We start from the raw sequence: 123,157 nt of genomic DNA, 5'->3' as shown, positions 1-123,157 counted from the left end.
TCAAGGAGTGTCATGATTTTATTCTTGCATTTTGTTGATTATATGTTGAATGAAACAAATTACTTTTTAATATGTTCCCAATGCAATTCCTGTTGGCAGCAGGTGGAAAAAAGTGAATGCAGGTCTCGATACCCTAGGATTGTATCAGACATTGTAACATTACCCTACCAACCACACTGCTAAGCAATGATATCCTTCTTATGTCATAATTAAAAGCATGACATTAAAGAAAAAGTTCAATTAAATGGGGGTGAGAGGGTATGATCAGGGAATAAGGAACGCGGTAGATAAAGTAACTAAACAGAAGACTCAATGAATAGATAGGGTCTATGACCCTATCAATGATAGGGACCCCATCTCTCTTCCTTGTTCCCTGTCTAATCCGTTCCCTTCTTATGACACCAGTTCTGTCTCCAGATAACCCCCAAACTCCCTCTTCCTCCACTTGTCCTCTGGGAGGAGTGGGTGTCTTCTACCGGATACCGTGATCCAAAGTCACCCCTTCATTTTTATTCTACATTAAGTTTCTTCTTCCTTTTATGCTCTCCTTTCAAGTAATAGTGAAAAAAAAAAAAAAAGAAAGAAAGGAATTTTTCTAATATTGTCAAATTAGGGTGAGATTGGCATCAGCATAATGTGTTACCTTTCCCAGGGTGTGCTTACCTTTTAATAAAGTATGACTGCAGAGGGCAAATTTTACCCAAAGTAGGAGACTCGGGTGTGGTGGGATTACCACGCCAGCCGATGGGAGAGGGAACGAAAGTGGAGACAGAAAGGACCTCCTGAGGATCTTCAGGTCAAACCTTACTAGTGAATTCTAGACCCCTCCACTCCACAAGGCAGTCCTAGCTATGCTGGGTCACAAATGCACTTCTAAATTGAATTCGATGATACCTTTCCACATAGGTCGTGTTCAGGCTCCAGTGGTGTTCACCCTGAGAGGAAAGCTCACAAAGTTAGTCATCAGTTTTCCCATAAAAATGTCCATTCTTCATGAAGGGCAGCTTAAGACTGTCCAGGGTCATGCTCATTGTGCTTTTATCAAATATTTCTTCCAAGACTATTAAGCTCTTCTCTGAGAGTACTTTCAGCAAAGTCAAGCATAGAGTTCAACTTTGTTATGTGCCCTCCCCACACACACACAAAAAAAGGTCTATGAAATAAATATCATCATCTATCAGATAACTAATAGGTTGTTGGAAAAACTGGGCAAGGGAGGCTGTACATTTATTGAATAAAGATTTTTTTAATCTTTTTATGTTATCTAAATGTCATAGTGTGTCGGTTGAATCTTCTGATTCTGAAGGTCAAATTACTAAATACAAATATGCCAGTTCAAGGAATCTGAGCTGCCATATATTTTAGGTTGGCATACATTTCTTAATCTAGAACTCTGCTTTGTCTTTTCATCTTTCATTGGTAGTCACTAAATTAGACACGTTTTAAAATAATCCCTCTCTGGGCGCCTGGGTGGCGCAGTCGGTTAAGCGTCCGACTTCAGCCAGGTCACGATCTCGCGGTCTGTGAGTTCGAGCCCCGCGTCAGGCTCTGGGCTGATGGCTCAGAGCCTGGAGCCCGTTTCCGATTCTGTGTCTCCCTCTCTCTCTGCCCCTCCCCCGTTCATACTCTGTCTCTCTCTGTCCCAAAAATAAATAAACGTTGAAAAAAATTTTTTTTAAATAATCCCTCTCTAAAGCCATCCACCCAAGAAAAGTTTAAAAAACAAATAAAATGTAAATAAAAAGGGTTTGTTTTTATAGGAATTTGCATTTATGCTGCTGGTGTGTATAACAAAGTATATAGTACTATATACAGCAATGCATTGCTGAAATGTTAAAAACATTTTTTCAGCTCTAAGGATTACAGAATTATAAAGGCATTATTGAATGCATCCATCACAGTATTAGGCACATAACTGGAGCTCGTGGGATAGAACTGGTTAGCTAATTGCCTATGAGCCATTAAAGATCTGTTAAATTAGCAAAACTCAATTTATGGTCACAAGGAAAGCCTACTAGCTAATTTAAAAGGTTCACTAGAGATGTATGTCCTCTCAAGGTCACCGAGAAGTAGATATATATTAAAGGTAATAGCGTACAGAATATATTTACAGAGGATATACCTTTTCTTGTGGCCATTAGTGCACACATAATGATTGAGTAAAATAATGAAAAGATGAAATGGGACTTGAGGTCGTTCAGCAGCCTGATGCTTGTCATGCTATAGACACAAACCTTAGGATTCCCTTCCCCAGGGTTGTGTTTTAAGATGAGCAATGCTGAGTTTGAACCAACTTTTTGACTTAGAACCTGAGGGTTTCATCTGTCCATAGCAAAAAATAAACAAAAGTGTCATGCTTCTTTAAGTGAAAAGTATATTATAACATTTATCCCACTATCTTTGTGATCTACCACGGACGTTCAGGCTCACTGCCCCCAAAAACAATATACTTTGGGTGATGCCAACATCAGTGGAGTTGGCTTAGATATAAGCTGTGCCCAAGCCAAGATTATAGGCAGTTAACAGGCACCTCCATCATTCTCTACTTAGAGAGTTAATTTTTCTGAAGGAAATCCCAGTTCTTCTTTCTTTATTAAAGCCATACAAAAGAAGCAAAAAGAGGAATTTTGTGACCTTGGGAAAAGATAGGTACATAAATGGTCTTCGCAAGTGAATATAAGGTTCAGTAAACCTGTGATAATTTATTGACAGAAAGACTTTTTCCCCCCACATTCTTTTATTTGTGAAAATAAAGATATATTGGTGAAACTTTCAAAGACCAAACTCTTCTTGAATTTTCCTTCTACTGATGTTCATACCACTAATTTCACTACCATAAAAGCTTGGGCATTTCAGCCAGGATAATGGTATGCAATATTAAGGAAAAAAAAAAAAAAGACAATCGAGGAAGTCCATGTTTTTCCTCAGTAGTGGAGGATACAGTCAAAATAAGCATATTTAAGGTTCTTTTTTGCAAGGTTCAGTACATCAAGAAATGCACCTTGAATTCTCTGATGGATAAAGAAAGGTAGAGGTAGACTGTCATCACCTCTCCACAATATGTTAGTTTCTGGGAGCAAGGAAATGCTGTTAACCCCATATGACAATAATTCTGATTACAGCCTGGTCCAAAAATGCTGTTCTGTGGTTTGGCCTTCCAATTCGAGTTTCGCTTTTGGAATCTGTTCAGGGCTTTCATAGCCACGGTTGATGTAGAATCCATTTTCACCATCGCCTGAATAATCCGTTCTGTTTGTGGGAGGCCAGGTGGAATCTTCTGCCAGCGTTTTTTGCCAGTGCCTATATTGACTTTTAGAATAGAATCCAAATTCTTTTTTGATCCATAGCCAGAGCTTTCGATTTTGAAGGATGAAATCCTGAGAAATCAGGTGGAGAAAACAATCAAACCATCTTTCCACATTCCCCTGCAGCCAGGGTGCTCACCGCCCGCCCGGGGCCTGTCTCTCAGATGTACTTATTTAAAGCTGCTTCTGCGGCAACTTTACTCCCTGCTGTCCCCACCAAGTCTAGCAGCTCCCTGGTTCTCTCCCTTGAGAAGGCAGTGTGCTTGTGTTCACACCAAAAGCTTACAGACTTTCATTTCTACAGATTTCCTAGTTAAATCCTGGCTGGTGATTCACTTAGAATTACTTTACTGCCAGACTGAAATGATAACAAAATAACATACTCAAAATCGAGAAAAGAAAAAAAAAAATCACTGCTACCTGCCACAGGCCACTTACAAGGTGCCACCTGATGGTTTGTTGAATGAATGGCGGAACTCTAGAAATCAAATGGGTTTTGCTTTCCGTTTGGGGAGGGTTCTCTTTTTATCTATGTTCACATGCACTCACAATATTTACACATTTATAATAGGAATGGTCAAATTTTGCATTCCACTTCTGGTTATGCTAGACTTTCTGTCACATGTAGCCATAGTCTTCTCAATAATCACTTTTAATGATCCTATACCATTTTTTCAAATTGGTGTATAACGATTGATTTAAACAAACAGCATCTCTACTTCTGAACATATAGGTTGAATCTAGAATTTTACCACCATAGGGGTGCCTGGGTGGCTCAGTTGGTTAAGCGTCCAACTTTGGCTCAGGTCACAATCTCATGGTTCATGAGTTCGAGCCCACATCAGCCTCTGTACTGACAGCTCAGAGCCTGGAGCCTGTTTCCGTTTCTGTGTCTCTTTCCCTCTCTGCCCCTCCCCTGCTCACACTCTGTCTCTCTCTCTCAAAAATAAATAAACATTAAAATGTTTTATAATTAAGATAAAATAAAATTTTACCACCATAGATAATACTACGATGAATACCTTCATACATGTAGGCTTTTTCTCCCCTTTTGGATTATTTAAAAATCTATATAGTCTCAGGCACCTGGGCTACTCAGTTGGTTAAGCATCTGACTCTTGATTTTTGGCTCAGGTAGTGATCTCACAGTTTGTGAGATCGAGCCCTACACTGGGCTCTGTGCTGTCAGCAGAGAGCCTTCTTGGGATTTTCTCTCTCTCCCCATCTCTCTCTGCCTTTCCTCCACTCATGTTCTATCAAAATAAATGAATAAAAACTTTAAAAAAAATAAATACATATAAATATATATAGTCTCAAATGGAATTCCTTAGAGTATGAGAAATTTTACACTCATTGTATACAATGATGTGTGTGTCACACACACACATATATTTATATAGATTTGTTTGAACCCTTTTCCGAAGAGATTTACAATACATGAATCTTTTTTTTTTAAACTGTCCCTTAAAAAAAAATAATACCCAGGACTTTCATTGAGTAGGTAAAGTCATTTAATGACAGTGAATAGAAGAAAAATACTATAGGGGAAGACTTTCAAGAGTAAGAATTGACTAGATGAGCAATGGTTTCCTTCCACTCTTAATTAAGGAAGCCCTTCTGAAGACAGCTCTTCACGCTGAAAGGTCTCATTGAATTTTAGAGCTTGTAAGTCACCTGGTCTAGTCTCTACTAGCTTATTGATAATACTAGAAAAATACACTACGATGCCTTCATGGGAGACAAAAATTAGAGTTAATTTGATGTTTTGCCGTCCATGCTAAACATGGATCCTGAGAACATTTCTATGCAGCCTTTAGAGAAGTTTAAATCACTCTCCAAGAGTTTCCCCCAAAGAGAACATGCACAGTTCTTACAAACCGTTAATAACTATCACTTTGGGAGACAAAAACGGTCCATCTAAAAAACAGGTACCTGTTGAGAATGAGACCCTTTATTTGTTTATTTTCCCGGAAAGAGTGTAAGAGATGTACAGAAATTTACCTCTACGAGAAAGGCCACACAGAATTGGGTGAGGGCTGCCACCAAAATCGAAACCCTCCATGATGTCAGTGTTGGGATGAACTGTTAAAAAAAGAATCTTACCTTTATACCATGCAGACCTTAAATTTTGAAAACACACACACATAAACATTAATTATCTTATTTAATTTATGTATTTGTAACAGCTCTCTGAGCTTGGAGGGTAGGCATTGCTTTCTCCACTTCACAGATGAGGTCAGTGCGTTGCCTAAGGTTGTAAAGCCAATCAATATATAGAGCCAGAATTCAAATGAGAACTGACTGCCTCTTGGCCTGTGTTTCCTCCACTGCCTGAGAGTAAACATTCGGTAAAATGTGCCATGGGTCACAGACATGAGACAAAACACTTTGGAACCTGTGTGTCTCTCTTCATTTTTATCTTTTCAAATGGAGGTAAGAGGATGCAGGATTAAGTCATTCATCTAATAATGCTATCACTTCTAATCCTCCCAAAGTTAAAATCTATTTGGAGTTCATTCATTCAGTGAAATTGGCGTATGAGTAAAACATAAAGGGCACAGAGGTTACCAGTTACTTTTGATACTAGGTGGAAACTTTCCGAACCAAGGTTCCCAGCCTTCAGTCTAATGGCTTGATCAACGTTGAACGCAGACAACCCACCCTCTTTTAAGGATTCAAGGGTACCTATTGGCCACCAATTATGATTAAATGATAGGTATTAACACTACAACTTCCCATGCTGGCATCAGTGGCAAAAGACTACTCCCACAACCCCCTTTCTGATCGCAAAGTCAAACATGGGGGCTGAGCTGTTAGGACTAAAACCACAGATCCTCCACAGCATCTGATGGCCCCCTTGCAATTCTCATCCCCAGTCAATTCGCATCCCCAGCGCGTTATTGTGCTTTATTTTCTCCCCTCATGTAGAGACAGCCTTTCTCAGGGTTGTGAGACAGAGCACCTGGGTGCAGAGCTGTCTGGAGACCGTTGTGAGATCTGGCAGTGGGTCAGAGCGTAGTGGAGAACCTGGTCCTTCCCCTCCCTGCTGCTCCTGCCCTGGTCTGAAAGGACTCCTCTCCATCCCTTGGCCTGGAAAACACTTGTCACACTGCTTTGGAATTATCTGCCCACAGGATTGTCTTCCGTCCTAGCCTCTGAACTACTTGAGAGCTGTGCCCACGCCTTACACATCTTGGGCTCGCTAGTGCCAAGCATGCTCTGGAGCTTCATAATGTCTTATAAGTGACTAAATGGTCTAGGTTCTCATTTCCTAACTGCATCTCCTTCCATAGACTCTCTGCTCAAGCATATAGCATCACGTAATTAGGCTGCCATCACGTAATTAGGCTGTCCTAAAAGCCCTGCTGGAAAGCCTGCTCAGATATCTTCATTGACTCTCTGTTGCTCTCAGGAGAAAGCCCAAACTCCCCTGGCCACCTTTGTCCAGCCACACCACGCCTTCCTCACATTCCGCAGCATGTTGCCTCAGGCTTTGCCAATCTTCCAAGCACTCTGTGAAATAAGTCTTGCTTTCGATTTTTATTTCGGCCACCTTACATTCTTTTGCATTTCCAAGGCAAAAGAGATTCTTGCAGCCCTCTCTGTTTGTGCTCAGGCTGTTGTCCTGGTTTGAAATACCCTTACCTCCTACCTAGCAAAATCCAGCCTATCCTGTGGACCCAGATCAAGTTGAGCCTCCTCCATGAGGCCCTCCATGATGGTACAGCGTACAGGCCCCGTGAGAGCTCCTCCTTCCTGTGTTCTTCCCACTTCTCTCTACACCCTCTACAAGCACAGGTGGTCCCAGGTGGCCATGTCATTTCACTCGCATAGGACACAATGTCCTCAACAAAACTATAGACTGCAAGTCAAGAGTCAATCCCTCTCATTTCTCCCACATGCTGGCTCTAAGAATGGGTTCAATGATGTCTTCTTAAATTTTATTTTAACCCACCACCCCTTGGGTTAAGTGATGCCCACTGAAATAAAACTCCCCATAGTCAATGTCTGACAGAACCTGATTGGCCTACAAGTCTACTTTTTCTTACTCCTTACAACTACATTATAAAGGATTTCTACTATATGTTTAAAAAACGACACTTGAAGAATTACTGAATTAGCACATCAATTTATCATATTAGCATAACATGGATGAATAAAGTATCCAAATAGCATTTTTAGGTGTGAATAGGATAAATGTTCTAGATTGATGATACAGATGATATGGGAACAAGCAGAGGTTAGCATATGTGTGATGAGTTATTTGTTCCTCTAGGAAGTCAGAATAGCCTCGACAACGTGAAATGGTTGGAGAGAATACGGTAATACCTGACTTGCAAATTACAGTGCAAATATGGTCCCATTGCACATATGAGTCACTCCAGAGGTGGAAATGAATACCACTTACCTCCATTCCACGATATATATCTTGAAAGTCAGAAAACAGAATGAAAACTGTGAGGCCCAAGGCAGATATCAGCAGAAATGAGAATATATCTGAAGAAACACCAAACGTTATTTTTAGATGCTAAACGAATGTTTCATATAATTTGGCACACACTGCAGAATCAATTATCTCTGTTGGGCAAATATCGGCTATATCTTCAGATGTTTTGATAGATCCTCATATGTTTTAAAATATGTTCTAATGCTTACCAGACAAAGGTGACAGCTTCACATCTTTCCTTTGAAAGGCGTGCTATGGAAAACTGCTGATCTAATACAGGACACTCCATAAAGGAGTCATGTCAGCTGAGAAGTCCAGGAGGGCCAGGACGCCCTGCAGTGACCAGCCTACGTGAAGGGTCACCAGAGAAGCCCCAATGCTTTATCACTGCGTGTCTGGTGAATTGTGCATGAATGGATGAACGGTCAGTCCTCTTAGTATCATTTCATTCTTTGTTGCCTGGAGAATAAAGTCCAAGGGTCTTCAACTGACATTCAAGGCCTTCCTTGAATGGAATCCAATTTCCATCTGCCTTTCTGTTCTAGTCTCTTATTGCTCTTTCTTATGTGTTGGAGGGGGGTTAAATCACAAACCTGCTACCTCCACGGAGGACTTTGTTCACGAAGTACCCTGTGTAGCGGATATTCTTTATGTCTTGGCAGTTTTTCTTAAATTTTTCTTAAAAAGCCCAATTCAGATACCACGTTCTTTTTAAGGACTACCCAGGCCTCTCTCACAAAGTTTTCTTTCATATGGTTATGTAACGCTCTGCTTTGCAAGATCTTCCTTTATGCATCTACTAGACTGTAACCACTTAAAAGTGACTTTGTATGCCCTTCTGTAGGACTCTGAATTGAAAGAATGAGGAGCTATCATGTACATCTGCTGGGTTCTTTCTCTCCAACCTGCCCGAATGGCTTTGCTTTAGGAAGCTTAAACTTCCCAGGATGCACTGTGCCAACACCACTGTTTTTATCCCTCCGGCCCTACCCACGTCTGCATCCACAGAGCTTTTACACACTTTGTAGATGGGCCTTACAAATGTTTTCTGATGAGATTAGCACCTTCGGGCCCAAACAATTGGATTTCATCAGTGTTGCCATGATATAAAGGATCCTAACACGCTCTAAAATTTATAAACAAACAAACAAACTGGATGTTCTCTTGTATTCTCTCTACCTCGTTTATTCCAAGATTTATGGCCTGCCAGCCCCCAACTCTATACAGGTCTATACCAACCAAAAATCGGAGATGACAGTGCCTCTGCAGCTGGCCCTATTTTTGTGAAGACATCAAACTGTTTCACCCCTGTGCACCTACACACCCCCTCACATTCATCCAAGCTTCACTTGATATATACAGCTAGATGCCACACCTCCCAGAAGAAGAGCCAGGCTTGCTTGGGAAGGGTGTGAAGCAGAGAGAAGAAAAAGCAGGGGCACCAGGATCACTTATTTCCCAAAATAATGTGTGCAGCTGGGTAAGAAGAGCCCAGGAGATGGCTGTGTGGATTTTTCATTTATGTCATTGTTTCCAGGTCCCAGGGACCCAGATGTTGGGAAGAAGATGATGCCCCAAGTGTCCATCCTGACGAAGGCCTGGTAGTCACAGCAACTGAGTGGAGTGCTGGACACATCACACCGTCCTTAGACTAATGATCTGAAAAGCAGGCCAGGTGGGCACACGAATGACCAGTGTGGAAGGAAAATTATAAGGCCTTCATGTAATTCAGCTTTGATTGGAGAACATAATGATGAACGGAAGTGAATGTTGCCTCCCTAGATCAGTTGCTGTTGATGAGGAAGCTTGAAAGAATGGTACTCTTTTTGCACACGTCATTTGGGAAGATATGTCCTGGGCAAGACACTACAGATTGTTTGCAAGGAAGGGAAGGTTTGCAAATAGTCACATCTGTTTCCATAAAGATTAAGTTTGTATTCTTTCTAGATCGTCTCATTATAAAGTTGATCTGCCAAAGGCTATCAAGAAAGATACAGAGTTGAAAATAAAATTGCTTGATATTGTAATAGAAAGTTCCAAGGACTGTTGAGACTAAATGACTTATTAGGAGATTCTGTTGTTAGAATATTTGTTTATAAAACTTGTTTTTAACTTAAGATTTTCAGTTATTTTCCATGTGGACTTGAGTTTACCCACAAGCTTTAAGTCGCTATGATGTAACTAATTCGGTTCTCACTTAATTCAATGTATGTAAAAAGCTTTGTAGTTACTGTTCAAACTAAAGTACTTGCCAATGTAATATATCATATCCTCCTTGTAAAATACATTCACAATCAAAAAAAGGACTATAAGTGATTTACCTTAAAACATAAAGCAGAATCTTGATTTGTTGTGACAAGAGCCAAGGGCATTATCAAACACTGAATCAAAACTAAAAAATACCATAAGAAAATCAGGAAGAAGTTTATAGAAAATATAAAATGAAAGGAAGGTCTTAGCATGCTCTCAAAACCTTTGAAAAAACAGCTGTACCAAAAAAAAAGGGGGTGTGGTAGTGACAATAGAATGGTAAATAATTACTAAAACTAACATAGTAAAGGTATGTTTCTAATTTAAGAATAGGAATGAGGCTTACTTTTCTAATATCTATGACTTATTTAGAAAATTACAGATTACAGGTTATGCCATAGATGGCAAAACTATAGTAAATTCCCCACAGCAGAAATTTTACAGGCCAGGTTCTCTGATCAGGACAATAAAACTAGAAATTATTAACTAAATTTAATGAAAAATCCCTTCTAACATACAGATTTAACACAAAATTCAAAACATCAGCTGGGACAAAAAAAAGCAAATCAAGTCCATTTGCAGACTGTTGAATAAAGAGGACTAGAGGAATGAAAACGAAATCCCTTTCCACTTGAAAAGGAAACCTCTCTATTCTGAAAACTAGGTGGGTCAGAGAAGAAATCAAGTCATAATTAGAGATGTGAAAATGTAAAGAACGTGGCCCAAACTTTAATTGTTGATCTTGAATGATTTTTTTGTTTCACAAGAATCAAAAGAAAATACTTACATTATAAAGTCAATTCAAACATTACAATGTTTTCAGAGAAAGTAAGAAGGAAGAAAAAAAATGAAAAAAGCAAAAATTAATAAGTTAGAAAAGAGAAAGCATACAGAATTTATTAAATCTGAGAACCGGTCTTTTAAAGAAAACCAGCAAAAATATAGTTCTTGTAAGAATATATGAAAGGTAACACATACAGGATGAGAATATTAGAAGAGTTATAAAAGGCAATAAAATTATGAGAACATACGACTCAAAATCTTATGCTGAGACTCAATAATCTCAATGAACTAGAAATATCTGGGGGGAAATTTGTTATGTGAAAACACAGTTTAAAAAGAGGATAATTTGGGGCACCTGGGTGGGTCAATCAGCTAAGTGTCCGACTTTAACTCAGGTCATGATCTCGCAGTCCCTGAGTTTGAGCTCCCTGTCAGGCTCTGGGCAGACAGCTCAGAGCCTGGAGCCTGCTTTGCATTCTGTGTCTCCCTCTCTGTTCCTCCCCCACTCACACTTTGTCTCTCTCTCTCTCTCTAAAGTAAATAAACATTAAAACATAAAATAAAATAAAATAAAATAAAATAATAGAAAGAGGGTAACAAATCAGTCCTTTAAAAAAAAAAAACAATTCTTTCAAAGGAAGGATTTAGAGCCAGATTATTTTACTGGGTTCTTGCAAATTGTCAAGAATAGACCATTTACATCTATAAAGGTTTTTTTTTTCCCCAGGAAAGAAAAAGCCAGAGTTTTCAAGCCTAATAATAAACCTAACAAAACACTACCCACACACACAAAATCAATCCAACAGGAAATGCAGATATCAAAAAGCTATAAAATTTGGGGGGCCTGGGTGGCTCAGTTGGTTGAGTGTCTGACTTCAGCTCAGGTCATGATCTCACAGTTCCTGAGTTCAAGCCCCATCTAGGGGTTTGTGCTGACAGCACAGAGCCTGGAGCCTGCTTTGGCTTTCTCTTTGCCCTGCCCCCTTCTCTCTCAAGAACAAACATTAAAAAAATTTTTTTTAAATAAAGAATGAACAAATGGAGAAGCATAATATAGTATGTCTTTAAAACTGAGGACTTAATTGTGTAAACATTACAATTTCCCCAAAGTATCAAAATTCAAAAAAGGAATTTTAAAAAAGCCTTACAATTTATTCTAGAGTTTATCTAGAAAGATGAACAAGAAAGAGAAGTAAAAAATGTTTGAAAACTGAAGAGTAATGAAGATACATCCATCTAACTGCTTATTAAAACTTATTATAAAACTATAGCTAAATAAATGAAACTATAATTTTTAAAGTATAGTGACAGACCAAGAATAAGCTGGCATGTTAATGAGACAGAAAAGGTAGTCTAGGAACTAATTAATTGTATATAAATTAATATGTAAGTATATAACAAATATAAAACTCACATAATATAAATTATGTATATAATGAAGCCATAAATATACATGAATATGTAGGTATGATAAAGGTGGCATATAATCAGTTGAGAAATAAATGATGAAAAGAAATATTAAGTAATAAAATCTGCTGGGAAAACGAGCGACTAGTTAGATAAAGTAGTTTGATCTCTACTTCAAACTGTATGATGAAATTAACATTAGATTAAAAAACATTAAAAGAAATTTAAAAAACAAGAGAAATGCTAATCTACCTGATTTTGCAATGGGAAAAACCTCTCTGTGCCTAAAGGCAATGGGAAGAAAATCGCAAAGGAATAAACAACTCATACAAATAAATAAGAAATAGAAGAGTGACCCTGTTGGAAAAGGATAGATAAAAATGTACGTAGGCAATTCAGAGAAGAAGAGATGGCTAAAATCATGAAAATGTGTTCATCCTCAGTGGTGATTCAAGAAATGCACAGAATAAAGTAACTTGCCCAATGTTGTGAAGCTACAAAGAGGTCAAGTTGTATCTGAATTGGTTAGAAAAGTCTTTTACAAAGTATCTGGATATATATATATATATATACTCAAAATCATTCTTGATGACTCACAACAGGACAGGACTCGTAACTATTTAATAATGCATGTGTGTATCTGCACATAAGGAGTTTCCTGCCCAGGTTTCTACCACTCATGAAAATTATCCTTCAATACTCCATTAGAAAAAAAACATTTTAAATGGAATTACATTTAAAAAAATTTTTTTAACGTGTATTTATTTTTGGGAGAGAGAGAGTGCAAGTGGGGAGGGGCAGAAAGAAAGGGAGACACAGAATCTGAAACAGACGCCAGGCACAGAGCCTGATGTGGGGCTCAAACTCAGGACCTGCAAGATGATGACCTGAGCCGAAGTCACACGCTTAACCTACTGAGCCATCCAGGTGCCCCTCTTTTTTAATTGCAAGATAAAGCTGAGAAAATACAGAAAGTGAAAGAAAATAACAAAAAAAAAAAAATGGTGGATAACTAGAGGGAGAGCTTGTAAGAATGAGAGCAAGTCACAAAAGCATTATACAACCATTTGTAGATACTTCATTCCAGAGTTCAGCCATCACTTTACCACTGAACTGCAACTCTGGGGAGGGTGGGGAAATGGAAGGAAAATTAAACTTCATATACTCACAGTTTGTGTAGATGGGTTTTCGAAATGGCTTTCCCTTAGAGAAGATAAACGCTGCTGTGATACAGTTGATGGTGGTGAGGGGCCACAGTGTGGTACTCTCAAAACTTAAAACTGAACCAGGAATCAGCGTTGCATTTTCAGTCCCATTTCTCTCCAAACTCATATTCATTGAGAAATTACTTTGGTTGTCCAGAAAGCACTTACTACAAGAGAATCGCCAACATTTATGGGATTTTCTATTCTATTTTTAACCAGGTGGCCGGAAAACAAAAAAAGTTTATCACTGCCATGGGGTCTCAGCTTTCAGATTGTCCCAGCCAGTAACTACCAAGACATATTTTGTTCACCTCTTGCAATGACAAAGCAGAAATAATATTTAGAACAAGTCAAAATTATTCTTTGTCTATCATTCCATTTAGAACAAGTGATTTGTGTTGAAAGGGCTTGGATGATAATTTTCTATGAAATTCCTTTCAGTTCAGAACAAATGAACCATGGCTGCCCATGTGTGTGCATTCGTGCATGTTGGGGGAGGGTTGTGGTGGGCACATGTGTGTGTGTGTGTGTGTGAGAGAGAGAGAGAGAGAGAGAGAGAGAGAGAGAGAGAGAGTATGTGTGTGTTGTTTTCTCTTCTGAGGACTAATATAAGCCTACTACCTTAGGTCCTGAGTATGAATCTGCCTGCTCCATATCACTCTCTTCCTGAGGATCCAAGAATGACCCTCTCCTGTTTCTGAGTGTCAGTGGCTCTATTTTGCTAATAAATTAATGCCAACTTCTCAGGCAAGCCCAGAAATCTTCGAATCCGGCTTCCTGCCCTTATCTTTTGCCAGCCCTCCTCTGCTCCTTATACTCCAAACACACAGGAAAATTTTCTGTTCCCCAAGTACTACAGTTTGCACATGCCTGGGTCGAATACTCTATTCCGTCTCCATCCCTCTGTTGTCTTTAGTTCACTGGAAAGTTTGCCTACTGCTCTCTGTTCTTGCTTCTAGTGCTGTATTTAGCTCATTGTTCTGCAATTATTCATTCACATGTTTTTATTTTCCACCCCTGGGATGAGAGTTCCTTGAATATGGAATTTCTCTTTTGGGTTTACTTTGTTGTGATTTTAACCAAATCTACAATGCCTTAACACCTAGCACAGAAATGCCACAGAATAGTTGCTCAGAAAAACATTTGTTTAAAAGATGAGCCTTCCCAGTCCAGATTGATCTATTTGCAATGTTTATTTTTTTTAATCTCCAAACTCGCAAATTAGTTTGTATCAGCTTTCTTGTTCAGCTTGAAACTTTTTACTCTTGTAACTGTTTATAGATGAAATTAGTTCCCAATAAATAGACTTAAGTCTTAATATCTTTGGTTCCCTAGGGTCCCGCAATGTGTTTGGCATATGGTAGATGTTCAATTAATGTTTGCTGAGTACATTAATGAAACAAATAATCAGTAGTCACAAAATGTTTTTGCACAAAGGGGACAGATAGACCAGAAGGCCTGAATTATAGAGTTTAACACAAAAATATATTTAATCTGTTATACTTACATTGCAGATAAGAGAGTTAAGGTCTAGTGTTACATGGTTAGTGATAAAGGCAGGACTACCTAGCCATCATCCATTTAGCTATCCCTGCTTGTCTCCCAGATTCAGAATTTTACTTATCTGAATATATGCCTTCCAAGGAGGAGAAAAATCTGGTTTTGAGACAAAAATGAATTCTCTACTCCAAGCAATAATACTTGAATTGCTGAATTTAGGGTATAAATGGCAATCTTAGACATCATTCAGTAGTTTTCAATCTTTCACTGGTTGCTGGGGCTCCGGTGCCTCAGGAGCATCATGGAGTCTGTGAAGGGGAGTTTGTCCAAGCCTTACCTCAAAAAGAGCAGCCCCTTTTCTGCCTTTCCTTTTGGAGGTCAGGCAGGCCTTTTCAGAAGAAAATAGTTTGAATACTTATGGTATAGTTCCCCACATTTTACCCTTAATTTATCCTTACAGAAATTAAAACCCGGGGTGGTAAAGATTTGCCCCGAGTCTAGTGTTCAAAGCAATGAGAACAATGATACCATCAACAAACATTTTAATTTTAACATTCTTTTGAAAAACTCAAGCTAATTTAAGCCAATCTCTCTTGTAAATCAGGGGCCAGCTGACTAAGTCCATAGGCCAAATCCAACTCAACACCTCTTTTTGTAAATAAAGTTTTATTGGAACATAGTCACACCTACTTTTTATTGTCTATGTCTGCTTTTCACTACAACAGTAGTACTGAGTAATTGCAACAGACACTGTCTAGTCCACAGAGCCTAAAGTATTTATTGTCTAACCCTATGTAAGAAACGTTTGCTGACCTCTGGTCTATATGATATCCAAACCACCAGGGAATGAATGCATTCATTTAGTAAACACATTTAGTCTACACATTAACAACCAATGTGACGATCTCCCCCCCCCCCAATGACATGGCTCACCCCAGGACTCCACCTATTAACTGTGTTTGGTGTTCTATCCTGACACTGGTAGCATAGAACCCCGGAGACCCAACTGTTGTTAATTAAAAATTTAGGGTGTATGTTCAACCAAGTTGTACAGTGACATTGGGCACTCGTTGTATCACCTTCAGAAAGGAAAACTAAAAAAACTGAACTTTACCTGTATCTGTAGACCTCACAATACCAGGGCTGCTGCTTCACATAGAGAAATGCACAGATTTGCACAATGCAGGTGAAACAGGTGTTCAAAAAGACTGAGAGCAGCAAAGGGGGAGAGAGGAGCTGTCCTGCCGGTCGGTAAGGAGCCAGTTTGGGGTAGGCATGAGTTGAACTCACTGAAAGACAAATGCATTTTCCCCTATTACAGTTTCATTATTGACAATAGAAGATTGAGATGCCTGTTATATTGAGACTTCCGTTAGGATTCAGATTCAGCAAACATGAACTCAGGGTTTACATCTAGGGAAGCACATGTATATAAGCATTGGTGTATATCCAATGCTACCAGCCTTTGCCTCTTCCATGCTTTTGTTTCACCTTCAGAAACAAAAAGTAATGGGTTTAAAAGCTCTATAAATAATACATTTACCATATTTCATGGTGCATATATTTTCTTCACAAGACGACCAGGAAAGGTATGTAAAATAGAAAAGTGGCCTTCCACATGGATAAGCAGTACTATGATCTCTCAGTGCTGGTAGGAAGGCAGAGAGTTTAAGATAAGGACAGTAAGAAGCATCAGACTAGATTAATCTTCATATGCTGGAGATTATTTTTTAAGTACTGATTTTATTATTCATTCATCCAACATTCTCTGAGCACTTCAGTGTACCAGGATAGATGCTAGAGGTGTGTTCTGTTCCCTGCTGGATAAGTGTGTAAAATGGAGAACTGCTAGAGTGTATTAAGCTTGGTTAGGAAAAATAATTCAAAACAGTCTTGCTTCCAGATGAGGGTATTAAATGTATTATAGCTTTGATCCTAGAGTTTATGTATTTTTTTTTTAATTTAAAGGATAGGTGATAGGCAGAGATTAAACAGAACAACAAAAACAACAGACTGCATCCTTCTTAGGAGCCATATGTTCTAACAAGCTATTGAAAATGGAATGTACTTTACTTCTTAGGGCAGTGCAGGGAAGAAGCATGGAAAAGTCAGGAATTAGATACATTACATCAAAGGTTTACACAAGAGTCGTGTTTCACTTCTTGTCTTCATAGCTGATACCTTTCCCTTTTTCATAGCAAATCATTGGTTTCTTTGATATAAGGAAGAAAGTAGAGTGTGTATGCTGAGGTTTGTGTTCATGAATGAAGGGGTAGGGTGGTAGGAGCAGGTGTCCAGTCTGGGATGATAAAACTCTAAAGTAGGTCTTCAGTTTGCTCGGTGGGTTCTTGGGTAATCACCTGAACCCTCTGGTACTTCATTTTTCTCATGTGTAAAATGAATGTGTTGGAATATCTAAATGATCTCCAAAGTCTCTTCCAACTCTTTTACTCTAAAGCTCTATGACTATCTAAGGATTTACCTTTTTTTTTTTTTGCTTAAGTTTATTTATTTATTTATTTATTTATTTATTTATTCATTTGGAGGCAGAGAGAGTGAGCAGGGAAGGGGCAGAGAGAGAGGGGGAGAGAGAATCCCAAGCAAGTTCTGCACTGTCAGCATGAAGACTGATGCAGGTCTTGAACTCACAAACTGCGAGACCACGACCTGAGCTGAAACCAAGAGTCAGAGGTTTAACTGAATGAGCCACCCAGGTGCACCTAAGGCTTTACCTTTACCAATTTAATCAATATTTCCCTGGGACAGTGCTAGGCTGCAAGCTGTGAAGTATGCACAGATGAGGAGGTCATCTCATCTGCCCCAAAGAACTTGAAGTCTAATGGAAGACAAAGACGGGTTGTAATAAAGAATTTGGTTGGCTTTTATTCCCAGTTCCTGGGATGTATCCTCTAAGTTGTTGGGATTTCCTAAGTTGATAGGAGTGTCTTTATTCATGATAGCAATGATGGTTTATGCAAATAAGATGACAGATGGCAGGCATAAAGAGAGTTGGTGATAAAATGATAATCCAGCATATAGATGCCATGACACCAAAGGTTGAGATCAACTTGGGGCACCGGGATGGCTCAGCTGGTTTAAGCATCCGACTCTTGACTTTAGCTCGGGTCATGATCTCGTGGTTCATGAGTTCAAGCCCCACATCAGGCTCTGTGCGGGCAGTGCAGAGCCTGCTTGGGATTCTCTCTCCCTCTCTCTCTGTCCTTCCCCTGCTTGCCCTCTCTCTCTCTCTCAAAAGTAAAACTCAAAAAAAAGAAATTTGAAAAATAAAAAGATTGAGATCAACTTCATGGCAAATGATTCCACCAATCATGTCTAAACAATGAAACCCCAATAAAAACTCTAGACACCAAAGTTCAGGTGGATTTCCTTGTATGGCAGTCCTCTGCATATTGTCACACATTGATATGCCAGGAGGATAAGGCAAACTGACACCCCAGGAAGAGGAAAATGGATGTGTGGGGATCCTCCCACCAGACCTCACTCTTCCTTTGGCTGGTTCTGATTTGTATCCCTTTGCTATAATAAAACTGGAATCATATGTATAGCACTTCCCTGAATTCTTTGACTTGTTGATATGAATCACTGAACCTATGGGGAGAAGAACCCCCCAATTTTGCAGCCAGCTAATCAGACTTGTGGGTGTCATGGGCCCCCCAAACTTATGGCTGAGGTCTAAAGTAAGGGCAGTCTTGTGGAGGCTGTGCCCTTAAGTTGTAAAGTCTGGGCGGCTCACTCTGGATGGTTGGTGTGAGAAGTCATTGCATGGCACGCAAGGAAGGGGCGCCATGTGGACTGTGGTCAATGCAAGGAGACTGTGCCCTGGGGCCACAGAAGGCAGAGAGGCTACAGTGTTTCTAGTTCTTCCCACCTTCCTGCACTCAAGGAAGAAGATGGCCACCAAATGACTAGGCTGTGGATAATGGAGAGAAGTCTAATTGCATCTCTGTGTATTCTGCTCTCCGGTACTCTCTTTCTCAGATGCTCGCTGAGCTTCTGACTTTTCTTTTACACAGAGACAGTGCTAGATTGAATTATTGGCCTCATTGTGGTAGAGTGCACTTTACTACCCTTTAATTTTGGTTTTGCTTTGTGATTTTCTCTGACCGAAGAGATGTTAGCAGAGGTTTGAGGCCTGCTTGCATGGCAATGCTCACTCTCTGTGATCATGCTCAGGTCTGTTAGGCCAGCCTGGCTCCAGAATTAAAACTGTGGAGCTGACTTGAGTGAAACCCCTAACCTGGGGCAAGACCAACTGATCTACCTCCTAAAACAGATCAGATTCAGCTGACCTAGACCAGCTGACTGACAGTCTATCTACAGAGCAATGGTATTGTAAGCCACCGGGTTTTGGGGAGAAGTTTGTTATACAGTAGTAATGTGGTAATAGCTGATTGATAGAGTCCTAACATAAAGAATATTTTAACTTTTCCCATATTAGAAATCCTAATACTTTCTGATAGAGAATGTGTATATCTGACTATAAAATTAACGACTAGCGTTTAAGGGCCCCTACTATGTTCCAGAGGCTATGCTATGTGTCTTATACACATCATTTCTTTTTTTTTCTTAATGTTTATTTATTTTCAGAGAGGGGGACAGAGACCCAATGGAGGGGGCAGGCAGAGAGAGAGGGAGACTGAAAATCCCAAGCAGGCTCTGCACTGTCAGCGAGGAGCCCGATGCTGGGCTCGAACCCACAAACTGTGACATCATGACATGAACTGAAATTGAGAGTCAGACACTCAACTGACTGAGCCACCCAGGCGCCTCTAAACGTTATTTCTTTAAAAATCAATGCAAAATAGGTATTTCATCTCTATTTTACAGGTGAAGAAACTGAGCTTCAGAGAAGTAGGGCCCCTTATGTAAAGACCCATAGTTTGTGAGCAATAGGGTGGTAAAATAAACTTAAGTCTGTAAAGCCTCCCATTCTCTGCTCTATAGCATATTACAGTAGTGTGGATTTCATGAATCAAAAAGGATAAAAAACTTTTCTGAATTGCCCAGGTTTCTTCAAAATGATGTTGATATATGCAATCATGTTGCATGGAGAGAAATGTAAGCTTGTGAAGTGTTATATTTTATTCAGAATTAATCACCTTCTCCTCTGAGAGTCCACAGCACATTACTCATTTTGCTGCCCCGTAGTGAGGATGTCTCAGATTAAATCTAGTCATTGACACATGCACTCAGCAGACTGTGAGCTCGTTGAGGGAGGAAATCTAGTCTCATACCATTTCCTGTCCCTTAATGAAATTAGTATAGGGCCTGCTATGTGGGAGGACCTAGCAGTTTCAAATTTTTATTTTCAAAGGATACTCATAATTTTTCAGCATTATTTGGATATAATGTGGGTGTGATTCTCCTAAATAGTTGGCTTGCTTTATATTTTTTTTTCAACGGTTGTTTATTTTTTTGGGACAGAGAGAGACAGAGCATGAACGGGGGAGGGGCAGAGAGAGAGGGAGACACAGAATCAGAAACAGGCTCCAGGCTCTGAGCCATCAGCCCATAGCCTGACGCGGGGCTGGAACTCACGGACCGCGAGATCGTGACCTGGCTGAAGTCGGACACTTAACTGACTGCGCCACCCAGGCGCCCCTTGGCTTGCTTTATATTGTGGACATTTCAAGTCATGTAACTCAAATTTCCAGAGCCTCCTGAACCCACCTGAACCACATGCAAGATTTTGAATGTGCCTCATGAGGCTTTTAAGGTGAGAAGATCTCTGTCTTCCATGATATTCTCCAAAGGGACCAAGAACCAAAAAAAAAAAAAAAAAAAAAAAAAAAAAAAAATTTAGGATTCTTTGAAGCAATGTTGGAATTTATGTAAGAGGTGCATTTACATAATGGATGGAGTCCCTCCTATAGCCTTTTTCTCTGGACAGTACCTCCTTCCACATGCTGAAATGGTTGGCCTAAATGGAGCCAAATTACATGACCTCATTTTCATTCACAGAAATGACTGGCTTAAGGTAGACATCTTACTCAAGTTAGGTCAATGAATTTTCTCTCCAAAATATTTGCAAATGAGACACCGAGAGGCTGAGCTAATTAGCTGTGCAAAGACAAACAGAAAGGTTATGGAGATTCAATAATAGAGACACTAGGGTCATTTGCAAGGTGAATGAGTTTAAGTCAGATAAAAACAGAGTGGAAAGGAGAAGAAAGAGACAAAATGGTTTCTTGGAAATAAAAAAAGTGGCCTCTGTTTTTCACTCTTTGGTGTTCTAGTCCTTCTCTGGACTGGGTGCTTCTGAGTTTCTATTCTCAGATTTTTTTTTTTTGAGAATTATATTCATAAACATCCCCCTATCTCTATTTTCTTGATCTAATTTGAGTGGGTTTTGTTGAAGAGGATAGAGATGCAGCTAGAACAAATTCCTTTCAAAATGGCTCCTATACCTACTAGGGTCAAATTGAGCTTTAAGACATACATTTTCTTAATTGACTTCTCTGACTTCATTTTACTATTCTGCTTAATTTCCCCTTTAATATAGCTTGTCTTATTAGCTACCTTTGTGTTACCTTAAAATCTTGTAAGAACAAGGCAGTATAGGAAAGCAGGTGCATAAAAATTAAATATGCAATGGTATTGTCATTGTGCCATACTAATTCAGGCTTGAGGTTAAACACCCTAACCTGGGAACCTGGAAAGAAAAGAGCCTTGGTGAGAGTGATTTTATATTAATCATCCAATTGTCAATGACTACTAACATCTGCAGATGAATGTCCACAGTTCTCAACCTGGTAGTCAAGTTCTATGATCTGACCCAACTCATCTTTTCAAATTGTATCTCCTGCTGTTCCTTTTCACATATGCTACAGTGTGGTCAAATTGAAAAACTCATGCCCCAGCTCTCTCTTGCTCATGCTGCCTCATTCTACTTGAAAAGCTCTTCTTTTTGGAAAAGATTTTTGAAATCTGTCCATCCTTTCTATTTTGGTGCAAATGTTACTTCTTCCATGAAGCCATCCTTAGTATTTCTCTCTTTTCTCCATTGCCATCTCTGCCTTAACCCCAGATTATCAGAAATAACCTCTCGTTTCTCTGAACTCCCAAAGCACCTGCTGTGTTCTGGCACTCACTACTTTTGACTTTCATTTCCTTCATACGTTTGTGTGAAGCCCCCTCCCCAACTAACTCTATACTTTAGTGATCAGTCTTTTCATGCCCCAGACACCTATGTACCTAACATGTAGTAGGAGATGAACACATCTAAGAGGATATTGAATGGGGCTTTTCCTCTGAGGAATTTTACTGAATCTCATATTTGATAATGATAAATCCCAACTGAATATAAAGAGAGATCATGCCATATCTCTGTTGTACTCACTCAGAGGTATCCATACTGGTCCTTCAAGTGTAGCCATGCCCCTACCCCCAAGCAATTACCTATGTGCCAAATACATAAGAGAAAACCATGCTTTAAAGGAAATTGTTAAGAGCTGCAAGAATTATGGTTATCTTCCTAGCATCACTCCAATCCAAAATTAGGGGAGGTCATAAGAACTACTCTAGGAGAGACCTGAAGTGTCTTGAGGGGGAAGATTGGCTTGCCACCTTCAGTTGCAATGTCAGAGGAGAAGGACAGGGGGCAGCAGTGAGAGAAAGCTATATATCTATCCATTAGGTGAAGTGGAAGCTATGGAAATTAGCCAGGCTGGGGCTGTGTTGGAAGGAATCTGCCCAGTGGGGGCAGTCTGCGGGGGCTAGGGAGCCAAGCTGTAGAAAAAGTCTTCGTGGTGTTTACCACCAGCAGGCAATTGCTGAAAGGAATCCTGGGGAGTCAGAGGGAGAGAATACCATCCATGTCAGGAAGGAGTCTAGTCCAGAGCAATTCACAGGAATCTGAAAAACCCCCAAACTCACCAGTGATCCCATACCAATTGCCTGAAGTTTAGATGCCTGCCACATTAGAGGGTACTTGACAGGACAAAACTACAATACCCCCAAGTGTATAAAGGGCCATTTGCTCTTGTTCCAAGGTTCCCTGAGCAAGGGGCCCAAGGAAAGTAGAGAGTATGGCCTTCTCTCCCACTGCTTGCTTCAAGGTCAGGTTTGATCTAGAGGAAGAAAAAGTTTGAACTGGATGCAAACACGAAATGTTAATTTACAATACCTAGACTTTTGATGTCTGAAGATGAAATCATTTTAATACCTGATATTGACCAGGAAGTGATGTGCCCGTGGGATGATTGGGCTTGCAGTGATGGAAAAACAATAGCGTTTGAAGGCAGAGGAGAAAAACACAAACACTACTACTCATGTTTTTGGATTTTGAATCAATCAGCCTAGCTGTACGCATTCTAACTCTGTTCAAGGTCTCACTGAGTTAGCCAGTTTTCAAAAGAAGTAAAAGAGATTAGGTGCAGGGTGGTATTATTCATCTTGCTGTGAGTGCTTACAGTGTGTGACACACTGTCTTGTACCCTTCACATGCATTGTTTTGTCTGATCCTCACAACCGTATGAGAACATTTCATGTCAGAAAATTATTTCGTAAATAATTTGCCAAAGTTCTCAGAGATAGGGAGTGGTGAATAGCCATAGCCTTCACCTTTGTGCTACTGCTGCTAGCTTAGCTCCTGGAAGTTCCTGGTGGTTTTTTCTTCTTCTTCTTCTTCTTTTCTTCTTCTTTTAGCATCATCGACCATGTTCACAAGTAAATCATACAAAGTGCTTAAAAATAGCCAACATTGTAAAGGCAATATCATTGACTCAAAATGTTCCAGTCATGTGACTATTAATAATGCACAGAAAAATAGGCTAATGGACTACAAATACACATTTCCACCCTAAGAATCGAAATTGATGTCACTTATGTTTCTGACACTGGTAAATTTTGCCACAGGGTTGATGTATCCGTTTCATGTTTTAAGATGCTACATGAAATTCTTAAGGTTATTAATATCCTGCATTGTCTGATTTTTTTTATCTGTTTTCATAACAGTCCCATTGTTGAACAAGGAAAAAGAGATGACTATGTCATTCTTTTTCTTTGCTCTCTGTTGAGGCAGTCTCCTTTCTCCCTTATTAACAGTATGAAACCCTGAGTTCTTGGATAAGAAATACTTTATCGCAGTGTCATCGCAAAGGAAGGAAATGAGCACTAGCTGCTGTGAGTCACACCTTGCTTTTGAGAGAATTTCTAGAGTTAAATGCTCGCATTTGTTCTCAACATGTCAAAGACCTAGCAAAAATCTGGTTTCATGTCAATGTGAAACATAGCTGAATAATGGAAAGTGACCTTTGGGTTTTAAACATTTCCCTTTCTAGGTTTCTTGTACAATTTTCTATGTACAAGACACAAACCTACAAGGAACTCAGAATACATTGACCATTTTATGAAGCTAAGACTTATTTGCTATCAGGATGTTTTAGTGCCAAATCTCAGGACTTCAAGCCTCCGCTTACTGCCAACACCTCTTTCAAAAAAATCACAAGTAGAGTGGTTTCAGTAGTAAAGGTGTATCTTTCTCAAAAGCTTTTATTTGTATGAGCATTTCTAGAATGTCATGGGTAAATAAATACAAATAATGCTGTTTACTTTGCTGAAGTACTTACTTGTTAAACAGACCATCAAGGTAATGGCTACGTCTTGCATGAGATACTGGTAATTCCCAAAGAGCTGTAGCTGCTGGAAAGGAAATAAAAGTAAATATAAATGTTGCTTCTGCCATTATAGCATTTTTATTATTGCCAACTCTCTTTCTGAACGTAATCAGGAAGCAACTGTTATTTTTCTCTCCTCTTTAAAAAGAAAGTAACTTACCTATGATCTTTAGCATCTCAGTGTAGATAATGAAGCCAGATCACTATTTTCCCAGTGTTTAACTTAATTCCATGTTAGCAACAAGAGTCAGTCTGTTGGGAAACACCCGGGCTTTGGCCACAGTAATCTGACAGCTGTAGTCTCAGCCTGGACATTTGAATTCTCGACATAAGATACCCGCTGGGAACTTTAAGCTTAAACATTTGAAATCCAAGCCTCAAATCATTCAACAGGTGTTCCTCTCCATCCTATCCATGGATTGAGTTCACAAATAGTTCTCTTGGGGTCCATTCACTTTTACAAACTGAACAACTGCCACTATTCCCAAGGAAGCCCATTACAGACTTCAGTCTGGTATGCTTGACTTTCTAAGGTCTGTGTAGACATAGAAGTTGTTTGAAGTTTACATTTATGGAGTCATATATAAAAGTCAGCATATAACCTCCAGAAATTTGCCTTGCAATACCTTTTGCAACCAGGTCTGTTTATGTGCTTCATAGCTGCTGACTGAGCACTAACTTATAACCTGGTCTGAGCCATTATAGACCAGATTTATGCAAATGAGAAATACTTCTGGATTTTTAGAGTGTGAACCCAAGGCCCTGAAGTTTCTAATTTAAGGTCTCTGGGGGACACTCTTTTCTGGGTCTAAACCATCAGAATGAATGGCTTCAGGCTAGACTATCATTCCAATTCTGTGTGTGAAGACTTTGAACTGAGAAATATTTCAGATTTTTAAGAAGATACAAATGATTCCTCATCCTCCATAAAGGGTTCCCAATGGTTCTCATCCTCTAATTCTCTGTCCTCTTTACATTTCTTTCCCACATCCTTCCTCTTCTTTCCCCCTCAGAATGGTGCAGTTATATATAGGCAGGGTGACATGAAACAGGGAGGAATTTTCACAGGCAGCTTCAGTATTTGTTCCGGAAGCAGTTTTCATAGAACTATGGGGATCTGCCAGCCTGACCTCCCAGAGGCATATAAAGGCTTGGCCAAGGGCAAGATCTAGTATGTTCTTAGTGATAAAGGCAGAATTTGAATCTAGGTTTTCTGACTCCCAGTCCAGTTTCTGTTTCTACCCACCTGGTTGCCCCTTAGCCCTCTGTGTCTGATTCTTGAGCATGATAGCCCACCAGATGCTAGAGACCTGTGGTCTTCATTCATGTCTCAAATGTCCCAGGAAAGCAGTATAGTAATAAGTGCCCTCTGAAGCGCTCCCGGAGTCTGTTGGATCATTTTACTCTAGAGCAAGTTATGACTGAAATAATGAAGATTTTCAACTTATACATATCTCTTCCATATAGCTATTTAATTTGTAAGTGATTATTTTTATCATTTAATTGCAAAAGTCTTTTTTTTTTAATTTTTAAATGCTAATCCTTTACTAATGACATGTCTATGTGTCTAACTTCTGGGCGAGTTCAGAAGTAAAGCTCCAATATGTGAGTTTTTCTAGTTTTTGAGCCCTTTAAGGTCAAATTCCAGAACTTCTCTTTCTTTTTATCTCTTCTTAGTCTTTTGCCCATAGTTGGAGACCGACTTCTTGTTGAGTTGTATTTACGCTGTTCTGAAGTTCTCTTCATACTCCAGGTGGAGAACTAAATGCTTGAAGAGGTCAAGTATCTTAGGTTAACTAGAAGAAAACAGCACTGCTAGAAAACTGATCTCTAGCTACTTATTTCTAGCTCCATGCTGTGTGTGCAGTTATGCCAAGTTCCCAAGTTTGCAGACATCTGTTTTGAGAAATGTCATTTATTTACAAAACATTAAATCCTGTGTAGGAGCCACAGCCCCAAGAACAAACCAAGTATGTAAATGCAATTAAAACTGGGAAGAAATTATTTTGGTTCATACCCAATAGAGCAGTGATGCACCAATAAGTTGGATTATGCCATACATGGTCAAGTATTTAAATACCCCAAAGGATGAAACCAGAGCAGCTCGGCCTTCTCTGTTTAAGAAAAGATAAAAATAACTGGTTATGCATGATATCCCAGTCTTTTACATTTCAAAGGGAGTTCAAATTTAATAGCTTGTTGATATACAATCACTTAATCAATGATTCATCGTCTCAATTATTTGTTGAAACACTCTGTTCATTCATTTTCAGCTTCTATCATGACCTCACTCATTCACTCACTTTTATTTAGGGCTTATAAGGTACCAGCATTGTGCTAAGAGTCATGGAGGATATAAATGAATCAGGCACAGTCTTTATTTTCAGTGAATTAAAGAGATTAACACATATGTTAGAAACACATAACATTATGATGAGATACAAAATGTCAAGCATTGACTCAGCTGTGACTCTTCACATCCTAACAGGCTTCTGAGAACTGAAGTGTGTATGTTTTGGAGTCCGGTGGAGACATTAAGCTAAAGGACAGGTGCTTTTGCATGTTAGGAAGTGTGGGTGTGACTCCAATATGTGAGATGAATTGGGTTTTGTTGGTTTCCATACTCCAGGGAGAACCCATGGTAATAATCTGAGCTGGTGTGCTCTTCAAAAGACAAAAAGACAACAGTAAAAACTGCAGGTTAAAAAGTAAATATCCACCCTGCCTTGAAAAATCCTGTTTGGCTGCTATTCCCTTAACTGAGGCTTGGTGTGGTGGTGGGTTATGACAGGCCAAAGAAGACAACAACACGAGGCAGGAACACGTGATAGAGGGATGGTGAATTTGGCAAACAACCCCTCCTGCAGCCTGCTCTCATCAAAGCAGAAGCGAATTCACATGGGGAGCAACCCATATCACCACCACCACCACCCCACATTGACATGGGCATTAGTGCTACTTGAAGCCTTTGTCAATGAAATGGGGACTCGAGAAGGAAAACCTTAAGAGACAAACTAATAACCACCTGGGCTCAGGCAGAATGAGAATGGGAGGGATGGGCCAAGATGCGTTGGGCAGATGTTCTCCACCAGGCTGTGAGGCACTAACATTTGTTTTCAGCACAGAGGGTGCAGCAGCAGACAAGCTGAGAGTGGGGCTGGCATGTGAAGCCTAGACCGTTTTCTGACATAAACTTGGTGGTTTCATCCTTTTTCTCCTTTTGTGAAAGGCTCAAGAAGCCATTCTAAATAAAGTATGGGTCTCCAAAATTACTCCTATAATTATGAATTTTATCCAGTGCTCTGTTGTGTCCAGGTTAGTGCTGGGCACAATACAGAAATGAATAAGGTGCAGTCCTTATCCTAAAAGGCTTCCACTCTAGCAGCAAGTCAGTCATGTTTCAAAAGATACAAATGAAAACCTGTGGACCTATGCATTTAAAACTGTACCTCGCTGCCCCTCTGGAGGATGTTTTCTCAGAAATAAGCATACATCAAGGATAGCAAGGGTAAAATGAGCCTAACAGAGCTGAACCGTATCTAATTTTTATGAATCTAGGAAATAAAAAAGCAAAGAGCTTCTGCCTTGAGTCTTACTAAACCATCTGCCACTAGAGAAATTTTACACCATGATGTGGATCTTAAAACACTGCATTCCATTCACAAATGAATTGGGCCATGTGTGTGAGACAGCATCTGAAGTTCAAATTGCACTGCCTCTCAGATGGATCAAATAGGCACTTGTGCAACCATCCAAGAGTTTAAACTCCCTCCACACCTGTTGCTCCAGCTTACCCTCCATAACTCCCACCTGAGAAGCCTCCCAACAGGAGGTTTAAGGAGGCTGAGAAGCCTGGGCTATTGGGCTCTACACTCTCCAGTTAAAATCCCATTTCTAAATGTGGCTCTCCACTTCTCCCACTTGGAATGTTCTCCCACCTCCTTCCCGTGTACGTACTTCCTATCCATCCTTCAAGTCCCAATTCCCCTCCTGAAACCTTCCTTCTTGGCTTGAGTTACCAATCGGAACTACTGGAACAATTACCATATTGTTTGAGCATTAATTTTTTTTAAACTAATTTGTTGAGCACTTCTCACTGATCAGGCAGATGATTCTCTGTTTTGTGATTATATTTCTATCTCTCTGTACCTTTACTGGAACATGAGTCTTCCAGGACAAAATCTGTCTCATCCTTTATCCACATTTCCAAGCACAATATTTTAAAAAGCTCCATGAGTTGTATTGACATAGGGACAGGGTCCTGGGCACTCTCATTTCGTAGTCACTGGCTAGGAACCAAATTTAAGGCAGTAGAGAGTAAGGAGAGGACTTGGAGACAGTCTCCCAAAGACAATCCAGTAAACCATAATGCCTGCTTGGCTATGGATGAAGGAAGGAGAGAGTTCAGATTGCTCTGAAGTTCTGAGGGCTCTAAGGATCAGATAGTTCTCAGAAACAGAGAACATGGGAGTTAGGAAGAGGAGTCTCCTGCTCTGGAGGCAGGAGAGCTGCTGATGTTTGAGGGTGTGGAAGGACACAGGGGCAGGCACCCCGAGTTCAGAGAGATGTGTCAAGCTATTTGCTATGCAACCAGACACGGGCATAGAATTTCAAGCCTAGCACCTTTAGGTGAGTAACTCCTGCTAGTAGGTGCCCATTCAGATGCACAGATGCACCAGGGGACATGCTGGAGAACTTCATGTTCATCCCTTTGGAATAAACTTCAAGTTTCAGGGATGTCTTCACTGGCTGTGAAGATGGCCTAAAGTTACCCCGTGGTGTTATAGGGAGCAACAGAAGAGTACGATTTGTGAACAAAATATAAAACCTAACGTTTTATTCTTAACTACATTTAAACTATGAGTAGAGACAAAAATCAGTAATGAGAGCAGAATGGAGGTGAGGGAGCTATCTTGACAAAAAAATGGTCTTTAATTCCTTCCCCTTCCCTCAATTGTAAAAGTCGCTGATTGGTATCTTGGAGAGATAACATTATCTGGGGAGGCTATGTGATGGAGTGTTTTCCTTGTGCTGCCTCACCCTTCCCAATCCCCAGGAGGAAGGTTCCAGTAAGCACCCAACATACAAGATAAGGGAGAGAAGTAAGAGATGCAATCAGTTTTTAAATATCAACTCTACCTTTCAACAGCCTCAGCAAAGGTCACTTTTTGTGGTTTTTACCAGCATTTCCAAGCAGCACAAATGGCCCCTTAACTGGTGCTCGGATAGCACTGTACCCATACCTCTGTGTGACATTTATCACTTTAAATTGTGGTTGAATTCTGTACAGAGCCAGACAATGAGCCCATCGGTCATGAGGGTGGAAGGGAACTAGTGGCTTACCTGATGAGATGAGGCACACACGCGATGTTGGCTATTTTCGAGGTGAAAGGGGAGGCCACAGATGCCTCCTGCTCTGACAGTGAAATGCCCGCATGAGCCATTTTCAAAGCCTAGAAGGATAAATCCACGTTACACCCATAACTCCTCGGGCCATGTTCTAACTATTTGAACACCATGAGCTATTCTTCACATTATTGAGTTTATAACCCTGTAACCTTCCAGCCCTGGGTGTCTGTTTATGCTGTCCCTCCACATGGAGTACTATCCCCCTCCAGATCCAGAAAGTCATCAACCAAAGAGGCGCCAGCTAAACGATGCTCCTGGGGCAAAAGAGTGGTGCGTGCGTTCACATGCATGTGTGTGCATTGCTTGTGCGGATGTAGATGTGATAAGCAAAAGGAAGGAATCATTCAAGAAGTCAACTGAAAAGGTGATAGCATTTGGATGGGTATGTGTGGGGGTCTTCCTCATCACAGTTCTTACACTCAGCAGACCATCTTCACAAACGATAGGAAAAGATATCAAATCCCCACCTATTCCTGGGCTGCTTGATATAGCCAACCAGTTAACTGTTGGGACGAAGTACGGGGCTCACAGCATCTTCACTGGAGACAGGGACCGAATCGTACTTATCACACATCCTTCCAGGACCTGTGTTGCCTCACTAAAATAAAGGCTAACTCATTGTCGCAAGACTCGAAACGGCCCAGAGAGAGCATAGAGCAGACAGTGGCCAATAAGCAGGCCAGAGTCAATTTTTTTAATCCCATAAGAATTGTATGAGCATAAAATGAGATTTCGTAGTTCTGTAGTTCTGTAGAACCGCAAAGCATCTGTTTACCGTGGCTGGCACATGCTAAATTCATGTTCAATATACATTAGAATATTTCCTTCTCCCTCTATTCTCTCTTAGTATTTTGTATCTCTATTACATATTTTAAGATCATCTGTTTTATGCTTGGCTTAATATATAGTTTTTAATGTTTATTTATTTTTGAAGGAGACAGAGCATGAGCGGGAGAAAGGCAGAGAGAGAGGGAGACACAGAATCCAAAGCAGGCTCCAGGCTCTGAGCTGTTAGTACAGAGCCTGACACAGGGCTCGAACTCACGAGCTGCAAGAGCATGACCTGAGCCGAAGTCGGATGCTTAACCAACCGAGCCACCCAGGGGCCCCTGTTTGGGTTAATATTATGCATGATTCTTTCCACCACTAGATAATGAATATTAGGGGGCAGAGACTATGTCCTTTTTTAGCACTTATTATTTGTTTTGTTCTAATTTCTACACAATTATGGGAATGGGTTTTCATTTTAGGTTTTGAAGCATAGACTAACAACGAGCGTCTTCTCGTGACGCATAAGGTAGAAAAATTCATAATAGATCTCTAAGCGTGAACACAATTTTTCACAGAACTTAGACGAAAATATTTAAAAAGAGAGGAACACAATTACCCAGATCCTAATGATCTAGTAGGCTTTGGAAATACAAAGCAATCCCGTTCCGTTTTGTGCTGAAGATTTTGTACTGAAAATATTTGCTTATGCACATAAATCTTCAAGGTGGGCTATTATTTCAACCATATCTTCAACACTCAGAGTCTAAAACACGTACTGCTTTCTCTTGTGTATGGGAAGGCATCTGCTGAGAATTATTTAATTTAGGCCTCTCTATAGTTTGTCATAGCCACATAGTTTGGTCTGCGATTTCACTGATATGTTATGCATACATGATTTTATACATAATTCAACACTGTAAACCATCAGTTTCAAACGTTTCCTTCACTCGGCCTTTACTACTCATGTGTTCTACTCACCCCACAGTCATTAGCTCCATCTCCGCACATGCCCACGTAGTAACTGCAGGGGACGGATAAAAAACATTAATGCCTTATCGCCTCTCTTGGGTAAATTTCATCACAACCAACTCACACATGATGTATGTGTGTGTGTTGAACACACGTGGCATCAGGCTCGTGGCAAATGACTTGGAGAGAAATATCCCCAGAGGAATAAGGCTGTTGTATTTAAGTTGTTTCCACCATGTGGAAATGACAGTGATTTTGCCAAGGACGGCCACCAAGAAGATTACACATTTCAAAACAAGTCCTGGGTGATTGTATCCATCAGGGCTCTAAGTGTGCAGCCATAATCACAGCACTTCCCACACCTGATGCACCGAATAACCTGATCCATCTGTGTTTTTTGGTGGCTGATGCCACTGCAAGTTTAGACATTAGGATGAGAAACCTTTGGGAAATGGTTGAACAGGTAGAACCAAAAGCGTATACACATAATCTTGAGGCATTCTGGAGTGATATGAGAGCGTATGCTCCTAATCGCTACCAGTTTGGTGTGCAAACACCACAGCATGAATAGAAGAGTAATAACAAAACCAATACAGGCAAAAAATAAAGTTCTTGGACAGTTTCCTTATGATTAGCTGACACATAAGAGATGGTCATTTTTATAAGTCAAAAATGGTCAAAAACAAACTCATAAGATTCAACTCAATATTTGGCAGGTATATACGAAAATATTCTTATAAACACTTCATGGGCTCTCACGCATGTCATTGCTGTGTACATTTGCTGAAGTGGGTCCTTTTCTTCAGGCTCAAATCACATATTTAGTCTTTATATCACACAAAGAATCTTACATCTTCAAGTGCTCCCTGAATTCAGAAGACAACTCAGACAACCTGTGTGCATTGTCAGTGATAAAGTCAGGAGGAATAAGATGGGGAAATCGAGAAGACAGTTCATTCCGAGACAGCATATTTTCCTGAATTGATTTTTCTTTAAGGGACTATAGCTTTTCAAAAGTAAGCATATAAATTGGCAAAATTTCTTAGGCATTGAGATGGGTAAAATTACTTTCTTCGGCTATTATCGTATAATGACCATGTAAGTAAAATAGTCACTTAAACACTGGCTACTAACCCAGCCTCAAGGCATTATGGGAGTTGACAGGCATTCTTTTTAAAACTTCCCTAAGAATGTTTTGGCAACACAAAATAATAGTGAAAGGCAGTCTCCTGATTTTAGCTACTACTTGTCAGTAATTACCTGAAGTTTCACTACTCTCTTTCCTTTTCGCTTTCTGGAAATATGTAGCTCAGAAATTATAACATTCCCAGAAAATTATAGGTAGGTCTGGTCTCAAGAAGAACCATTTCACTCTGATGTACATGGTTATCTATATTTTTGAAGGAGATAAAAAAAGGGACTTTTTTTTTTTTTTTTTTTTTTTACTTTGGCCTCCATACCCAAACCATTGCCAGGGCCACATACAGTGAGACTATCATTCCACCTCTTTCCTACTGGTCCTGGAATCATTCACATATCTTCTAATGGACCAACCTCAAATAATTCCAGGGGATGACCCACACACTTCCTCATTTTTCTCATTCTGAGATATATAAGCCCCTATTTTTTCTATTCCCCACATCCAAGCAGAGGATCTTCCTTTAAGTTATGCTGTACGGGCCACAGAAGGAATGCTGTATGGGGTAGGCAGCTTCCAAAATGGCTCTATGATTGCCATCTCCTGGTGTTCAAGACGTTATATAAAGCCCTTCCCTGGGTGTGGGCTAGACTCAGTGACGTGCCTCTAATAAAGAGAATACAGCAAAAGTGATGGGATGTCTCTTCTGAGATGAGGATATAAAAAATGGTGATCTCTTTCCATCTCTTTTGCTCACTCTTGTGGATGCTAGCTACCACACTATGAGCTGCCTTATGAAATGATCCATGTAGCAAGGAGCAGAGGGTGGCTTCTGTCCAACAGCTACAGGGAACTAAAAAATCCTGCCAACAGCACGTGAGGGAGGCCAGTGGCGGGTCCCTCCTCCTCCAGCACTGAGGTAGCTGCAGTCCTGCCTAACACCCAACTGCAGCCTTGTGAGAGGCCTGAGCCAGAAGACTCAGCTCGGCACACCTGGCTTTCTGACCCGTTGGAATGTAAAATAATAAGTGGTGTTATTCTAAGCCACTAAATGTGGGGTTAATTTGTTACGCAGCAATAGATAATGAATACACTCTCCTTTCGTGCAATAATACCTACTTTAATTTCTGAAATTCTTCAATAAGACTAGATTTCTGCCCAGGAGACATTCTTGCAAAAATGGTTCCATTCACCAGGATCTAAAGAGAAAAACAACTACTGCAATAAGATTAGGATGAAGAACACTTTTTTTTAATTTTTAAAGTTTGTTTATTTCTTTAGAGAGAAAGGGACAGAGCAGGGGAGGGGCAGAAAGGGAAGAGAGAGAGAGAGAGAGAGAGAGAGAGAGAGAGAGAATCCCAAACAGGCTCTCTGCTGTGAGCACGGACCCACCATGGCACTCGATCTTATGAACCACGAGATCATGACCTGAACCAAAATCAAGAGTTGGACACTTAACCACCTGAGCCACCCAGGAGCCCCCGAGGATACTTTTTAAAAAAAAAGAACAGCCCTGAAAGTCATTCCCAGCCACTGTTTGAATATAGCAATAGGTGGTGTGTCGTTAGCCCAAATGTCAGGACAGGGAGAAAGGGGACTCAATGCTTTAACTTTCACTTTCATCTCCCATCACAACTTTATGACTTTTTTCCTGGCCATTTTTCTGAGATTGGATAAGCTCTAGTTAATAATAGCTGAAAAGCAGCAGAGTATATGGGACAAAAATGCTTAAGGAAATACAGTTCTTTCTACTAAACACTATCACCACAATTGCAGCATAGATAGAGGAAAAGTGATAGGTGAGGAGTGGAGACCAACGTTCCATTCTCAGCTCTGGTCCCACTAGCTGGGCAAAGCTTAGACAAGGGACATAAACTCTCTGAGTCTCAGCTTCCCCATCTCCTCAATTAGGTACTGCACTAAGTACTTCTAGGTACTTTCTAGAAGCCTCTGGGGTCTAGATTCAATGGTCTTGTCTGTTAAGGTGACAGAATTTTCAAGAAACTGCTAACAGGTGGTTGCTTGCCCTCAGCTTGTGCTCCACTTATCTCCTTCACACTGACAGTGCAACCCTGCACAGCACTATTTTTAAATAGACACACAGAGGACAAGGTAACAAATGATTTTGAAAATAAACCACGGGGTCTTTGTTTCCTGCTGCTGTAATTTAAGAATCCAGACAGGAAGGGGAATAGAGCTCAACCTGACATGAGTTGGTGGCTTTCAGAGAGAGGCTGACCCACAAAACAGGCAGCACATTTGGAACTATTTGGAGGTCCTCCCTGCTGGGGAGGGAAAGGAGGAGGGAGACTGGGATTGGGCTGGCCATGGGGGGGGGGTGAAGAGCTGTACCAGAGCTCAGACTCTGAAGAGGGGGTTATGTGCATGTGCAGGATCAGGTAGGGCTGGGGAACTTCTGAAGGAGCACCTTTGGGGGTGTTTATTCCCCAAATCTGAGACAACCTCACTGATCATCACCTTCACTATTCTCTTTTTTTTTTTTTTTTTTTTTTGCCTCACTAATTTGGGAGCAAAACAAAACACTTCATTTCACCAGTACTTACTTTTGGAAGCAAGCTGTTGAAATGCTGAAATATCACTTGGTAGGATTTCCCACTCATTGCAAAATGGTAACAGCTCCCTCTTGCTCCATCAGGCACCGAACTGTTCCCAATGTTAACGCAGGCTTCCTAAATTCAAAAGGGCATTGTTTCCACATGGGCTTTTAAAGAATGTCTCTGCTTTCCTATGTTTTATGGAAGTGTATTCAAGTTATGCAATAGTGTGAGGGCCAGCAAATACATAATGTGCAATTTGTCCATGGAACCTAGACTCCGATGAAGAAGACACTCAAAATGTCCTTCCCAAATTATATGAACATATGAGACATTGCCAACACAATGCTCAGGATCATGTCCTAGGAGTTCATACATGTATGTCAGTCTGCTGAGGAAATCCTTCCGAGGTACCCGTTAGTGATTCCAAGGAAGAGTAGAAAACATTCTTCCCTCTTCTTTCCTCTCCTCTTCATGCTGACTTTTATTTCCTAAGATCTTTTACCAGTCATTCACTCACCAATCATTCCCCAATTTCTTCCTTGTGAAATAGGCAGACTCTTTCTTCAGAGCCTAGCTCCTTATAGCACCTGCCTTCTCCCCACCTCAACAGGCAACACATTCCTTCATGGTGTTCCACTCCTCTTCCATGCCCTATGTTCCATTGCACTGGCTCTTTCTCTCCTGCCCTCCACTTGTCAATGTGCTCCCATCACTGCAATCTAGCTCTACCTGGCTTAGCCCCAAGAGAGAGCACCCGATGAATGCACATGCACTCACAGTGTTGACAGCTCATCATGCTTTTCCATGCAACATTTCTCAGGGGTCCTTACATTAGTGTAGAACTCTGAGTTCAAATAGCATAGAAGGTGAGAACATTCTTTTCACTAGAGGGATTCATCTTAAAATTCTGAATTGGGAGGCAAGGAGATACAGCCCTCTCTTTCCACGCCCCTTCTCCCAACTGCAAAATAGCCAACAAAAATATGCTTAAAGCATTCCACATGAGGCAAGGAAAGAATTCCTTCTGCTTTCAATAGAAAGTTGGATACGGAAAGTGTGGTGGGAGGGAGCCAGACTACCCAGCGATGGCCAAAACTTCAGTAAAGGTATTAAATTAGTGAGTGGGTAGTGTGAGTGGACTGTTTGTTAAAAATTAGTGAAGACCTGATTTTTATCACACAGTGAAATGGAGGCAACATGCATTGACACAGAAGCAAGTGAGTTTGCAAGGATATAAGCACCAGAAATCTGCTGAAAGCACAGATAGAGCTGTCATCTTTTACAGCCAATATGATGGGGTTTGAGCCAAGTAGGGGTAGGGTCACTGTACAGTTGTGCAGCTTGTATACTGTACAAGGCCTACTCTACATTTAACAATCCAAAGGGCTGGTCAGCCTGAAGGAAGGGAGCATTTTTGTAATTTATCACCTGGAGGACCATCTGGAATTCAGACAGGCAGAGGTGCCACATTTAATGATGGATGTCAGGCTGCAGCCCATTTTTTTCACAAAAGCACAGGAACCTTGCTATCTCGAAAAGCTTGACACTTGCTAACTTAATGTCACAAACACAGCACAATCTAAATGGCCATGGATCTGGGGGCTCCTGGGTGGCTCAGTGGGTTAAGCGTCCAACTTCAGCTCAGGTCATGATCTCACAGTCAGTGAGTTTGAGCCCCACGTCGGACTCTGTGCTGACAGCTCAGAGCCTGGAGCCTGCTTCAGATTCTGTCTTCCTCTCTCTCCGCCCTTCCTCAGCTTGCAATCTGTTTCTCTCTCTCTCTCACAAAATAAACATTAAATTTTTTTTAACTTAAAGAAAAAGTATTTCTGAAAAGTCTTTAAAAAAATAAACAAGTAAATGCCCATGGATCTGGGTGCTATCAGACAGACCTAAATTTGATTTCCTGCTCTGCAACTTGCCAGTGGTGTGTCTTGGGCAAGTTTACCTTGTTGGACCTCAGTTTTCACATTTGTGAGTTGAACAGTTTGTCAACTGTATAGGCCAACTATGAGATTCCAATGGGAAATATGGACATAAGTTCCCAGCCACATTGGAATCATGGGCTGATGCCAGCTCCCAACCCAGAGATTTGGATTTAACCAGTAAAACCTTGGCACTGGAAGCTTTAAAACTCTTCCAGGTGATTTCTTCATGCAGCCAAGGCGAGAAGTGCTAGTGGAAATGCTAAATGCTTTGCAAACTTCAGAACCTCCAGCTGTGAAGGGTTTTGACTTTGGTGACTTCTAACGCCCAGAGAAGGCTGCCCAGGCCAGGGCTGTATGCCATCAGCCCAGGCCACCAAGGGGCCTTCTAACTTTGCTCACATTCTTCTCCGGTCCATTCTCCTGGTTCTCAACCAGCTGCCAAGTCACAGAGGCAGGAACAAAATCTTCTGGTTCATTGGCTTCAACAAGGATCACTTGGCTTCCTCCAGGAATCATTTCAGAATTCTTTGCCACAGTAATCGCTGTTTGAAGGTTGTCACCTAGATGACAAAGAGAGTCAGCTTGCTTTCTGTGTAAATCTCTCAGCAGCTCAAATTGAGCTCTGCCTCCTCTGAGTGGGCATACCCCAATATTGGTGCTCTTTGGGGGGCATTTCCCACTTTTGGCCTTATTTGATAAGCATTTGTCTGTCCCTCTTGCCCAAGCCTGTCTGTCTCTAGTGGTCAAAAACAATGTCTGCATCTCCCTGCCACAATGGCAGCATGTCTTCAACACTGAATATTTCCAAAACATGCAAGGATGAATAAGGAAATGGTTACGTGCTTTTTGATGAACCCTCAGAAGACTGAGAGCCCCAAGTGGTGAAGATAACACGGGCCCACTCCGATTGCATGGAACCATTTTGGGGATCTGGATTGCAGTCAAACAGAGACTAGAACACTGAGGGCTGGGCCATGCATGGACTGAATCAGCATATGCTATGCCTGCCCCACAGCCCTGAAGGACAGCTCAGTAGAGTCTTACACCCTTTACACAGAAGTCTCACTGGGGTTCTTGAGCACATATACGTTCTTGTGTTTAAACATTTACTGTGAGCCTATTAACTCTGGACCAAGCCCAAGTAGGGAGAAGGGGCATTAGACAAAGAGAATGAAGTATGGTCTCTGCTACCAAATCTCGCAGTCATCTTGGGGCTGCTGCACTTGTGCCGCAAGAACAGGAGTCAAAGAACAGTAACACATGACAGCTAAGTATTTTTCCTTCTGCCTCAGCCACATGAACCCACTTAGCTCACATGGTCTTTTTCTGATGCCTGGGATACATTGAATGTGTCAGGCCTCCAGAAGTACACACCAGTAATCATCACGGTCCTGATGCAGGCTTCATGCAGTTCCTTCAAGACTGGCTTGCTTTCTTTTTTCAAGCGATTCTCCATTATGAGAAGTCCCAGAAATGTCAAGTCTGACTCCACCTTCTCTCTTGGGATTCAGGAGAAAATATTAAAGCTTATTTATGGAGTCTTGACGGTTGAATTTATTTCTTCCTTAAAAAACTTTTTCTAAATTTTATCAATGTAATGCATGCATATGTTTTAAAAAGAAAAAAGGAAAAAAAAAAGGAAGAAAAGGGGCGCCTGGGTGGCGCAGTCGGTTAAGCGTCCGACTTCAGCCGGGTCACGATCTCGCGGTCCGTGAGTTCGAGCCCCGTGTCAGGCTCTGGGCTGACGGCTCAGAGCCTGGAGCCTGTTTCCGATTCTGTGTCTCCCTCTCTCTCTGCCCCTCCCCCGTTCATGCTCTGTCTCTCTCTGTCCCAAAAATAAATAAATAAAACGTTGGAAAAATAAAAAATAAAAAAAAATAATAATAAAAAAATAAATAAATAAAAATAAAAAAGAACCCAAAAGCTTATGATGAAAACCAATAGTCCCTGTCTCCACCCCTATTCACCCCCTCTCCTTCCCAGAGGCAACCACTTTTATATCTTTTAGCAACTTCTTCCATTTTTCAACTCCATTTTTTAAAAGAATGTGTTTATCTACCAACTCTTCTGTTGATTTTTAAAATTTTTGTTAATCACACATATTTTGTTTTTAATTTCAAAGACATTTTTTGTGACCTGGTAATCAGTTTAGTTAAGCATTTAGTAAGTCTACAGGATATTACGGTAACAGTTGAATATGGAATAATTCCTTTCAACCTCCATCTGTAACCTCCAGAAAATATATGATATCAGCTAAGCCTTCAAAAAGTTATCAGAATTTGAAATTGGAAGCTTGGAGTCTAACTGGGTTACACTCATTTTATAGGAACTCACCTCAGGAATGGAATAAATCTCAGGTGACTTTTTAAAAAGTCAACGTGGGGGGCCAAGATCTCTTTCTTATCTCGCATTGTTCCTTTTTCTGCCTAGGGAGGAGTTAAGATTGCAGGAGGAGCTGGAGACCTAGGGACCTAACCTTGTTGGGTACAATCTCCCATGTTCAGTCCTGTCCCACGTCTACCTTCCACAGTACGTGATAGAGCTGAGTCTCTGCCTGTCAGGTTCTACAGGGTGGAGCAACTTCCCTCTCACCATCTCTCTCTCTGGCATGGCGTAGACCACACTTCTTCCATCCCTACTGATTCAGACTCCAATCACCGCCCCCCACCTACTTTTCATCTTACAGAAATGATAGAAATCTGTCTGCACTTAATCACCTCTCTAGTTTTCTTTGATGTTATTTATTTTCTATCATGCTGGTAGGACTTGGGAGATAGAAGAAATAAACACACAGTCAGTAAACCTTCTTCAAGAGAAAGAGCAGAGTTGGATTTCTTGATGAAAAATATTACTCAAACTTAGATGGGAACACAGTGAGGAAACTTCTCTCTGGAGTACAGAACAAGGTACTCCATCTTTCATTCAAAAGTCCACTCACCAAATAATCACTCTGTTTTAGACCTTGTATTGGGCACTTGCTGAGTACTCAGATTATCAGATAGGAATCCTGCCTCAGTGATCTCAGAGAATATTATGAAAGACCTATCTTAATACAGAATGTGTTAAATTTCTATCATTTAACTTCATAGCTGTCTATTATACATTGGATTCATATTTTCCCATTAGCTAGAACTAAAACAAAGAATCGTCCCACCAGTTTCTTCCAGTTTTGGTCTCTATTTGAGGACTCTTCCCTTTTTCACCAATTCAGGCACTTGGGCCTCTTGCTACCTTGCAACATTCCCGGCAAATCCCTGTGTCAGTGAATCCCTTGCACTCACTCTTCTGACTCCCTGCAATACTCTTCTTCTGGATATCCTCATGCCATATCTCTGTTCAAATGGCACCTCTTCAGAGGACTTTCCCTGATCATTCCATGTAAAATGGTATCATGATCTATCTTTCCCAATTAGGATATAAGCTTCTGAGGGCAAAGATTGTCTCACTTCAGAATCTTCAGTGCCTTAAAGAGTATCTCGTGCACCCTCAAACTCAATAGAAATTTGCTAAACCAACGAAAGGGAGAATTTTGACAAAGTATTTCTTCTGTTTGTTAGTGTGGGGTGTTTTATTTTTTCCAAAAAAAAAAAAAAAAAAGAGAGAGAGAGAGAGACAGAAACTCTTCTACTTCCCTTTTATGACACACCAGTTTTTAAAGAAGTTTTTGATCTTTCTGATTCGAAAACTTTGCAAAATATAATTTGATTCTAAAAAAAAAAAACCTGAAAACACTTTTCCCTTACTCTGTTTGAAAATAGTAGTGAAATTTTAAGAAGCATAATAGGATCCTGATATTCTCTGGGAAAATCTGAGATGATTGGAAATCTAGCACATTTGATCATCACTTTCTTATTCTGTTATATTTATAATAATGTCTACTCATCAGTGACTTTTAAATGAGAACATCACAGCTACATTAGTGTGTGGCAGCTGGGTGGTGGCAATATTCCTTGTCAAACTACATGAATTTTTTCTTCACACATAACCTTAGCTTTTGTTATTAAAATTTTTGCCTTGAGAAATTACAAAATCCTGTGTGTTATGGGTCTTCATGCTTGCTCAAGAATAGCTAACACCTTTAATGTTAAATCTGAGAGTGCCATAATTTATTTCATTGATTTCAAAATGAGCTTTGTGATTCTATTTAGAAGATTAAAATGTCATGGCTGAAAGTCTCCTTAAAGATCATCCAATCCTACACTTGAGAGACGAGGGAAATAGACACAGTGCAAGGAAGGGACAAAGATTCTATTAGAACACATGGACATAGCTTGTAAACAGTAACATTGAACCAAGGATATCCACATCTTATGTGAAGGTGCTAATTGTACATAAGTGAGGGTTTCTCTATCAGCAACACTACATCGAAGATAATGCATAGTTTGTTATTCAATGTTCTGCTGTATTTCACTACTCCTTTGTCTTAGACAATTCAAAAATAACCTTTAAAAACTGAGAAACATTAAAAGAGAAAAGAATTTGCAGATTATACTCTAATGAGGACATCTTATCCATTAATGTAATTAAGAATACTGAATCCTATTTCATATAACTCAACTTAGACTCACTACATCTCCAGGTCTGAAACCAGGTTTAAAGCATACTGGAGGTCAGTGTGTCACAGCGCCCACTCTCTCCTTCTCAACCCGTTTGTACGTGGGACCCCCAAGCCAGTCAGCCACATAATGTTCCAAGATTGAAGAAGTGTTGGTTATTTTTGATTGGATGATGGACTGCCGGGCAGAGATAGCTCACTGACAGCTGGGAGTCAAGAGATCTGGACTACTATCTTTGTTCTACCTCCAACCAGTCTTCCCCAGTGTGGCTTACGGTTGCCCGGCTCCAAGTTAGGAGATTGGATGAGACGACTTTCCATCTCCAGGAGGCTTCCTCGTGATTGGAGCTGTCCTTCTGTCCATCTCCAGCATTCATTTACTTCACACACACAGAGCCTGCTCTAGTGTCGATATCTGACTTCCTTACCTGGCTAAATTCTCTACTTCTGAAAGCTTCTTCATCTTCAAGCCTTTATGGGCAAAAGCAATGACACGGAAGCCTTGTATTGTGTATTTCCTGAGTTCCTGTGGGAAATTCTTGGGTACTGTCAGGTGAGAGGAAAGAGGTAAAGGTAAGGTCACACTGAAGGCTGCCCACCTCCTAAGCAAGACTCTGGGATCCAGTCACTGTACCTTGTTTTAAAATTCCAAAAAAAAAAAAAAAATACTTTAATAGAAAAACTACAGCTCTGGCTAAAAGCCACAACTTCATTAGGGTGCTCTTATTATTCTGACAGAAATGAATGCCAAGGATGCACCGGTCATCCCCTGGGTGTCAACTCCACTGGCTGGCTTTAATAAGGATAGACCTCACGACTATGTCTACAAGGATAAAATGAAAACAGCTGATCCTCTGGATCAGGGGTCAGCAAACTAAAGGCCAAATTTGGTCCATTTCTTGTTTTTGTAAACAGTTTTATTGAAATGCAACCATGTCCATTTGTTTATCATCTATGTCGGGTTTGGGGTCACAATGGCGGGGTTGAGCAGTTGAGACAGACACCATGTGGCCTGCAAAACCAAAGTTATTTTCCACCTAGCTCTTTGCAAAAAAGTTCGCAATCCCTGCTATAGAGGACAGATGACACAATGCCAACGTTTGTGTATTTTGGCATGGTAGTCATTACCAATATTACAATATTTGTGAAATCTTTATGGCTCGTAGGATGCCTCGAAGAGCATTAAAAAGAACAGTGTAATGGAAGTGTAGTGGCTTAGGTAGCAAAACACTTGATTTCTAGTATCCACTCTACTGCCAACTAACTCTCTGACCTTGGGCTTGGTAGGTCTCTCTTCTGGCTCCTCAATTTTCCCATCCATAGAATGAGAGGGTGTGGACCTCAATGTCCCCATTCAGCTCAAGCTTCCTGTAATTCTAAAATGATCCAGAAGGTGGGGATCAAGGCATCTCCTAGCTCTCTATTTCCTAAATACAGGGGGAGAAATCACTGAAGTTATTAGCATATGTCAAAGATCTGAGGTCGGGACAAATAAGAATTGGAAGGGCTACCAGAAGGATGAGAGGTGAGAAGTGACTGGCCCAAACCCTTACCAGGGAGCAAGGGCAATAATCACCAGTTAAAATTTCAAAAAGATACTCACTTGCATCTGTGAGACTGAAAAAAAAAATGTACAGCAAAATATAGGCCATCAGTCTGTGAGGAATAGAGGGATAGAGGGATAGAGTGTTAGAGGTCATGGGAGTTCTGAGGAAGATCAAGGTTGGAAAAAGGGGCTGCTTCTAAGGTAAAAAAGGCTCTAAGTAGAGGGAGAAGTTAAAGCAATCATTTGCCAAATCTAAAATTGTGTGCACAAGTTGATGGCTAGCAGCAATCATAGGGAGAATGTAGATGAAAATCAGGAGAAAAAGGCCAATTTTATCCAAATGAACTCATTTGAATGCAACAATATCCTTACAAATCTGGGCTGCCGCTTAGAGGGTGCATATGTTTGTAAGACAAAGAGACAATACAAATCAGCTCAAAATCTGGCCCAGAAAGATGAAATTGCTGTGAAAATGATCAATTGCATTGCTCTAATACCGTCTAATTTGCTCTAATCACTTTGTGTGTGTGTGAAAGATTTATCTTGTCTGTATTCTCCTTCCATTGACCGGCACGAGGCCCTTACATGGTGCCAGCCCCCAGAGGTGTCAGGCGGAGCGCCCGAGTTGCAGGCTGAGTGCAGGGCCCAGACCTGTCCCATTATTCCCTTCACACGTTCCTGGTTCGCTCACCCTGATGTAGCTTCCTGTTCTGGCTCCTGATATTTGCTTCACATCTCCTTCCCTGATACCCCATTGTGGTTGGACTTTTCTGGATCGATCAAAGCCAGATATTTACTCTCTGCCTCACGGCCTTGAAATGGTCACGTCTGTCTTATCAGATCTCCTGGGCCCACTTCTCACTCACTGAGAAAACAATCACTTCTACATTCATTTAGTCTTGTGTGCTTTGTGTGTTTGGGCTTCTAAAACATTTTTACCTCCTGAAAGAGAGAACAGGGTCAATTAGTACCTGTTTCAGACTTGCAGAACTTGGCCAGCATCTCCGGGGCACCCTTCATATACACATGGAAGTGATCCTCCCCTGCCACCTGAGCGACCACAGACATCCTCTGCAGGCTTGAGGAAAATGGAAACTGGCGCAAAATGGCTATGGCTTCCACGGGACTCTGAGACAGCACCAACAAAGGGGAGCTTAAGATGCTTGTGAAATTTCACAGACACATACCAACAAATAGGACTTGCTCTGCAATGAACCCAGGGATGTCATGAAGTGGTATGTTTGTCACAACATTGATACTTTTCTGTCTGCCTCGACGGCGATTCCCTCATCAAGTTGTCTGGTTCTGCAAGGCCTTTCCCTTTGACTGCCTGGAGAAATCCTAATCATCTTCCAGGCCAAGTTCACAGGTCTCGTCCTCTGTGGCACTTCTCTCTCATAAATAGTATTCACTCTCACCTCTGAACGCCTGCAGCTCTTTCTTCAGCCTTTATTATAGCAGTCGGCCCAGGGTATTGCACTGATTTGCACCTATATGGATTTTTCTACCAGCCTCTGTACTCCTCCAACACAGAGCCCCACACATCTAGCTCTGAAATCACTCTATCCCTTAGCACCTAGCGCAGTGCTCTAGCATAAGACAGGTTCATGAATAAATTTAAAAATAGATTCAGGAATGAAGGGACGAGCAAACCAACTGTGGACACTGTTAGTTTCAAGGAGAAAGAGCTGTCTGATTTGAAAAAGCAAGTCATACCCAACTGGCTTTCGGTCCTGGCTTTATTATGTTTGAACCTGGCATCCCAAATGTGCGGTAGTCTGCATCACAATCTTCCATTATCTGTTTCAAAATGAAAACATTCATGATTCCTTACAGCAAAATAGTAAGAAAGAAATACCTCTCATTTGCATAGCACTTGAACCTTTTCAAAGCCCCTTCCACATATTTTCTCTTGTAGGCCAATTATCTGAATACCATCACTGTCAAATTTCTGTTGCGTTATTAAGGACCTTGTTGGAGAATGTCAAAAAGCCAGAAATATTGTGACTACAGTTTAAGTGGTAATTGATGGAAGAAATGCCGGCTACAGGCCAATGACTCTTCCTGAATGGTATGACTAGTAATTGGATGAGAATTTAATATAGCTGAGCACATTAGCCCTCAGTTGAGTTAGGATCGGGTCTTGAGATAAACCTGGGATTAATTCTTATTCTGTATCTACGTTACTAGCCTAATTGGTTAGCTAAAGAGTTAGCAAGTTAGCTGCTGGCAAATTAGAAAGCATATTTGAAAACAGTTTGCATTCTTTGGAGGTTGCAACAGTATAAGTTACACCATTTGAGAAACCAATATTAACCTAAAATATAGGACAGGCAGTCAGATCTACAAATCAGAAAATAGGAGACAACATTTGGCCTCTGCTCCATCACTTACCTGTTTAACGTTGGGGACAATGCCTCCATTTCTCCAGATCTCAAATTTCTTCTGAAAAATATTCTGACATCCCTTGTAGCACTAAAATTATTAGAGTCTACAAGGATATTTCCCCTCCTCCTTATGTTTCATGACAGGTTCCTATCCACCAAAGGATATTTAATTCGAGACTGTTTCTCACCTAGCTTTAAATTCTGCAAATCACCTTGCACTTCCATACTTTGGGGTGGATACCACTGCTCTTAAAGACAGTTCTTACAGAGCTAATCCTAGCAATTTATGTTCCTGCACAAGACCCCGAATTGTATGTCATTTGTACACATAGACCAACTCCCCTCGATGGAGAAGAGCCACCGTCAGAACCAGGATCAAAGTCACATATAGTAAGAATGACCCTAAGCAGCTCATCATTGTGTCTATGCGAAGGATGCCGGTGAGGACAATGTGTAATAATTACACTGATTCCTCTCCATTAAGATCCAGGAAAGTGATTATCCCTTTGTGTTTAAGTAGAAGATTTCTCCACAGCAAATGCTTAAATTTTAACTTGCTGATATCAAAAATTTCCATGTTTACCAGGTTTCCTCTTTTATTATTTTGGCTTCTAGAAAGCTACAATTTTGCCAGTACACACTTTTTAAAAATTTTTTTATAAGTTTATTTATTTTAGATAGAAACAGTGTGGGGGGGGGGGAGGGACGGAGAGAGAGAGGGAGAGGGAATCCCAAGCAGGCTCCACACTGCCAGTGGAGAGCCCAAGTCGGGGCTTGAACTCATGAACCCGTGAGTTCATGACCTGAGTCAAAACCAAGAATTGGACACGTAACCCACTGAGCCACTCAGGTGCCCCTCCCCCCACTATAAATCTATACATCTATAAATTTGCCTTCTTGTGAGGTGTTATTTCATGTCCCTGCAGTCATGTGTTTTCATTCCTTTAACATTCTGTTTAAATGCTGCCCTGTAGTTAAGATATCATTGTCAGTAGCTTGAAAACGTGTTTTGTTTTGGTTTGGCTTTTTGGAGAGCAGAGTAATGTAATTAACTAAATAGTGACTGACTGAATGAATGAATGAATGCTTTTCACTTGGTGGGCACTTTACAATGCAAGCAGCCCCTGTAGGCTCATAGGATCAGTGCTTACCACAAGTCGGTGAGTGAGGCGTTATTATCACCAATGCACACCTGAGGTAACAGACTCAGAATCTTGGTTCTGGATTTGGGGTCACACAGCTAGAAAGTGACGGGGTCGAGAGGTCTGCTCACCATGTCATGACAGCCACGAGAATGGGTTTATACCTTTCAACTGTTCATACTCAGCTCAAAAAATTGATCCAGTTGGACTGGGAAACCTTCAGGCTAGTATCTAGACCTATACTGTCTAATACAGTAGCTACCAGCCACCTGTGGCCATTTATATTTAAATTGATTAAAGTGAATTAAAATGGAAAATTCAGTCCTTGGTTGCATAGCCCAATTTTAAGTACTCGATAACCACATGTCGCCGGCTAGTGGCTACTCTACTGAATAGCACTGCTTTAGACCACTGTTTCTCTGTGTTACAGAGAATGTACCATGTTTTGGCCTGTCAAGGTTTTGTGGTCAAGAAGGTTTGGTAAATGCTGCTTATCCTATTCCTTCTTGAATATTCACAATGCACCACAGTATACTAAAGAAATCTGGTAGCCAAGAAATCAATTTTACTTTCTTAAAACAGCAGGTTCCCAATTTGATCACGGAACCTTATTTCAAGCTGCACTCATTAACAGAGTTCTTGGGAGCAGATACTGGGAAATTCAGGTAGAGTCGAACCTTCCTTCAACGTTGTTACAAATCTTCTCTGAGCTTCAATCAAAGTTAGAAAACTTTTCCACTTTCAGTAAGGATTTCTTCAAGTTTTTCTCATTTAGCCAAAACAAGAAACTATCATCTTACCCAGGCAGTGCCTTCAAACATTTTGAGGTCCAGTGGGTCTCCTTGGATGGTCCCATTGAGAAGGATCAGAGAGTGGCAGCTGGCCATGGCAGCACACAGCGGGCCCCATGGCAAAGCCTTGCCTGAGGCAAAGCTATTCACTTCCTGAAAACTGGGAGAGAAGATGATTAAGAAATGAAAGTCTTCAACAAAATCATTTTACACACTCTGCCCCTTAAATCTTGCCAACACAGAGTTTCAATAATGCTTAACCTTTATGTTCAAATCCTTCCAGAGCTCCTCATGCCCCGTATGATAAAGTCTAAGTGCCTGGATATAATCACAGAGACTTCTGTCAGGTCACTTGAGGTCAGTGCCTAGGGTGGCAGTAAGCTCAGAGCCTGCAGCCTGCTTCAGAATCTCCCTCTCTCTCCACTCCTCCCCCACTCATGCGCTCTCTCTCTCTCTCAAAAATAAACATTAAAAAATTTTAAAATAGAAAAGCACACCTGGACTCAAATATTTCTCATGACTCAGTCCTTTGCCCTATTTCTAGAAACTCCTGGCATAGATATCCAGCGTCTCATTTTCCTTTATGATGGTAGACTGGTACAGTTTACCATTCTCATTTCCCATCTAATAGCCAAATGATAATTGTAGACAGTGGTTTCTACACCCCGAAAACCTGAGCATTTGGGGAAAGGAAAAGAGAGGAGGGGTGAAAACTCTAAGCATCCTATTCCCCTTTCACTGGTCTGGCAAATAGAAGACAAAGCAGTGCTTGTCCGGACAAAAGCTTGGCCCGGCCATCTGAGCAACCAGGAGCTGAACCACATGAGTAGGGTTGAACCCAAGTATTTTCTGCAACATCGCACTGCCTGTCTGCTGTTATCTCGTGCCAGAGCTGTGCTTGGCCCCATCACTGTGCTGGAGAGCCCCTGCATGACTCAAAGACAGAGGCTCAACCACTGTTTACAGCCAAGGGGGGATATCTAGAGCTGAAGAGTCAAGGCATCTTGTACTTAGACCGAGAGGGCAGATCTCAGCCCTGTGGGGAAGGGGAGCGAGGGCCCTCTCCTCACTATCCATTCTGGGGTAGCATCTCTGTGATTGTTCTCCCCTCTCCTGTGGCCAGCTTTTCACCTGTGTCTGTAAAAATGGTAGCCATATACCCTTTAACGTTCTATCTCAAGTGCTATCTTTGTCAGGTGTTTTTCCTCATTCTGTTCATTTCCAAAATTAATTTCGACCTTTTATCCACTATGTTATTCCAAAATCCAAGACTGTGTATTATATCAAACAATCATTATTATTTTTTCTTCTCTCTTCTGATATGCGTGCCTTAATCATAGCTCTTTCCATGGGCTGTATTATGCGTAGAAGATGAACGCATTTGTGCCTTCCAATCCCATGAGATGTGAGCTACATGAGGGAAGGGAGGGAACTCTTCCTTTCTGGACTCCCCCCCCCCCACCCCGCCCAGTCCAATAACCACCAGCAAATCTTTGTGGTTTTTAATTAAGTACAGTTATGATTTCACCCTTTGCTCCTCTTTTTTATTCACTCAGCCTCTTACTCATCTAGTTCGTTCTATTTTTTCATGTGGAGTTTGAAGGCCTATTTTCCACATCTGATTCTGAACTTAGAACCCATTTAAGTTAGAATAATTGGGACACCAGAAGGAAGGACTTGAATAGCACCAAGGTAGCTATACCAATCCCACATCCCATCTTCACTGACGTGCTTACCAGTTGTCAGCAGTAGGGAGAGTCCCCCAGAGGTCCAGCCCATCTTCCGTAAGAGTGCCAGTCTGGAAGAAGTTAGAATTGGTATTAGCATAAGATTTAGAACTTTTGATTACATCATGATTTAAACAAAACCCAACCTCCCAAAACATTAAAGTAGATCTAGTTGTCCAAAGTCCTTGTTTGTAAGCATTAAATTTTGTTTTCTTATTATTTTTAAAAATATGTTTTTAATGTTTATTTTTGACAGAGAGAGCGAGCATGTGTGCATGCCTTGAGGGGGGGGCGGGGCAGAGAGGGAAACAGAGGATCCAAAGCAGACTCCATGCTGACAGCAGTGAGCTTGATGCTGGGCTCAAACTGTGAGATCATGACATGAGCCAGTCAGACGCTTAACCAACTGAGCCACTCAGGCACTCTTGCAAGCATTGAATTTTAAATCAGAGAAGGGTACCTGAAGGAAGAATTCAGCAGGTGACAAATGATTCCTGAAAAGACTGTGTCGATAATGAAATGATTCTAGATACTAATCATTACAATCAAATGTTAGTGTTTTGCTTTTGTGTGTTTATTTTTGCACTTGCTGTTGTTAAACGAGAAGCATTTAGTGAATGGAAATCCAATAAGGACCAGTACGAGTTTGACTTTATAGTTGGCACCTGCTATCTTTCTAAAGCAGAGTTCAGAATTTTTCTTTCTTTTTAAGACTGATTAGTTCATAGTCTGCCATCTGGCTCACAGCAATTTTCTAAAATATGGGTGACATGATGAATGTCCAGATTGATAATGAAATGTTGATAAAGGGCTTTGAGAATTTAGAGAGAAATGAAGTGCTAATAATAAATACTTATTAATGCCCATGAATGGGTTTTATTGTTAGATCAAGAGGAAAATGGTTGGGAGATTTGATTTGCTATATTATGGGAGAGTATTTATCACATAATGTAACAAAGAAAGCAACATGGAACTAAGTACTATGACAGCACTTTGAATTTGCTTATTGCTTCATAGCCCACCATTAATTACAGACCCCAGTGTCTTTATGCAAGAGGCCAACACCCAGTCAGAGTAACCATGTGGCTCCCACTACTTCAGCACTGTCAAGGCTGAGCAGAACATTCCCAAGTGCTGGGGTGTATCCCTTTTCAATACTGACACCCAGGTCTCTGTCATCATTCTTTTTACAGTCATTTCTGTATAAGACACTGAATTTTCTAGCTTCCTATCAAATGACATTTCTTTCATTACAGCACATTAAATTGGCATAACGCTTTATGATGAAGTGCTTACGATGCTTCTAATTCTTACAATCGACTAAATAGGGAAAGGACATTCTCAGATTAGAAGTTAAAGGAGCAGCCTCAAGGTCCAGTGGCTTGCAGGTTGGAGAGAAAGAACCAGAATCTGGCCCATCTAGAATCTCCCTCTAGATGACAAATGTTAAATAAAATTTGCAAAGCATGCAGAAAGACAGAACCCATACTGGACTTCCAATTAAGGAATGAAGGATTCTTTGTTTCAATTTATTTGGGCTTCACAGAAAGCTAACATGCTTTGTGTGAGTTACTCCTTGAAGAACAATAGAAAAAAACCTATTTGCTTCATTTCCCTCCTGCATTTTATGAGGGTTCCAACCTGTGTGTTTAGATTCCAAATCCTCTTGAGTTATTCCATTTCAAAAAGAGTTAGCAGCTTAATTCAAACTGAAATGTTTCCCTGATGATCAGATTATATTTTTACACATCAATATTTTGAACATGAAAACAGAGATTATATGGCAGCAAACAGAAATGGGACCGTGTCATTTCTCTATGTGAAAATGATTCTTATACTATAAAACTAGCCATGAACAGAAAGAAAACTAAATTATAGTTACAGTTGTAAAGGGAATAAGACAGAAAAAGCCAACTTCTTAGCATAAATACTAGCCCAGGCTTGGGCTGAGCTGAATAGATAAGAGAGAACTGTTTCAGAGAACTTATAACAGACCAACATAAACTAGAAATATATGGTAATAAGAAGCACATGGTGAATGTCTTCTAAGTGGAAATAAAAGTAGATGGGGACCTCGATTAATTGTGGGGTGCTTCATTCCAACACCATATTGGTAGAGTTTTACAATGTACAAGCTATAAAGGCACCGAGAGATCACTGGAGTTCAAATTTCTCTTGATTTCTCATTTTGCCGAATCCCAACCCAGTGTTTTTTGCACGATGACATGTTGTCATGCCACCGAGGGTTTGGCCAAGCGTGCCGAGGAACAGTTCCTCAGTTGGTCTAGCAAAGGAGCACATGAGGACGTGGAGGGGAAAAGCTTTGTATGAGACATAAAATGAACAACTGGAAAAATTAGTTTTAGAAAAAGACAAATATGTAATGAACCTAACTTTATAATCTCCCTCTTATATTACAGGCACCAGTGAGGCTGCTGGGTAAATAATGGGAATCCTTACCAGAAAACTTCCAAGGCCGTGGAACTAAAAGAAGCTACTGTTAACCCTAGTGGTTAACTTGAGGAGTGGTGATTGAGGGTTTTCTTTGCCAGAGGAAACTCAGCCAGAATAGAATGGAACTAATTTTAGGGCTGAGCTGCTTCCAGTGTGGAGCCAAGACTTATCAAGTCTACTCATGGTGTCTCTTCAGTTTGTCCTATACTCTCCATTCTTGCCCTCCTTGCTTAGGACAATGACCCATCTCTTCAGTCTTCCCTAGATAGCTTCCTGTCTCAGTCCTACCTCCCTTTTGTTCCTTCTCACCAATTACCCTCGATGGAATAAACAAAACACACCTATATAAATGTCTTTGATCGTCTTTAAAAAAAAATGGTAAGGCTCCCATTCTCCTTCACAAGGCCCCACTTCTTAGCTTGACACATCAGGCCCTGAGCAATTGGGCTCTTCCTCTCCAGCTACATTCCCTACCACACAGCCCCTGTTGTAGCCACACCCACATGCCACAGGCCATGACATCCCTGTGCTTCTGAACTGCTCATCTCTGAGCCCATTCTGTCTAACAAGCAAAGCCACAGCTCAGCGGTGACCTCCCATCCATGGCAGGTAACTTAACTTCGATGCTTTTCCATGCCTCTTTGAGCATGCATTTCACTGCATTATCATGGTTTACACTTCCATTGTACCTGCTTCCTCAGCTAAGTCATGAGCTTCTCCAGAGCAAGGACCCTCTTATTAATGGGACTCTTGGCCAAGGTAGGTTAATTAAAAAGTGTCAAAGCCTTAATTAATTATTCTAATACAAAGTGAAGACATGGAGGGACCGGCCAGGCCCACTGTGTTACAACAATTAAATTGGCCTGCCCAAGCAGAGGGCAGGATCTGAACAGCAGGTGGATGAGGCTGAGGTCCCTCCAGAGGGACACAGGACCCCCACAGGAGAGTCACAGAAAGAGGTTTTAGACCTGTCCCAGAGCAGCAATCCTTCCCATTTGGACATACTTCTCCCCTGCTACCTCCAGAACCCCAAGCAGTTACAGGACAACATTCTTCTAGTCCTGAGTCCTGATAACCTGGGGGTCAAAGGAGAAAGGAGGGACTGAGTGCATTAACACAGGCACTGTCCCCTCCCTCCCTTTCCTTAAAAGAAGCAGAGGAGAAAAATGGAATATTTTCAATTAAGCACAGGACAAAGTATTTCAGGGAACAGAAATGTTCCTCACAATTCTTTTTGCCTGAAAAAGCCAGTCAGTCATAGAAGTTATTACAATAAGAGATTGTTTTGAAACCCAATACAGGCACAAAAATATTAAATTTCATAGGGAAGAAATTTATGATGTGATATAGCTAAACCACTTCCTTAGGACTCTGCACAGTGGGCTTGTAGAGCATGGTCTCACACTAGCCCACTGTGTGACCTTCTCTGGCCTCAGTGTTCCTATATGTAAAATGAAAGCAGTGAACCAGGCATTCTTGGAGGCCTTTCCCAGCTCTGCTCTGCCTTGAAATCAACCTCCAACCAGGAAAGTTTAGATCATACTTTGTCAAAGCACACGAGGTTTATTTGTCCACACATATTGATTCTCTGTGGGGAAATACAGAAGATTTTCTTTTTCTTCAGCCTCTTTTGTGCATACACGATTCCTGTGGTCAGGGCAGCTGGTAGCACAGGAGGGACAGTCACGGTGAGGAGAAGCAGGGCCATGGTTGCCGTGTCTCTTGGAGAAACCTAGGGAGGGAGGGACATAGAGGTTAGCCTAGCAGCACAGGGCGGCACCCTTTCTAGCACCGTCTCCTGCAGCACTCCAAGAGTTTTAGAAGCTCAAAATATTTAAAGAGAGCTGCTCTCTCCGTGGGGCAGAGAGATCTCTTGGGTGTGCTTAAGGAACAGACAAGTTGTCTCCCATTGTGCACAAAAGAAACTCTGATCCCTTTTCTATGTCCACCCTGCCCTTTTTGACTCTGTTTCTCTTCGCTTGGCATTCCCTCCACCCAGAGTACCATCCTTCCTCTGCTCATCATAACACACCCTCTTAGACTCCCCAGGCACTGAGACCATTTTTGAGTTGTAACATTTCACGCACGGGCTTGACAGTTGGGTTATAAATCTCCCCCAGTCGCTTCCAAACCGCTTGGGTGCAGCAGCTGTGGCTTATACATCTTTGAAGTCCTTTGCAAGTTCATCTTATTCATCTCTAGATATAGAGCCTAGCACAGTTTCTGACACAGGAACTATTAAATGAAAGGTAACCTGATAAAAATGATGACCAAGAGTCTGCTAAAGTCCATAGTAAAAACAGCTTGTTCTCACTGCACACATTCTGGGGTGAGAGCTGGATTAGGCTACATAAATGATTTAGTTACTTCTCACAACAACCTTAGGAGGTAAACACTGTTATTTTCTCCATTTAACAGATAAAGAAACCAAGGTTTAAAAAATTAAAATAACTTCCCCAAGCCATCTGCTAGTTAAATGGTGAGGATCTGAACCCTAGGCTGTCCCACTCGGGGGGCACAAATATGTGACCAGTGTCTTATAGTATCCAGTCAATTCTCATAGAGTCAAGATCCCAGGCGGGTCCACAGAAATTCACATGGCTGATAAGAATGGGGCCAAGATCAAATCACAGCATGGCTTGTTTTATTTTTCACCTTCTCTAGATATTAATGGCCTTACCCTAGATTTTTATGAAATTAACCGTAATTTTAGCCACTAAAGTCCTCTTCTGAGCACTGGAAATACAGATTCAAGTTCAATATCAAAGGCTGCTAGATACATCATTGGTCCAATCTCAGATTGTCATAAAATCCAGCGTTCTCTGTTTTTCCCAACCACGGCCACAAAGTGTTGACCCCGAGGACTCAGCTCTATCTATTCCTGAGACAGTACAGATGGAGGAAGCCAGCAGGGTCACAGGTTATGACCCACAAGAAGGTGGGGTCTACAATTAGTATCGCTGCTTTGGTGTGTATTAGATGTTGAGTCCTACCCGGGAAACCTTCATTCCTAATCACTGTGGGTGCTTCCTGGTCCACAGAAGAGGGCCTTTTGTTTGTTTTCCTGCTCCCCAGATGAAACTGGCACAGTGCCTCAAGTTCCAGTCCCACTTGCTTTAACAGTCTGCCCAGCTCTTTCCAGGGTCCATTCTAGGGGTGCCAATATGCCCTGGCCTCCTTTGCCTTTTCCTGACCTAGAAATGTTGCCTGAAGGCTTATATCAGACTGGAATGACTACCCAGAGCTCAAGTACGAGCGTGAACATTGCTTGGAAATTCTCGTCACTCTGTCCATCAATATTTACCCCTCTCCCTGACAACACACACATAGAATGCACTAAATTTGGGCATTGTAATTAAGTCACCCATACCCAGTTTCATACCTATGTTTGGACCCTTTTATTTACATTTTTTTTTCTTCTTCCCAATGAGCCCACATTGCTAACATCCCAGTATGTCTTAAAGAAGAGATTACACAGTTCACAAAAGAATCACACTCTCAGGACCAGAAAGGACCTCAGAGGTCATTTGTGAGAACCCTTCCTTCAGCCGTCACAACCATTAAGAGAAATGTTCAAACAAACCAAAACCAGACCACTATGAAGTTTAAAAGGAAGTGGGGATCCGTGCAGCATACAGTTCTGTAAAAGTGGAGAGTCAGTTCTATTTTAGAACCTAACAGAACATAGAAAAACTCACTGGGTACATGGTATGTTGGGTATGCCTTAGACAATGTACACACTCAAATATCTCAGCATTCTCAAATAATCCAAATTTCTAGGCACGGCATTCAAGAACCCTTTCAATGTGACCCATTTTACCTTGCTAGATTTAATCTCTCAGTTGCTTGCTGGTTCCAGAAGACCCATCTGCATTTCTTCCTTTGTCCTTTTCTCACTCCAACTAGCATGCTCTTTCTCCTCCCTGATCTGATTGACTAAATCCTCTCCATTCTATCAGACTTGAGAAACACCTATTTCCTCTGAGGATGTCTGGGCTTCGGTATTACCAATGCCACACATGAAGTAACCTCTTATTCGCATCCAAGTGGTGAAAGAAGTCATGAACTTTTCAACTTTTCATAGCTGTGCCATCCAATACAATTTTCACTAGCTACATATGGTGACTTGAATTTAAATTAACTAAATAATCAAATCACTAAATTACTTAAATTAATTAAAAATAATTAAAATGAAGTAAAACTGAAAATTCATTTCCTTGGTCACACTAGCCACAGTTCAAGTGTTCAATAAGCACATGTGGTTAAGGGCTACCAAATTGGACCATGTAGGTATACAATAGTTCCATCATCTAAGAAAGTTCTATTGGACAGAACTGATCCACGGAATGATGGGGCTAAAAGATGACCTTATCCAACCCTTTTGAGTTAGGTGAGGATCCTTGAAAAAGCTATGTCATTAAAAAGCCTTACCCCCAGTACTTACTCCATGGTACATATATACACCAAGGGCATAGAAGAAACCCACAATGCCAAGGAAGGCCAGGAACACTATAAACTTGAAGGCATCATTGTATAGCTTGAAGTTCAGAGGTCGGGGATAGAGGATGGATCTCACCAAGTCCCCTTTGGCAGTATTGTAACCTGCATGAAGGTAATCACAGGTGGAGTAAGTTCCCTTAATACAGTTTACCACGAAACCCAAAATGATTTGCATTGAATTAAGGATTGGTTAATAGTGTCATTTGAATATGGAATGAAGACATCACTGCAAACAGTATATTTACATTTATTATCCCTACAAGTCACTAGGAACAATAAGTGATATTCACTTAACCTTGTTCAATTTCTCTTGCTCTGGAAGTCAGTGCTACAACGGCTCACACAGTGAAGCTCCTCACTCATGCATAAGATTGAGGAAAAGAAGACTGAGGACTGACAGACACAGTCACCAGAGAAGACGAGCTGCTAAGAGAAGACAATAAAGCTCAAGTATGTGTTGAAAATAATAGAAAATGAAGACAAAAGGAAAGCACAAAACAAGTAATTTCTTAAACACATATACCTCTGATCATGTCGTTCTTATGCCCAAACACCTTCCAGAACCCCTGATTTTTTGCAATAAAGTTAAAATTTCTAGACACGGCATTCTAGATCCTGTCAACCTCAGTATACTCCTATGTTGCTAGACTTATCTCTTTACTGCTCACTGCTCTCAGAAAACCCCAAGGCAGTCCTTCTTTTGTGTTTTGCAGAAATAGATTAGCATGTTTTGTTAGCCTTCTGCTAGGACTGGCTAAAGCTTTCCCATCCAATCAGGCTTGGCTCAAAATGCCGCCTCATCAAATAAATATTTCCAGAGTTCTACTCCCACACTTCTTATCAAAAATAATTTCTCCCCCTCTCTGGGGGTCCCTGTAACACTTAATCATGTGACATCTATCATTGCTCTGTGTTTAGTTAGCTCTAACTCCACACTGTTTCCTGCACCAGACCATAATCTTCTTTAAGGGCAAGGAATGTCTCCTAATTTTTTTCTTTAGCCCTCAAGGCATGGCACTTAGTAGATCTTCATTAAAATCTAAGTTATTGGCAACAAAAGGGGGGCTACTAGATATGAACCACTGTTGTATGAAACACGCCTTAATCCCACTGCTTGGTAAATGTATAGTCTCCTCAAACATGGCTTTGTAGGCTTTGGAGAAAAAGAGCAGAGTTTTCTCTAGCTTGTTGCCTCAGCATTTTACAAGCTCAGATAAGGTGGTTCCCATGATTTCCATTCATTAGCTCATGCCCACTGACCCCTTTGAAGCAAAACTTGATGTTTTTAATTTTAAAAAATTGGGTAGAACAACTGAATCATAGGCTAACACATAGAGACAACAAAGTGCAAGGTGGGTTTTGGATCTGTGCATATGTGGGCTGGCAGAAACACAGGTCAGGGGTAGTGTTGGCTGTGTGATGTCCTGTGAAAGACCGGGAGTAAGATTAGTAGTCTTGAAAACTTTTTGAGCATGGTGTGTGTAAACTGCTTCAAAATCTGCTTTAGAAATATGACTTGGTGGCAGATCCAGGGGGAGGTGGAACAAAAGACAAGGCAAAGTATTTGAGGCAAAAGCTGAAAGGGAACAGTCAAGAGAATATTTCTGTTGCAATGGTTAGACAGGAGATGATGAAAGGCCTGGACAAAACACCAACTGTGGAGATGAAGGAAAGGGAGACAAGACTCAGGAGGTATTTGTAGAATTGACAGGATGTGGTGTTCTACTTGGTACGGGAGAAAGTGGGAAGCTAAAGGTGATGTGGACAGACCGGCTAGATGGTGATGCTGTCAACAGAAAGAGGAGGATAAGTCCTTTCGATGCCTTGACTTTGAAGTGTCTGTAGGGAACCCAGAGGGAGGCATCCAGCGGGGACCTGGAAATAGCCCAGCAAGCAGCAGTTTGAAAGGAGAAAGTCCTCAAGTGATAATGGTTGGAACTTTTTTCTTGGGAATCACTTAGAGTTGGTATAGAGGGAAAAGGAAAGAAGCCTGGGGACATAAAACACAAACAAACAAGAACACAGTCTTGCCTTTGAGGCAATGTATTTCATCTCTGTATCATCAATGTATTTCATCTTAGACAAGGGTTTTAACAATGAACCAGTGAGGTTGGAAATGGTGGCAACTTAGAATAAATAAATAAGGATCTGACTAGAAACAAGTATGACTATTACCAGAAGGTGGCAAACTCCATAAATCCTAAGCCAAATTTCCCCAATCCAACTCCCCCACCTCTAAGCAGGGACTACATTTACAAAAGTGGAATCTACTAACCTGTTTGCAAAACAACTGCTCTCACTGGCCCCTGCCCAGACGGCTTGACCTGGATAACTTCTGTCCCGCAGAAAAGGACATGTTTCCGATAGTCCTCCAAGCTGTGGGATTTCCAGGCCACGGTGTTCTCCGTATGCGGCAGTGGCGTCTTTGTGACAGGTATGCTTTCTCCTAAAGAAGATTGTATTTTGTTGATTCTGTGTGAACTCAGGTAGTTATTCAGAGCTGGTGCTTGACAGTTTTGAGAAAGTATACAAACCGTAGCTATTCAGGTCTTAATGCCCATTTCCTGGGTCAGATGATTTCTCAAGGATGCTGGCGATGCAAGCAGTGGTATACTTGGTTATATTTTACATATTTATTTAAGGTCCACCTATATTTTCCATACCTGGTCTGCATGGTTTGCTGTTGTAATTTAAAAAGCAGGCCATTTTAACAAAGATAGTTGTCACCTAATTGTCCCCTCAAGTGTTCTTTAAGCCCAAATTTATGCTAGGTAATTAAGGAGCTATAAAGCAAGTATATAGCTATTGTTATTTGCCTTTCATTTTACTTGTTTATCAACCCATTCATCCATTCACTTGACAAATATTTTTAAGTGCTTATTTTGTGCCAGGCACTGTTCTAGGTGCTTAAAATAATGAACAAGACAGAAATCCTGCCCTCAGAAAGCCCAGGGAGTCAAGCCAGTAAATAGCAGTAAATAAATGATTAAAGTACAATAAAGTAAGGATTTTGGTAGTATTACTGGGTGATCTGAAGATCTAACCCAAACAGAGGACCAGGAAACATTTCCAGAACAACTAATAAATGACAACTCAAAAGGAAATGAGGCCAACTAGATCAAGGAGGAAAGGAAATTGTTCTTGGAAGAAGTGAGAGAAAGATCATGCTGTGCCCTGGGCACTAAAAATGGTTGAGGATGTTTGGGACATTGAGTGTAAGGGTAGAGGTAAGCAGTCCTAGAAGTACAGAGATGAATGAGAAATTATGCCTTCATAAAACCTCTTAAATGTTCTTCATGATCTTTGTGGACCTTGCAGTGAAAGATAAAAACCAATATAACAAGACAGGGCCTCTCTTTTTTCTTTCTGGATGATCTCAGCTCCATTCTCATTAATACATAATTAATTAATTAACAATTAAAGTGTTAATTAACAATTAATTAAATAGCTAGATCGATAATGTCTAATCTTCATTTCCTCTCTCCTGTGCTTTTGTTCTATGTTTCCAAATGGTGGGCTGTTCATCCCAACCTGGATATCCCACTAGCATCCCTAAGTCTACATACCTAAAATCCATACTAATATTTTGTCCAATTTTTATTTTACTTATTTTTGAGAGACAGAGTGGGGGAGGGTCAGAGAGAGAAGGAGAGAGAGAATCCCAAACAGGCTCTGCGCTGAAAGCCCAATGCGGGCCTTGAACTCACAAACCGGGAGATCATGACCTGAGCCACAATCAATAGTCGGATGCTTAACTGACTGAGCCATCCAGGCACCTCCGTACTAATATTTTTACCACTAAACATCCTCCTGACTTTTTCTTTGTGGTATCATCCTTTTGCTGAGGGACAGGTTTACAGTCTCGGAATCACCTTTGATTCCTCCTCTTCCCGTGCTCTGCCCTCTCATGGTCTGATTCCCCAATTCCTACTGCTTTTCTCCATGAGTATGTCTCACCAAGTAACCCTTGGACTCTTGCGTTTGGGTCCCAAGGGCTTCACTAGCAATCACTATCTAGTGGTGGCTGCCTTACCAATGGATTACCTATAATTGTTTAGCTCCTTGACATGAAAACCATTTCAATAATAATAATTTGAGTCTACGGTAGAACTAATATTTCTTTTTTATGAAAAAGTATCTCACCCACAATATGCCTTGACCTCTTGAGTTGGAAAAGACCTCCAGTCCTTCCTCCTATGTGTCTCCTTTGCTATGAGGCTACTACTGCACTCACACACTCTTGATGCCGTATGGGTGGGGTTTTTCCCACAACGAGCAATTCCGTGACACTAGCTGGGTGTCCTACAATTCAATTCAATTCAACTCAATTCAATTCAATTCTGACAGTGTCTACCTAGATATAGCATCAGATCCCACAGGTTAAGGACTCAGTCCCACAGGACTGCTCCCATGCCACCTCAGATGCTAATTGCAAATCCACATTGTCAACTGTGCTTCTGACTAATAAATCTGAGGTTCCCATAATCCCCTTCTTGGGTTCAATTAATTTGCTAGAGCAGCTTATAGAACTCAGGGAAATACTTACATTTACCGGTTTGTTAAAAGATCTGGTAAAGAATATAGGTAAATAGCCGGATGAAGAGATAGAGTAAGTTTTGGAGGGGTCTCAAGTGCAAACTCTTTTGGTAGATTTTCAAAGCCACCACAATCTGAGCATCACTGGCTCTTTTTCCTACACACTCCAGCTAATCTAAGCCACTTGCATATCCTGTTATACATATATATATATGTATTCTTTGATGGTACCATTCCTCTACTTCCCCTGATGGTGGGAAGACAAGGTATTTAAGATACAAAGAAAATTAGCTCAGAGTTCAAAAGGATACATTTCAGAGATAAAAATAAAAGTGCTAATAACTTCCTCACTCCCAGATTTAAAAAGCATTAGAATGAATTTAACATTCCATCAGTCTTTTGCTAAATGTTCAATTAGCAAAATAACATGTCATATTTCTAATTTGGAAATAGTATTCTATTGATTATAGTTACAAAATCTAGGTTCTATCTCTCCTAGGTAATAACTGGTGGCAAGGACTTTGACATATATAACTTTTTATATTCCTCATTTTCCTTGCTGGTATGCGATAGGTTGAAAAGACATTTTTGCTGAATGCCTGGATGAACTGAATAAAAACAATTGCCCAGGTTTTCCTATGATTGGTTTTTCAAAACTAGTTTTCTACATGGTGCATTTTTTATATCCTAAGGTGCAAGAAGCCATACAATTTTTATTAGTGATCTTGAATAATCTCAGGAAATTCCTTTAGCCAGGCATTGTCCCTAACTCATTGTCTTTAAAAATTATGATATTTAGCCTTTGTTTGATATTTATCCTTTGTTTGGATTTACCACTTGTGTTCTAAGTGGCTTTGGAAAAGGGATAGGACATTTTGACAAATCATCATACCACATTGTTTTGAAATCTACCTTTGTGAAAGCAGATACTTAGAGATAATTTCTAATGTTTTTCTGCCTATGAATCACTGAATATTAATCCATTATATATTCATAGACTAATATTAGTGGATAGTTTCTGCACACACAACCAATGACATTCGTGGCAGGCAGACATTCAATCAACCAGGGATGGAAGCCATTTGGAGATAATGTTCCAAAGATAACATTCAAATCAGATATGATTTTACACAGAAATGACTTTCAAGTCTCTTTTACACTACTCACATATTAATAAGGAGCCTCATGCTTGGCCTTTCTTGGAATCTCAAGAAAGGGTAATTTGCCTACAAATCTATGGAGTTCTAAGTAGCCCGGAGAGTGTTTCACAAGGAAAAACATTCATCATCCACTTCACCTGCCTTCTAGGACCCGGAAGTCCTGGTGCTGTGAAGCGGGATTCTCTCCCTTGTCCCCAGTGAGCCAATGCCTCTGCATGGAAGCAGTGTTTGAAATGCCATGCCCTTCTTTGTTTCTACTTCTGAGGCCATTAGACTGTGAGCTGTGTAAGGGCAGCGGCCATCTCTCATTTGTCTTGGTGACTCCAACACACAACACAGTGCCTGGCGCAGAGGAGGCATTTCTGAACCTTTACTGAATAAGTGGATGGGCAAATGAATAACTGAAAGAAAAGGAGAAGTGAGAGACTGGAGAAAAGGAAAAAGGAAGAGGGAAAAGACTTATTAACTCATTATAAGCTTGTCGGACAGGATGTAAATGGGAAATCACCACTTCGGAAAATTTCCGTGTACCCAACTGGGATCTCTGCATACTTCCCCCCACCGCACACACACGTTTCAAATACATCGCTGATTCTATGAGTAGAGGGAGAAGGAGGGGATTTTGTGGCAGAGTGAATGAATCCTGCCACTCTCCGCCATAATCACCTCTAAGAGAATGAGGGAGCAGTAGTTTCAAGCATAGGCTCCCAGGTCAAAAGGCCTGGGTTTGAGTGTTTTAGCTTCTTCATAGAATTTATAAGCATTGGAAATTCATGTCATTTACCTACTTTCATGTTTTCTTTGTCCCCACTAGAACATCACCTCTATGAGGACAGAATATTATCTGCCTTGTTCACTGTTGTATCCCTAGCACATAGTAGAGCATTCTGGAATAGGAGCTAATATACATTTGTGGAATGAATGAATGAATAAACAAATGAATCCAAATAGCAACTCTACCACTTTTAAGCTGTGTGACTTTAGGCCAATTACTTATCCTTTCTGGCCTTCAGATTCTCCCACCTTATAGAGTCATAGGTTGAATGAAATAATATATGTAAAATATTAGCACAGTGCCTAATACATATAAGAAATAAGAAAAATGTAGCTTTTGTGCCAAAAGAAAGTTTCCAAGCATTAACATAATTTCCCCCACAGTATTCCCTTTTGCCTCTTGACCACTTTGTGAGGAGCTAGATCTTGAAGGAGCCCATTGCCTCCAGAAGCAAAAAGGATAGAGAAGTTGATAGCTGGCTTCTGGGTTTTACACATCATTCGTAAGTTTGACCATGAATTTTAGAGACTACATGAGAATAAGAACAAAGCTTTCCCATTCACCTGCCTTCCCTCCACTACTTTTCTAGCTACATAAAAATCCCTAGATTGGGAGTTGGAAGAAAATCCAAAGGAAGCTTAGATGTTGTGTGTACTTGAGAGAAGGGGCCAGCACAAAAGTAAGGTAAGACCCTAGAAGTTTGTGAAAACAGAGCAAGAGGCATCAGTAGGCCTCCTCTTACAGGGAGATAAGCTTGGGACATTTCTCAAGCCCAGAGCAGAGTGGAAGCAACAGAAAGGAGGGCTGCCCTAGACCAGACCCACCTCCCCAGTGCCTTGCACAACTTCAGGTAGCCAGACTTGAGTCAGGAGACCTGCCAACTGGTGGGAACAACTGTCTGACTTGGACCAGATACTTTGCAACACTGCTTACTTTCAAGGATGGCAAGATTTGGAGCAAAAATTAAAAATTAAGTGTAGTTACACGATTACGTTTCTTGCATAGTTGAGCTTAAGGCAGTAGGACGAGGCTAAGGAGAGGAGGATGAAGAAGACCCTACAATGGATGTGTGTTATAGGCAAGACTACCCAGTGGAGAGAAAAAGATGAGGAGGCACAAGGAATGTCAGCTCTACCCCTCTTAGAATCTGCTTCCTCCTCACTCTGGTGGCCCCTCACGTCTCGGAGCAAAAAATACCACCTCCAGCCCTGATACTGGAGGTATCAGACTGCTAGCTGGGCAGTCTGGTCCCTTCTCACCTGCATTTCCTCATTTGTAAATTGGGCATTATAATAATTCCTAATTTGTTTATCCTATGATGAAGTGAGATACAAAAATTATTTATAAAACATTCATTGCTCTAAAGATGTTTGGAGTATTTGCTATTTCTCTTCTAAATAAAGACTTCTATATATACGAAAGACTGGTTTGCACATGGGACAAAAAAAAAAAAAAAAAACCGAAAAAACAAACAAAAAACCTGAGTCACATTCTTGGACAAATGCTCGAGGAAGACATATGCAGTTTCAGGAATCTAAGCATAATCTTATTGTTCAATCAGGATCCTTTTTACAAATGTATGCGTGAGTGGGCAGATCTATGTAGACTATGTAATAAAGTATTTAGAGTATGATGGTCTTAGATCTTTCCAAAGAAAACAATGAGAAAGAAATATATTTCTGTTTTATGTGTCTGTCTCTAAAACGGATTTTTACCAGTACATAGTTTACACAGATATTAATGCTGGTGACCTTCTTTTTCTAGAAGTAGACCTAAGAAAAGCCACTCACTACTTAAGATCATTTTAGGTCAGTTTTGCACATTGAAAGGCAGCTTTGTTTGCCATCTCTACCATTTCTTTCTCTGAGTTTTCCTCAGAAGTAAGGCAAGCACCAAGCACCCCAGTCAGTAGACCCAGCGGAGTAAACACTGCGATCTCTCCTTCCCTTTTTTCTCACAGCCATGCTCTGTCACCAATGAGAGAAGCCATTCTTCACTGGCAGGCTGCTGGGAAATGTGAGACAGTTGCTGTCTTTGGTTTAGGAGGCCAGTTTTTCTTGGGCTTGAGGTTTGCACGTTGGGTGCTATGGCAACATTCCGGATGAAAAATATCATCAGTATGCAAATCCTCATCACTATCATTATAAGGCAGTTAGATTTCAACACACTAAAGGGGCATTTTGTAATTATACCGAGCATAGTTATGTTTACTACATTTCCTTGTCTCAATTTTAAATTAAGCAGACCCATTTTTAATGTGAAATCTGCTTGTGTTGAACAATTTAGGAATCGATGATTCTCTTTACATTTAGGTGATATTAGAAAGGTGTGTGTGTGTGTTTTCCTGTCTTTAGCAACTTGGGAACAGAAAAATACAACAATTTGTAAGCACGAAAGACACATACTTTCTATTTTTGTGTTATTGTATAGTTTCTTCTCTCATCATGATGTCCCATGTGTTTTGGTTTTTGCCTAAAGAATATTTTATAAATAGTGCCTTACTAATTACACAAATTCAAGTGAACTTTACAAAGAGCAAATGAGAGCAAGGACGACAGTTCAAACCGTTGTTACAAGAAAACTGGCTTTCTGCTTGGTCGGATCAACTGGAAACACAATTCTGAAGAACAGAATGTTACACCGACTTTCCTGAGGGTTCAACTCAATACTCTTCCAGCAAAAACTGGGGCTCTGTTTTCCATCTACAGAGAGCAGGGCTGTATAAAATCTCTGCATCCTGCCAATTATAAGAGTTGGTGGTTTCCGGTTGTGTTCTGTTTGGATAGGTGTGTAAACCATGCTCATGTTTATGAAGACATCGTGCATCAAGTAGTCTAACTCTCTCACCGTCCTCTGAACCAAAGGATCTTATTCACCCCACGCATCAGGAAATTAGCCAATCACATATATTAGACTTTTCTTCTAATTTTGTATTTATTATCATTTGATTCTTATATTACGGGTATACATTATATAAACGGGATACATTTTATCCCGTTTGCATTTATGGAGTCTTCACCTGCATGAATAGCCTAGCCATGTCTACCTCACCTATCTTTCAATATCTTAATATCAGGCAGGTAAGGATATGTTGATCTGCTTTGCTCTTGGCCGAGATGTTGGACAGGAAAGAAGCAGCTCCATGGCAACAGCCTACCTGTGAGCATGCCTTCAGTCACCACACAGCTTCCATCAATCAGGATAGCATCACATGGCAATGAAGTTTTTCCTGGAAGAATAAGAGTATCCCCAGGAACCAAGAGATGGGATTCCAGCTTCTGCAAACCTACACAACAAAGTTCCCGTGACTGGCTGACCTTTTCCTGTTTTTACTTAAGAATGGGGGAAGGGGAAAAAAATAAAAAAGTTACAGAAAGGGAGGGAGGCAAACCACAAGAGACTCTTAAATACTGAGAACAAACTGAGGGTTGATGGGGGTTGCAGGGGAGGGGAAAGTGGGTGATGGGCATTGAGGAGGGCACTTGTTGGGATGAGCACTGGGATGAGAACTGGGAGGAGGGCACTTGTTGGGATGAACCACCCAGCCAGTTTCTGCTACTCTGGGCTGCAGCTCCCTGCTCCTTACAGAGAGCCATGGCCACCCCAACCCAGGGTAAGTCAGAGCAAATACTGAGTCCAGTCAGCCATTTACAAGCATTCTTTGGGCCTGGATTCTGGATAACAGATTGAAGTGTTAGAATTCAAGGTCTGTTTGGGATCATTAGTTGGGGAAATCAAAACGCCTCAAGAAAGCTTACCCAGTAACATTCCAGTGAGTGAAATATGGGAAGCAGAGGGAGTTGGAAGCAACTCAGACACTGGGTCAAAAGGGTTCAATCAGGAGGAGGCATGCAAGGTACTCAGGGTACAAAATTCAGTGAGGTGCTCCCTGTCTGGGTCCTGGAAAAGCAGGTCAGTGTTTGCCTGACCTTTCCTCCTTAAGTTTGTCATCTTGAAAGTCTTATTTACCTTACTTTAGCCTCCGTCCTGGGTTTCATCAGAAAAGGTTTTCCCCTCAACTAATAATCAATAACAAATGGGACTGATTCCACTCTGAAATATCAGGATGCTGAAGATGGCAGGAACATATCACGTACCTTTGTCCTTTACCATGACTGTAACCTGGACTTTGTTGTGATCCTCCACAAGGTTGTGCAGCTTCACTGATTGCTACCAATTCAAAGTCAACGTTTAAGTATCAGATAGTCCATAACCGGAAAACCACATGATCTTAATACTGTAAATACCAAGCGTGTCACACAGCAAAACCTCCTTGGGCAAAGGCTCAAGCTCTACTTTAGCGTTTCTGCTTTCCTGCCCCAATCCCTACCGCAGCCAACCCCCGACTTATAGCAACAAATATGGTAATTAGTTTAGTGTTATTTCAATTCCAGGAAACATAATGCACAACCACTGTCCCCAAGGACCAACGCTAAGTCCCCGAGGTTGTACTTCTTAAGGGCGCACGGTGACACAAGGGAAGAACAAGACCATGAACAGATTAGGTTCCCTCTCGGTACCCATTTCCCTGTCTATAAAACAACAAAAATGAATTTGATCTTTCCATTGTAAAAGCCTGGGAATATTCGAGTTATGTTTTGATTTTACGTGGAATTTTATCCCCTCCTTTACAAACTGGTGGATTTTCCTATTGGGTCAGTCTGGAGACTGAAGCCATGATGTTCCAGAACCCTAGTGCTTCCCCTTAGGCATTATTCAGCTTAGTTAACTCCCTTTTCCTCATCTGAAAGTGGAGATATTAACAGCATCTCTTCTAGAGGGTTTTCAAAATTTAAGTAATGCTTCTCTTAGTTACCCCTTTGGATATTACTCATTACGATGGTAAGAGCTCAGCAAGGGTTAATGATTAATAAGAAAGTTGCTGTTGGAAAAACAGCATTGTTTTGTCTAATGCATCCCCTGGGAAGATTTGCTTAGGGTGGAATTCACTGAGATACCACCCTGTGCTAAGTGGAGGAAATGGAAGCAGCCTGGAGAAGCGAAGGCAGCATCTACTGGGATAACTCAGGAGACACGAAGGCAGAGGAGTGAGGGCAAATTGTCCACACAGTTGCATACACTGTAGGCGACGCCATTGGCAGAGGCATCCCTGGAAGGCACTGCCTCTTTCTGTATGGACGTCACTTACTTGGATACGTCTAAGTAGAAGAGATCTGAATACCGTCAACATACTTTAAACATAGCTTAACCTAATTCAAGTATAAAACTTTCCCTTTTAGATGATAGGGTAAATTATTTTTATCTGCTCTCTTGATGATTTTTAAGGCAGCCAATGTCACTAGATAAACATTACACACAATTACACAATTTTCCTCTTGAGAGAAATTAATAAATTTGGTGTTTCTATTTATACAGAACAATTTCTTATTTACTCCATTTTTTTTAGGAAAGGCAACACCTCAATCATTTGGACCAACTGAGTGGAAGAAATAGTACTGCTGTTTGTTAGGTACATAGTCATTGCCCTAACTTGACTTTCTGAGGCTTGCCTATTGGGGCATCCATTTTACTGATGGGTAATAGCGAGAAAGTCAGCCGTGGTTCTGGGACAAGAACACTGGATTCATTCAGGACTCCTGAGTCGTGGGTCAAGTTTACCCACTAACCAGCCATGTACCTGTATATAAGAAATTTCACTTTATGTTACTTGTTCTTTCTGTAAACAAATGACGTTGAATTGAATCATTTTCAAGCTCCTTCAAAACTCAACATGTCTGATACGGATATGTTTTGCATATCAGAGATTTAGCCAAAGCCCCTAAGACTTCATAGAAGAAATAACCTGGGGTTTATAAATGGCTCACAGTATTATTATTATTAGACAGTTTAAAACAGTAAGCAACTACTACGTGCCAGGCACTGTTGTAAGCACTTGAAATGTATTGCTTGATTTTTTTTTTCTCCTCAAAATAATCCTATGATGATGTTATTGTCTCCAATGTACATATAACAAAATAAAACGACCAAAAAGAAACAAAAAACAAAAAAAAAAACAAAAACAAACCAGGGTCTTGGAAATGTTAAAGTAAGTTGTCTTCAATCATTTACTTACTAAGTATTAAGATTGACAGTAAAACCTGGGTTTACCTGACTCTAAAGCCTTTTCTGTTGATGAATATGTTCCCCTAAAGTGCTTGAAAATAGCTTTTTTCCTTTAAGATAAATAACCTTCCTTTGTTATAAATTTCTTTAAGTTACTTTCTTGCTTAGCAAACTTTTCTAGTCACTGCCATGAGAATTTCACCCTAGCTTAAGAGGATGATAATCAACACATTTGGAAGTGGTGAAGTATAAGTTCAAAATGCTCTAACTCTCAAAAATCATTATGGCATCAAGCTGGATTTATTCATCAGGCTTAGCATTCTGCGAAACCTGCCATGCTTCCATGCCTTCGTTCAAGCTATTACCTGGAATGCTCACCCAGGTTTTCTACCAGCAAACTCCTAATCCTTCACATAAAGTCTGGCTCAAACGTCACCTCCACTCCATAAGTCTCTAACATCTCAGAAAGAATTCATTGTTCTGCTCCCTGTGTTTCCGCCTGTATTAGTATATGACCAATTCCATTACAGCCGTTTTCTTGTCAGGTCTCCTGTGTGAGGCAGGTGGTTCAAAGAGCCAAACAGTCATCTATGTACCCCTGGAGTCTGTCACATAGTAGGCCCTCAGCAAACATTTACTTAATAGAACTGAATTATTCCACGTCTCCCAACAACACTGGAGAAGGATAATATAAGCCTCCTCTCTGAGCTAATGTACCCAGAAACTCTACAAACACAGGTTTCTATGACAACCAACCAGCTAGGAGAAAGCAGATGCTATCATGCTTGCCGTGATTTGGAAGCTCGCTGCCTGATTTTCATTAAGCCCCCTCTGGTTTCTCCAGTCCCGGTTTAGTGGGACCAGTATCAGTTTCCAAGACTAATCTGCATATTGTTATTATTCCGGCATCTGTTGCTGTGTGTCTTTGTGTTTGCTGTGGCTGGATTTCCTCCAGAGATGAGTAATGAGGGCACTAACTCAGGTGTCTTTTGAGCCCAGCTCAGTCATGGCTAAAGGCAAGGCACCCATGGGTCAGATACTCTCAGTGCTATTTCTAGCGGCCGCCTGTGGAGCCAGCAATAGAGTATGCAACACGGCTCAGTGTAAATACAGTTGAGTGCCAGCTCAATTTACACTCATACCTGCACCAAACTTGTTTAAAGGGGCTGCCGAGGGTGTTTCTTGGCATAGGCAAGGTGCCTCTCTCTTTGCTGCATGATTTGGAGCCACAGTAGATGCAGAAAGTTTGTTCCACTCCTGCAAACACCTCCCCTCTTGCAATTTTCAAAAGCTGTTATTTCTTTAGCATGATTTGTAAATGACGGTAGATGCTCCTTCCATTTCTAGCAGCCCCTTTCCCAAATATTTTCGTAATAAAATTATCGTTTACTGCTGCAAGGAAACTCATAGGTCTCTTTGAGATTTTGCTCTGTAGGACAGTGTGAAGTACTTGATGTAGAATCAGGAAACCCGGGGCTGGGATCTATAGCCACGATTACCGAGCAAGTCACTTCACCTCCCTGATTGTCCCCATCCTTCCGTCTCAGGTGGTGGGAGGACACCACAACCACATGCGTATCATTTTAGAGGCTGCCATGCCCCACACAAGCACATCTGTCACAGATGGGGGAGCCCGTTACAAATTGTGCTAAAGAAATATTGATTGGTGAGCATTTGTGATTTAAACTGCAAAAATAGTTTCAGGAAACTGGCCCATTTTGTATAATGTTACAAGATCCCTTAGAGCTTGGGTCTGATAAGCTTTTGTTAACAAATATTAACTGCAAGGGCACCTGGGTGGCTCAGTCAGTTAACAGTCCGACTCTTGGTTTCGGCTCAGGTTATGATGTCATGGTTTTGTGGGTTCAAGTGCCCCATCAAGCTCTGTGCTGACAGCTTAGACTCTGCTTGGGATTCTCTGTATTTCTCTCTCTCTGTCCCTCCCCCCTCGCACTGTCTCTCTCTCAAAATAAATCAATAAAACTTAAAAAAAAAACCCAAATATTAACTGCTAATGGAATTAATGTCTCCTTGTTAAAGCTTTTGCAGTTCTGCCATCAAGTGAAGTTCCCAGGTCAGTTACTATTTTAAACAAAGACATGTAGGGATTTTAAGATGTAGAACCTGAATACTTAAGATTCATTAAAGATTTTAAAATAAATATTGAGAATATTACAAATAGAACAGAGCATGCCTACTTTTAGAAGAGAACTTGAGAAGCAAAACAAGAAACGCAGAAACCCAGAAAAAGAGAAACATATTTGACTGCACACATTTTAAAATATCTGACAAAAGTCAAGTCAGAGGAAAAATGATAGACTAAGAAATAAAACTTTTCCACATAGATGATGGATATAAAGAGACAATAAGTAGAAAACAAAAATGCATATATCTATCGGAGGAAAATGTATCTAATCTCACTAATAATTAGTGGAATATAAATGAAAACATCATTGGGACACAATTTTTTAAAAATACATTAGAATGAAAAAAAATTTTAACATCAATATATAACACTGGTGAGGATCTGGAGAAATGGATACTCTCATATGTTGCCGTTATTTTATTTAAGAAAATAAATATCGCAGGATTTATTAACATCCAAAATATACATATCTTTTGATTCAGCAACCTGGCTTTTGATTATTAAAAACAAATGCAAACACTCATATGTAAGGACACATCTATATTGTAGTTGTGTGTAATTCAGCATATTTGTGGTGGCAAAAATTGTAAAGGAAGCCCCCTATCTTCTAGAAATAAATGAATGGCTGAACAAATTATGATATACCATGGAATTTCACACCGTTATTTTTAAACGTGATTTAGAATTATTTATTTACTTGGTAGATGGCCGTTATATTTATTGTAAAACGACAAATGCAAGTTCCAGATTAATGTACAAAGTATGTTCCTGTTTTGTTAAATTAATAAATACATAAGTAAACCTCCACATAAACTTGTATTTCTCTGCATCTTATAGAGGAGAAAAAATGAAATATACATTTAGCTAATGATGACATAAATAAATAACTAAAATATATTGGGGATCTTAGTGCTTGAATTTGTCTTTTGCTGGTCCTCTGGAACAACAGCTCTTAAGCTTTCAGAATGCATGACAAGCACCTGTTATGAAACTGTGAAAAAGCAGATTCCTCTTGTTACCTTGGATATTTTGACTTAATGGGTCAGGAGCTTAGGAATCTTGACTAATTCACTGAGAACATTGCCCTCTAGAGTATTGAATCAAACCTGTTTTCTCTGTAACCCTTCCCAACTCCCACACAAGAATCTCCATATTTCTTTTCCGTTTCCTTAAAGACAGTTATACCTACGTTCCAAATGAAAAGAAATAGTGTAAAGGAACTTGAGGAGAGACTGAAATTTGTCATAAACATGTAGATGGGAGGTATATATTTAAGTCAGGGGAAATATGTGGAAACTTTGTAAGGGGTGTAACAAGTGGTAACACCACATTTACTTGGGACCCATTGATTACAGGCAACAGAAATTGGTTAAACTGGTTTAAGCAGATGAGAAATTGTGAAGATGCAGGGACATCTCACTAACCTAAGGTGGGAAGTGAAGCCAGAGCTCCCAAGGGCTCCAAACAGGAGCAGGAAATGCTATGAATTCGCTCTCTGTCTCTCTGCCCTCTCCCTTTCTGCTGGGCTCCATATGGCTCACCTCTGTGCCTCACTGTGTATTTGGTTCATTCTTTGTGCAAGTTTTTTTCTCTGCTTGTCCACACACAAGGATCAAGGGTTGCCACCCTGGTCCTAGCATCACTTTTCAGATCACATTCCTGACAGAGCATGACAGACAGCTTCAAGTCCTTAGGCTTGGATCCCAGGCTAAAAGATATATGGGCATCATTCCTGCTGATGGACTGGCTTCTGCTGGGTCAGCTATCCCCTGTTCCAACTATGTGTGCCAGTGGAAAGAGAGAGCCACCTAGAGCAAACTAGTTGCAGGTTGCCAGAGTTCTAAGAGGAAGGGGGTTGCAGTGCTTGCCCCAAAATATGTGTACTTACTTTCATGCTTGTCAGGGAATAAGAGGCTGGAGAGAGTAACCCAAGTTCATGGGTACAGGCTCCATTAAAGTCCACTGTACTTCATGTCTTTGGGTCCTATGAGCTACTGGTACATATTTATAATACATATCCCTTTGATGATTAGGGTAATTTAGACAGGTTTCTATTCTTCATACACATCCTGACTTGAGTAGTTTAGGACTAAAGTCCAACTGAACACTATTAGGGTCCAATAGGAATTAACTCCAGTTTGCAGCACATGCTCTCAGATTTCCAGTGGCCAGAAAATTTCTTACTAGCGTTCTAAAGTTTTCAAGGGCTTTTTTTCATTCCTTGTCAGTGGCCCTGGCAAAATGATAGAATCCTAAAATGGTGAGACCTAAAAAAGTAGGGTATAACCTCCACCATGTATATAGCTGAGGAAAGTGAGCCCAAGGAAGACAGAGTCCTCGGGCTCATATGAGTGAACCAGCGGTTGTTACCAGCCCTGTCCCGATGGTCCCATGCTGCCTCCTGTTCTCTTCAATCTCTGTATCCCCTCCCCCTCCCATCTGTCCCTTGCCAACTTTCCCTAACTTTTAATAATAAAAATAGCAACAGCAATATCAAGGATAACAAGAACTAACATCTTACTAAGTGCCTACTATGTACCAGAAATATAAGTATTCAAAGTGATTGTTTCATTTAATTCGCTGAACTCTAACACCAACACACGCTCACGTGCCCACACACATACACACCTTCTACAGATGAGGAAACTGATTATAACAGCACCAAGTAACACAAACAGGAGAGGTAAGGGGGAGGTTTTCAATCTGACTAGATAAGATCTCCCTCCCAAAAGGCCTCAGAGAGTTCTGTGTTATTCCTGAGAACACTTGGATGGTTTATGACGATATATCCGGGTGACTGTGCGTAGATGTCGCCCCAGTGGAAGGAACGACATGCGAGAAGGGCTGTATTCACTGATGTGTGACTTAAGCCAGAAAGTGTATGAATGGCTTGCATGTATCAAATCATATATTCTATTAAGGAAAGATTTCTCAAAACCCAGAAACTAGAAATTCTATCTGCTGGCTTCACATTACATACCTTTATCAAATGACTAAAGTAAAAGCTTAGGACACTCTACTTTTCTATTGAGACTCAGCAGAATAGTCAGATCTTTATTGTCGTGGTGTCTATGGTCATGCTTTTGCTCAAAGGCCCAGAGTTCACCAGAAAGACAGTTACTCTCCCCCAGGCCTCGGCAGCCAGGCAAGTTGCTGGTCACTCTTAACATCTTTGTGATATAAATTAGTTTGTGAAAAAACACACCTAGGTACTCACTTTTTAAAAAGGCAGAAAACCAGAAACAAAACAAAGTCCTAGTAGCCTGCTCTCCAGCTCAAAGTATCTCCATTCATCTAACTTTTCATTGTTAGATCCTGTTTCCTAACTCTTTACATATCTATTGTCTTTCATTTCTCATCAAAGACTTCATAACTCAAAATTTGTAGGATCTAAAACCAGATAACGAGCCGATATTAGATTTAATATTGTTGAGCCACTGAAATGGAATAGGAATGAAAGCTTCCTTTCAGTTAGGCTTATGTAAAGGCCCCACGTCTGCCTTTCTGACGTGCCCAGAGCTCACTGTGTGGACATAGAGAACTCATCTCCTTTCTCAACACTTGTGTTTGACTTTCATTCCCAGCTGTGACACTACTTTGGAAAGTGCCTTATGCTAAGGAAATATTGCACATGTGGCAGAATTTCATTTTATGAGGGCCAGAAGCTCTGACTCTGTCACAAAACCACACTCTGATTTGGAACAAGCTCCCTGGATCTTAGTTTTTTTCCCTGGAGATGAAGGATGAAACTTGAGACTAGGCGGTTTCAACAGTGCAGTAGAGTTGACAGGCTGACACAGTGTACCATAACAATGCCCAGCCCCCAGCCCCATCTCTACAAAGCTAATTCCATAGTCAAGTTTTCAAAAACATACAAAAAATAGAGTGAGACATCGTTTTGGGGGTTGCCTCCTGATTTTCAGGCTGATGATTCTTAAGCAAAGTAACCAAACGTTTTCTAGAAAAATACTGTGGGGAGCTGAGACTTGCAGGGACTGTGGAGTTATAAGTAATATTCAGCAAAATTCTATTTCAGAATGCACTGCTATCTCATTTAGAAGACTGATTATTTTGGGGCACCTGGATGGCTCAGTCAGCTGCGTCTGAATCTTGATTTCAACTCAGGTCATGATCTAGCATTTCATGAGATCAAGACCCATTGGAATTCTCTCTCTCCCCCTCTCTCTTCCCCTTCCCTGCTCATGCTCACTTGCTCTCTCTCAAAATAAATAAACTTAAAAAAGAAGACTATTTTTAAAAAGGAAGACTTTAAATAGCTATAAGATGGGGCGCCTGGGTGGCTCAGTCGGTTAAGCATCTGACTTCAGCTCAGGTCATGATCTCACAGTCTGTGAGTTCAAGCCCCATGTCGGGCTCTGTGCTGACGGCTCGGAGCCTGGAGTCTGCTTCAGATTCTGTGTCTCCCTCTCTTTCTGACCTTCCCCTGTTCATGCTCTGTCTCTGTCTCAAAAATAAGTTAAAACATTTAAAAAAAATTTAAATAGCTATAAGATGAACAATGATGGAAAGGTATGCTGTCATCATTAATCCATCAAAGCATTCTTTCCCACCATACTCAGATACAGCCTCGGAGTCCTTCTGAACACTGTATGCGGGTCAGCCTTCAGTCGATAAATCCGGGTTTGCAAAGACATTTACATCTACCTGCTATTTCTGAAGATCTCCTCCTGAGTTCTCACATTTAGTAAGCCCTTGTTTTTTGCTTTATGACTTAAGTTTCACAAAGCTACTCCTTGCTGTCAGTGGAAAACCCATAGGCTTTGCTTCTTGTGCACCATAAGCTAAATAGAACCCAACTGTGATTTTAGCTCTTACCTGTCGCAAATCATACACACTTAAGACAATGGAGATAATAGACAAGATGATGATGGCCACAGAGTATTCTATGTAGCCTTGAGACAGCCACAAAGTTAGGGTAAAGGCTTGGAACACGTAGAATGGATTTAAAACCTGCAAGTACAAAAACAGCATGTGAGTCACTTGCATGGATCACATCATTTCAAAGAAATTGAAGAAGAAACAAAGAAATGGAGAAAACTTCCATGCTTATGGATTAAAAGAGCAAATCTTGTTAAAATGTCTAAACTACCCAAAGCAATCTGTACATCCAATGCAATCCCTATCAACATACCACCAGCATTTTGTCACAAAGCAAGAACAAACAATTCTAAAATTTGTGTGGAACCACAAAAACCCTGAGTACCAAAAAGTCATGTTGAAAAAGAAAAGTAAAACAATTCCAGACTTCAAGCTATATTACAAAGCTGTAATCATCAAGACAGTATGGTACTGGCACAAAAACAGACACATACATCAATGGATCAGAAGAGAACCCAGAAATGGACCCACAGCTATAGGTCAGCTAATCTTCAACAAATCAGGAAAGACTATCCAATGGAAAGAAGACAAGCTCTCCAACAAATGGTGTTGGGAAAATTGGATGGCAATAAGCAAAAGAATGAAACTTGACCACTTTCTTACACCACACACAAAAATATTCAAAATGGATGAAAGGCCTAACTGTGAGACAGGAAACCATCAAAATTCTAGAGGAGAACATAGGCAGCAACTTCTGTGATCTTGGCTGCGGCAACTTGTTACCAGATACATCTCCAGAGGCAAGGGACGTGAAAGCAAAAAAGAACTATTGGCACTTCATCAAGAAAAAAAGCTTCTGTACACCAAGGGATATAATCAACAAAACTAAAAGGCAACCTACAGAATGGGAGAAGATATTTGCAAATGACATATAAGACAAAGGGCTAGTATCCAAAGTCTATAAATAACTTATCAAACTCAACCTCCCAAAAATAATCCAGTGAAGAAATGGGCAGAAGACATGAACAGACATTTCTCCAAAGAAGGCATTCAAATGGCTAACAGACACATGAAAAAAATGCTCAACATCACTCATCATCAGGGAAATACAAATCAAAACCACTGCCAGATACCAGGTACCACCTCACACCTGTCAGAATGGCTAAAATTAACAACTCAGGAAACAATGGATGCTAGCAAGGATACCGAGAAGGGGGAACACTCTTACACTGTTGATGGGAATGCAAACTGGTACAGACACTCTATAAAACAGCATAGAAGCTCCTCAAAAAGTTAAAAATAGAACTATCCTATGATCCAGCAATTGTACTACCAGGTATTCATTCAAAGGATACAAAAAAAAAATACTGATTTGAAGGGGCACATGCACCCCAATATTTACAGCAGCACTATTAACAATAGCCAAATTATATAAATAACCCAAATGTCCATTGACTGATGAATGGATAAAGAACATGGGAGGTGTATGTATATAATGGAACATTACTCAGCCACCAAAAAAGAATGAAATCTTGTCATTTGCAACAACGTGGATGGAACTAGAGTGTATTATACTAAGCAAATAACTATATGCTTAGAAAGACAAATACCATATGATTTTACTCATATGTGGAATTTAAGAAAGAAAACAGATGAACACAGGGGAAGGGAAGGAAAAATAAAATAAAAACAGAGAGGGAGGCAAACCATGAGAGACTTAATTATAGAGAACAAATAGAGGGTTGCTGAAGGGAGGTATATGGGGGGTTGGGTCGAATGGGTGAAGGGCATCAAGGAGGGCATTTGTGACGAGCGCTGGGTGTTGTATGTAAATGATAAATCGCTATATTCTGCTTCTGAAACCAATAATGCAGGACATGTTAACTAACTTGAACTTAAATAAAATCTTGGAAGACAAAACAGATGATGTCATTTTATCGATTTTTTTTTATCATTTTTTACAACTCACAATGATCTCTAATATTGATGAATTCACTTAGAACTCAGTTTCAGTGGAGTCAGTGTCAAGCACATAGCATGTGCTATGGTGGAAGCAAAATTATTTTAAGCACTCAGAGCCTGTCAAAAATTGATTATTCTTATTTTGAATTTTGAAAAATGTTTTATCAATATCAAAATCTAACGATTTACCTTTCTAAACATTATTTACCTACAATGGAGAATTCAGTCTCTTAAAACACACTTCATCTCTGACCGTTTTTATTGCAGTTTCTTCTTCCCATACTCACATGCTGCAGATTTAGTCAAGTTGTGTGATGAAAATAGAAGACTGCATTTTTATCCAGATTGTTGAAAAATAACATATTCGTCACATCACAGGTTTTTAGCAAGATGCTCTGAGCATCAGGCATGTCAGCATGGGCCCCTCCCTTGAACGGGATGGGGGGGTGGGAGTCATCTTACCCAAAACTGCAGTGAAATTCATGGGAAGAATGTATCACGAGCCCAAAGCTGGCCATCCATGCACATATATTTTGGTCTCTTTATTATACCTTTCACTTTTTTTATTCCCTCAATTGTCCCCATTTTGGTCCTGCTGGCCCCACTGCTAATAATGATAGCAGAGAGGGCAAACAACAGACATAGTGTGAATGAAAAAACCCATCTGACCAAAACAAGGATTATGTTCTTGGTGAAGTGCTCTTTACGATGATTACGAATTAGATGAAATATTTCCTAAAACTAGTGCCGCTCTGTTACCTCTACTTTCTATAATTCTCTAATATATTAAACTTCTACTTTACTCCTCACAATGAACTGACATCCAGTTAGTAAGTTAATAGGCTGCATTTTAAGAGTTTCTTAAACCCTTGGATATATTTTGTGCATTAACAAAGCTTTTGTTCTTTAATGTTTCTTATTTCCATTGCAACATGCTTTTCTTACAAATTATAGCTCTTCTCTTTGCTTGGCACAAAATGCTCTAATTGCAGATGATACACTAATGATACGATTTTGAGTTTATAGAAACTCAGTAGAAAATGTGGTTAAGTACTTCTTGTATAAGAAACAACACCATCATAATTAATTTAACTCCCTTATTCAATATTCTTTTGAAACCAAAATACAAAGTAGTATTACTTGCTTTTTTCCTACTGAAGGCTTAGTAAATAGATGGAGAACATACTACCACTCCTTTCAAAATAACCAAATTGATACCTGGGAGAATCTTTGACAACCTGAAAATGTATTTGAACAGGAAGTTTAAACAGCAGCTGGCTTTTTGATAGTGGAGGAAACTGCATATGTGGGGGACATGGGGTATGTGGGAAATCTCAGTTCCTGCCAATCAATTTTTCTGTGAACTGAAGACTGCTCTAAATAAAAGTCTAATTATTTTTTAACATGTGACCATGATAAGCAAAGTGACCACTGTTGTGGATTAGAAATAGACTAGAAATGTGCAGTATGGAGTGGATGTTAGCACAATCAGCTCACTGGGCTCCACCTAAGGCCTGGAGAGTGGTGGGCTAGGGGCTCATGCTACAGGGAATATGATTGACAGTGTGCCACAGCGGCAGGGGACAAAACCAGCCTTGTTCTCTGACCCAGGAACAGAGGGCAAGGAAAGTCACAACCAGCAGCTGTTCACTGGCAGAGGGTAAAATGGAAAAGAACAAAGTTCATGGTGCCACTGTGATCTTGGCCAAACCCCAGCTGGCTCAAGGCCTGAATCTGCTTGATCATGGGGAGTAGAGCCCCACCCTACAGGAGTTGGTTCTGAACTGAGGGCCATGGGGACTACCAAGAGGCAAACTCAGAGCCATCCTACAGGGACAGTGGACACAGAGAAAAAGAGAGAAATGTAGACAGGTAAGTACCACTTAAGGGCAGCTCACCAGAGCTGTCTCCATCACTACCAGAGCTTCCATCACCATCACTAATAACTTCAATATTTTCAAATGACATATCAGATAAAGGGTTAGTATCCAAAATATGCAAAGAACTTATCAAACTCAACCCCAAAAAAACAAATAATCCAGTGAAGAAATGGGCAAAAGACATGAATAGACACCTCTCCAAAGAAGACATCCAGATGGCCAACCGACACATGAAAAAATTCTCCACATCACTCATCATCAGGGAAATACAAATCAAAACCACAATGAGATACTGCCTTACACCTGTCAGAATGGCTAACATTAACAACTCAGGCAACAACAGAGGTTGGCGAGGAGAAGAAGGATCTCTTTTGCCTTATTGGGGGGAATGCAAGCTGGTGCAGCCACTCTGGAAAACAGTATGGAGGTTCCCCAAAAAACTAAAAATAGAACTACTCTATGATGCAGCAATTGCACTATTAAGCATTTATCCAAAGGATACAGGTGTGCTGTTTATCCAAGGGATACAGGTGTGCTGTTTTGAAGGGACACATGCACCCCCATGTTGATAGCACTATCAACAATAGTCAAAGTACGGAAAGAGCCAATGCCCATTAATGGATGGATAAAGAAGAAGTGGTATATATATACAATGGAGTATTACTCAGCAATCAAAAAGAATGAAATCTTGCCATTTGCATCCATGTGGATGGAATTATGCTAAATGAAATTAGTCAGAGAAAGACAAAAATCATATGGCTTCACTCATTTGATGACTTTAAGAGAAAAAACAGATGCACATAAAAGAAGGGAAACAAAAATAATATAAAAACACGGAGGGGGACAAAACAAATAGGGGGACTCATAAATATGGAGAACAAACTGAGCGTTGCTGGAGGGGTTGTGGGAAGAGGGTGGGCTAAATGAGTAAGTTGCATTAAGGAATCTACTGAAATCTTTGCTTCACCATATACTAATTTGGATATAAATTTAGAAAAATAAAAAATGTTAAATCAAAAAAAGAAGGAAAAAATTAACTTCAAAGCACACAAAGAAAATATTCTAAAAAATAAAATAAATCCACTAACAAAGAAAGAAGTCATTCCCAAGAAAATTGACATAATAAAGCAACCAGAGAAAGACTAAACTAATATGTTTAAAATCATCAAAAAGAGAATAGGGGCAGGAGATTCTCCAGAAGATGGCGTCATAGGAAGACGCTGGGCTCACTGTGTCCTGCTGATCACTTAGATTCCACCCAAACCTGCCTAAATAACCTAGAAAACCACCAGACTAGCAGAATGGATTCTCCCGAGCCAAGCGTAGACGAGAGGCTCACGGAAGAGGGTAGGAAGGATGCAGAGGTGGTGCGCGCTACACGGACTGGCGGGAGGAGCCCGGCAGAGGGGCAGCCCGCCGGCAAAACAGAGCTCCTGAGTCTGGCCTGCAAAAGTGGAGGGGCCAGATGGAGTGTGTTCTGAGAGCAAAGGGGACTTATCTGGAAGGTTATAAGTTAACAGCTCTGCTCGGAGAGCGGGAAGGCTGAAGGACAACGGGAGGGAGAGTGAGCCTCGGACGACAGAACTCAGCTTGGCGGGAAACAAAGGTGCTCACCAGAACCATATTCCTCGCCCATCCCCCAGCCAAAATCCCAAAGGGAATCATTTCCTGACAGGGAATTTCTTGCACTGCGCAAAAACTCAACACTGTGCTTCTGTGGATCCATCCCCTCCGGCAGAGGGTCTGACTTCCTCCCGGTGCTGCAGGGCCCCTCCCGAAGCAGATCACTGAAGGAAAAGTGAGCTGAGCCTGCCCTTCCCACCCCTGTGCACCTTGCTGATCCACCCTAGCTAATACGCCAGATCCCCAGCACCACAAGCCTGGCAGTGTGCAAGTAGCCCAGACAGGCCACCCCACTCCATGGTGAATCCCCCCCCCCCAGGTGAGGGGAAGAGAAGGTACACACTGGTCTGACTGTGGCCCCAGCGGTTGGCTGGGAGCAGACATCAGGTCTGACTGCAGCCCCACCCACCAATGCAAGTTATTCAAAACAGCACAGAGGAAGTGCCCTGCAGTTCCCCACCACTGCAGAGATTATCCAGAATGACGAAACGGAAGAATTCCCTTCAAAAGAAACTCCGGGAAATAGCGACAGCTAACAAACTGATCAAAAACGATTTAAACAATATAACAGAAAGTGAATTTAGAGTAATAGTCATAAAATTAATCGCTGGGCTTGAAAACAGTATAGAGGACAGCAGAGAATCTATTGCTACAGAGATCAAGGGACTAAGGAACAGCCAGGAAGAGCTAAAAAAGGCTATTAATGAGCTGCAAAATAAAAGAGGTGACCACAGCTCGGATTGAAGGGACAGAGGAGAGAATAGGGGAACTAGAAGATAAAATTATGGAAAAAGAAGAAGCTGAGAAAAAGAGAGATAAAAAAATCCAGGAGTATGAGGGGGAAATTAGAGAACTAAATGATGCACTGAAGAGAAATCATCTACATATAATTGGTATTCCAGAGGAGGAAGAGAGAGGGAAAGGTGCTGAAGGTGTACTTGAAGAAATCATAGCTGAGAAGTTCCCTGATCTAGGGAAGGAAAAAGGCATTGAAATCCAAGACGCACAGAGAACTCCCTTCAGATGTAACTTGAATCGATCTGCACGACATATCATAGTGAAACTGGCAAAATACAAGGATAAAGAGAAAATTTTGAAAGCAGCTAGGGATAAACGTGATCTAACATATAAAAGGAGACTGATAAGACTCGTGACGGATCTCTCTACTGAAACTTGGCAGGCCAGAAAGGAATGGCAGGAAATCTTCAATGTGATGAACAGAAAAAATATGAAGCCAAGGATCCTTTATCCAGCAAGTCTGTCATTTAGAATAGAAGGAGAGATAAAGGTCTTTCCAAACAAAAACTGAGGGAATTCAACACCACTGAACCAGCCCTACAAGAGATCCTAAGGGGGATCCTGTGAGGCAATGTCCAGAGGCATCGCTACAAGCATGAAACCTACAGACATTGCAATGACTCTAAACCCATATCTTTCTATAATAACACTGAATGTAAATAGACTAAATGCACCAACCAAAAGACATAGGGTATTAGAATGGATAAAAAAACAAGACCCATCTATTTGCTGTCTACAAGAGACTCATTTTAGACCTGAGGACACCTTCAGATTGAAAGTGAGGGGATGGTGAACTATCATGCTACCGCAAGTCAGAAGAAAGCTGGAGTAGCCATATTTATATCAAACTAGACTTTAAATTAAAGGTTGTAACAAGAGATGAAGAAGGACATTATATAATAATTACAGGGTCTATCCATCAGGAAGAACTAACAATTATAAATGTCTATGTGCTGAATATGGGAGCCCCAAATATATAAAACAATTACTCACAAACATAAGCAAACTTATTGACAAGAATGTGGTCATTGCAGGGGACTTTAATACCCCACTTACAACAATGGATAGATCATCTAGACACATGGTCAATAAAGAAACAAGGGCCCTGAATGATACATTGGATCAGATGGACTTGACAGATATATTTAAAACTCTGCATCCCAAAGCAACAGAATATACTTTCTTCTCGAGTGCACATGGAACATTCTCCAGCATAGATCACATACTGGGTCACAAAACAGCCCTTCATAAGTATAAAAGAATTGAGATCATACCATACATATTTTCAGACCACAATGCTATGAAGCTTGAAATCACCACAGGAAAAAGTCTGGAAAACCTCCAAAAGCATGGAGGTTAAAGAACATCTTACTAAAGAATGAATGGGTCAACCAGTCAATTAGAGAAAAAATTAAAAAAATATATGGAAACAAACGAAAATGAAAATACAGTCCAAATTCTTTGGAATGCAGGGAAGGCAGTCCTGAGAGGAAAATACATTGCAATCCAGGCCTACCTCCAGAAATAAGAAAAATCCCAAATACAAAAATCTAACAGCACACTTAAAGGAAATAGAAGCAGGACAGCAAAGACACTCTAAATCCAGCAAAAGAAGAGAAATAATAAAGATCAGAGCAGAAATAAACAATACAGAATCTAAAAAAACTGTAGAGCAGATCAACGAAACCAAGAGTTGGTTTTTTGAAAAAAATAAACAAAATTGATAAACCTCTAGCCAGGCTTCTCAAAAAGAAAAGGGAGATGACCCAAGTAGATAAAATCATGAATGAAGATGGAACGATTACAACCAATCGCTCAGGAACACAAGCAATTATCAAGGAATACTATGAAAAATTATATGGCAACAAACTCGACAACCTGGAAGAAATGGACAAATTCCTAAACACCCACACACTTTCAAATCTCAATCAGGAGGAAATAGAAAGCTTGAACAGACCCATAACCAGTGAAGAAATTTAATCAATTATCAATAATCTCCAAACAAATAAGAGTCCAGGACCAGATGGCTTCCCAGGGGAGTTCTACCAGACGTTTAAAGAAGAGATAATACCTATACTTAAGCTATTCCAAGAAATAGAAAGGGAAGGAAAACTTCCAGACTCATTCTATTAAGCCAGTATTACTTTGATTCCTAAACCAGACAGAGACCCAGTAAAAAAAGAGAACTACAGGCCAATATCCCTAATGAATATGGATGCAAAAATTCTCAATAAGATACTAGCAAATCCAATTCAACAGCATATAAAAAGAATTATTCACCATGATCAAGTGGGATTCATTCCTGGGCTGCAGGGCTGGTTCAACATTCACAAATCAATCAACGTGATACATCACATTAATAAAAGGAAAGATAAGAACAATACGATCCTGTCAATTGATGCAGAAAAAGCATTTGACAAAATTCAGCATCCTTTCTTTTTTTTATACATTTTTTTTAACGTTTATTTTTGAGAGAGACAAAGCATGAACGGGGGAGGGTCAGAGAGAGGGAGACACAGAATCTGAGACAGGCTCCAGGCTCTGAGCTGTCAGCACAGAGCCTGACGCGGGGCTTGAACTCACGGACCTCGAGATCATGACCTGAGCCGAAGTCAGCCACTTAACCGACGGAGCCACCCAGGTGCCCCTCAGCATCCTTTCTTAATAAAAAACCTCGAGAAAGTCGGGATAGAAGGATTATACTTAAACATCATAAAAGCCATTTATGAAGAGCCCACATCTAACATCATCCTCAATGGGGAAAAACTGAGAGCTTTTTCCCTGAGATCAGGAACACGACAGGGATGTCCACTCTCACCACTGTTGTTTTAACATAGTGTTGGAAATGCTAGCATCAGCAATCAGACGACAAAAGGAAATCAAAGGCATCATAACTGGCAAAGATGAAGTTAAGCTTTCACTTTTTGCAAAGGACATGATATTATACATGGAAAATCCGATAGACTCCACCAAAAGTCTGTTAGAACTGATACATGAATTCAGCAAAGTCGCAGGATACAAAATCAATGTACAGAAATCAGTTGCATTCTTATACACGAATAATGAAGCAACAGAAAGACAAAGAAACTGATCCCATTCACAACTGCACCAAGAAGCATAAAATACCTAGGAATAAATCTAACCAAAGATGTAAAAGATATGTATGCTGAAAACTACAGAAAGCTTATGAAGGAAATTGAAGATATAAAGAAACAGAAAAACATTCCATGCTCCTGGGTTGAAGAATAAATATTGTCAAAATGTCAATACTACCCAAAGCTATCTACACATTCAATGCAATTCCAATCAAAATTGCACCAGCATTCTTCTCGAAGCTAGAACAAGCCATCCTAAAATTCATATGGAAACACAAAAGGCCCCGAATAGCCTAAGTAATTTTGAAGAAGAAGACCAAAGCAGGAGGTATCACAATCCGACTTTAGCCTCTACTACAAAGCTGTCATCATCAAGACAGCATGGTATTGGCACAAAACAGACACATAGACCAATGGAATAGAATAGAAACCCCAGAACTAGACCCACAAACGTATGGCCAACTCATCTTTGACAAAGCAGGAAAGAACATCCAATGGAAAAAAGACAGCCTCTTTAACAAATGGTGCTGGGAGAACTGGACAGCAACATGCAGAAGGTTGAAACTAGACCACTTTCTCACATCATTCACAAAAATAAACTCAAATGGATAAAGGACCTGAATGTGAGACAGGAAACCATCAAAACCCTAGAGGAGAAAGCAGGAAAAGCCCTCTCTGACCTCAGCCATAGCAATTTCTTACTTGACACATCCCCAAAGTCAAGGGAATTAAAAGCAAAAGTGAACTACTGGGACCTTATGAAGATAAAAACTTCTGCACAGCAAAGGAAACAATCAACAAAACTAAAAGGCAACCAGCAGAATGGGAAAAGATATTTGCAAATGACATATGGGACCAAGGGCTAGTATCCAAAATCTGTAAAGAGCTCACCAAACTCCACACCCAAAATAAAATTTCCCAGTGAAGAACTGGGCAGAAAACATGAATAGACACTTCTCTAAAGAAGACATCCGGATGGCCAACAGGCTCATGAAAAGATGCTCAACGTCGCTCCTCATCAGGGAAATACAAATCAAAACCACACTCAGATATCACCTCACGCCAGAGTGGCCAAAATGAACAAATCAGGAGACTATAGATGCTGGAGAGGATGCAGAGAAATGGGAACCCTCTTGCACTGTTGGTGGGAATGCAAACTGGTGCAGCCGCTCTGGAGAACAGTGTGGAGGTTCTTCAAAAAATTAAAAATAGACCTACCCTATGACCCAGCAGTAGCATTGCTAGGAATTTACCCAAGGGATACAGGAGTACTGATGCATAGGGGCACTTGTACCCCAATGTTTCTAGCAGCACTCTCAACAATAGCCAAATTGTGGAAAGAGCCTAAATATCCATCAACTGATGAATGGATAAAGAAATTGTGGTTTATATACACAATGGAGTACTACGTGGCAATGAGAAAGAATGAAACATGGCCCTTTGTAGCAACATGGATGGAACTGGAGAGTGTGATGCTAAGTGGAATAAGCCATACAGAGAAAGACAGATACCATATGTTTTCACTCTTATGTGGATCCTGAGAAACTTAACAGAAACCCATGAAGGAGGGGAAGGGAAAAAAAAAAGACAGAGTGGAAGAGAGCCAAAGCATAAGAGACTGTTAAAAACTGAGAACAAACTGAGGGTTGATGGGGGGTGGGAGGGAGGGGAGGGTGGGTGATGGTATTGAAGAGGGCATTTTTTGGGATGAGCACTGGGTGATGTATGGAAACAAATTTGACAATAAATCTCATATATTAAATAATAAATAAATAAATAAATAAACTTGATACAAAAAATACTAAAGTCATCAAAAGGATCACAGAATTAATAATACCCTACCACCACCATTACAACCCCCATCAAAAACTTAAAATGAAAAAAACAGAAAATAATGAAACACGAATCTGTCTCTCATGGGTAGAGATTTTTTTTAATGGATTTTAATTTAAAACAAGTGGTTATTTAAAAAGGACCAGTTAGAAATCTTGGAATAAAAATATATTTATTGAAATATCAAAAAAATAAATAAATGGAAAAAACTTTCACAGACAGGAAAAGCATAAAGACAGAAGGGAAGAACAAAAAGAAGTTATATGAACTATAGATTTTGTTCATATCCAAGTATCCGTGTGTTGCCTAAAATTTCCTGAATACCAGGAAATAAAAATAAAGAACAAAAATTGTTTTTTTTCAAAGATAGATGAAACAGTTACCTGTTTAATAAGCAGCTTCCATAGGGGCTGGATTTCTACCTCAATGGCATTGGGCCCACACACTAATCTTCTGTAAGAAAGTGATCACCAATTAAGTGCCAAATCTAAAACCTCATTGAAAGGGTGGGTGATGGGTATTGAAGAGGGCATCTTTTGGGATGAGCACTGGGTGTTTTATGGAAATCAGTCTGACAATAAATTTCATATTTTAAAAAAATTAAAAAAATAAAAATAAATAAAAATAAAACCACATTGATAATTGAGTACAACCAAACTAGGCAAAAGTCACTTCTCTACCTTTAAGGCTCTTTGTGCCTTTAATCAAAGAATATTAATGTGCACATCCTAAAATATTAGCATAGTTTTAAAATGAAAGTTCATGACGGACAAAGTTGTTTTTCTATTTAAAAAAATATCTTAATGCAACACAAGAATCAAAATGCAGTTAGAAAGGCATGTTGAGTTATTTTTTAAACAATTCAATCACATTCTGAGAACACCTAACAAGACACAGATGTGACGATGTTTCTAGAATTCTCAGGCATTCTAGATTGCTCTTGATGTTCGAGATCATATATATCTTACCTTGGTCTCCAGCACCTAGGACAGGCCCTTAGTATATGAAAATAAATACATGAATGAATGAGCCAACAAACTAGAAGATGATATATGGTCTTCACATCTAACACTTTGCTAATCCACACATGAGTACATTCCAGTAAGAGGCCCTTATGTTTGTACAGCATTTGACAATCTACAGCGTTCTCACACAAGATTTTCTCGTTTGTCACAACAGTCTAAAGGAAAGGGCTAATATCTCCCATTTTGCCAATGGGAAAAACTATTCATTGTGTGTGTTCTGCCAAAGGTACCCATATCTAGTATTAATCGTGACAATGCAACTCTTAGCCTTTTATACGTATTATCTCCAGTAATCATCACATTACCTCTACGAGGTTTCATATTATCATCTTTATTATAAAGGAAACTGAAGTTCAGATAAACTCAGTAACTCCCCCAGAGCCACAGAGCAGGAAAGAAGCGGATCCAGGTGTCACATCGTGGGCTCCACGACTCCACCTCACACTCCGTGAGCACTGATGGTGCAATGTGCATGACGTGTCCTGAATCTAAGGTGTAACAGAGCTCAGCCCAAGTTTTTCTGATTTCCAAGCCGCGCTTTTCCTGCTGCAATGATTTGCATGGATCCCAGAGGACGCAAAGCAGGGTCTTCTGACTCCATGTGTGAAAACACTGAGGTGCAGAGATGCTGGGAGACAGAGAGGTCAAACAGCGTGTGCTGCTGGGTTTGCTGCCTGTGACTCAAGATTCCTTTCCTCTGGTACTCAGAGGCATGCCCTTTTTTCCCAGTCAGGTGACAGACGTTGAGAATTAAGTTCGGCCCTGAAGTATACCCAAGCTGACAGGGAACATCTCTTCCAATCTCCACATTCAGTGATGTCACGTTGGTGGCTTGAAATCAGCAATAGCTGTTGTTTTTCCCACGATAGAATTTGGCAGACTCTCCCCATCCAAGCTTTTCTTCTTCCAGAGAGCTGGGTTACCGACAGGGTGACTGGTCTGGGGCCCACGTTAAGAGCTGTCTTGACCACCAGACATTTCTCCTTCTACTTCAAGAGGGTAAACAAAGGAGGCAGGAGCAGGGCATTAAGTGAAAAGAAAATGAGGAGGTGCACAACTTAAAGACTATCCTCATAAGACTATTGGATGGATGGGGGTAAGGTAGGTGTGGTTTTCCCTGTTTCTGTGAGTTAAGAGAATTGCCTCAAGTCCCTGTGGACCTATCTATGACAGGCAGTGAGAAAGTGGCATCCAGTTCATGAATGAGTGAAGATAGGAGCGGGGAACCTCCTGGAATATTTTTCTTCCCAAGGCCTTCTGAAAATTTCTCTTCAGGATGTTGTCTCTCCTGATGTCCTGATTTGCTTTTTTGCTACCAAAAAGGTGACCACATAAATGTGTCCATTTTCCCTCTTTGCCTGGTTTCTGGGAAGCCTGAAGAGAAAGTTGTATTTAGACTTTGTGGCTTTTTGTCATCGAGGAGTTCTCAGTATCCTCCTTCATTTCTCATGTTGCATCCTTGCTTTTCATGAAGGCAAACTCATCTCCAGTTAGGAATTTAATCAGATATCACTCAATCAATCATTCGCATTTTGAGTTTTGAAAAAAAAAAAAAAAGCCCTAGTCTTACATTAAAAAATGATGGGAAAAAATAATAAAATAAAAAATAAAAAATGATGGGGGCGGGGGGAGGAGAACTTCACATTCTATTCACTCTCTTTACTGTCCACCTAGAAAACCCCATGAGTAAAACCTGCCTGTGTATTTGAAAGTAGATTATCTCCTCTATCCTTCGCATTTGGTAAACTAAACTTTTTCTCTTGCTCATTACATTGTCAAGTTCTTTACGGTGTGGACCAGCTTTAAATTTAATTATGTGTGATATTTAGTAAAGCTTGGCACTCGCTAAGGACAAATGTGAAGGGCAATCCTTCCTGTAGAAATGGTGTCCTAGGAGAAGTAAACTTGCGTTAATCAACTACACTTCCTAACTTAGCTCAATCCTTCACGTGTCTGGTGCTTAATGCTATGAAACCAGTATGCTCTTAATGACTCTGACAACATTTTGTTTCAACGTAATCAGCATTACATCTGAAATCTTATACAGTGATGCTATCTCTAAAACGTTTTGCAAACATTGTCAGAATCTGGATGATGCCTTGTTCATTTTTTCGTCATTTTTCATTCAGCAGGAGAAAAGTTTAAAAACAGATCGGTAATTCTCAGAGTTGGTGCGCATATGAATCGTCGGAGGGGGGGTTTGCTAAAAATGCAGTTTCTGCTCTCACCGCTACCCTTAGTTCCTACTTACTAAATGAAAATTATGAGGGTGGAGCCCAAGAACCTGTATTTTATGTACCAGAATGCTTCTTAGCTGGAGAATTTTTGTTTCTTATAGACTGTGAGGAAGGTCGGGCAGGATAGGTCATGAAAATGGGCAAGAAATGAAGGTAATTATTAGGATTCTGGGGAAGTCTTGCAATGGTTTACGTTCAGACTCACCAGCATTCAGTATTTCAAATTACAGATGAGGAAAGCAGAGACTCAAAATCGTTATGGGTTAATAAGTAGCATAAGCATTTTTATGGTACTACTATACTATTATGTCCTAATCTCTGTGCATTTATAGATATCATTCTCACAGTTGTAGCACTATTCTTTCCCAATAGTCAGTGAATGTCTCTGGGGTAATGAGTAAGCCTTATTTATCCTTAGATCTTTAGTGCTTGCAAAGTGCTTAGCGTAGTAAAGGCATTCGGTCAATAGATTAATGAATGCATTCATGTATTCATTCATTCCACAAATATCTGTTGAGTGTCCACCATGAATCAGGCACTGTTCTAGGTGTTATGAATGACACAACTACCTGAGCAAACAAAATCCTCATCTCCAGGTTGTTTCTTCATAGGAAAATTAATCATAATATTGTCTTTCTGCCTCTCCAAGGATTTAGAGGATGACAAATCAGATGTCTATGAAATGACTCAAGGCTTTTTAAGGAAAGAATGAAAACAAAAACACAGACAAGACTGTTTTACAATCCTGAAAGAAAACACCAAATATTATATGCCTGCACTGTTCTTTTGGGCTCTTATTTTTAATAAGTTTGCCAGCGATGAAAACAACTTAAAATTTGTCTCTGTTGCTAGTAAATAAACTGGAATTAAATGAAGCTGATGAAGCATTATGCCAATAGCTCACTGATCATAAGCCATTTGATATTTCAATTTCTGCCGGCCGAGTTTACTCTCAGGAAGTATCACAAACCCTACCTGACCTCTTGCTCTTCACTGGTCAGGCCCAGTCCAAATGTGTGGTGGATATCATAGCAGGAATTGCTGTCTTCCAGCAGCCTAGGGTGTGGTCAGGACAAGAAGCATACCTTAGTTCGTGGCACCCAAAAAATCCGGTTCCTCCCTTATATCCTGATGAATGCTGAAAAAAAGACTTACCCGACTTTCTGAAACCTCTTCTCCAAGTAGTCCCAAACATACCTGATTTTCCGCACTTGGATATATCGCAGCTGCAATTACAAATGTGATAGAACAGATGTCATTCACCAAGAAAGCCCATCAGGGGAGGTGAGGGCTTCTTGTTAGGGGTCCCCACGCAGCTCTCACTTGCCTTGATACATTGTTGTAATTCCCAGCCCAGCAGCCTCACTTGCCTTGACACACTGTGGTAATTCCCAGCCCAGCAGCATGACATTCAGAACTTTCCTCCAATAAACATTTGCAGTATTCTTTTTTAGCAAAGACATGCCATAACATTGCGCTCAAAATTGCTTACTTTTAATTCTGGCTTCAATACCGCATTGTTAATGACAGAGTGGCGGTCAGCCACCAGGGGTTCTTCTGGGTTCTTGCTTATAGGAAACTTCAGTGTAGCTAAGTAGAGGCATATAACCTTCTTCCTCGTATATCTTTGGAATTCATCCTAGAGAAATCAATCCAGCCCATGAAATTCTCAAATATTATTTATTCAATAAGTCACTCAATCAACCAAATACCTACCTAGACCAGAGATTCTCGAAGTTTGGGCTACAGAGGATCAGCATTAGCTTGAAACTTGCTAAAAATGCAAATTCTCAGCCCTACCATAAGCCTACTAAATCAAAAATTCTGGGGTGAGGTCAGCAGTCTGTGTTAAGGAGCCCTCCAACTAATTTGAGAACCACTGTGCTAGAGAATAAAAAGACACACTTCACAGGAAAGGTTTTTTTTTTTATGAAGAAAACAGCTTCTGGCTATCTTAACATGACATTTAAGGGTTTAAAATCTCTACCTCCCCTCAAAATTTGTTTTCTAAAAAAATTGAAAAATATCTAAAAATACATCCTTCCTGTGTTATGTCTTTAAGAGTTGTAATACCAACAGCCACTACTAATGTAATGGCTAAGGAAACTGAAAATTAGCCTGACGTAGTAGTCATTTCCCCAGAGTGACATGGAGGAAATGTCCTTCCTTCCTGAGTCAAAGTAAGAGAGGGCAAGTAAGTTCCAGGATACTATTGCCATCTACTTGGGGACAAGAAAACTCAAGCAAAGATCTCTGGAACACCAGCCAGCCATTGGTGGCACCACCAATGAAATGCTGAAGGGCACGTACCGTTGTTCTTAGCAAAATAGTGTCTGCTTCTTGCAAAGAGCATGGGTTGCAATTAGCCCACACTCTCCACTGGGGCTTCCAGTAGAACACCAGCAGAAGAACCCCACATGTCAGCATGGTTGTTATAAGGCACAGAGCTCTGCGTAGATTCTGGGTCCGGTAACCAAACACCTCCTGGAGAGTAAAGAAAACATGACTCTATTTTTCTTTTTTTACATAAACACATCATTTTGTTCTAAGAAACACAAGCTTTAGATGCAGGGGTGTTGGGAGACAGATCTGGTTTCGGCTGGTTGAAACAGACCGATTGTTCACAGCTGTCAGCTGATACAATTAAAAAAAAAAAGACCCATTTGGCTAACTTGGCATATGGAGCTAAAACAGACGGACAGACCAAAGAATGAGCAGATTTATTTGGTTCTAGTTTTAGGAGTCACCCCATGATTTGGACCAGATTCACTTTTTTTAGGTATAAAGTTTAAAAATATATTAATGTAAATTTACTGGTGGAAGATGAAACAAATGGTGGGATGATACAAATTAAGAGATTATCTGTGAACATGAAAGATTTTCAAAAGACAGCTTATAGGAATTTACCCTGATGGTAACATGCTGAAATATTTCTACTTTTAGTAGTAAGGGAGTTGATATTATCATGAAATGAGTAAAGACTTTGAGACTCGGTTTTAGAAGGAAACAGTCGAAAACAATATATACCTTTATTTCAAACAAATTTCTAATTTCTCTCTTCCACAAAGAAGTGTCACAGCATTGGTTTTTAAATTTCAAAAACTTGATTTTTAGTGTACTTGGGAGACCCAGAAGAATGTTGATTATGAATGACATTATTACTATACTGTTATTTTACCTTCTGCTGTTTTGTGTGTGTGTGTGTTTCTAAGACTCTGACTTCCATGTCCACATCACAGAGATGTAATGTTACGAAATGAGTTTTTACTGAATTTCTATAGCATTTTTAGTGACGAAATCTTCTGGAATTTTATGCCAGTTTAGATCATGTTATAATAAATCTCTTGGCTTAATATTTGGAATAGTTTTCATCTTCAGTTATCATTTTCATTAATTTTTTCTAGTAAAGAACTCTGGTAAATGAAGATTTTAATAACAGTTGTTGAAAGTAATCCTTAAACATGATGGAAAGGTAACAGGTAGCAAAAATGTTTGAGTCACTGCTCTACTGGGTATTAGCTATGTGACCTTAGGTAAATCATATTGTAAGGGTTAAATTGTAGTGTAGGGCTAACAGGAAGCTTGAAAAATAACAGCTTTGTTCTGACACTGAAGGTGAAGGGATAACAGCCTTGCTTTACTCTTGTAAATCACATTTCATACTCTTGTAAATCAGGCTTTATCAGTGAAGGAAAACAAAAGCTCAAAGAAAGCATCAGAGGCAAGGTCAAGGAGATCCACTGGTTGCAACTTAGTGGCAGAAAGTCTAAAATAATCACCTCATTTGGCAACTGTTTCTAACTCATCTGGCAACTGTTTCTAACTCATCTGGGAACTGTTTCTCTGTTCTGTCCCCAGGTAATGATAAAACGATGTGATTGGTTTTAAAAACTCTGTACCCCCGTTGTTCGAGGCCACATTCTTATCGAGTGTTGGTCCCGATCGGTCAGCCTTGCCTCTCATTGTAATAGACTTTGTTGTGACTGTCACTGGTGCCCCTAGCATTCTGTTTCAGGAGTCGTGTGGATGCAATATTTGGTGCATTGGCCGGGAAAGTTAAAGGTCTGAAACAGGGTTCTTTCCTCGGATTGCTCCACCAACCCCTGGGAGGAAGCTCGGGATTGGGAGAGGTAAGGGATTCTTGGGGCGCACCATTTGAATGACTCAGGAGGGTCTGTTGGATGCGCCTATAGACCCAGAGTCAGGGATGCTACCAGGACACCAATGGACCCCATTTGATTTGGTTTTTGTCAAGAAAGATCCTATTTTTCAGGTGACTGCCACGGCCTACTGGCCTTGAGATCTCAAACTGTGTTGTCTTCATGTCTTGTCCTCTTCCTGTTGACTGTGCGTCCCTGTCAGTTTTGCCTATCTTTGTCATGGGTCAAAATCAGAGTACCCCCACCCCTCTGAGTCTCATACTAACTCATTTCTAGGACTATAGGAGAGCTGCCTCAGTTTTCGGCTTCCATGTTAAGAAGCCAGTCCTTCGAACTCTCTGTGAGGTGGAATGGACCAGCTTTCAGTTCGAATCGCCTCCACAGTGGACCTTTGACCTTACTTTGGTACATACGGTTCATGATATTGTCTTTTCTAGGCAGGAAGACCACATTCCATACATTGAGGCATGGAGGACCCTCATTGAAAACCCTCCAGATTGGTTAAAACTTCTCCTTCCCCTTCCCCCTTGCCTCCCTAAAGTACAGGCTTTATCACTCAAAGGCTGCCCATTTGGAGCTCAGAATAAGAATCTTGATGGGACTAGGTGGCTGCCCCCTCTATCACCTGCACCAGAGGAAGAAGAAACGACCCGCCGCCCTATAGTTCTCGCTCAAAGAATACAAGTCAAGATGCTTCAGATCAGGAGGCAAGCCCGAGTCGGGACACTCCCCTGAGCCCGTCTCACACCTGGTCAGGGACTCCCGGAATTCCATCCCCGTCCCACTGCCCTGCCCCTTCTTCCAGGGCCACCCCTGCAGGGTGATGTCCGACCCTTTATGACTTATGTACTCTTCTCCACTAGCGACCTTTATAATTGGAAACTTCAAAACCCCTCATTCTCAGAGAAACCCCAAACATTAATTTCTCTTCTTGAAACTATATTTGTGACCCATCAGCCAACCTGGGATGACTGCCAGCAGCTCTTGCAGGTTCTCTTCACCACTGAGGAAAGAGATAAGATCCGTCGTGAGGCCCAGAAATTAGTGATGGGGCCAAACGGGCAACCCACCGAAGATCCCGCTGTACTTGAGGACGTTTTTCCCTCCTCACATCCTGAAAATTGGGACTGAAACACTCCTCACGGTAGGCGATCATTGACCCTATTTCGCCAGACTCTACTGGGAGGTCTCCCAGCGGCCGCCCGCTGGCCCACAAACATGTCTAAGGTAACAGAAGTAGTTCAGGGGACCGAGGAAAGCCCCTCAGCCTTCTTAGAAAGGCTCATGGAGACGTACCGCACATTTACCCCTATTAACCCTGAGGCACCTGAAAATAGAAGGGCATTAAACCTGGCCTTTGTCTTACAAAGGCCCCAGACATTCGGAAAAAGTTACAAAAATTAGATGGGTTTGAAGGAAAAAATTTATCTGAGTTAGTTGAAATAGCCCAAAAAGTTTTTAACAATAGGGATTCTCAGGAAGAAAGACAAAAAAATTGACTAGGGTGGTAGCGGCTGTCCTGGATGCCCGCGGGGAAGAAGACCCAGAACGTCCAAAGAATTCTGGTCTGGGCAAAAGAAAAAAGACAAAGGGTTAAAGCGCCACTAGGGAAAAACCAATGTGCATATTGCAAACAAGAGGGACACTGGAAAAAGGATTGTCCCAACTTAGCCCCACGCAAAACTCGGCCACTCCAGGTATCTGTAATGGGAGTCGATTCCGACTGACAGGGCCGCGGCTTGGTAGCCCACTTCTGAGCCGTTGGTTACTGTTAATATAGGGGGCCAACCTAAGACTTTCTTGGTGGACACTGGGGCAACCTTTTCAGTTCTAAAACAAGATCCTGGCCCCACCAGGCAAGGAGCAACCCTGGTGCAAGGAGCAACTGGGTCCCAGACTTGTAAATGGACCACTGAATGACAAGTAGATTTAGGCCATAAAACCGTTACACATTCTTTCCTAATCATACCTGAATGCCCCTACCCTGGATTACTAGGTAGAGACCTACTGCAGTTTGAAATTCACTGAAGGGGGTATGCATATTAAAGTTGGCCAGGATGGCCCAACAACAGTAATGGTGACTGTGCCACTTGGGGAAGAGGGCCTGCTCACTCCAGTGCCTGATAAAAATGTCCATGCAGTCGATCCCCTCCTTAAAAGCCTCCAGGCGGAATTCCCCCAGGTATGGGCCGAGACCAATCCACCTGGGCTGGCAATTCATCAAGCTCTGATAATAGTGGAACTTAAGGCATCCGCGCTTTTGGTAAGACTAAAACATTATCCCATGTCCCGGGAGGCTAGGCGGGGAATCGTCATTCACATCAAGCGTTTGTGCGACTCTGGCATTTTGATCCCATGCAAGTCGCCATGGAACACTCTGCTTCTCCCTGTCTGGAAGCCTTATTCATCCGATTTCCAACCAGTTCAGGACCTAACAGCAGTAAACACCAGGGTAATGGACATTCATTCCACTGTACCCAACACTTATAGTCTCCTTAGTTTGCTTTCCCCTTCTCAGGTGTATTATACAGTTCTGGACTTAAAAGATGCCTTCTTTGCCATCCCGCTGGCCCCGCAAAGCCAGCCACTATTTGCATTTGAATGGACTGATCCTGAAGAGGGAAAAGCCAGACAGCTCACTTGGACGCGACACCCCCAGGGATCTAAAAATTCTACTCTTTTTAATGAGGCCCTGCACCAGGATTTAGAGCCATTTCGAATCTCCAACCCCCAGGTAATTCTACTGCAATATGTTGATGATATCTTGTTGGCGGCCCCTTCTCATTTAAAATGCCTGAGAGCCACCAAAGAACTCTTGAGTCTTCTGCAAAAACTGGGGTACCAGGTGCCAGGCAGAAAAGCACAGATCTGTCATATTGCAGTGACCTATTTAGGTCACAACCTTAAAAAAGGCAAGCGCTATCTCGGTGAACAAAGAATTCAGGCTATATTCGATATTCCTCAGCCTAAAACTCGCAAAAAAGTTCGCGAGTTCCTGGGGGCAGCAGGCTACTGCAGACTATGGATACCTGGCTTTGCTGAACTGGCAGCCCCTTCATATGCCACTCTCAAGGGGTCTCCAGAGTCCTTCACATGGGGGGAGACTCAAACTAAAGGCGTCCAAGACTTATGAGATGCTCTCATGACCCCACCAGCCTTGGCCCTGCCAGATCCCACCAAGCCATTCCATTTGTTTGTAGCCAAAAAAGGGGGGTAGCCAAGGGAGTTCTGACTCAGCGCCTGGGACCTTGGCCCCGACCAGTGGCCTATTTATCCAAACGGCTGGACCCAGTTGCTTCCGGGTGGCCTCCATGCATTTGACAAATTGCCGCCACCACACTCCTAAAGACGCAAACTAACCTTGGGGCAAGCATTGTCTGTCATGGGACCCCATGAAGTGGAGTCTTTACTGCGGGCTCCCCCAGAGCGATGGCTGTCAAATGCTCAGATTACCCAATATAAGGCATTGCTACTCGACCAGCCCCAAATACGTTTTTGTGCCCCCACAGCCTTAAACCCAGCCACTTTGCTGCCCAAAGGACAAGGTCCGCCTCTGCACTCTTGCCCAGAAACCTTGGCGACGATCTCATCCCTCTACTCTGATATTACGGATGTTCCCTTACAAGACCCTGATAGCATGTTTTCAGACGGCAGTAGTTTTGTGTTTCAAGTGCAAAGGCATGCCAGCGCTGCAGTGACAACAGACCGCGAGGTTTTATGGCAACAGACCCTTCCCCTGGAAACTTCAGCCCAGGGCACAGAGCTCATCGCGCTAACAAAAGCCTTAAAACTCAGAAGAAACAAGTCAGTTAATATTTATATGGACAGCCGCTATGTTTTTGCAACCACGCGTGTACACGGATCCATTTATCAAGAGCGCGGTCTCCTCATGGCGGAAGGCAAGCACATCAAAAATAAAGCTGAAATTTTAGATCTTCTAGCAGCCATCTGGGAACCTGCGAAGTTGACAATCATTCACTGCCCGGGACATCAAAAAGGCGACTCCCTAGAAGCAGTCGGAAACCTTCTGGCTGATGCAGCAGCCCGAGAAGCTGCCCTAACTAAAAGTAAAAGTGCCTTGGAGACACCGATCTTGACAGAGCCTTTGCTTCCACTGGAGCCCAGTTACACTCCTAAAGATTTGGAGTGGGTTTCAAGAAAAGGGGGAAGTATGATACCAGGACGAAAGTGGTTTCAGCATCCTGAAGGTAAGATACTCTTACCCATGGCACTCGGGTCGCGCATGATGTGTCAACTCCACTAAGGGAATCATCTGGGAAAACCAAGATGGCGGAATTAGTGCAGAAAAATTTCAGGGCGCAAGGGCTGGGAAAAGAGATTGAAGAGATGGTTGAAAGGTGTGTAAGTTGCGCCCAAGTAAATCAGGGTGCAAGTAAGAAGGTTTCAGAAGCTAAAAGAGATAGAGGAACTGAACCAGGCTGGTTTTGGGAAGTAGATTTTACTGAAATTAAACCAGGGAAATATGGATATAAATACCTGCTTGTTTTTGTAGACACCTTCTCCGGGTGGGTCGAGGCGTTCCCAGTTAAGAAAGTATTAAATGAAATAATTCCTAGATTCGGGCTGCCTCTGAGCATAGGATCAGACAATGGCCCAGCCTTCACGGCGCAGGTGTCCCAGGGTCTAGCCCGGGCATTGGGAGTAAATTGGAAAATTACATTGTACGTATAGACCTCAGAGCCCAGCTCAAGTAGAAAGGATGAATCGGACCCTAAAAGAGACCTTAACCAAATTGTCCCCTGAGACAGGCGAAAATTGGGTTGATGTCCTGCCTTTTGCCCTTTTGCGAGCACGTTGTACTCCATTTGTCAAGGGATTTTCCCCTTATGAAATTTTATTTGGCAGACCTCCACCTATCCTGCCGAGGCTAAGAGACGATGTAATGGAACAATTGGAACGGGACCATTTGCTGGCTTCACTAATGGCCCTGCAACATGTACAAAAGGAAATAACCAGGGCCTTGAAAGAAGCCTTTGCTCATCCTCCTGTTCTTCCTCACCCCTTTCAACCAGGAGACTTAGTCTGGGTCAAGAGGCACAAGCCTAAAATCCTGGAGCTGCACTGGAAAGGACCGCACACCATGATCCTGACTATGCCCACGGCCGTGAAGGTAGATGGTGTCCGAACCTGGATTCATCACTCTCAGTTTAAGAAAAACTGCATAAAGGCGGGAACACCCCAGACTGATATGAAACCAGACAACGAACAGCAATGGAAGGTCCAAAGGCACCCAGAGGATCTTTTAAAGCTAAGACTGATGCGGGCATAATAATAATTGTCTGGGTTTGTATAATGATAAGTGTGCGGGACTGTACGGAATTGCATCCCCTATCTTTTTGGCCATACCAATGGGAACTCAGGGACACTGTCACGGTGAAGGTGATAGCATCTAATACCTCTTCCACTATGCCTTGTTTTTTGTTTGATTTCTGTGACTTGGTGGAGGACTCCTGGGAGGCTTTAATTACTAATTATAAACAGCCAATGGGCTCCACTCCTCCAGTCCCTGAAAACCCCTATGTGGTTACCTATGGATGTGGACACAGGGATCAAGAACAAAAATTGGCTAACCTACCAGGGTTATACAGTTGCCCTGCAAATAGAAAGGTTGAATGTGAAGGAAAAGGCCAATACCATTGTGCAAAACGGGGTTGTGAAACGCTGGCTCCCTGGCTGGCAGGACAGGGCCATGACTGCTTAATCACCCGCCTTAGAATTCCAGATCCCAAACGTAAGACTCAAGGAAAATGTAACCCAACAAAAATATGTTTAAAAAAAAGGTTTCTAGTTCCAGTAATTTTTCCTCTTCCTGGGACACTAGACACACTTGGGGGGGTTCTCAGAATGTATGCTCCAGGAGTTGACAAGGGCATTTCCTTTACAAAGGGTTAAAAGAAAAACTTCACCCAATCTGGTAGGGCCAAACAAGGACATGATTTTACACCCCCCGCTCTTTCCAACTGTCCCTTCCCAACCTACCACTACGATCAGGTGCCCCCACAAAGTCAGAATTACCAACAACAGGTCATATCCAGAACCCGTTCTCCCATGAGACGCATTGGCTAGATGTAGTAGATTCTATGTATGCTTGGCTACATTCATCTCACACCGAGATTGTACAATATTGTTAGCTGTGTTTAAACCCTAAACCCCCATATTATGTGAGAGTGGCTACAAATGCCAGCATTGGACAAGACATAGAAAAGCATGTCATAAAATTGCTAAATCCAAGCAGGACATTATGCCCTTGGGATTCACGACCAATTTTAACCCTAGGAGACCTCCAAGGGCAGGGTTGGTGCATAGTGTCCCAAGAATATAATTGGCATACCTCCCTTTACAAAAACTCTTGTGCAGAAGTGTATATTCCAAGATCAGATACTGATAGCCCCCAAAAATATAGCATACCAAGCCCTTACTGGAGCCTGGTTTGCTTGATCATCAGGAATTACCTCCTGCATTGCAGCCACATACATTGGGGTTGGCACCTGAGAGATTTGTATCCTAGTTCATATTCTCCCACAAATATACCTATATAGCGAAGAAGCAGGGAGACAAGAACATTTACTTCTGTTCGAAGGACATTCCAGGGTGAAAAGGGCAGCACCAGTCCTCATTCCACTCCTAGTGGGACTGGGAATTGCAGGATCCACAGCTATTGGAACTGCTGGACTCATTGTGGGGGACCAAAATTTCAAAACTATAAGCGAGCAAGCAGACCGAGACCTAGGCTACTTGGAAATTTCAATTTCTCGGCTGGAACACCAAGTAGACTCTTTAGCCAAGGTTGTATTACAAAACAGAAGAGGACTTGATTTACTCTTCATGAAGGAAGGGGGTTTCTGTGTGGCCCTCGGAGAAACGTGCTGTTTTTATGCCAATTCCGGAGTAATCTGAGACACTCTCCATTTGGTCAGGGATAATCCTAGGACCAGGGAATGTGCCAGGGAGGCCAGAAATAATTGGTATTGGAGTTTATTCTCTTGGTACCCCTGGCTCACGTCACTGCTCACCGCCATAGCTGGGCCACTGCTATTGTTACTTCTTGGGTTAACCATTGGCCCATGCATAATCAATTGGTTAGTACAGTGTGTCAAGAGGCGAGTTGGTGAAATAAAAATTATGATGATTAGGTCCCACGATGTCACCTTAGGGATTGATTCACTGGCAAGGGATTGATTCACTGGCAAGAAAAGGGGGAAATATAAGGGCTAAATTGTAGTGTAGGGCTAACATGTAGCTTTAAAAATAACAGCTTTGTTCTGACACTGAAGGTCAAGAGAAAACAGCCTTACTTTACTCTTGTAAATCACGTTTCATACTCTTGTAAATCAGGCTTTACCGATGAAGGAGAACAAAAACTCAAAGAAAGCATCAGAGGCAAGGTCAAGGAGATCCACTGGTTGCAACTTAGTGGCAGAAAGTCTAAAATAATCACCTCATTTGGCAACTGTTTCTAACTCATCTGGCAACTGTTTCTAACTCATTTGGGAACTGTTTCTAACTCATCTGCGAACTGTTTCTCTGTTCTGTTCCCAGGTAATGATAAAACGATGTGATCGGCTTTAAAAGCTCTGTACCCCAGCTGTTCGAGGCCGCACTCTTATCAAGAGTGTTGGTCGTGATCAGTTGGCCTTGCCTCTCATTGTAATAAACTGTTGTGACAGCCACTGGTGCCCTTAGCATTCTGTTTCAGGAGTTGTGTGGATGCAACAATATCACCTCTAAGGAATCCCAATTTATTCCTAAAAAAAAACCAGAAATGTGGGCCTTACAGGGTACTAGTGCTCAAATGAGATAATGTCTCAAGTGCTCTGCAAAGTAATTACAATTTTAAGAGTTCCTTTCCAGTGCTTCTCAGTTATTATCATCCACCTGGGAAAAAAATTCATTAAGTTTAGCACTGCAGCCACTCTATTTTGAGATTATTCATGATAAGATTTAAATGTAACTCTAAAATGTGTTCACTCTGCCTCTAAGCGTATTTCCAGTTGGGTCTCCTTTCTCTCTTCCTATCTTCTTTTTGATTCCATAAACCTGTTCTAGTTTTATTTGTGAATGATAGTTTTATTAGACTCAAATAAAATGTATATGCCAGTTCACATATTATGTCATAAATATGCATTATTTCACTAAGTTATTCATGTGGGCTTATTGCCAAAGTATTCAAAATAGAAGCAGAATGGTTTGGAATTTTAGGCCAGCTCATAGGTTGAAAAAGCCCATCACAAATGCCTTTCCCTTTTTTGATTCACTTACATACTACAATGGCATAAAAAAAGAACTGACAATGCCAGCAAGATGGCAAAAAAAATCACTACAACTACATACTGCTAAAACCTTATAAATTGGAATAATTCTTTAGAGAAAGCAAGGTGACAAATTATATCAAGATTTTATAAAGATGTTTCTATTTCTGGAATCAGTAATTCCACACTTGGAAATATACCCTAAGGAAATAATACACAAAGTAGAAAGTGATGTGTATAACAATGCTCAGTGCAGTATTATCTGTAATAAGAAAAGTTATTGGAAGAACCAATTAATAGCTAATGGCTCCATAAGATGTGGAACATCAAAACAGTGGGCTATAGTGGCACCATTAAAAACAAAATTTATGAAGTCAATACAGAAATGTGAGCCATTATAGCATTAAGTGAAGAAAAAAAAGATAAAGAATAGATAGAATAGATAGAAAACAGTAAATTTAAGCCAACAATATCAGCAATTACATTCAAGATAAATGACATTAATACCGTGATTGAAAACAAAGATTGTCAGAGATAGTAAAAAACCCACTATATGTTGTTTACAAGAGACACCTTTAAATACAAAGAAGCAAATAGTTAAAATAAGAAAGAAAGGGAAATATACAATGCAAAGACTAACAAAAAAGAACTAGTATACTTATGTTAATTTCAGAGAAAATAGACTTTAAAAATAAATAATATAAATATTTAATAAATAATTATAAATAAATAATAAATATGAGAGAAAGGAGGACACTTCATAATCTAAAACAAAATAATCAATTCATCAAGAAGGAATAACAATTTTAACTTTGGGGGCACTTATAAGCTAGGTTTCAAACTTTGTAAAGCAAAATAGCACTCAAAGCCACTGTCATCATGGGAGATGTTAACACCCCTTTCTCACTAACTGATAAGACCAGTACACCAAAAGAACAAAACAAAACAAAAACAAAAACAAAAAACTCACCACCATAAGAATACAGGAAGTATGAACAACCCTATTCACCTAATTAACAAATGAAGAAAATTTTAACCCCAAACTGCATACTTCAAATTTTTCTCAGGTACACATGAACTCTTTACCTAAATAGACCACGTTCTGGAGCATAAAATGTGATGACATTATAATTAAACTAGAAATTAACAACAGAATGGTAACTTAAAAATTCCCAAATGATTTGAAATTTTTTTCAAATAGCGTATTTCTTTAAAAAAAATTTTTTTTTCAATGTTTATTTTTTTGGGGACAGAGAGAGACAGAGCATGAACGGGGGAGGGGCAGAGAGAGAGGGAGACACAGAATCGGAAACAGGCTCCAAGCTCTGAGCCATCAGCCCAGAGCCTGACGCGGGGCTCGAACTCACGGACCGCGAGATCGTGACCTCGCTGAAGTCAGACGCTTCACTGACTGTGCCACCCAGGCACCCCTCAAATAGCGTATTTCTAATAGAGTCAGGTGAAAAATTACAATAGCCATTAAGAAGTATTTTGAACTGAATAAAAATGGAAATTGACAAATAAAAACTTGTGGGATGTACTTAAGACAATGATTAGAGGGAAATATATAATTTTAGATGTGTATGTAAGAAAAGAAAATAAATGTTTGAAATCAATGAAATAAGCTCCCAATCAAGAAGCTGTAGAAAGGAACTGCAAACTAAATCTTAAAAAGTATAAGGAAGGAAATAATAAAGAAAAACAGGAAAAAAAGCAGAAATGAATAAAATAGAAATCAGACCTACAATGGAAAAATTCAATGATGTTGAATTTGTACTTAAAAGTTAACTAAAATTGATAAATTCAGAAATAAATCAGAATATTTTTATGGCTCTTAAAGAAAACTAAAAGCTTTCTACAAAGATATCTTCAAGTCCAAATGGCTTGTGAATGCTTTCAAATATTTAAGGTAGAAGTGATATCAATTTTGCACAAACTCCTTCATAAGTAGAGGAGGTGGAAACGTTCACAACTTGTTTCATGAAGTTAGCATACTCATATACCAAAACCCGATAACGTTTGTTAAAAGAAAGGAAAATTACAGGCTAAGATCTGTAAGAAGCATAGATGAAGTAATCACAAAATATCTTATCCAGCTAAATCAGTGATATATATTAAAAGGTAATATGTTGTTACCAAATGGAGTTTGTTCTAAGATCGCAGGAATTTGAAAATCAATGAATTTTGGTATGTTAACATTCAGGAAGAAATTTATAATGTCATGGCAATTGGTATAGAGAAATACTTTCATAAAGTTCAACACTAATGCATGAGAGAGAAAGAAGGAAACAAACAAGGAAACAAAGAAAGAAGCCTCTCAGCAAACTAGGAATAGACAGAAACATCCTTCAGCTAATATCATGCTTAATAATGAAATATTGAATATCCCCCTATGAAGTTATAACTACTACTTCTGGTAGTTTAACGGTGCAATAAGACAAGAAAAAGTAACAACATTTATAATTGAAACATAAGTAACAGTACTATATTATATACTTGATAGTTTCTAAAAAAGTAGATCTTAAATGTTCTCATCACAAAAAAATAAATAGTAATTATGTGAAGTGATGAAAGTGTTAACTGATACTTTGATGGTGATCATTTCACAGTATTTAAGTGTACCAATCAACTTGTACACCTTAACATGTTACACAATCAACTTGTACACCTTAACATGTTACACAATGTTACATGTCAACTAAGAAAAAAAAAAAGTACAGCTCTCTGTGTGAGTAGATAATATAATTATTAAGAAATCCAAAATAATGTACAAATTATACGAGTTAATAAGTGAATTTGTCAAGGTTGCTGGATACTGGGTCAATATAGAAAAACAACTGTGTTTGTAACAAGCAATTTGAAAATGAAGTTAAATGCCATTTGTAATATCAAAGCCAAAAAAATCAATATACTTATAATAGTCCTAATCAAGTTAGACAAACCTCTAGACTGAAAACTGCACAATATTGCTGAAAGCACAGATCTAAATAAAAGGAGAGATATATTAAGTTTGAGGGTTAGCCAGGAGCAATCCCATTTATACTCACATCAGACATTTTGTGTGTGTGTGTGTGTGTGTGTGTGTGGTAATTGAGGAGCTGATTCTAAAATCGGTATGGAAGTACAAAGGACCTAAAGCAATCAAGACAATTTTCAAAAAGAACAATTGTGGAAGACCTACACTACCAGAAGTGAAGACTTACTACAAATTCCTACTAATTACAAGCCAAAAAGGAAAAAAAATGAAAAACAAAATAGAGAGTCCAGAAAGAGACTCAAAGATATTTCATCGTTTCATTTACAAAAAAAGGAACCATTACAATTCAGTAGGAGAAAGGATGGTTGGCTCAATAGGTAGTTGCTAGAGCAAAATGAACAGTGCTAGAAAAATGAGTTTTCCCCCCATTTTACACCATACACAAATTAATGGTGGCACATGTACTTAAATGTGATAACTAAAACAATAGATCATCTGAAAGAAAACACAGAAAAAATATTTCATGAACTTTAAGTAGGAAAATAGTTCTTAAACAGGAAATAAAAAAAGATAAAAAAAGATATCTTACATTAATGAAACTAAAAGCTTCTGTTTATCCAAAAGTCTCTGAAGAAGATACTAGCTATCTGTACCTATGTATAAAAAAAGAATCATATTTGGAAATATCACAAATGACTACGTCAATAAAAAATGAAATGTATACACAATAAAAAATGAGCAAAAGACTTGAACAATCATTTTACAAAAGAGGATTTCCAGGATAATATTCCACAAGTTGCTCAATATCATGTCATTAAGAAAATGCAAAATAAAACTACAATAACATATCACAGCCAGAATAGCCAAGGCAATCCCAAAAAAAGAACAAAGTTGGAAGACTTAACCAGATTTGAAGACTTACTCTAAAATGACACAATGATAAAATGACACAACAATGTTAAAATGACACAATGACATAGCCACAGTATAGCTAAAATGGAAAAAACTGATTATACCAAGTGTAGATAAAAATGTGAAGCAATGGTACTCATATACATTGTTTTGGGTAGTGTAAATTGGTACGAACGTTTTGAAAAACTGTGTTGCTAAAGATAGGATCACTCTATGAGCTAGTAACTCCATTCTTAGATTTTTACACAGAGAATTGTATATGTTCACCAAAAGATTTGCACAAGAATATTTGTATCAGTTTTATTCATAAAGGTCCCAAATTGGAAATAATCTAAAGGCACATCAACAAGAGAAAGATAAATATTGTGTTTTCACATAATGTAACACTACAAAATAATTTTTTAATGTAACTTTTAATGCGAACAACAATAAATGTGAATTTCACATACGAGTAAATAAAGGATGGTAAATCAAGACACAATTCTATTTATAGGAAATGAGCAAAAATAACTGATAATAGAAGTCATTGAACTGTCTGTTTAAGATCAGTGCACTTTGTTGACACCACTGAATTTATATTTGTCAACAAAAAGTAATAAAGGGAGGGTGTTTATTAGACACTCTGTTCCAAGTTGGTGGAAGTTACTTTAATGGAGTTATATCGAGAAAGAGAAAACAACAGCAAAAAGTCACAGTAACTTTCAGAAATATGTAGCTCCTTGAGCAAAGATGAATAGAAACAATATTTTTGCTTCCTTCATAAATTGGCCTCATAAACCTCGGTAAATTTCCTATCATGTCTGTTTTCCCAAAGGTTATAAGCTAGACGTGGGACTTGAAGTTTCGGTTGAATCATTCTTTCATCTGCCATTCTTTTTAATCAAATCCTCTCAGTCAGCTTGCCAATGTTTGTGTAATTTGAGTTTATCCTAGTGTATGTCTCCATTTTGACCAATTAATCTCAAGTATAATTTCAGTGTTCTCAATGCTTATTCTTCTGATGCAGTTAAGAGTCACTCAGATGTCTCCAAAGTACTGAACACCCGTGGGTAAAATCCACTAAGAAGTGCAGGGTAGAGGAAGGAATATGTGTGCTGTTAAGAGGAAGGTAAGTAGAATCTAGAGGCCTCGTAAATGTAAAGACATTGGGAACAGAGAGAGGAAGGATTGGAACCTCAAACGCACTACATGTAGTTCCTTGCAGTAAAGTGGCTTTTGCCGCCTATAACCTATGTGACCTCAGGACTTACCTTCTCTAAGTCTCAGTTTCCATCTCTGTACGTAGGGGATAATAGCACACACCTGGAAGCATAGTTGTGAAGAGTAATAGAGGTGGAAGGTGTTGAGCACAAAGGAAGCTTTCAATCAATGTTAGCAGGTGATGTGATAATAGGTTAGCCAAAGGTGGAGAGAGTTTCTGGTTTTGAGTTGTGAGATACTGAAACAAGGTTGGTAATGGGAAGTGGCTGTGTTCCACAGGGTGAGGAACCCAGATCTACCACCTACTAGTGAGTTGAATAGCACAAAGGTTGCGCCATCTTCATATAGACTTGATTTCTATTCTCTGTTGCCAGTAATGTTCCCTCACTTTTTTGTTTCCTACTAGAATTCCATGCTCCCAATACCAGGAGAGGTACCACATTTCTAATGGTCTTTTCCTTGGCCCAAAATACAAAAGGAAGCAGCCTGGATTCGGAGTAACAATGAAATATGCACGTGCCTTTCAACAGAGGTTGCTGCTAAAGGGCACAATTTGGAGCCCTATCCAGGTCTATCAGCAGAGCCTCTGTTCTTTATACCCCACCCCATTGCCTTCTAGAAGCTCTCGCTTCTGCTCCTTGCTCCATCACTTACTAGTTAATATGATCTGGGTAAATGATTTAAGGTCACTAAATTTTTAGATTCCTCGTGTGAAACTGTGGCTGCATGAGAAAACTCAGTTCAAATCATCCCTCTACCACTTAACCCCATATAAGTCATTGAGCAACCCACTTTATTTCTTCTGATGACTCACTTTCCCCTTCCATAAAGGAAAATAACAGTATCTTCCGGGTTTGTTCCAAGAAACCAATGAGTTAATGCATGCAAAGCATTTAGCAGGGCTCTTGAAACATTTCAAGTATGTAGTATACATTAACGGTTAATATTAGCTTGAGTAATATACAGGTCAACAAAATGTCAGTAGATTAAAAACGGCTAGTCCCATTGGAGTCATTGTGAAATGATTTGACCACAGGCAATATTCAGAACTAAATGCTATTTGAGAAAACCGTTGTTCTATTTCTAAAAGTGATTGATCCAATGGCTTAAAGTGGAATTTTTGCTTTTCCCACAGAGCACGAATTGTCAAAATTGAAGTCAAACACAGGCCAAAAAGAAAACTGCTCACCTTCGTGATACATGAAACTGGGAAAAGAGCTTTAAGATAAACGCCAAATTGATTGAAAAACTAACTAGCTTAGTAACTAATATATAATATATATATGAATCATGCATTAGAAATTATATGTACATATGTATTATATATGTATATATATGTGTATATATATATATATATATATGAGCATACACACACACACAGTACAATCATCTTCACTCATATAGGAGGAAAACCGTGTAATAGGGGATCCTCCCCCCCCAAGGTAATGTGACTTTGCATATGTTACTTAACTGAGCCTCATTTTCCCAGTATAAAATGTATATTTTTATGTACATCTGTATATCTGTATATATGTATATCTGAGTGGCTAGCTCATGGGGATTAAATGAGAACATACAATATGGAGTTCTAGTGCATAAAAGGCACTTTTAAAATCATTTTCCTTTCTTTTTTAAATAAGTAGGTCTTATAATTACCATCAGAGATGGAACTAAGATTGGCCAAATTCCGCAGGAAAGGAGAGTTACAGGGTGCAGCTTCATCTAAACATTGTCTCTTCCCCCGAGTCCTCTTTTGGAGAGCTCCTCTTAGTTGGGCGCAACCGTCCCCCAGCTCTCTGCTTATTTTTCTTCCTGAATTTTCATTGCATCTAGAGCACTAGCATTTGTGCATGACTGGTGTTGTGAACAGGTCCTTTTGCATTTTTGTAAACGCTCTTATTCTTACGCTCACCTTTCATGTGTTTATCTAAATATTTCTTTTCAGCAATGTTTAAAGTTTATTTTTTATTTATTTTGAGAGAGAAGATAGAAAGAAGTGCAGGAGGGGCAGAGAGAGGGAGGCAGAATCTCAAGTAGGTTCCGCCTTGTCAGCACAGAGCCCGATGCAGGGCTCCGTCTAATGAACCGTGAGATGGTGACTGGAGCTGAAGAGTCGGAAGCTTAACCAACTAAGCCACTCAGGCGCCCCTACTTACCTACATATTTCTTGCGTACTTACCATGCACAGGCACCGTAGTATGTGACTCAACTCTTTTAGAATGGGTCTCTGGGTTACAGTTTGCAAACATTCACTTACTCAAACCCACATTCTCACAGCACCAAGTCAGTATTTACTCAACCAAGACATAACATAAATAATTCTCAGTACGCTAATTACCTCTGGGAATGGCAATGCCAGTTTTATGCTGTGAAGTGTTAAGCCCTTCCATGCAGAGGTGCTCCAATAGCCTTAAAGTAAGTTAGCTTTTTCTGGGCAGGCCTCAAGCTTTCCCTTGAACCATGGCCAAGGAGATGATACCTCTGAGTCCTTTTATGGGCCAAGAATTCATCGTGTTTGTCCTCTTTTTTCTCAAACAGCAATCACAGCACCATGTTTCCATTCATTATTCACAATCTACCCTTTGTCATCTTTATCTGGAGACCCAATTGTGTTCCTTTGTGTGATAGGTGAGTGAAGGTTCTCCTCTGCTCTCTTGTCTCCAACTCTGCCGTGTTCCCAGGTTCTTTTCTTTAATGTTAGGGTAAATGTCTCTGGTTCATGGATCATGTTAAAATTTTTAAGCCTACTTGTTAATTTTGAGAGAGAGACACAGAAAGCATGAGTGGGTTAGTGGCAGAGAGAGAGTGGGAGAGAATCCTAGGTAGGCTCTGCGCGGTCAATGCAGAGCTGGATGAGGGGCTTGAACTCATGAATCGTGAGGTCATGACCCAAGCCGAGATCAAGAGTTGACGCTTAACCAACCGAGCTAGCCGGGTGCCCCAATTAATGGATCATGTCAGTATAGTCATTGTTCCTTACCCCTCTATTACTGCTTTGGTTTGGCTGCATGTAGTAATTTGTGTTAGTCATCACTGATTAACAAGAAATTTTAGTTATAGCTTCATATATCTTGTCCTGTGTTCACGCATGGAGTGTCCCTTGAGCAGGGGGAGACAATGTCTTGGGTCACTTTCTCTTTTGTCTGCATTTGGCAATCAGAGCTAACCTTTCTCAAGCACTTACTCAGGTACCATTCAATCCTCACAACTACTCCATGAAATAGGCGTAATTATTTATGAAAATAGATACTATTATTCACAGTACTTATAAATTATTGTTTGTAGATCAAAAAATTGAGTCTTAAAGATGTTCAAAATAATAATTATTTTTTTTCAACGTTTATTTATTTTTGGGACAGAGAGAGACAGAGCATGAACGGGGGAGGGGCAGAGAGAGAGGGAGACACAGAATCGGAAACAGGCTCCAGGCTCTGAGCCATCAGCCCAGAGCCTGACGCGGGGCTCGAACTCACGGACCGCGAGATCGTGACCTGGCTGAAGTCGGACGCTTAACCGACTGCGCCACCCAGGCGCCCCCAAAATAATTATTGAAATAGGTCAACCTCTTAAGTTTTTCCTGTACGCTTCTTTCTGGAATAAGAAAGGCCCTTTCCTCTTTAGCAGTGTGAATCAAAACCCAATACCGAAGAGATGAACATATTATCACTCTCAGCTCCAGACAACTACTCTAACAAAAGTGCTACTTCCTGGAAGTAAAAGTGCAAGTAAGGACTTTTGTTTGATGCATCTAACAGTAAAAAAGCAGAAAGCGTGGGTCAAAAAGTAATGAGATGCATGGGCTAATCAGCAGAGGCCATTTCAAGAGCCAGAATTTGCCTTAGACCAGGACATGGGACAACATGGCATGTTCTGTTAAATTTTATTCCTGAAATGAGGGCATCAGTAATACAAGAGGGGTATCTCAGAAATGATATGGTTCAAATTCCTTTCCTGAAAAAAATAGCTATAGACCATCCTTCACAATGAGCATCTAGAGGCTACCAAAGTTAGGCTGCTCACTAATTTATAGGGCTATACCTTCCCTTGTTGGATAGCTGTGGTGTATTAGTTTTTATTGCCACATAACAAACTTAGTGGTTTAAAACAACACAAATCCATTATCTCGCAGTTTCCGTGGGTTAGGGGTCTGACTGTGGATCCTCTGCTCAGTGTCTCACAAAAAGATCAAGGTGTCCTCTGGGCTGTGTTCCTTTCAGAGATCAAGGACCTCTTTCCAGATCACACGGTTATTGGCAGGATTTAGTTGTTTCTTCTAGCACCAAGAGAGAGAGACCACCCCCCCCCCCTTCTCTTGCTGGTTGTAAACTAGAAGTTGCTCTCAGTTCTCAGTTCTTAGACACAGAGTTCTTACCACACAGAGCTTTCCATCTTCAAAGATGCAATGGAAAAAGCTCCCTTGGATCAAGCCCCTATCATGCTCTGAATATCCATAATTCCAGAAAGAACGCAAGCTCTTTTCTGTGCTCACCTGATCAGGTCAGACCCACCTAGGCAATCTCTCTTTTGATTAACTCAGCTGAGTCTATGCTGATTACATCTGTAAAATCCATTTTGCCACACAACATAACATAGTCACAGGAGTTACAGCTCATCATATTTATGGGTTCCACCACACTCAACTGAAGGGAATTATACAAGGGGAAGAGTCAATGGAGAGGTATCATGTTAAGATTCTGCCACCACAGATGGTTAGGAAATTGTCCTGTAATGAAAATAAATCAGGCTGGATTCTGCCAACTTATACTCTGTTCTCCACATCAGCCTCTCAACTATTGGAAGACTTGATTATTCTTTGGGTAACTATTCCCAATATCTTTTAAACGATTCTTTTTTTTTTTTTTTTTAATTTAAATCCAAGTTAGTTAACATATAGTGTAACAATGGTTCAGGAGTAGAATTTGGTGATTCCATCACTTACATACACCCAGCACTCATCCCAACAAAAGTGCCATTCCTAATGCCCATCACCCATTTAGCCCATCCCCCCATCCAGCACCCCTCCAGCAATTCTCATTTTATTCTCTGAATTTAAGAGTCTCTTATGGTTTTCCTCCCTCTCTGTTTTTATCTTATTTTTCCTTCCCTTCCCCTGTGCTCATCTGTTTTGTTTCTTAAATTCTACATATGAGTGGAATCATACTGTATTTATCTTTCTCTGACTGACTTATTTTGCTTAGCATAATACATTCTAGTTCCATCCACATTATTGCAGATGGCAAGATTTCATTCTTTTTGATCACTCAGTGATACTCCATTGTGTGTGTGTGTGCGCGTGCACGTGCGCGCGTGTGTGTGTGTGTATACTACATCTTCTTTATCCATTCATCAGTTGATGGATATTTGTGCTCTTTCCATAATTTTAGCTATTTTTGTTAGTGATGCTATAAACATTGGGGTGCATGTGCCCCTTAAAATCAGCCTTTTTGTATCCCTTGGATAAATACCTAGTAGTGCAATTGCTGCATTGTAGGGTAGCTCTATTTTAAATTTTTTGAGGAGCCTCCATACTGTTCTCCAGAGTGGCTACACCATTTTAAATGATTCTTGTTTGTGAAATCCAGATATCCCTCTAAATTTTTTTTTTCAACGTTTATTTTATTTTTGGGACAGAGAGAGACAGAGCATGAACAGGGGAGGGTCAGAGAGAGAGGGAGACACAGAATCGGAAACAGGCTCCAGGCTCTGAGCCATCAGCCCAGAGCCTGACGCGGGGCTCGAACTCACGGACCGCGAGATCGTGACCTGGCTGAAGTCGGACGCTTAACCGACTGCGCCACCCAGGCGCCCCCAGATATCCCTCTAAATACACTATACTTCTTGTTTGAATCTTAGAAGTAAATATAACTCCCTGGAAGTTTCCTAAATATTATAGATTATAATAGAACTGTTATTTCTTCTATTATGCTGAATGGGCTTCTAGTGAGACATCCAAGTACTAATTTTTTATAGCTATATCATAGTGGTAACTAAAAATTCAGCCATGACCAAATAAAGCACTTTAATTACTTTTTCACGCATAGCTACGAAGCCCAAGTCATTGATATCCCCACCTTGTAGTTCGAGAATAACTTTAAACACAAACTCAATACCAAGGCCTGTTACACCACATTGTCAATTTCTCTCTTACAATCAAGTCTAGAAAACTTTTTGAATCTTGGTTCTGTCGCCTATATTGTTACCTTTCCCTCATAGTGGGGCATCAGTCACAGATTAGATAAGCTTGCCTTCATCCCAGCTGTTAACATAAATTTTGACAAAAGACAGGAAAGAGGCCAATAGGGCGTGATTTTTGATTTTCAATTTTAATCCTTTGAGTAGGGTTTGTGTGTGTGTGTGTGTGTGTGTGTGTGTGTGTGTGTGTCTTTAAATTAAAGATGAGGAGTACATGCTGTTGTTTAAAATAATTCAGGGGCACCTGGGTGGCTCAGTTGGTCAAGCATCCAACTTTTGCTCAGGTCATGATCTCATGGTTCATGGGTTTGAGCCCTGCATTGAGCTCCACACTGGTGTGGAACCTGCTTGGGATTCTCTCTCTTCCTCTCTCTCTGTCCCTCCTCCCACTCATGCTTTCTCTTTCTCTCAAAATAAACAAATAAACTTTAAAAATATATTAAAATAATTCAGACATTCCAAGTTCCTGATTTTTCTTACTAATTCATCACATACTGTTTGGTTTTGTAATGGTAGCTCTCAAACAATTATCACTCCCCAAGTTTAATCAGTGAAAGGGAGGATATTTCCAATACTAATTTCACTTACTATTTGCAAATTTCCCATAGTGAGTCCTGCCTCCTTGGATATAAGTGAACTCCTTATATTTTCACAGCACTTTCCACATTCCATATATGGCACTCGCAAAACTTTCAAATCAGAGGGGTTAACGTGATATTGTTTTCAGGCAACTAGCAAGGCCCCAAAAGGTGTCCACACTCGTGGTTAACAGCAGGTCCTTGACTAAAGCCTAGATCTGTGGTCTTAGAGTCCAGAAATCCTTCACTGTTTCCCAGAAAACAAATTAATGTGAAGTGAAGAGCTCTCCTATCAAAACTGTATCTTCCACACCAAGTAGCCCTTTCCTCCCCTGGAGCTGCTCCCAGTTGTAATGTTGACATTTAGTTGGCAGGCGTCAGTAAAGAGGGGGAGAGCACCAGTGGAAAGATTGGCTTTGCAACTCATGTGAACAAAGCATCTCTTGTGTCTCCGAGGCAGAATCAAGACCACCTTTAGAAAGCAAATGCAGCACGAATGGCCTAAGAGAACCCTGAAACAACGGCTGACATGCACACTGTGTGCCTCAATACATGCCTGGCTAAGGAGAGAGACTTATGCCCCCCACGTGATTCAGAAAATTAAAATACTAGGCTACAGACTTTATAAATACATCACAGAGTTAGAGAAAAAATAAAGAGCAGCCAAAGATTTTCATGAACAGTCATCTACATGTTGGGAAAAAAAACATCAAAACTGGCACAGAGCTGTTTAGTAGTGAATACAGGTAAGCAGGTTTTAGTTCTTTGAATCCCTTCAAGATTTGAAGCATTATACCATTGTCCAGATCAGTGTGGTATGATAATAGAAGTCGCTGATGTGAACCATGTTTGTAATTGAAATTTCCTAGTGGACGCATTAAAGAAGTAAAAAGCAGATGTAATCAATTTTTATAACATATGTTATGTAACCCAACATATCCAAACTATCATTTCAAAGTGTAACCGATATAAAAATTATTAATGAGCTACTTTACTCTTTTTTCTTTCACTATCTTCAAAATCTGGTGTGTATGTTACACATAGAGCACATTTCACTTTGGTCCCACTATTTTGCTAGTATTCAAGAACCATGTATGACCAGGGACTGCCTTCTTGAACAGTGTAGGTGTACATGAAATCACTTATTTTTATTAGGTTAACAAAGAAGGGTGTGGAGAGAGAGTGGGTGTGGATTTCCCACAGATCTCATGGGGAACTGGAAGACCAAGCAGGAAACTGACACCCTTCTGCTATGTGACCCACATCTCATGGGCCCTTTCCATCTCCAGTGTTCCATCTCTGTCTGGGCCCCCATTCTCCTTCTCTCCCTTTCTCATTGCCTACCTGCAGACACTATTGCAGTGTGAATAGCATGGAGTGTGAAGGGGGAAGAAGGGGGCTCGATTTCCAGCCTGTCCCTTGTAGACTGAAGAAGACCTTTTACAAGTTACTTAACCTCCTTGATCTCAGATTTCTTTGTATGAAATAGGATTAAGTCCTTCATCATTGAATTCTAAGGATCAATTAAAATAACAAATGTCAACTTGTCAGTCCCAAACAGACCCTGCAGTTTCTAAGCTTTTAATGATTATTTTTCAAAATGGCTATATGTTTGGTAGAAGGGGCAGTAGGGAAAGAGAACTGGAGAAGTGAAAACTTTTTAAAATATATATATATACTTAATCCCAGGCCACAATGTTCTCTTTTTTTAGTACTTAGTGCTTAAAACCTCTCTATACTTTTAGCATAACTTCAACCCAAAGAACACCGAGCTTCAGTAATACAGATATACCAAAAACATAAGAATTCACAAAAAACTTTCAGGTTTTGCTTGAGTTTGTCCAAGTAGATGGAGACCCAGATGATGAGGGGGAGACCCCTTCCTGAGCACGATGTGGGATATACACTGAATACTCCACAAAATGTCTAAGAAGGAAAGTTCATTCTGTCTGATGCATATGGGGTTGGCAAGAACTCCATCATCTAGAAGACAGTCTTCTCAGCCCCTTCCCCAACTATCAAATTGTGCCCTTGGATCTCAAGGAGCCTTACAATAATTAAATCTCTGCAATTCCTAAAGCCAGTACCACTACAGTTGCACCTACCCATAGCCTCAGATACTTTGAGAAGTCCGTACTCCAAAAAAGGGAAGACTCACCAGTTCATTCTCCTCTCCTTGGTTGAGCAGAGCCCGGTGGTCCTTCTTACTCTTCTCCTCCATCTAAACCAGACTTGTTAGGGTCCCTCCTGACTAACTCTTTAGGGAAAAGTCAAAGCTGCTTGAGACTTATGTGAACTCAGAGCAGTCACTACTTGTCACTGCTTTCTCAGGTGCTTTTAAAATCTCTTACCACAATCCTCACCTATTAGGCTAACAAAGAAAAGAGAGGAAATACTCTCCTCAGCCACAGGATTGGCCCATTCATCTATCCGCTTAGTGTGTTTCTTTTTTTTCCCCCCTCCCTGGTGTTTATTTGCTGATGTGAGATGTGATAGGCTGTAGACTTAAGTTGTTGAACCAGAAAGATTAATAATTTCGTGCACTGCCCGTAAGTATCTCAGCCAATGAATGAGAATGGCCACTTCACTAAAACCCCAAGGCAAAAAGATTAACTAGTTAGAGATGAATAAAAACCCTGTGGAACTTCGGGATATGGATATGTTGGGGTGACAATGAGAATCTAAGGAAGGGGAGTTGGTTCGTGATGGAGAATGTAGCAATCATTTTGGAATCAGGAAAACTTGAACTCTAGTACCTGCTCTACTGATGAGCCTGAGCAGATCACTTAAAATCTGAATTTTAGGTTTCTAATATATAAAGTGTCAATAATAATTAAATAGTTGATATGACGATCTAAGATATTTGTAAAAAATCAACAATAGCACCTGTCACACTCAATAAAAGATAATCATCACCATTATTGTAACTCTAATGAAGAAAAAAGAAGTTTCTAATAATAATTTGACTCCTTTCATTTTCTTTTTTTAGTTTGTAAAAAGTTTTCAGATAAGCATATAATGCAGAAGGAGCTAGAAAGGCTGATTATTGGGGATATCATCTAAATTTCCACAATTGTATAATTACCACTGAACTTGATATTTTTATCAAAAAATAGGTGCACTGGGATCCACTCAAAGTTTAAGTTGTTCATAAGAAAGAATTTTATCTTTTTTTTTTTTCTTTTTATTGCATCTAGTCCACTGAACAAAATCCTTGCCACTTTGGCTATGGAAGAAAACTTACCAGGAGTGAAGACTACAGAGGATGACACTTGACTCTCTCTTCTGCCTAAGAGAGTCATTGGTTGCCTTCAAGGGAACCAGTGCTGCCTTGAAGTTTAGGAGAATCCAACGTGCTCTCTGGCCCAGGAGGAAGTGGTTGATGGAAACAAACAATTACAGCTTTGCATGCCAGAGAGGCTGCTGAAGTGCCCACACTAAAGAGAAATATGTGATCACAAATGTGGCATTTTAAGTGTTACCAATCTGAGGTAGAGCTCAGATTTGGAGAAAGTTGTCCTGGGTTTTAGTAAAATGTAATTAAAGACTTGAGGAGCAGCTGTCACTTACTTCTTATCCATCCACTATTCACTCATATTTCTGCTAAAAGAATAGCTCCTTTGTCTGGGCAGTCTGACTTCAGCTGAAAGCACAAGGATGAGTCACGATTTACCTAAGAGTGGGCATGTGACCCAGTTCTCAACAGTAACGTGCAAAAGAAAGACAACTAGGGACAGAGGTCTTCTGGAAAAGATGAACCTATTGATGAAAAAGAGAAAATAGCTTATTTTCTATCTTTTACTCCCTTCCTTTGAAAGCGATAGGTGAGGATGTGATGCTTGGAGTATGGCAGCCATCTTTCGATCATAAGGAGAATGAAAATCACCATGCCAATGATGGCAGAGCAAAGAGCAGAAGAGCTTAGATCCTTATGATACCACTGAGCCATGGCACTAAGCCTGGGACTACTCGCTCCAGACACCTTGTTCCAAACTTAATGAGATGTTCTTAATAAAGCTGCTGCTGTTTGTGGTTTCTGCTACTTACAGCCCAAAGACACAAAAATGTAACACCTATCACAACTCTGTTCAACACCTACTCAGTAATTACATGTTAAACAACAGATACTCCAGACATTCGTGCTAGGCCTTTGGGATTTAGTGGCAAAAAGGAAAGTCACTATCCTGAGGGAGTTTACGGTTTCTTGGGAGAAACACACAAGTGAGCACCTGCCTAAGTAGAAAGGATCTAGAACTCAGAGTGAATGGGATAACAGCTTCCTGAAGGAAGTGGCATCTGTGCCGACATCGCAAAGATGAGTGGAAGTTAACCAGGTGGAAGGAATGGGGGATAGAAGTGGTGGTGAGCACATGTTAGGCCAGAGAACAGAAGGACAGAATGTGTGAAAAGATTCAAGAGAGGTGAGAAATATAGCCTGTGTGGGGTATCAAGAGAAATCAATGACTTCAGAAGAGAGGCAGAGAAGGGATGCACAGAGCAATGACGATGGAGACGTAAACAGGGGTGCGCCTGGCCTTGAAGAGCTTATAAATCAAGTCAAACTGGTTGGTCCATTCTTTGAGTGGATTGCATGTGTGCCCGTGCATGTGTATGTGTACGTGTGTGGGTTCATTTGTTTTGTTTTGTTTTGTTTTGTTTTTGCTTAGTATGTGGCTAAAGAGTTCTCCTTACTGGCTAGACCTGAGACCTTTCTACTAATGAACATTCTTTCCATTCAACATAAAGTCTTCTTTGTTTTTCATGTTTACTTGCTTATTTTGAGAGAGAGAGAGAGAGAGGAAGAGAGTGCAGGGAGAGGCGGAGGGAGAGAGAGAGAGAAAGAGAAAATCCCAAGCAAACTCTGCACTGTCAGTGCAGAGCCCGTTGTGGGGCTTGAACTCATGAACGGTGAGATCATGACCTGAGCCAAAACCCAGTATTGGATGCTTAACCGACTGAGCCACCCAGGCGCCCCCAACATAAAGTCTTCTAATAATTACAACTGTTCACAAATGGCCCACAGGTCATGAGCTTCCGAGCCCTAGCAGTGTGCATGCTGACATTTGGCCTGCTCACCATACAGATAATTGAGTCACCAGGTCAAAGTTTGTATTAGATGTCTTGAGGTTTTGTAAGTACTGAGCTGTTGCTTCAGCCACCAGAGGACATGCTCTGCAGAGAAAATAATCACATCTGCCTTAAACCCTAACTCCCAGAAGATCTGCAACTGATAAACGTCAAAGGATCCACTGTCAGATGTCCATAAGCCAGAGAAAGCCAGTCACACTCCTGTGGCTTAGCCAGCCCCTTGCAGGCCCACGTGTGGAAGAGTCGCCAGTTGAGTTTATGTGTGTAGCAGGGAAGTGGGGCAAGGGTGAAAGGATCTCTGGTGCGAGAAGCCACATCAGCATTAGTAGGAATGACTTCCTCCAGGCTGCACAGCCATAGTGCTCAGGAGGTGATAACTTACGTTGGGACATTGGGACATTAGGACTCTCAGATCCTTTCTATCTGAAGGCAGCAGATTCTTGATCCCCTGTGGCTGGAAGCAAAACACAGTTCATCCTGTGAACCCCGAAGGCAAACTCTTTACTAATGACAAGAAGTTGTCACCACCATATGCCATAAGGTAAGGCTTCCAGAGACAGGAGGGGAGGGAGGAGCAGGATGAGGAAATGCAAAAGGAAAGGGAGGGAAAGGCTCACCTCACACACAGTCCTGAAGAAATGATTCCCCTCAGAGGCCTAGTCTTAGACCTTACAAGGACTTACTGTTCAGAGTAAAGCCAGAGGAACTATAGAACTAAGAGAGTATCTCATTTCCTCCCACAGTCCCTGACTCAGAACGCAATTTGGTTAACTGTTCAACTCTTGGTTTTGGCTCAGGTCATGGTCTCTTGGTTCATGAGTTCAATCCCTACATCAGGCTCTGTGCTGACTGCCTGGAGACTGGGATTCTCTTTTTCTTCCCTCTCTCTCTGCCCCTTCCCACTCATTATCTTCTTCTCTCTCTCTCTCAAAATAAATAACCTTAAAAAAAAACCCACAGAACTTCAATTTTAAAGATATTATTCAAAGTCAGCAATATATTTCAAGTATCAACTAAAATTTGCACTTACTATACAAAAATATTTCAGCTCACAACATGTACCTTGCTTTATTCTTTTTGAAGAGCCTTGGAAGAAAAAAACTAGATAACCAAGTTGAAGCCAGTGGATGGAAATCTGATCGAGCTAAGGAATTAGATTTTATGTGGTTGGCAAAAAAGCATCCCTTAGGGGTGTACAATGACTCACCGACCTGTTCAGCTCCATTCCATTCTGCCCACACATGTGAAAAGCTGCCGTATGCAATGCACTGTTCTAGGCCCTAAAATGAGAATCTAGAGCTGAATGAGCCTCAAACCCTGCCCTTGAGCTCAGACTACTGGAGTCATGTTCCAGAATCTAAATCTGTATTTTCTGCTTTCCTCCAGCTGCTCTTGTGACCCATGTCACAAAAGGGCTTTGACAAGCTCATCTTTCAGCCACAAGCTCAGTTCCAACTAGTCATTGATATGTTAACCATTCACTGCTCAGCTAGATCCTTTGAGGTGTCTTCCTCCTGTAGAAACTGGATGATTCAGAATCTGTTGCCAGAAGTTATAATGTTTGAAAGTCACTGATTGTTAGAATATCTGAACTTATAGTAGAAAACAAGGCAGCTCAAGGATTTCTGATTAGAGAATGTGAAGCAAGGGGGAAAAGGTATTCCACCTCCCCCACTTACAACTGACTCCTGATTCATGAGGTTCTCATTTCTGTTCTTGTTCCAGGCCTGTCTCCCCATTCAGCTGCCCTCTGTAGGGGACAGAGACACAAGTTAGGTAGCTGGGCCAGCTCTTCCATGGCCCTCATGGGGGTCAAGTATGAGAGCCGGCATCAAACCTTAGGATCTTCTTGGTCTTGATTATAAAATCAGTTGGGGCGCCTGGGTGGCTCAGTCGGTTGAGCGTCCGACTTTGGCTCAGGTCATGATCTCGCAGTCCGTGAGTTCGAGCCCCGCGTCAGGCTCTGTGCTGACAGCTCGGAGCCTGGAGCCTGCTTCGAATTCTGTGTCTCCCTCTCTCTCTGCCCCTCCCCCACTCATGCTCTCTCTCTCTCTCTCTCTCTCTCTCTGTCAAATATAAATAAACATTAAAAACAGTTTAAAAAATTAGCTTCAGATGCATTGCAGATACCGTAATTTGGTGTGGAGCATTGAAAGTTATTCTTTCTTATGCACTTGCTTATGCTGTGATTTTAAAAGTATTGTATCTTCAGTCATTGAATAAGTATTAATTGATTTAATCTGTTATGGGGTCGATTATATTTTCCTAATGGTTTATACGTCCAGGTTTGGTAGCCCTCGTGGCCCGTGGGTTCACCAACTTTGCTCTGGGGTCCATTCCCATAGCATTTATACATAAGTCAGTAACAAAACTCTTACCACATTCAAGGGAAAGGACCGTTCTTCAAATCCCAGCATTAAGTTCAGGGAGTGGCAGATATGGTAGGTGCTCAATAAATAATGTGTAAATGAATAAATCACTCTGTCCCTGCCTAGAGAATCTGCTTTACAATATTCCATTTTTCAGATTGGGCAGATGCGTACAGAGTTTTTCCTTTAGGTTGGTCATTGGCAGAGTGGAAAACAGAACTAGAGCAGATACTATCTGTGGTCTGTTTAAATCCCTGTGGATGCCTTTGAAGCCTCAACAGGGGTTTGCATGTTCTTCTAATGACCTGCATTGGCCATTCTCTGCAGAGGATTGCCTTTGAGCCCTTTTGTCTTTCCCAGCAAAGACCCCAAAGTGCCTGGAATTTACTCCCCACCCCCACTCTCCCCAAGCAGTCCTGAGCCAATGATGAAGGCTGAGTCTGAGCCTTTTCTCCCTCGCCAAGAGTTAGGACACTGAGGTGAAGTTTGCACTCCCAAGCTCCCTGGCAGCATCAGGTTGAGGTTAACACTTTGCCAAAAATCACATTTTTACTTGTCTCTTCTTCCACTACTGTACCAGTTTCTCCTGGAACAGTTCCTTAATAAAATATTTGCACATAAATCCCTGTCCCAGTGTCTGTTTCTGGGAACCCAACTTCAGGAAAGAACTAAGGCTTCCTGATATTTGTATCCCCTGAATCTACGTAGGTACCATCAACCCATTTCTATTGGGGGGAAGGAAACCACCAGCTATATAAACAGATTTCACCTTCCCATGCTCTCACCTGGCTTTTACCCAGCAACCTCACCTCAAGGCCTCCAATTTCTTCTCTCCCTGCTGTAAAATTTTCCATAAAACACCTGAGTTTAGTTTTACCATTTTTTCTGCCTAAGGTTTTAAAAACTTTCCAAGAGAAGTCGTAACTTATTTTATGCTGCTGGAAATGGATTGACTATTGTCAGGGAACTTAAGTTTACCAAAACTTATGCCACATTGCCCAGGGTACTCTGTGTATTTAGTAGCTGCAT

At 40.7% G+C, this 123,157-nt stretch overlaps 1 protein-coding gene across 1 annotated transcript; it reads right to left on the bottom strand.

Moving 5' to 3' along the window:
- Positions 1-2,677: 2,677 nt before the first annotated feature.
- LOC123595645 (probable cation-transporting ATPase 13A5) lies at positions 2,678-119,368 on the bottom strand. Its single transcript, XM_045473333.1, has 30 exons — positions 116,830-119,368; positions 92,693-92,866; positions 91,875-92,021; positions 91,538-91,608; positions 91,358-91,438; positions 87,504-87,573; positions 75,927-76,061; positions 66,979-67,051; positions 66,039-66,167; positions 58,686-58,856; positions 56,355-56,512; positions 53,454-53,642; positions 49,466-49,527; positions 47,739-47,889; positions 45,126-45,209; positions 44,381-44,537; positions 42,292-42,409; positions 38,683-38,807; positions 37,708-37,868; positions 35,387-35,512; positions 33,942-34,021; positions 31,694-31,736; positions 29,879-29,988; positions 26,553-26,649; positions 24,488-24,560; positions 16,012-16,186; positions 13,362-13,564; positions 7,714-7,802; positions 5,307-5,387; positions 2,678-3,377 (listed from the first exon to the last, which is right to left on the bottom strand). Exons 1-30 carry the CDS (start codon positions 116,890-116,892, stop codon positions 3,117-3,119), a joined length of 3,657 nt encoding a protein of 1,218 aa, XP_045329289.1. The 5' UTR covers positions 116,893-119,368; the 3' UTR covers positions 2,678-3,116.
- Positions 119,369-123,157: the final 3,789 nt, after the last annotated feature.

The sequence above is a fragment of the Leopardus geoffroyi genome, assembly GCF_018350155.1.
Source record: "Leopardus geoffroyi isolate Oge1 chromosome C2 unlocalized genomic scaffold, O.geoffroyi_Oge1_pat1.0 chrC2_random_Un_scaffold_44, whole genome shotgun sequence".
Taxonomy (NCBI): domain Eukaryota; kingdom Metazoa; phylum Chordata; class Mammalia; order Carnivora; family Felidae; genus Leopardus; species Leopardus geoffroyi.
The sequence above is the reverse complement of the archived record's forward strand: the minus strand, read 5'-3'. Positions and strand labels throughout refer to the sequence as shown.

Excerpts from the sequence above, each read along its gene's own strand:
- LOC123595645 (XM_045473333.1), bottom strand. The coding sequence starts at position 116,892 with ATGGAGGAGAAGAGTAAGAAGGACCACCGGGCTCTGCTCAACCAAGGA. Across the intron at positions 91,439-91,537 it reads AAGAGGTTTCAGAAAGTCGG|GCTGCTGGAAGACAGCAATT; the intron begins GTAAGTCTTTTT and ends ACCACACCCTAG. Across the intron at positions 35,513-37,707 it reads AGAATGGACCGGAGAAGAAT|GAAGCCTGCGTTAACATTGG; the intron begins GTGAGCAAAGTT and ends TTTTGAATTTAG.